This window comes from Homalodisca vitripennis, chromosome 3, assembly GCF_021130785.1.
Source record: "Homalodisca vitripennis isolate AUS2020 chromosome 3, UT_GWSS_2.1, whole genome shotgun sequence".
NCBI lineage: Eukaryota > Metazoa > Arthropoda > Insecta > Hemiptera > Cicadellidae > Homalodisca > Homalodisca vitripennis.
In genome coordinates, this window is record NC_060209.1 from 120435013 (window position 1) to 120579191 (window position 144179).

General features: G+C 31.9%; 5 protein-coding genes across 9 annotated transcripts; 2 read left to right on the forward strand and 3 right to left on the reverse strand.

Moving 5' to 3' along the window:
* Window positions 1-1535: 1535 nt before the first annotated feature.
* Window positions 1536-18390, reverse strand: LOC124357438 (translocon-associated protein subunit gamma). Its single transcript, XM_046809248.1, has 5 exons — window positions 18054-18390; window positions 11792-11919; window positions 7791-7882; window positions 6152-6283; window positions 1536-1687 (listed from the first exon to the last, which is right to left on the reverse strand). The coding sequence occupies exons 1-5, from the start codon at window positions 18184-18186 to the stop codon at window positions 1621-1623; spliced, it is 552 nt and encodes a 183-aa protein (XP_046665204.1). The 5' UTR covers window positions 18187-18390; the 3' UTR covers window positions 1536-1620.
* A 4535-nt stretch (window positions 18391-22925) lies between these two features.
* On the forward strand, window positions 22926-59050 carry LOC124357439 (WD repeat domain phosphoinositide-interacting protein 4-like). Its single transcript, XM_046809249.1, has 7 exons — window positions 22926-23169; window positions 34553-34627; window positions 44637-44829; window positions 48097-48277; window positions 50765-50973; window positions 54215-54316; window positions 58912-59050. Exons 1-7 carry the CDS (start codon window positions 23100-23102, stop codon window positions 59033-59035), a joined length of 954 nt encoding a protein of 317 aa, XP_046665205.1. The 5' UTR covers window positions 22926-23099; the 3' UTR covers window positions 59036-59050.
* Window positions 59051-66270: 7220 nt separating this feature from the next.
* LOC124357440 (small integral membrane protein 20) lies at window positions 66271-76712 on the reverse strand. The gene is made up of 3 exons (XM_046809250.1): window positions 76328-76712; window positions 66848-66904; window positions 66271-66649 (listed from the first exon to the last, which is right to left on the reverse strand). The coding sequence occupies exons 1-3, from the start codon at window positions 76449-76451 to the stop codon at window positions 66636-66638; spliced, it is 195 nt and encodes a 64-aa protein (XP_046665206.1). The 5' UTR covers window positions 76452-76712; the 3' UTR covers window positions 66271-66635.
* A 10016-nt stretch (window positions 76713-86728) lies between these two features.
* LOC124357441 (anaphase-promoting complex subunit 10) lies at window positions 86729-95693 on the forward strand. Of its 3 annotated transcripts, XM_046809253.1 has the most exons (5): window positions 86729-86939; window positions 88778-88796; window positions 88847-88981; window positions 91067-91229; window positions 95345-95693. In XM_046809253.1, exons 3-5 carry the CDS (start codon window positions 88873-88875, stop codon window positions 95628-95630), a joined length of 558 nt encoding a protein of 185 aa, XP_046665209.1. In that variant the 5' UTR covers window positions 86729-86939; window positions 88778-88796; window positions 88847-88872; the 3' UTR covers window positions 95631-95693. The 3 variants fall into 3 exon arrangements, with proteins under 3 accessions (XP_046665209.1, XP_046665208.1, XP_046665207.1); XM_046809252.1 differs by lacking the exon at window positions 88778-88796 and having other exon boundaries at window positions 86729-87082; window positions 88838-88981; XM_046809251.1 differs by lacking the exon at window positions 88778-88796 and having other exon boundaries at window positions 86730-86939; window positions 88838-88981.
* A 21985-nt stretch (window positions 95694-117678) lies between these two features.
* Window positions 117679-138203, reverse strand: LOC124357443 (post-GPI attachment to proteins factor 2-like). 3 transcript variants are annotated; one of them, XM_046809255.1, is made up of 6 exons: window positions 137908-138203; window positions 131990-132072; window positions 130233-130463; window positions 129227-129473; window positions 121426-121638; window positions 117679-119988 (listed from the first exon to the last, which is right to left on the reverse strand). In XM_046809255.1, the coding sequence occupies exons 3-6, from the start codon at window positions 130410-130412 to the stop codon at window positions 119831-119833; spliced, it is 798 nt and encodes a 265-aa protein (XP_046665211.1). In that variant the 5' UTR covers window positions 130413-130463; window positions 131990-132072; window positions 137908-138203; the 3' UTR covers window positions 117679-119830. The 3 variants fall into 3 exon arrangements, with proteins under 3 accessions (XP_046665211.1, XP_046665210.1, XP_046665212.1); XM_046809254.1 differs by lacking the exon at window positions 131990-132072 and having other exon boundaries at window positions 137908-138202; XM_046809256.1 differs by lacking the exons at window positions 131990-132072; window positions 137908-138203 and adding an exon at window positions 134571-134877.
* Window positions 138204-144179: the final 5976 nt, after the last annotated feature.

The window sequence follows — 144179 nt, forward strand, 5'->3', positions numbered from 1 at the left end:
AGTATTATTTAGTCTGGTACATCACACCTTAGCTCTAAAACTGTTGAGATTTTCTTTTATAAAGTCACAAATTAAAAAAAATATTTGTTTAGTTTAAATGTGGTTGTTGACTCTATCCGCACAATCATTTGATTGATACAGACAAGAAACGTTTTCATTCTTGATTGATCATTTAGAACAAGATGACCAACAGAACTGTCAGTCAGGCCCACACCACATGTGGAAGGGATCAGTGTCGTGAGTACTAGTACCCTTCTTATTATACCTTTCCTCTTCTATTTCCATCTTAACTATATAAGCAACAGCCCACTTATAGGAAATGTTTTGAGTGGTTGAGACACTATTGCTGAGCCATCCATTGCATTATCTATTTTTGACTTCCATCCATCTCTCAATCAGATTATGTACTCTCCTTACTTACAGTATATTAGATATCTCTGAAAAGACATCAGCACTTACAGAAGTGTTTAACCCTTAGAGCGCTGAATGTAAATTTCTTTATGTCCCTATAACGTACAAATAGTTTAAATAACTTAATGCTAATTTTCTAAAGTTCTATTTGAGTTAAGATTTCTAAAGTTGCTATAGGACATAAAAAATAAAAACCAAATCTATAAAAGACACAATTTTTACAAATATAATAGAAACAGGAAAACAATACATAAAGAAAAAGGGGAAAAAATCTTATCAACAAAAACTGAAATTCTAATTAAATTCATCCTACAGCTAGCAGTAAACTATGTTTGGATATAACATATAATACACAATTTTAAATAGGAACAGAACTTGCACCAAGGTCTCAAGAATTGCACTATCATTCTCCCTACACAAAAAAAGCCATCAAACACACCAGCATATAGTGCAAAATGACTTTGGTTGCTATGACAACCCAATTTGGATCAACAACGAATATTTCACATCTGCTGTCTGGTGTTCAGTTAACAAACTAACACATATATTATACCCAGTTTTAAGAATTACACTTCACAATAGAGGACTAAAGCTTTGATTGTGACATTTACCATCAAACGCATTAGAGCCACTTTTACAGTGTGGGATTTCCCATAATAAATGTAGGAAGGGTTAGTTCAATCTAATTACATGGACTTTTTTCAAGATTTATTACTAACAGTAGTTAGCTATCTAGAAGTTTATTAGCTAAAAGTTTGACTAAAAACCTACAGCTAACATAACTTTTACTCCTTATTTTATTTGTTTTTATGTACTTGTTTGATAAGATACAAACATAACAACAACACAGTCATTAAAAGCTGAAATAAATTAACAGAGTACACAACTTTAAAAGTCAAAAGGAAACATCAAAGAACATACCATCCCACAGGAGGAGCAAAGAATCCCAATCTCCCACTTCACTGAATGACTACTATTTCTTTTATTTTGCATAAGTTACACACACACATGGGTCTCTGTGTCTCACAATAATGTAGCCTTATTCTTAACAGCAAACCTTAGTTCACAAGTTAGCAGTAGTTTGACAGACTCCTTTCTCCTCACAGTGGGACTGTAAACACTCATCATTATCAGTCCAATTTATTAAACGTAATAAATACTTTGTATAAAAAATGAGTAAGAAACCTATAACCACACGAGTTCTTAAAGTTACTTGGTTCCTGTGGATAGCAGAGCCAGTAGACCTCCAGCGAGACCAACAGACAGGACGTAGTTACTGGTCACTTGAATCAAGGAGTTGTATAATTGAATCAGACTAGTGTAAAGGATACTGTAATACATACAAATAAAAATACCAGTTGGAATACTATTACTATACCATAGGTATGTTAGAACTTCAAAATAAAAAAATATAAGAAGTAATATAAAATAAAATGATTTATGCATTTTAAAACACACACTTGATTGACATGAGTAGCTTCCACAATTATTTATCAAAAATTTCATTTTTATATTGTATTCTAAGAGATCTGAATGTATTTTGAACATACATTGTTTATTACTTAATATTTTAATATTCTACTGCATAAAAAGCAGTACATAATATATTTTCATTGCATTTATTTATTACACTGACATACAACCAATTTCGCAAAATGAGTAAAACAATTGTTTTATCATGATATTATATTCACCCTTTTAGCCCCGGAGTCCGATATATCGGACAGAGGTGGTCTAGCTAAAATGCCCAACGTCCGATATACCGGACGTCTCGAGAATTTAATGTAGCTGGCTAATAATATGTCCAAATGCCATCAGTTTCGGTATAGTAGTCGGTGAAGAAACGGGCTACATGCAAAAACAATAAACCTTCCAATTGGCATCGTATTTCGTCGTCGTTGAGCGTAGTTTATTTGTCGATGTCAGCTGTCAGACGACTTCAGTTGCATTGTTGTTGTATGCTCACTTATAACCTCAATTAGTTTGCGTGATTGAAAGCGGTTGTTTTTCGTGTGGTTTATTCTATTATTAGTAAACATCGTAGAGAAAAGTTACCAGTGAGTGAAAACACTTTGATAAACACTATTATTGGTACTTTGGGATTATACCGACCACATCCAGACATGAATCGTTATTTGACATTTTGCTTCTACTGATTACTAGATTAGCGTAGAACAATATTTCGTCAATATAAAACAGGAATTGTCTTATCGCAAACCCCTCCCCATCCTCAGACAGAGGTCAAAGTCGAGCGTCTAGTAGATAACGTGATTGCAGAGTCTCGCCGCCCGTTCAGCTGGTGCGTCGCTTTGTTGTACTTCCGTGTTTTACCTCTACATTTCTCCAAACACAAAAATTCAATAAAAATAAACATGATCAAACTAAAACTAAACTCTTTATTGAAAAAACACTCAAAACTTGTTTTTATTCTTGATCACACTCCGCCACCCAAAATGCGAGTGCCATGCCTTCGCGCTGATGTCAACGAAAGAAAAACATCCCTCGAGATAGTACCTATCAGTAAAATATCAGATTCTAGAGGATCTGATCAGAAATATAAATTGAATTGTAATGGAAAGGCAATTATGTACCGTGCAAATCATGTGATGCCGCGTGGCCTGTCGTAATCAGGATTCTCGAGAACGATAAGATAACAGCAACAACAATACCAATAACAATGCCTGGAAATGCTTGTAAGTTTGTAATTTTGTAATTAAAGAGTTGTTTTTTTCGTTCTATCATGTTTGTTTCTATAAATTTATATTTTTGTGTTCTTCATACTGGTGTGGTCGGTATAATCCCAAAGTACCCTATTATTAGTGGTGAATGTGCTAATTTTGAAGACAATAAATTGAGTTGTTTATATAGAATGTATATATTGTAAATATTATTTCTTTTACTTTTTTGAAAAATTAAACAAGTTTTAGTCTTACAAACCATTACAATTATTTTGTGTTATTTTACAATTGTTATTATTTCAAAATTACAAAAACAAGTATACATATCTGTATACTTCTACTGACGTGTATTTGGAAATATATGAAGAAGTGCTTATGCAGCAATACAATTAATTGGATATATCTCCTGCATTTATCAAGGAAAGTTCTTCAAATTTTGTGTGTGTAGTAAGAAATATGTGTACAACAAAATTGCTTCATTTTTCAGGGGCTACAATTTTTTTTCTACCCTTTATGTATGTCCAAACTATAAAAAATAAAAAAATTAAATTTTTTTTATGTATAAATACGCTAAAAAAAACAAATCATTCTGTAAAAGTACTTTTTAACTATTACATCTAAGAGTACACTTATTTGTGAACAATTTAAAACAAAAACCTAAAAATTATCTTCAAAAATAAGAAAACTATATGTATTTTCCCTCAATTCTGCACTACGGTCCCTTATCGCCATGGGCTTTCTGGCAAGTCCATGGAAAAATGGCTGGGGTTAAAAGGGTTAAAATACATCATGATACACTACTATTAATGTTGCATACATCTCATTTTAATTGTTGAGAAAATAATTAATTTAACCCTCTGACTGGCAACGCCGTAAATTACGACTCATTTTTTACCGCTGTGAACTGGGAGAGTCGTAATATACGACTCATTAAACATCGTCTACTATTTACGTCATTCCGAGAATTACCGCTCGAATCGTATTAAAAGTTATATTACTTTAATCAAAAGATTTCTAATAATCTATTCACTTTTACGACTCCAGTCGTGTGTTGTGTTGTGATCATCATGGATAACGATTTGCCGTCCAGTGAAATCCGTGAAATACTTCATAATAGTGATGATTCAGATAATGATAGTGACATTTCTGTGAATGTGTTTCCTCCCGATGTATCTCTAGAGGATTACTATAATGGAAGTGATGATAATTATGTTGCATCTTGTATATAGTCTCATTTTTTTCAATTGTAATTTTATTTGTAAATAAATGTGTTTATAACTATATATTTTCTTTTTGAGCATAAGTAAGTGGACATTTAGTATATTTTGGACTTTTAAATAAAATTAATTTTGTGTTTCGCTTGAATGGGATAATATAAAAAAGTGTTTTTTGAAAAACAAAGTTTTGACTTCTGATCATCAAACATCCACCGTTATTTAGAAAAGTCAAATAATAATTATTTGTATTTTATACAGAATATCCTGCTGAGTAATTTGATGTATAACACTTTATGTTTTCCCCAATAAATAATTATACAGGATAAAAAAATTCAAAACTCTGCACAAAGCTTCAAATTAGTGTCCCAGTAAAGGTTTAAATGCGCGCCAGCCAGAGAAATGCCAGGGTTAAAGCCATATGGCATTTTAGGAACTTTAACGTTTCAAAATAGTGTGTTATATATGTGCTGTATTGTAGTATATACAAATAAATACAAAAAAGTTCAACAAAAGTAAATAAAATATATACAATGGTTTTTCTTAATTTATATTTTGTTTCTTTTTTACATAGTTTTTACCTACTTTTGTACAGTTTATTAATGTCAATGAAATTTTATTATTGACAATACTATTTTATAACTCTGCTTAATAAACTTGTTTTATATTAAAGTATGGGGATGCACAACCAACATGTTTATATCTTAATACACCAAATAGAATTTCCTTACTTGCTTGCCAAAATCCTGAAATGATGCTTTAACAACTTTATTTCAGTAAAGTAAATTTTAATTATAACCAACAATATTGAGCAAGAATTAGATGTTAATTAATCGGATTTCATACAAATCTGCAATAATTTGCCAACGTTTGTAAAAAGTGAACAATAATTGGTAAAGAAGCAAAATAACTATATAAAAAAATGGCTTTAACCTTTTTTATGTATTGAATTTGAAAATTTTTGTATGTAATACCAAGATAAACATATCATTAAATATTTCAACTTATACTTTTAGTAATAAACTAGAAAATGTAACTAAATGCTAGTATACTGTGGGGTTTGCACTTGTGCATTTGCATGAATTCAGTCTCTTTGTTTTTGATTATTTGGCAGGGGCATGTATAATTACAGGGGGGTGGCAACATAGCCTAGCCTTGCCGCCACTTGCATTTGTAAATAGTGTAAATAGTAAAATTTAGTTAGTTATTTATTTTATTGTGACGCTTTCAATCCAGCAACGCTGGTCAATGAAGAAGACATCAGGTATCAGGTATTATTTGATTTTATAGTAATTAAAGATTTATATGTGCATATCAATGAGATCTGTAGTTCCAGTGTGTAAAAAGTGCATGTTTGATTAGATCTGTTGTAAGAAATTTTTGTGTGAGTGCATGTGTCTGTGTATATGTTTTTTCCTTATCGTGTATGTGGTGTGAATGTAGGCGTGAGTAAATGAGATTGTGTATTGTACACACTCTCTCCCTCCCTCCCTAAATTTTTAAGTTGTATTTTTAACCTTTACCTCTATAGTTTAATTGGACTAATTCAAATTCACTTTCACTCACTATTTTGAGCAAAAGTGTAGTTTTAACTCAATTAAAAAATTTGGTAAAAATTTTTGTATGACAGCTTTGTAGTCTATTATGTTGGAAACATTGCTCTAAATTTATCTTTGACCCATGTAAACAATTCTTCTTAACTAAACTTAACTAACTAATTATTGGGCAATGTAAGCTTATGAGTCAAGTATAACAAACTGATAAAATCACCACTCCTAGGGGTTCAAACAATCAAAATTTTAAAAGTAAAAACTTACAGTAGAACTTAAAGTATGTTAAAAAGGATACATGGCAGGTGTGAAACCTTTCAGAAGATAAAAGCTGCTGAAGATAACGATTGCCAAGAAAAGAGCATTGTTGTAGAAAATTGAGAATGTTGTGGCTTCGTAGTCAGCTACTTCATTTTTCTTCCATAAGATCCTAAACATGTAAAAACCATTAACATATACTTGTTAAAGGTCCTCCTGAAATATCTGAAGAATAAATATAGAATTATTTCCAATTAAAATATATATATATATATATATATATATATATATATATATATATATATAGGAAAGTTATATCATTTTTCATGCAATATCCAAGACTACTTAATACTATGTATTCCAAATTTTATGCACACTGAAGGGATCTTGAAAACTATGAAAGATATAGCAAAGATTAAATGGACAAAGTAGTGTGTAATAACAAGACCAACAAATTAATGTGGTCAAGTTGATTATTGGTTGCGTTGTTCACTCACTACGCTCAAAAATTTCTAACTGTCACGGTCTTTTATTAGCAGCTATATTTAAACAATTTTTACATGAAATCTGCATGGAACTTCTTCTAGTTTTTAAATATTATAATGAAAAATTTTTCACAACGACCCATTTTTCACATTATAAAAAAATTGATTTTTCACATTATAAAAAAATTGATTTTTTACTGATAAAAAAATGTTTATACTTTCCTCATGTTATTTATCAAATAATTCAATAATTCTTGCTTCAGCGGGCAAATAGGAGAAAAAAAAGCAATGTACATAATATTGAAACTTAAACTTCTAGGAAGAATTTATACTATAATCTATAATCAAATTTATATCTTTATAATCTAATTTTTCAAAATCTATTTGATTTCAGTGCAATAAAATAGGGAAATAGTGTATCTATAAAACGTTGCTATCTGGAACCAATACATTTACAGCAGAAATTTGACTAACCGAACTAAATGTCACCGGAACCACCTTGGATACGGAACAACTCAAAAACTACAAATATTGCAAAAAAATATCCTAACTTACAGAATAACTCAATATTGATTAACAAATTGCTGTATTACTGTCCATTATAAAGAATACAAATCATTAAAAATATCACCAATTTCCAAAAAGGTATTTGATTAATGTTTGTATTATGCTCTTGCCTCTCTTATTTACCCAATTGTTATGCTAATGATGAAGAAATATTTCATCGTGAGCTGTGCTCTCTTTCTTCTGTTCAATGTAATCTTGGGTAGCGTCTAAGAGGTTCAATCCATCAGAATAAAAAATTTAACGAATTATTTTTTCTGTCATTTGATACTGTTGGTCTTCGTCAACCCTCTTTTCAACTCTTGGATAGTAAGTAAATAAAAATAACTCAGTTGCAACCAATAAGCATTATAGCTCGAACTAACAATGGCCAGCAGAGAGGCTTGTAAACTTCGTTGTGTTTTGCGGTCCACACTTTACAAACTATTTGGCATCATCAGTGTAATTTCATACATACTTCATAAAAATAATTTTTTAAATAACCCAATGGCTTACATAATTAATTATTATTGCACTTCTACTGTACTTGGAGAGGCTTCTTACAGTACTAAATTCATATAACCTCTTGAAATCTTAAAACATAACAAGAGTTGTTACAAGTTAATTGAAAATAAATGTGAAATAATTTACCTTTCGTCTTTTTCTTTCTTGCTCATCTTTTTATCTTCAGCAAGTTTTTTAGAAACTTCTCGAGTAACAGCTTCTTCTCGTTTGACTGCAACCTAAAAGTTTAGCAATTTTTTATATTCAATCTTACTTTTCTTTTAAATTGTCTGAAAATAATGGTACATATTACATTCTTTCCATACACATGTTTAATATAATTTATATCAATACATTTCACAAATTTATAAAAGAACCCCTTGAATACTAACAGCTACAGCTAAAATCAATGTAGCAAAGGACAAAATATGCACAACTAACCATTTGTTTATTGATTTAACTTTATAATATAATGAAGAATAGGCAAAACATTTTACAGTAACTAATATCTAAGATATACTCAAATATCAATTTTTTCTGTATAAGTACATCAGTGATATGTATCCAAACAATATTACAAAGCACGTTCAGAAAGTAAGTGTACTGGTACTCTCACAGCTGTAGGGAATAATTTTTTGACATGTTGGCAACACTGCCACGTTGCCCGACCCCTCCCCTTCAAAACGAGGTTAGAGTGTTGAAAACTCTTGATGCAGTAGCATCTCTCGTGAAAAATGTTGATCGTATCTCCCGCCAAGTGCGAAATTCGCACAGTCATTCGCTAACTCGTTGTGAAGGGAAAAGTTTCGGTTGAAATTTATAATGAGGTAAAACTGTTTACGGTAATAGAGCTATGAATCGTACGAGTGTGTACAAGTGGTGTCACGAGTTTAAAAATGGCTGTACTTCCGTGCATGACGATCAGAGGAGCAGAAACCTTCAATTGTGACTGACGAACTTGTGGAAAAATTGAGATTGCGACCCGTGACGATCACAGAAACTCTTGGATAATGGAAATTGTCTGCAAGGTGGGTTCCGAAACAACTGACAGAACAGCACAAGTTGAATCGAGTGCAGAGCTCCAAAGAGTTTTGGAACGCTACGAACTCGAAAGCGATTTTCTCTACTCTATTGTTACCGGAGACAAAACTTGTGTTGCTCACTACACGCCTGAAACTAAGAAGCAGTCTCGGCAATGGCGTCACACCTTGTCACCCTCCTCCGCCAAGAAATTAAAAACCAGAATTTCAGCCAAAAAAATCATGGCATCCGTGTTTAGGGACCAGCGAGAAGTTAAATATCTGCCTCACGGGGAGACCATCAACACGGCAAGATACTGTGAGACGCTAAAACAAATTGAAAAGAGGGATTCAGAATAAAAGGAGTACATGCTGACGATGGGAGTTTGGGCCAACGCCACGAAGCAACTCCTGGACTCTTTTGGATGGGACGTTTTTACCCACCCCCCGTATTCCCCTAACCTGGCCCCTTCAGATTTCCACCTCTTCACTTCCCTGAAGGTGCACAGTGGAAAACAAGGTGGGAGACTTCTTCGAGGTAGGCATAAAAAAAATGATCCCGCGGCTCACCACTTGCATTGAGAGGGATGGTGACTATGTTGAAAAATAACTTACATATGTACAAGTGTAACCAAGTATGTTTTTGTTTTAATACATTTTTTTTAACCCTACATAAATTGAGTACACTTACTTTCTGGACGTGCCTCGTAGGAGAGTTAGAACAACCACCAATTCTCCACATGCAGGTGATATCTTGAATTTTGCTTGCAAAAATGGAACACAAAATAATTTTCAGAAATCAGAAAAGTTGTGGATTCAATCCCTAGGGAAGCTTTAATCATTAAATAAGTGCAGTGTCTATGCTCTTGGATCATACTGCACACCCAATCAACGTTTTCTTTAGCAATGGTCAGAATGCAGTCTTCCCGAACATTTGTTGTCTGTCCTGAAGTGAGTGACAGCACCTTAGAAATTCTGGATACCATTTGCTGAAAATATGGTGACCGCTTTGAACTTTTACTATGGCACCAAGTCTAGGGTTAATAAGAAAATAAAAGAATTACTAAAAGGAAACGTTTTTTAAGTAAATCCTTACCGGGTTACAACAAATCCCATAGGTGATCTTGATTGGTCTTTAGTGAGATATCAGCTGACTTTTTATAAGATGAGCATATGGTATGATGGTATGGTATTATGATGTGGGTAGGTGTAAGAGAGGACTTAATAGTCCTCCTCGCCAATTGAGTATGTTTTTCATTGTATTCAATAAAGACATTTTTCATTTCATATAAATTTTCTTTCTCATTAAATCTCTACTGTAAGTAATAAGGCTGGATTAACATCATTTTTATAAAATAAATTAAAATGATGCAGCTAATTTTTGTTTTTCATTATAATATGGATTAAATTTCTCAATTGTTACTGTAAACTATCCAACCATATAGCATAAAATATTATGTAGAGATTTTTATATATTTTTATAACTTTTCTTGTTTATAAGCCCACTTTTGTAAAAGCCTTAATTTGTATAAAAATGATAAGGTAATTTAATTAAATAAATAAATAAAATACATTTATTTTCATGAATCTAATGGACATAGTTGCAATAGACATAGTCAAACTTACACTTAGCCTTAGTGTAGCCTTAATCTTAAGTATTAAATGTTGCATGTCAAATGAAATGGGTCAAATTATATTAATTCATAGTCAACACAACACAAATGAATAATAACAGTATTGACATTTAAAATGTACAACAATACATACGTAATAAGTTAAAAACATATAAATAAATTAAACACAAAAATAAATATTAACATTGAAGTAAGAAACACATTTTTACATAAGATCTGGGGTTTAAAATTTACAGAAGAGAAATAATTACCATTTTCAAAATCAGTTACACTATAAAGTGCTTGAAGAATCAACCAATTTTTAATTTTTGTTTTAAAGCTGTTAAATGGAAGGTTCCTAATGTTTAAAGGCAATTTATTAAAGTTTTATACAAACAAAGCTATGAGACCTCTGGTGTTGTAACAGTGGATTGAACCTCTTGAAATAAAGTTATTTAAGTTTTCCTTGACATGGGCGAGACCTTGAAAATTAATAAACTAGGTAATATGAGTTAATTTTAAGCTCAGGACATATAGTTTGACATGAATCTCTATCCGCCAGACCTGTTTTTATTGCCACACTAAAACTTTTCCTCTGGGCTCCACTGGAATTATCCCAAAGAGTAATACCATAAAATAAACATGAATGAAAAAATGTATAATAAGCTTGTATCACTAAATCTAAATGAGTACACCTTGTTAATTTACGGATCAGAAATAAATTAGAAAGGTAGGTACATAAACGCTTTGTATGAATGTTGCTTGTGTTTTGAATCCAAATTAATTCCAAGAAGTTTAACTGTCTTATACAAAGTAAATTTACTCAAATTAAAAATAATTTCTTCAGTTTTATCATGTTTTAAGACAAGCTTATTGGATAAAAACCAAAGATCGCGACGCTCCCTCATATAATTGATTACCAGTTCATTATGTTCTCGCTCATGACTAGATGTAAAAAAGTGTGGTGTCATTGGCATAAAGAAGACACTTTTTCAGGAGAAAATTAGGAAAATCATAAACAAAAAGGATAAAAAGAAGGGACTAAGGACAGAGCCCTGAGGAACCACGGATCTTTGGTCTCCAAGATTTAATTATATATGTATAACCAAACAAAATTAATTCCCTAATGTGATAAGATGCTTTAGTGTTTATAACATGTTAAATGTTCACACCACTCTTAGTAGGCATCACCGGCACAGCCGAGCGGAGCGCACCAACAAATATTGGCTTTAGACAAACTAAATTACATTACCATAAAATATTTTTATTCATAGGAGATCATATATATATTCTTATTTTTAGCATTGAACATGTTAAAAATTTAATATTTTAATTTATTTCCAAATGGAGATCACTTTCTGATCAGGTCTCCCTTAGCTCCTGAATACTGGTCTAGTCATACACATTAAAATCAAACATAGAATATCTGTTTCTCAATAACTTTTAACAATACTGTAACAATTATAAGAATTATCTCTTTTTTCTACAGATTAATTAATTTTAAAACTGTACTCACCTTGTGTTTCAGAACAAACTTTGTATTTTTGTAAGCAAGAGCCACTAGATAGGTGCTTCCAAAAGTAACAACAATGAAGGGGAGAAATGATGTATACAAATCAATCATGTGTATTCTCCAGAAAAGCCCTAAAACATGCACAAGCACAATATTAATGATCATTACAGCTATAAAAACCACACTACACAAGGAAAATTACTGATACAAAGGGTTTTGGCTAAGAACAATGTATTTTTTTGTTTATTTAGAACAAATTGTTTTGCTGTATATTAACTTGAGTAAATCTTTTCCACAGTAATAGCAGAGTAATAATTGTGGAAAGGACGATTTTTTCAGCACGTGACAAAAGAAATGTATTGACCTACACCTTAGTAGTGTTTATGATACATTACATCAGGATAGATCTATCAATGTCAAGGCCTAAGAAGAACTCCGCTGAATGTGAAAGATGCCCTATTGAACATACATACGCTTACAAGAGGCCATCATTGCCTGGATCAAACCATTAATTAAATTTGATACACACATTAGTAGTGTTGATGACACATTAACACTCAAATCAATCAATACCACTCATCACTCATTAATCTACCAATTTTAAGGCCTAAGAAGAACTCCGCTGAATGTGAAAGATGCCCTCATGAACACATATCCTTACTGATGGACTATCATATCAATGCTTGAATATAATGTGCCACTTGTGACCATTTATCCTCCTACTGAAACATAGATGACTAATAATCCATCATTGTCATATTCCCTCAAAAAGCTCTTACCACTGTTCATATTACCTTTTGTGATATCCACAAGTGAAAAAGCATGGCAGGCATTCACAACCTGGCAGGCATTCACAACCTCCCTAGGACAGTACAGACTCAGATGAAGGGGCCTTGTCAATATTGTTCAGGCAACAGAAGTACTTGTGCCCACTGAAGAGTTCAGTGTCATAATACCCAAACTAATTGTGCCTCTGATTCAGGTATGAATTAATCTTCAACATGAGAGGTGCAATCTATTGGCCTCCTCTCTTCTCGTCCAATGATCATTTCCACTCTTGGAGGATGCAACTCATCTTCTCCCAGGGAGTTAAAACCAAATAAAAAAATGCAAGAATAAAATGCAACATACGGACATGTGCGTACCATCGGAATCTATCTTATTCTAGCATAAAGACATATCCATATTTTCTTATTTTAGTTTGTGTACTGTACATTACAATTCACCAAAGTATTGTAAATGTGGAGGGATGCGTAAAAATATTTATTTGTAACTGTCACTAAGCAAGCTGGAATACGTGTTACACCAAATATAACCAATAAACCAGTATTATTTTCTATGCATAGTTTCATCTGATAATACATGGCACAGGATATGGATAGCCAATAGGCGACTGCTTGCATCTACACCTGTGACTGTTAGCTGGTGGCAACCAGTCAAAACTGAGCAAAAAAAAATTGTTTGTTTATTATTTTATGTAATGAGAAAAATCAAATAAAATAAACTCTGGAAACAATAAAAGTGTTTTAAATTCCTAAGAGCATGCAAACCATATCCTAATTTTCTTAAAAGTTTTAAAGCGTACAAAATGTACAAAATCCTATCCTAATGTCAAATTTTTTATTTATGTTATTATTTATTAAAACAAGAAAGAAAAGGCAGTTATAAATAATATAAAGAATTATTTCTTTTTTATATCAATTAAGATACAGATTACACTAATATTTAAAGGCTTTAAGACATCACTTGTGAGCAGTTGGTACATTTTCAAGTCATGTTTGTATCAGAATAATACAAAATTATAAATCTATTACAAATATGAACATTTTATTAAATTTTAATCTTGTATGTATACATCTCTAGTCTGGCAACACAAACTGAAAAATATTATATGAAGAAAACAAGTATATACACTTTTAAAATTAAAATATATTATAGAACTAGCAGTTGCCCGCGGCGTCACACGCAATTTCCTATTGAAAAACAGTACACTATATTCACGTATTCTTTTTCTATCACTTTCTAAATACTCCTGAGATAATTAATAGCCGTTCCTTTGTGAGCCTCTTGGGTAAATTATGAAGACATGTACCATATTTCCTGTCTCTATCTTTCGTGATGTTTGCTAGGTGTTGATAAGTTATTCCGTACAAATAATTTATATGGATGAATCTCGATAAACTAATTAGGTTACAAAGAATCAAATTCGGTCTGTTAAAATTAATTTTCTGTCTCAAGATATTTCCACTATTATTGTGGAGTTTGCCTTATGCTCCGGTCAAGAAAATGTATCAACGAAAACCAATTTCGATCTAACCAAATTCGATTACCTTATGTGCAAACATTCACGGCTTTGTACAATGAGGTGGTTTTTATAACACTGTTTAATAGTTTTTTTTCATTGCATTAGATAGTTTATTGATCATTGGCGGAATCTAAATTTAAAATTAGGTAATAACTTCTTCTATGCAATCTGCATTACACTACTGATCAAGCACTTTACAATAATAATTTTCTAAATTTTAAATGTAAACAAATATTGCCCCTTTGATAAACTTCAGCTGTTAAGTATCAGTTTACTTTGTATTACGTGTTGTAGCGCAGTCTGCTGGATCAAAGGTAAAACATACCAAAATCAACAACTACTTACAAATGAAAAATTAATTAATAAAACATTTTCTAGTGGACCAAATTGTGAATCTAAACCATTCTCGAATTCCATTGAAAACACACAACAAATTTCATCAAAATCGGTCGTCGTTTAGGAGGAGTTCAGTCACATACACACAAACACAAGAAATATATATATAAAGATTTTCGACCTAGAATGATATTTTACGCTAGTCTATACAGGTTTCTTATTAACACAGCATCTGATCAGGAGTAGCTCTCATATTTTTCGAAGGACCAAAGTTAAAGACCAAGAACATCCCTGTGTCAAGCTTTGGTAGAGGTGGACAATATGGTAACAGCAAATCTCTTGTTGGTTGAGGATAAGTGTGGGCTGTACAAACCACGCCATCAACTATCTTCTCTGCTGCTCTGGGGCTTAGTTCATGATAATCACCAAAGCATCTAATTAAATAGGTCCAATATCACAATCACTGCACTAAATAGCATGTTCATTTTCCTTTTTTGCAATGACACATTTGTTGAGAACAATTATGTAATCAGAATGGATAACTCATAATATACAAGGTAGCAACAAACGGTGCATAGTGCAAATTGTAGGGCAATCTCTTCTTTCTCCCTTCCCCAGACAAAGTGGAAGCTACAATCACAGCTGCCAGCCTGTAGTCAAATCGGTACTTTGGGATTATACCGACCACACCAGTATGAAGAACGCAAAAATATAAATTTATAGAAATAAAAATGATAGAACGAAAAAACAACTGTTTAATTACATAATTACAAAAATTTCCTGGTATTGTGATCGGTATTGTTGTCGCTGTTATCTTATCTTTCTCGATAATCCCGATTAGGGCAGGGCGCGGCATCACATGATTTGCACGGTACATAATTGCCTTTCCATTACAATTCAATTTATATTTCTGATCAGCCCCTCTAGAATTTGATATTTTACTGATAGGTACTATCTCGAGGGATGTTTTTCTTTCGTCGAGCACTCGCATTTTGGGTGGCGGAGTGTGATCAAGAATAAAAACAAGTTTTGAGTGTTTTTTCAATAAAGAGTTTAGTTTTAGTTTGGTAATGTTTGTTTTTGTTGAATTTTTGTGTTTGGAGAAATGTAGAGGTAAAACACGGAAGTACAACAAAGCGACGCACCAGCTGAACGGGCAGCGAGACTCTGCAATCACGTTATCTACTAGACCGCTCGACTTTGACCTCTGTCTGAGGGTGGGGAGGGATTTGCAATAAGACAATTCCTGTTTTATATTGACGAAATATTGTTCTACGGTAATCTAGTAATCAGTAGAAGCAAAATGTCAAATAACGATTCATGTCTGGGTGTGGTCGGTATAATCCCAAAGTACCGTCAAATCTGTATGAGTCATCTCAGACACAAACCAAGTCAATGAAAACTAAGACAGTTTCAATGAAAAAAAAAAAAAAAAAAAAAAAAAAACAAAGCAATCTAAAGAGGCTACGCTGTTAGTACTTCGTCTCGGTTGCTGATGTAAACGGATACCTAAAGCACTTAATGCATAAAATAATAGTCTAAATAGCCTATTGTAACAAAATTAATATGTTTGTTTCACAAATGTTAATAGGTCCACCACTTATGTATGAATCTACACAACCTTAGTTGTGATTCCCTCAGCTACAGAGCCAAACGCACTTAAATCAATACTATCAGATGACAGGTATGGTACAAGGTAAAATAAGCTTTAATGTTAGAGGTTATTTTTCCTCTAATGTGCTATTAGGGTAAATGTGAAAAACAATGCAAGGTTTCATGGGGTGAAATGACAAAATGAAATTATAGAACATAAAATTATTTTCTTGTGCAGAGCAATAGTTCTTTGTTGTACATTTGCAAGGGGCTTCACATGGTCTTGTTATGACAATGAGTCAACCTCGAATTATTTCATGATGATGTCAGCTGTTGTGCCATCTATGGATACGTAAAATAACAATACTGAAATCGGGAGGATTTTGACAGAAACAAATGGTTTTTATTAATTTAAACCTTCTGAGAATAATAGTTAATGTAGGTGGACAAGAATGCCTTTGGCCATCGAACAAAAAACCTCGAGGCAGTACCTATCACTAAAAGATCTGACCACTAATGCCTCCAGCCATTAATGTGAGTTACAAAATGTGACTTAACAGAGCAAACAAATATTGCAAATTCACTGAACCATAAATTCCTATTACCTTGGAAAACATGTTGTTCCACTTTTCATATTCTACAACTTAATTATTTGCCATTTTCATCCTCTTAAACCTTATAACGTTTTGTTCAGGAGGATTGCAAGAGATTAACGTGGATCTTGTGGATAACAAAATTTGATAACGTAGACCCAATGCAACCAAACTTTCTACAAACGAATAAATGGTTTAAAACAACACACTATTACACAGAGAACTCATACTTTCACTCTGAAAACATGATAACCAATTAAATTATTTATAATATTCTTGGAACCATTTAAAACACTGCTCAGCGTTTATAAATCATTTTGAGCCAATATATACATATTGATTACCATTTTTCTTGTTGTTCTCATTATTAGCCTTATCATGCATCAACGAAATAATAGCTGGTAATAACATCACTAGTCTAAATAAAGAAAGCTATGTTTAGTTATAAATATAAATGACATATTCTATAGTATCGATATTTAAAATCGATAATCATCAACTGATTGTGTTGGTGGCTGCTTATTACCCTATAGACTACTGTAGCTGAACACTCCGATAAGCTATCAGGAACACTTAAGGTTGGAAAAAAAACACAAAGCACAGCACACAAATATACCACTAAATGGCATTTCCATTTCTAATATTTAAAAGCGTGGATATTTGTGATTTCCCCCCTCTAACACCATATATATATTTTTGTTCAGGAGGATGAGCAGAACACTTATAACATTGAAATTACCATTGGTAACTTTTAATGGTATTTATTTACAATAGAGTGACCATGGAAAATGGACTTTTTTTCATGGGTTGGGCATTTATAGCCAAGTATTATTATCACAGGTGCATATAAACTGGGGGGAAAGTATATTATTGTATTATATTGATGCCTTTCGGGCATTATTGCGTTAAGGATGGAAAATAACCGACAACATTTTGTCGAACAACACTTGGAGGGATAAGGAGCAGGGGCATCACGTGATCTGGGATTCGACTTTTTCAGGTTCGAGTAAATTTTTTTTCTAAAAGAGCAAGCAGTGTGCAGCACTGCGCAGCGGGCAGGCATCGTTGACAGGATTAACGTACTAGTCAGCATCATTTCAGTAAAATTGCCAGAGGTACTGTCAAAAACAGAGTTTTCAGAGGATTTCAAAAAATCGTAACTCCTTTGATTTTCGTTGCCGACAAATTTTTTCTTCACTATTGTTTTCAGGAAAAATTGTAGTTTTCAGGAAAAAAAAATGAACATACCTTTCCATGGTCATGTTATTGTACATTGATACCCTTTTAACTTCAATGATACCTTTATTAATGATAGCCCATTTGTAAACTGACTAATTTAAATCATACTTCTGGGGAAAAAATACACTACTGTTTTATACCACTGCAATTATATTCTGAATGTCTCCTGAAGTAAAAATCAAATTATATATGTACTTACAAATTGGAATAGCAGAAACAATAAATGCATTGCCATAAAATAGCGCAGATGACTTTGTTGATACATTTCGGCTGAAATCTTGAAGTAACAGTTCTTCTTCTTTTGTAAAAGTTGATTTTGTTTTTGAAGACATTATGTGTGAATAAGTTGAAAAATCTTATGATCGTATGGTTAAAGCAATAAAAATAATTACTTTAATTAATAATATCACCTCACTATAACTGACCCAATTCAAATGGCTTCAACTAACACACCGTTAGACACAATTCCTTCTTGCTATTAGTGAGAGTTCTGTCCAACTAGGTTCACGATTTAGTTTACGTCATCCACACGAACTTACACGCAGACTTCTAATTCAGTGATTTGGCAGCTGCTTTACATAGAGTAAAGAAATAAGAAAACAAATTTTGGACGTTCCAAGAATAGTAAACACAAATAATTAAGTTTTCATACTAATATGAGTATTAAATTTATTCAAATAAAAAATACAACATATAAAAAACATTAACTATTAATAAGTAAAGTTAACGACATAATGGTTTAGCAACAAACTCTCCTAGAAAAATACATCAATAATATTATTTGAAATATTGTGTTTCTATATCATATTTGGTGGAAATAAGTTATGTTGGTGTGTAAAATAAGAGTATAGAACCACAATGGGATATATCTAATCATGCTTTCACTTATTCATTTACTCCAACTTATCTTGGAAGTTTTCCAAGTCCACACACGAATTAGCTTTCATTCCAAGCACAACGTTTAAAATTTATTGTATCGACTTCTTTACATTATTTTTAGATTATTTCAACTTTCGTGAACATGGCACGTAATATAAAAGACCGAGAAGCAGATAAGGGACTTAGTAAGTAAAGGTCGCTCTCACAAGGTGCAAGATTGTATGGGGTCAGTCATACAATCAACGAAAGGGTGATTAGGCGGTTCTTGTAGGCTGGTGGTAATTTAAGAAGGCGAAGTTTGGATTGTAGGACTATTACAATTTAAAGGGATGGTATTTTTATATTTTTTATACTCTCAGTAGGAGTTCAGCAACGAGTGCCGAGCTGCAACGTTTATTAGCAATGGTATGAAATATGCGGGTTTCAATTATAATTATTCGAAGGCGTCTGAGAGCCAAATCTAAGAAACAGACAACTAGAGATAGGACTACTGTTTACCAGAGATCATCAGGTGCTTGGTTAAGTTGCGTGGGACCACGTCTAATGAAAATTGATTAATTGGAGACTGTTCAGGCAGGTGTTAATTTTGAAGCCCGTTCAGAGTTTGTAGATATGCCAATGCCAGCTTTTAACACTTAGAGGTATGTGGACACCTATGTCCATCACTTAGATAAACGATAACAAGTAACAAATTCCGAGCAGTTTGGAAGTTGATTGCGTAGAAAGGGGTATACAAGCGACAACCAAGGAAACTGTTTGGTCTATGAAGATCAACAGTGGAAGGTTTTCGAACACCAATGACAGCAGAACGCATTTAATTGACATTTTATCAATACTACGAAAAAGGCTCTGAAAAGTGTTGACTTTCCTACAGACTCCACTGCCATAGACTTCAACTGGAACTTGAGATATCCTTTGGTAAAATTTTACCCAGCCTCAGATGAAGTCAGAGAAGCCATTTGCGCTGCAAAATTATCATCCTCTGCAAGTGTCGATGAATTCTCCTCCAGAATAATGCAATTTTGCGTGGACGAATTGGTTCCTCCCTTGACTGGTATAACCAACAAGTCCGTTGCCGAGGGATTATTCCCATTAAATAAAAAAAAAAAACAGCCGAAGTTTTCCGCTTCAAAAAAGGGGACAACATATGACGCACATACGAATATATTTTCCAACTCCAAAATAGACTAAGTACCTTAAGAAGTCAGAGATATCTTCTAGAACATGTATTTGTGCTATTCAAGCATTCATAGCTGAATTTTCCACAGCAGTAGAATCTACAGATTAATTTCTTTGGTTACTTTTTCTTTAAGATCCTTGAAAGAATTGTCCTTAGCAAGCTGAGAACCCACCTCCATCTGAACTGCGATGATCACAAATGCCATCATGGATTCATTCCGGGTCGATCATACATCACGGCCTTGAACGAGGTGATAGAACACAAGACCAATATTCTGAACGCTAGTTCCGCACTAATAGGCACGTTATTGAACCTGAGCAAGTCGTTTGACAGCTTTAACCACAGTCTGAATAAACTGAGATGCCTTGCTATAGGAGAGACAGCACTCACGTGGTTCTAGAGCTATTTCAATAATCGAATTCAACTGAAGTTGAAGAAACTATGGCAGGCTTTTCGGAGACAATCATGTCTAGGCTTCTGAAGATTAAGAGAGATGTACCTCAAGACTCGGTCTTGGAACCCGTTTTCTTCGCACTGTTCATATAAGACTTTCCACTCACTTCGATGGCTTCAGTAGAATAGTCATGTTTTTAGACAACTCTGTTCTCTTCGCCAGCAATAAATCAGCAGGTCACCTCGAAGTGGCCAACTACATCTCAATTAACCTAGCCCAGGAGTACTACTTCAACAATGAATTCATCTTGAATTAAGCGAAAACAACCCAGTCCATTCTAGGAAAACTAAAATATTACGAGTGACCTAATAGAAATATATAATGTTTAGTAATTGATGAATACCCTACTTCCGGTGCTGGAGCTTTTAGTCCATTATTAATACAGAAATGATGATTCTACAATTAATCTTGAATTTTAGATGCTAGGAGATATTTGACTAACACATGTGAAATGAGGTGCAAAACTATAAAAGGAAACGTGTGGACCTTTTCAAACTTTTGTATTTTCTTGTTGATAGGCTGAGGATGCGCTATTTCTTTGTAAATTGTAATCTTTGGATGACTAATTTGGCATATTAGGTATGACACCTTAGTAATATATCATTTGACAAACAATAATATATCTCCACTATATTCTTAAAATGAAATTAATCGAAACGAATGCACTATACTTTTAATAATAACATATATTAATGCGAATTTTGTCATCAGCTCCGTTTCACCTTCCACTTAGTACAGCGTCTGAAATCCGGCGCTGTCACAGTCTATAGAAATCTGAAATCTGGAGTTAATGGCAAGGCGACGACGAAAAAGCTCAAAACGAACTCCACGTCTCTCAAAGACGCCTGCATTTAAAGGAAATTAAACTGTTGAAAAATAGATTGTCTACCATGCTTAGAGATTATATCTAAAACATCGTAATGCACTAAAGTTTGCACCTGATGAGACAGAGAGAATACCTTTTCAACCCTTCTCACAATAGTTATGCCATGAAATAATTCTTAAAACATGTGGGATAGCAGTCATTCTCAGCGTACAAACCCAAAGCAATGAACAAATTAAAAAGTATAATTTTGAAAAAAAAAAAAAAAAAAAAATTAGACTTACCATTAGGAGCTAAGATTTCCCAACAAAATACTTGGAATCAGTTCCTTCAGAAACCCTCCACTCGATTAGATCTCTTTATATATATATACTAATATCAGTCCACCTGATATGATGTTCAAGCATCTCAGGAAACTCACTATGGTAGTTTACTTCTAGCATGTCTTTCTCGAACTGGTCCTGTTTTAATTAGAAATTACAACTGATGTAGCAAATTTTACCCTTTAGTGGAAGGAGTTGAACTTATTCAAGCGAATCTTTGCTATTATCACACGGATACCACCAGGGTACCTGCAGGACTACGTCACAAAATGAAACTAGGGAGAAATGTATAATATTTAGCATAGTACCGGTATGACTGTACTAATTTGTTTCTTGAAATAATTTACATTTAATTAGCTGTTTCTTGATTTGTTTTTTACATTTAATTACTCTTCAATTCTAAAGCTGAATGTTTACAGTTTACTTCTATGATTTTAAAACCTATCTTTTATTTTTAAATATAATTTATTCAAGTCTCATGCATAAGAAACGTCAACTCCTTGAAGCTGCAACTCATTTTATTACATACTGTAAGCCTATCAAATATTTATCGGTTACCAATTTTAATTGGGCCTGATTAAATCTTACCAAAATTATGTATTTTAAATTTCCGTTGAAGTTACATTGAATGGTAATAACTACGTATTTTTGTGTGTATTCAGTGGGGTCATCTTAATGATTTACATGCAAATATATTTTCCAACTCTAAAATCTAATGTACTACCTGAAAGTCAAAATTATCTTCTAGAATATGTATTAGTGCCATTTAAACATAGCATAGTTATAAACATTTATAGCTGAATTTTATAGCTGAATTTTTCACAACAGTAGTTGACTTTAGACTCTGTTTAGTATTACCAGCTCCTAGATTACGCTGTCTGTTTTGAACTGATATGGCAGTTTTAATAATTATAGGCAAATTATGTTTATGTTTTGCTAAACATAATAGGTTAAAATAGCTGATAAGGTTTCACACCTTTTTTGTAGAACAGATATAGCCTTAGACTGTCCAAAGCATAACATTACTTTACAAAATAGAAATATACTAAAATTACGAAACATTTGTTTTTCCGGTTCCGTAATTTCACAGTCCAATACAAAAGAAAGTTGAATTCTGATTTTAGGACGTATACTGCAGAGGTATATGTATCGATACGTTTATTAAATCTGAGATTCGATCACAGTATCAAATAGAAATCTCGAGAATTAATCCAAAATCAAATTTTTCGTGTTTGTTGACATTAATATTGTTTAATTGATGCTTTTGATATATTCCTCATTAATGTGATTACTTTTTATTGCATAATTATTCAACTGAAACGAGTGAGTATCGATATTACGAAAACCTGAGAATTCTGTTTCGAACCCTCTATATCGATATGCAAACTACTCATATCACTTTGTAACGTGTGGTGGGATGGTAGAGGTAGAAATCAGCTGAAGTGCAGCTGGCAAGGTTCTGTTGTTTACAAATATAAGATATTATTATGCGTAAAATCTAAAATGTATAATTTTGTGAAGTAAATAGTTTTTGTTTCTTATTTTTGTAAAGCTTTAATATAAATATAATATTTTTTTATTATTAAATGAGGTCGCCTGAAGTTATGGCTGCAAGATCAAGAGGTGTGCTCAATCTACGATTTAACCAGGACCAAGGTGAGGAACATCAGTGACAAAGAAATTGCATTACTCTTCATCATTCTGATTTAATATTGTATATTTTATTTTTAAAATTTATGAGAAATGTTAGAGTCGATATATATAAAAAATCTGATTTCAATAGAAGTTATCTAGTCTAGGATACATGTTGAATCTTTAGTAATACTTGAAGGTAATGAATGCAATACTATACCCTATAGTTGTAGTTACAACAATTAGTTTTAAAGTGGACTAATTTTAACGTACTAGCTTAATATTTTTTAATCTAATAATATGAGAAACTTGATTTTTGTGTTGTGTTATAATATGATTTTTATGTTATAGTTCATTTGTAGAATTATAATATCCTATCTTCATTTAAATCATCAACTAATTAGCCCCATTTAAAAACAAAATGATCATATCTCGATCATAATGATCATACCTCCTGTGTAATCATATCTCCTGTGTTGGTTTTGTATCTTCTTCTTGGGGAGACTTTATTTAATAAGCGGCCTAAACTTGTTATTCTGTTGTCTTGGAACGATTTGGAATATTACCAAACTTAAATATTATATAATAATTGTAGTACAACAAGAATTATTATACATTAACAACATGAATAAGACATTACAACAAAAAATAACTTAACAATAGCATTAAAAATAACAAACCAACCATAACCTCGACCACATGTTTTACAATACAGTAGAGTCCCGTTAATCCGACCTAATTGAGACCGAGCCCTATTCGGATTATGTGATTGTTCGGATTAGCCAGAATTACAGGAAAATACGGTTTTAAACTTGAGAATTGGTCTATTTTGTTATAGAGTTATCAACATTGTTTATTAAAACATGTTTTCTGACTGTTGCACTGTATTTCTTGACAAATAAACGTGTTTGCGAATACTAAGCACATTTACCGTATTTAGTGTGAGAGTTCTATTGTTAAGCAATGTGAGCTTACTGGATATTGTACGGGCCCACGTGTTCAATAGTTGTACGAAACTACGCGTCATCCAATAGACTCTCTTTAATGCGACATAAGACAATAACTGAATTTATGTCGTTTAACAATTAATATTGTACTCAATAATAATATCAGTACTGTACGTCCAATTTTTGTTTGATTTCACTTCTTAATACAGTAATTTAACTGATACTTAACCTGTAAGTTTCAATTTGGTACTGTATTTAACTTCATTATTTATGTACTGTACCATACACAATTTGTCTTAATAAAATACTGTATGTCTATTTAATTAAAGTTTTCTTTGTTTATGTACGAAATGATGCACCAATTTTCATTTTTTATATAATTATTTCCTATAACTGTTCATTATCGTTATAAATAATTCCTCCTGGACCTGTTCGGATTACACGTGTTCGGATTAGCGGGACTCCACTGTACTTACGGCTTGCCCCATATACATGTGAGCAACCGCTTTTGTGAAATGGAGGAAAGGAATCTTACCCGACATGCGCACCTCTTTGCGGTACAAACAATTACAAAGATAGTCTGCTAGACAGTCTGCCGGTATTCCACTCCTCAACTTCTATGACCACTTGCCAACAACTTTCAATCTCATACTCGTCGCCATTTTTGAAATCTCCAAAAGTAGATATTACTCGTTTATTGTTTACGTTGAACACTATTATAATTTATCAAGATGTTGAAGTCATAGGCCTATCTTAAGTTAAATCAATAATATCAAATTATTAATTTGATAAAATCAACCGAATAACGAGTGTAGGCTGCTTATTAAAGTCTAACCTTCTCCTTAACGAAATCCCAATGAGTTGTGCCCTCTCACTAGGCCTCTACATCAATAGTAGGAGAGTATGAAAAGGATATTTTACTGCATTCTTAATTCATTTTGTCATAATGAATTACTTTATTAAACTTTCACATACATATCCAGAACATTTGAGATTACGGAAATTTGGTATTATCCGGAGGCCACTATTTATGGAAGAGGTTTTTTTACTGGCCCATGGGTATTTTTGAAAAGTGCCTAGGATGACTAGATCGGTTTATTGAATATTGATTATTCTGTTACTAAATGTTATGGCATTGTACTGGTGCACTATTATAATAAGCGGTCAACACCACAATCAAATCACAGACATTCATAATATCGAAATTAAAGTGTTAAATAAATTACATGATTGATTTTTCAAATGACAGCATAAGTTTACTTATATGATAAAGTCTGTAAAAGTTTTAAATTAAAAATAAAAACAAAAATTCAAATTTTAATATTTTATAAATACATTTTAATATAGAAACATTGTAGTTTTGTTCATTTTAATACATTTGAATTCAATTTTTTTTATTGTTCTGTATATCAATAGGAATAAGGGGTAGAGTTTAATAAGCGGACCCGGTTTTTATATCGTATCTGTAATACTGAAATTTGAGTTTTCTGATATATTAGTGCAAAATTTTGAAAATCTGCATTTGCATAATTGCCTCTTGTATTTGACAAATAGCTTTTACTAGCTGTAACAAATCAAATTAAGATGATAATATATTTTTATTTGATTTATTATGTATAAAATGAGACTAAGTACAATAGGCTGTAGTGTATTAAGCTGCCACCACCATAATTGAACAGGGTACCAAATTATCGATTAAAAATACTTTTACTATTGAATAAAAAAACATTCTAATTATAGTTATTTACAATTAATTATTGATATGATTAATGTCAGTTCTTTGTAATGTGCTGAATGACAATATTGTTCCAAATTCATTCAAACAAAGTAACATTATGTGTATGGTATTTGTGTAATGTCTGCAAATACATTGGTGATGTACATTTGTTATTTGTGTTACAAGCTGTGAGACTTGTTTATCCATCAAAATAGTTTAAAGTAACTAAATTTTACACAGTTTTGTTTGTTACATTTTATAAATACACATAGTTTTGATAGTTTTTTTTATTTATCATTAAATTATTACTTTTTTATATATAAAAACAGATGAACTATATTGTAATTTAGGTAAATATTTACTTTAGCCACTTCACTATATTTAAAAAAATGTAAACTTAAAACAAGAAAATAAATGTGTAGGGGAGTAATACAATATATGTATAAAAGGAAGGAAAGCCTAAATAATAACTAAAACGCCCCTGGTTATCAGTGCAGACTTCGGTGGCACCTGTTACCACCCTGCACTTCTGCAAAAAAAAAATCCTTGAGGTAAAACCTAAATTTGAGCTCAGGACACTTGAGTGCTAGTTTCTCCCCTACCCAAAGTTCGTTCAATGTGATCTAATGTTAGAAAGTTTACCTAATGAGGAGCCAACCAGCCAATACTAGAATTAAAGAAATAAAATTTCAAACATGGTTAACCCTTTCTGGACGAAACACGGGTGCTGCCCGGTGTGCTGTGATTTGTTCCGCTAGCGAACGAATCACAGGCACTGCACGCCTGGCCTACTACATCTCATTTCACTGACATTGAATTGAATTGAATTGAATTGAATCATAGTTTTATTTCCAAAAAATATTTACATATGTGCAAATTTACTATTAAATTTATATTGTCTTGTTACTATACTAGTTGAATGTTTACATAACAACATTATACATAAAAATATTATACACATCAAATTTAAAGTGGCCTAGGAAATGAGCCTACATGGGCGGAAAAGCCTGTGCGTAGGCTCGAGTTGCTTCCCTGGAGATTTTGGACGAACTGAATCTGGTAATTAATTAATTATCATATTATAACATCAACACACGCATACACACACACACACACACACAATCCACATAATACGGTATTGAAATTTATCAGCGTAAATACTACAAATAGTTTAAAGGAAATATTAAAAGAGGAGAAAAGCAAAATTAAGGAGTGGTGTGTTTTAAGGATCAAAAAGTCTACCTGCAGAACAACCTAACACATTACTAGCAATTTCTTTACGAACTGTTATGAAATAAAACAAATAAATGTACAAAATAGGAAAAGTCCATCTAAAGGCATCAGTGCTGTTGAAGGGGCATCAAGAGGGGGGAGGCAGGGTCCAAAGTCAGGTCCTTCTGTAATCAGCCGTGATAATTGCCTCGGCCTCCTCCGCGCTGATAAGATATAGCCATTCATTCGAGCGTTTCTTACATGTAAGTATTGAAGGTGAGGTGAATATTTGGTTGTCTGGAAAGTATTTACAGATATTTCTATACACAAGATGGGATATATAAAGAGAATTTGTAGCAGAGAAGGATTTACTGATCTGCATTGATGCGACTCCAATATTTCGTGAATATCGTGTGTTATGAGAATGTGAGATCAGTTTGATGGGTTTTACAGCTCTGCATTTTGCTGCTACCTATTGGGAATAGTTTGAACTATTTAAAATAATATTGCAGCTGTTTTTCTCAGTACATTTACTGGTTTGTTGACGTGCAACAAAAGTTCCAGCTGAGTGAATTGTGTGCTGATGTAAACAAACTATTCAAGCCACAGTGAATCAGGTTCTTTGTACTTTTATTGTTGTTTACGTCATAATACAAGTTTTTCATTTATTTTTACAGTTTATTGGAGTAAAAATAATATTGCAAAACATATACACATATTCAATAAAACAAATATGATAGTAATCATGCTGAAATGTAAAGTATAATTTTCATTCTTGTTTTTCTGGTGAACCATAATATTACAAACACTATTGAAATATTTTACAGGGTGTTGATTTGAAAAGTTCAAACTCAAATTAAAAGACATAGCCCAAGTATCAAAATTCGTAAACGGGAGTGTATAGTACTAATTGGGGGAACAACAAAAATTATTTTCAAAATGTGGGTGTTCCCCCCATGTCACCCCGTACCCAAAGCCAACATTTTGAAATGGCAACTAATACCTTGTGACACCTCAAACTGAAGCTCATAAAAAATGCTGTATTTTGGTAAAAGAAAAATTGAAATCGGCGAAGCCGTTTGGTATCAGCAGCCAATAACGTAATTTCTTACACAATTATTAGTCTACAAACTACTGTACTACTGCTAATAACCAAATTACTCACTGAATACTGTTGTAAATCCTTTGTAAACTTTAAATCAACTGTTCAAGTTGGTAGCCACTGTTGTTTAAACAAAAAAAATAAGCTATATTCAAACTCTTGCCTAGCCTTTCTAAAAGTTTCTCTGGTTAAGCGGCTGCACTCAGCAGTGATCCTGTTTTTCAAGTCTTGGACACCAGTGGGATGTGTTTTTAAAATTTACCATTTCAAGTGACCCCACGAAAAAGTACAAGTATGTTAAGTCTATAATTCTTTTATTGTTTCAACCAAGGATGAGTTTTGATTTTTTAAGATGATATTATCATAGTGTAGCTCTCCGATTTCTGATTGATATCTTCTTTCATTCTGCTCAAATTCAGTAATTTGCTTAGTTAGATAGGAATTTTTCAGGCTCATCTCAAATAAATCTTGTTTGAGTATACTTGATTCAACCAAAAACACATTTCCCACATCCACAGCAAAAGTGAGAGATATTTAAAGGTCATCATCAGTTTGGAGGTTTTTAATCTTATTTTTTAATACTTCCACACTGTCATTTTTCGAGATTCAGTTTCTCATCTTTGGAAGAAGCAGTAGTGGTGTGCAGTTGTTGTCCACTGCTGAGGCCAGTTTTGTAGTCTTCTAAAGCACAGCAGGCTCCTTGTTCTGTAGTTTTGAATCCAAGTTCTGCTTCATTTAATGCCCTGTTAAAGGTCTTATTTCTAGAATTATCTGCAAGATAGCTCCCATCCTTACTAATTTATTCATAGTAAGGAAAGATATCGCCATCATGTGGTTTTGAAACAGTGTTATCTCTACAAAACTTAGTGACATATTTATTTGAGCCTTTTTTATTATTTTTTTCAACTTGTATATAGTTTGTTGGCCAGTGTCAGAGAACCCCTTCAATTTTCCAAACACTAAATCTCCTCCACAAAAGTTATTAGATTTGAGTAAGGCCATTTTGAGTAGTCATTTGTCTGTTCTCTGATTAAGTGAATAAATAAAATAAAGTTCAGTGTTGTATGGAGATTTGACTGACTTCTCTGGTTAAATCTTGAAATAAATAAAAATTCAGTGTTTTATGTAGATTTGGCTTTCCGATATATTTACTCTTTAGTTTTCTTCTTTATTTTCTATAGTTAAACATATATTTATAAAAAATAATTACGGGTTAAATTAAAATCACAATAAATGAGTTAAATTTTCTGGGATGTCATTAAATAAGGAAGCAAAAAATATATTGCCCTCACCAAGATTTGATCCATTTTCCTCTGGATCTGAAAACAAGTACGCTATCCTCTGAGCTATCTAGCTGTGATCTCACATATTACATAAGCTGCACCTTGCCTCAATTAGTTTCCATTGATAAAAAAAGGTTGGATAGACTAGTATTGTTCAATGGTTTTATCTTACTAGAAAATGTCTAAACTCATTGATAGTTGTTTACATAATTAATTTTATTGCAATGTCAGTTCTATTGCAAAACGAATTTGTTATAATTTTCACTAAATATAAATTATATGGAACTAGCGGGCCCGGCGCGCTTTGCTGCGCATTTCAATAATTTTTTGCAAAAGTTGCCCGCGGCTTCGCACGCAATTTCCCGTTGAAAACAGTACACTATATTCACTTATTCTTTTTCTATCACATTCTAAACATTGCTGAGATAATTGATAGTCGTTCCATCGTGAGCCTCTTGGGCGTATTATGAAGGTATGTACCATATTCCTGCCTCTATCTAGCTGTTACCCACGGCTTCGCACGCAAATCTTAAGAACCGAAGTCCTTATATTACTTAGTAAATTTTTTTTTTTACTATAATAAATTTTAGATTAAATTAGTTATATCTCCGATGCCACGATTGAGCTTGCTTTGTTGTCTCGATCGAGAGAATATGTACACACGGAGTTTTGAGAACCATACTTCTGTCAAAAAAAACAACTAAGGTTGATTTTATAACATTCTTTATATTTGTAGCCAACGTAAGATAGTAATTATGATATCTGCATTACTCTTCTGATCAAGCATGAGCATGGTTTATATTAAATAAATATTGCAGTTAAAGGTGAATTTTTACGTCAAATTTGAATTGTATTATCTGGATAGTAAAGTCTATGTTTAACAGTGATTGCAAAAACAGTTTAAACAAAATTTGTCGTTTCTCTTAAGCTTACTCTATGCTTTAAAACTATAAGTGTAATATATGTTTACAAAGAACAGCTGATTAAAAATTTGAAAAGACGTTAACATATGTTTGCTGCAATGCATTTCTTATGGGTATTTCTGTAACCAGTGGGGCGGAATCCTGAATCGGGAAAGGGATGGGCATAGCTTATAAACCTTCTCCGTGGAAAAATACATATACGTACAAATTTTCATCATGATCGGTCCAATAGTTCACGATTCCATAAAGGACAAACATACAAACATTCATTTTTATATATATAGATAGTTAATAGGTGACAGGTTAATTCTTGGTTAACAAAACTTCAAATCATTGAAATAAAATTAACCGATAATATAAAATAACAACTTATTATTTAAAACTTTACCACTGGTTCAAACTCTAATTTTAATGGAAAAAGAAAACCACAGCCCTTTAAAATGTTATGAAAGTTTAAACAAAATCAACTAGTTTACACTGAGATCACTACTATATATAATAGCTAAACAATGATAGTAACTGTAATTTAGTTAGACTATAACTTGGTGTTTTTTTTAAGTATTTAATTTTTGTACGTGTTTTATTACTTATGCACTTACTATTTGAACTTAAAACACGTTAGAACTTTGTCCACCATTTACTTTAATCTGTTTACAAACACTGGACAACTTTTTATGGAATGCTCACTGCAGATTAATTTATAGATCACATAAGCATGTATGATGCCTATTTTCATTATGTTGTTAAAAAAAACACAAAGACCACTTTTTGGTTTTTCGACCGTGTTTCATATTTTGGCACATCTGATCAAAAGAATCCACTTCTCTTTTGGTACTATTGTATACACAATCAATGTCTGGCTTTTTGGTTGTGTCGTCAATGGTTGCTGTATTATGCATGCTTGAGACCAGAACCACAAGTTTTTTGTTTTTTGATATTTCAAACAACTGTAAAATATTCTTATGAAATAAGACCATTTTTGTCGATGGTCTGCACTGGTACCTTGGGTTTATTTTTCTTAATTGTCCCTACAGTTGTCAACTTGTATTCGTTTAGAAGATACTGAACAAGTGTAATATATACTTGTATACTATAATATTATAATAATATAGTATAGTAATATATATATATATATATAATAATAATGATATTATTATAATATATATTATAATACTTGTAAACCAATTATGTATTATGTAGATTGAGTTTGCCCCTTACTCTACCTTACCAGAATTTAAGGGATGATCTCGTTTTACATGGTGAGCTGAAATCCAGATGAAATCTTTTGCTAGCCGTAACTTGCTAACAAAGTATTTCCGACCCATGTTTATGTACACTTTTTCATTATTTTTACATGAATGAGTTATCACAGTTTGTGCATATCTTCATGAATCATCCTGTAGATATATACCTTTTCAGTGTAGTATTGTGTGTTTCTTCAATGCATAACAGATCTACTGTCCCCTCTTTGGTTTTATGCCATACAAAATTGAACTTTTTATCTAGAGCATTGCTTTGTGATTCCATTTGCCATGGTCAAGGGCTCTCTACATTCATTAATTTATTCAAATTGTAGTCCCAGAGTGAATGGTTCAGTGACTCATGTTAGCGCTTGGTCACTCCGTTTTTGTTACACATACAAAATTGCACTTTTTATCTAGAGCATTGCTTTGTGATTCCATTTGCCATGGTCAAGGGCTCTCTACATTCATTAATTTATTCAAATTGTAGTCCCAGAGTGAATGGTTCAGTGACTCATGTTAGCGCTTGGTCACTCCGTTTTTGTTACATACAAAATTGCACTTTTTATCTAGAGCATTGCTTTGTGATTCCATTTGCCATGGTCAAGGGCTCTCTACATTCATTAATTTATTCAAATTGTAGTCCCAGTGTGAATGGTTCAGTGACTCATGTTAGCGCTTGGTCACTCCGTTTTTGTTACATACAAAATTGCACTTTTTATCTAGAGCATTGCTTTGTGATTCCATTTGCCATGGTCAAGGGCTCTCTACATTCATTAATTTATTCAAATTGTAGTCCCAGAGTGAATGGTTAAGTGACTCATGTTAGCGCTTGGTCACTCCGTTTTTGTTACATACAAAATCACCATAAAAAAAATCTGTGCTCCAACGTTAACTTACAAACTGATGCCGTCTGCATAGTTATTTTGTGAAGATTTTTACTAACCCCATCTAGCGGGAAAATTCCACATTACGTGTACAAATGGCAGCTCGTCCTCAGTTACGTTTTTATTTTATTCACCTTTTATACTTATGTAATATATGCTGTGTTATTGTATACTACTTCAAATTAATCTGGCCACTATCTTTAAACCTTAGCAGATGTCAGAAATATGTGAGTATGAGCAATTTAGTTGTTATAAGTGAACTTTGAATTCCAAAAACATTTGTTTAATCTACAACTCCTGGTAACTGAGATACAACCATTTCTTTTAAAACCTTTTTTGTCATATTAAACTTATTAGATCTAAAATATTTGAAAAGTAAAAGTCCTTTGAAATTGAATCCATCAGAAATTAGGTAAATTATTGTGTGTAATCGTATTTCCACTACGTTACTCTATACTTCTCAAAATATTTTACAACCAGCTACCTTAGCATTCTAAAACACTTGTTTCTGTTTTCTGCTATATAATACCTTGTAAATAAACTATAAGCATTTATTTCCCAAATTTTGAATGGCCACTCTCTTGAAATCTATGTGCCAAATTAAAAAATTGTCACACTCAGACTATTTAGTGAGTTTAGTTTATTTTTTTAGAGTATGCTAAGTTTATTTAAATCTATTATACATCACAGATTTACTGCATTCAAAAAATGGAGGGTATGTCTGAAAATGCTTATTTTCCATCTCTATGTGTATGGTTTTTATTGAAAATATTTTGTATTAAGATGTTTGTATTTTGTAGATAAAGAAGTTGTATGTAATTTTAAACAAATTGAAAACAGCAAATTTTAAAATTGGATATAAAAAAAATAAAATATAATACCTGATTTTTCTACGTAATTGCTGTGGTTGTTTGGAATTTGGATGGATGGGGAAAAAGAAAATATGGAAATTATTATGTTTGGGTTTTGTTTGAACATATGTTCAATTTGATTTTTGTTTATTTTTACACCCTGAATTAATTTATGAAATAATATTCACCTGTTATGGGACACCCTGTAAACACATGTAATATATAATAATATAGATTTTGAAATATGATGGTGATGGATTTTGTGGGCCACCATCAGTGAAAATGCAAAAACCTGAAAATTTTGTCATTAGTGTAGATTTCTAGTAAACCATAAATAATTATTATTCAAATTAATTTATCAAGTTTTTAACCCTTTGAGTGCCAAGTATTTATTGAGTGGGTATACTGAAAAGTGCCAGGTATTTTTCTAGTGGGTGTACCTAAAAGTTCTTTTGCAGGCATTTTGCAAGGTTTTAGTAAAAAATTCACAGTTCGATTATTTAATAAGCTATCAACATGATTCTTTTTTTATTTTTCTCTGAAAACTCTGTTTAATTCACATAAAATAACAAAGTTACCATAACACTAAATTTAGGAATACCAAAAATGGACTTACCTAAAAAAAGTTCAAAACTTTTTTAAATTTCATTTTTCAACCAAATTATTATGACCAAAAAATTCATATCCTTTTCTTAGTCCATATCACTAGAAAGTGTATGCAATTGTCTGTAAATCTTGAAAAATTTATATTATTATCTTCAATAATGAGTAAGTATACAACTTTTAAGAAACTATTGTCACATTGTTTCCGGTAGCTATGGCAACCAAAAATGTTTATATGTGAGTTTCATAATTTAAAGTTTGATCGAAAGTGTACTATAACAATTTATTTTGAAAAGAACGATTCTTCACAAACATTTCAATATGATATTATTTAAAAATATTAAAGGTTACAATTTTTAGTGACTTTTTCCCGAACATCCGGTAAAATCGGACGTCGTCACTTTTCGTTTAACTTTTGTCGTCCGGTAAAATCAGACGTTGGCACTCAAAGGGTTAATATATGTTCTGAATATTGTGTGTTTTAATTGTATTCCTGCTACCTAATGAAGTATTTATTTTCTTACTAGAATCAGAGATCAATTTAACAACCTGCCTTTTGAAATAAGGAAAGTGTATAGAGAAAATTATAAGTATTTGTTAGAGTTATGAAATTAAGTTACACCTATTGTTTTGTGTTACAGGTTGTTTTACTTGTTGCATGGAAACTGGATTAAGGATCTATAATGTAAATCCCATAGAAGAAAGAGCTCATTATGGTATGTTAACAGATTGTTACTTAAGTTAATATTAGTTATTTGAACAATTCTAGAGAACTGTTATAGTTGACTACTAACTAATGTGACTCACCTAAATTGTATCTCCCAACTGTCCCAATAAAGTCTGCTATGAAGTTATATGCATTCCTCTACGTGATGTTGTGCCATAACTCTGCTATATTCCATTTCAAATTCCAATTATTTTCTATGGGATTCTCAGGTTTGGTGACCATGTCGGCCAAGGCAGAAGTGCATAGTCCTTGTCGTTGAACCAGTGTGCATTGTGTAGGAACATTGGTTCTTCAAATATTTGAACCTATCTCTTACTATTAAATGTTATGTTTCATTTTACCAAAATATGAAAACAAACTGATGTGTGGTGTGAATACAGTTAACTGTTTTACAAATGACGGCTTGGGACAGTGCAACTTGACATATGAGAAATCAATGTAAGCATGCAATGTGAAGAAATATAACTTAATAGCAAACTGTTAGATCAATTTTATATTGCTTAAGTAAATATAAGTTTTTCTGTCTCGGTACTGTGTTGCATTACCGGAGTATTGGAGTAGAGAGATTATGCTCCGGAGCAATATCACATCAGTAGAGGCAGACATGCCTACAGTCAGGTTCATCTTATTAGTTAAGTTGACCACGACCAGACTTCCCCTCCCCCACCCCTCACTCCTCTAGACACTTACCATCAGCAATCCTCTCCCACACAAGCTACACAACACACTTGATCACTCATTAGGGCTCAGTACAACTGACAAGGTCACATGCCCTATATTTCATTGTTCCTGCTGCTCTTCAAACTCATTTCTACCATTAACCTATTTCACACTTTTCTTCATCTTAATTCAATTATCTGTTTTTATTAGTATATTTACCACCCGGCGGGGATTTTATTAACGTATATACATTTTCATCGGGACAAGGCAAACACTAGATACACTATGACACTGGAGATATCATAGATTGGAAGTAGACGCTTTTTGATTGAAGTAGGATTCTGAGACCTACATATGTATATACCGTACTTTCTTAATTTGGCAACAAGGCAGGCTCAATTGTAACTAGATAAGACTAAAATTGAATTTAAATGGTTGGAAGTAGATGCTTTTTGATCGAAGTACCACTGATCAAACACTATATATTTATTTAGAGGTTAATGTACACTGATGATGGTTAAAAACCGAAACACTTGTATGTAATAAAAAGTTTTATTTTAAAGGGTTTTAGTTACTTTCATTACATTAATATATATATATATATAGATAACACTATAAGTGGAGTTAATAACATAACAAATATGACTAACAACCAATCCATCGTCCACAAATACAAATACCTCTCACTTAAGTTGGCAAAGGTAAGAGAAGATATACAGTTTAATAAGATATTCCTGAGTGAAAATATTATTCCAAATTATGTTCAATTAAAAACTAAATCTACATCAAGAGCTGTGCTAAAAGCATTAAAAAGAGGAAAATAATATGGATAAAAGAAGAAATTAACAGTTTATATGCAAAAATGAATGTAATAGTAAGATCAATTGAAGATATTAGAACAGAAATCAAATTAACATTTCACCAAGAGAGCATTGAAGAAATTGATATTAATACACAGCAATGGATCAACCCTATCATTTTAAAGAAAAAACAGGTTCATCTTAATAAGTTTAATAAATTGATTAACTCACAGGAAGACAATAATTCAAAAAACTATACATTTGATGATAATGAAGATTTCTACCAAGAATAATAAACTTATCATCTATCCAATTTAATGCTGAGGAGTTGGCCCTATTGGACAAATCACTCAAATATAATATAAATCTTGACCATAAAATTCAAACAATCGAAGATGATCTAATCAATTTAGAAACAGCCATAAAGAAAAACACACAGAACTCCAAGAACCTTTCCGATACAATCTTGTCCATGAACTAAACAAAAGTAATTTTAAAGTACAAAATCATAATCAATAAAAACGTCAAACAATGATAATATGAAGTTAGTAACATCCATATCAAGAAAACTAAAAGAAAATAATTGTATAATATCAAAGGGAATACTGTAGTAGTTATCGGACAGTCAAACATATCAAGAAAAAGTTTGAAACATTCATTGACAGCAACAAAAAATCTTAAAATTTAAAAAGGACCCCAACTCAAGAATACACAAAAATTTATAAATGCCACAATAACTAAATGCAAAATTTTATCAAAAGCAGAACAATACCAACTCAAAAATGACAAATCCAAAGCTCCTACTCTAAAAGGTCAACCAAAGACACATAAACCAGATATTCCAATTAGACCAGTAGTAAACTTTCGTAACTCTCCTACTTACAAGGTATGTAAATTTTTAAATAAACAAAATAAAACCCAAATACATTTTGAAAATAATTACAGTATATCAAATTCAAGTAATTCTGGCAAATCAAATTCGAGATATTCAAAATTCCATTAAACTCTTTCTTCATTTCTTTTTGATGTTAACAACATGTACTCAAACATTCCAAAACAAGAAACAATTCAAATCCTAAAAGATAATCTAATAAAATACAGTAAACTAGATATGAATGAAATTGATGATATCTTATCATTGACAAAAGCAACTGTTAATCAAAAATTATTTTCAATACAATAAGGACTTTTACAAACAAGAAGATGGGTTGGCAATGGGATCTCCTCTTTCAGGCCTTCTTTCAAATATATATATGCAACATTTAGAAAAGAACAAAATAATGAGTGACACTAATCCATTTAAAGACAAAATCATTTATTGGTTAGATATGTGGATGATATATTATGTCTTTTCAATGGAGATGAAAACCAGGCAGAACACTTTTTTAACATTTCTCAATTCTATATCACCAACAATTAAGTTTTCTAAAGAAATCCAAAAAGTCAAAATTAACTTTCTTGATATAAGTATTTCTAATCTTAATGGAAATCACTCATTTGAAATTTATAGAAAAACAACCCAAACAGATCTTCTAATACATCATCCTCTAATCATCCTTGGAAATACAAATTAGCAGCATTTTTCACTCAATGGTAAACAGAATGTTTAAATATACCAATGAGTTGATGAGAATAAAAATTAAGAAATTAAAATAATAAAATACCTACCTGTCAAAAATGGATATCAACCCCAAATTGTAGACAAAATGATTAAGAAGAGAAAATAAGAAAAAATTAAATCAATAAAACCAACAAAATACTACCTAATCATAATACTACAGAAATTCAGAAATATATTTGTGTACCATTCAATACTAAATTAAACAAAGCTGTTAGAAAAACCTTTCAAAATTCAAAATTCTCCATCAGTCACCAAACAAGAAATAATACATTTAAACTTATTGAAAACAAAGTGAACCAAAATGATGACAAACAGGGAATTATACAAACAATCTGGAGTATACAAAATTAACTGTAGCGACTGTGAAAGCTATTATATTGGGCAAACTGGAAGAAATTTTAATTAAAGGTTTAAAGAACACATACAAGCTTTTAAAAAACAAATATATGTCTACAATAAAATCAAATTTTGCTGAACACTTATTGGAGACTGACCATAACTACACAAATATTTGAAAAGAACATGGAAATTTTAGATATCGAAAGAAAAGGAGAGAAATTAAACACAAAAGAAGAATTACATATTTACCTAAATTTATAATAAAGATCCTCATAACATTTTAAATAGTAATCTGAAAAATAAGACAAATCCAATTTTTGAAAAAATTAAAATATTAAATACAGATTACTAATAAGGAAATTACAACTGTGTCATTTAAAATTTAACATATGTTTAAAAAGATCCACATGTGTATATCTAATTGTTTATTATTTATTTAGAGGTTAATGTACACTGATGATGGTTTAAAAACCGAAACACGTGTAATGTAATAAAAAGTTTTATTTTAAAGGGTTTTAGTTACTTTCATTACATTAATATATATAATCTATATAGATAACACTATAAGTGGAGTTAATAACATAACAAATATGACTAACAACCAATCCATCGTCCACAAATACAAATACCTCTCACACTTAAGTTGGCAAAGGTAAGAGAAGATATACAGTTTAATAAGATATTCCTGAGTGAAAATATTATTCCAAATTATGTTCAATTAAAAACTAAATCTACATCAAGAGCTGTGCTAAAAAGCATTAAAAAGAGGGAAAATAATATGGATAAAAGAAGAAATTAACAGTTTATATTGCAAAAATGAATGTAATAGTAAGATCAATTGAAGATATTAGAACAGAAATCAAATTAACATTTCACCAAGAGAGCATTGAAGAAATTGATATTAATACAACAGCAATGGATCAACCCTATCATTTTAAAGAAAAAACAGGTTCATCTTAATAAGTTTAATAAATTGATTAACTCACAGGAAGACAATAATTCAAAAAACTATACATTTGATGATAATGAAGATTTCTACCCAAGAATAATAAACTTATCATCTATCCAATTTAATGCTGAGGAGTTGGCCCTATTGGACAAATCACTCAAATATAATATAAATCTTGACCATAAAATTCAAACAATCGAAGATGATCTAATCAATTTAGAAACAGCCATAAAGAAAACACACAGAACTCCAAGAACCTTTCCGATACAATCTTGTCCATGAACTAAACAAAAGTAATTTAAAAGTACAAAATCATAATCAATAAAAACGTCAAACAATGATAATATGAAGTTAGTAACATCCATATCAAGAAAACTAAAAGAAAATAATTGTATAATATCAAAGGCTGACAAAGGGAATACTGTAGTAGTTATCGACAGTCAAACATATCAAGAAAAAGTTGAAACATTCATTGACAGCAACAAAATTTAAAATTTAAAAAAGGACCCAACTCAAGAATACACAAAAATTATAAATGCCACAATAACTAAATGCAAAATTTTATCAAAAGCAGAACAATACCAACTCAAAATGACAAATCCAAAAGCTCCTACTCTAAAAGGTCAACCAAAGACACATAAACCAGATATTCCAATTAGACCAGTAGTAAACTTTCGTAACTCTCCTACTTACAAGGTATGTAAATTTTTAAATAACAAAATAAAAACCCAAATACATTTTGAAAATAATTACAGTATATCAAATTCAAGTAATCTGGCAAATCAAATTCGAGATATTCAAATTCCATTAAACTCTTTCTTCATTTCTTTTGATGTTAACAACATGTACTCAAACATTCCAAAACAAGAAACAATTCAAATCCTAAAAGATAATCTAATAAAATACAGTAAACTAGATATGAATGAAATTGATGATATCTTATCATTGACAAAAGCAACTGTTAATCAAAATTATTTTCAATACAATAAGGACTTTTACAAACAAGAAGATGGGTTGGCAATGGGATCTCCTCTTTCAGGCCTTCTTTCAAATATATATATGCAACATTTAGAAAAGAACAAAATAATGAGTGACACTAATCCATTTAAAGACAAAATCATTTATTGGTTAGATATGTGGATGATATATTATGTCTTTTCAATGGAGATGAAAACCAGGCAGAACACTTTTTAACATTTCTCAATTCTATATCACCAACAATTAAGTTTTCTAAAGAAATCCAAAAAGTCAAAATTAACTTTCTTGATATAAGTATTTCTAATCTTAATGGAAATCACTCATTTGAAATTTATAGAAAAACAACCCAAACAGATCTTCTAATACCATCATCCTCTAATCATCCTTGGAAATACAAATTAGCAGCATTTCACTCAATGGTAAACAGAATGTTAAATATACCAATGAGTGATGAGAATAAAAATTAAGAAATTAAAATAATAAAATACCTACCTGTCAAAAATGGATATCAACCCCAAATTGTAGACAAAATGATTAAGAAGAAAATAAGAAAAATTAATAAAACCAACAAAATACTACCTAATCATAATACTACAGAAATTCAGAAATATATATGTGTACCATTCAATACTAAATTAAACAAAGCTGTTAGAAAAACCTTTCAAAATTCAAAATTCTCCATCAGTCACCAAACAAGAAATAATACATTTAAACTTATTGAAAACAAAGTGAACCAAAATGATGACAAACAGGAATTATACAAACAATCTGGAGTATACAAAATTAACTGTAGCGACTGTGAAAGCTATTATATTGGGCAAACTGGAAGAAATTTTAATAAAAGGTTTAAAGAACACATACAAGCTTTAAAAACAAATAATATGTCTACAATAAAATCAAATTTTGCTGAACACTTATTGGAGACTGACCATAACTACACAAATATTGAAAAGAACATGGAAATTTTAGATATCGAAAGAAAAGGAGAGAAATTAAACACAAAAGAAGAATTACATATTTACCTAAATTATAATAAAGATCCTCATAACATTTTAAATAGTAATCTGAAAAATAAGACAAATCCAATTTTTGAAAAAATTAAAATATTAAATACAGATTACTAATAAGGAAATTACAACTGTGTCATTTAAATTTAACATATGTTTAAAAGATCCACATGTGTATATCTAATTGTTTATTATTTATTTAGAGGTTAATGTACACTGATGATGGTTAAAAACCGAAACACGTGTATGTAATAAAAAGTTTTATTTTAAAGGGTTTTAGTTACTTTCATTACATTAAATATATTTAATATTTTATACTGAAACCTCAAATTTTTATATGGGAATTCTTCCATTCCATTTCAGACTTAAAACATAATCAAATGTTTCCTCACTTCATGACAGCTTTAACCTTTTACTGCTCGTTGTTAGTATTTTTTTTAATTGTTTAAAAATTAAAAATTATTTTAAAAAGAGTAATTTTTAAAATTATAGCTCATATGCTCATGACTACTGTGCAAAAAACCTACTATTCAATGGGTTAAAGTAGAGCCAAAAGTTGAATCAGTTAAGTAGTTTTTGCATAATGGAAAGATGAACATTCATGTATCCAAACTATACTTCATAATATTAAAAGTTTGATATGTAACTAAGCAATTCTAAATTTATAATGTTCCAACAGTCATTTGTAATAATTTTTTATTACCCTCCTGATGTTAGTAAATATAAATTAAATTTTATAGCTTATATTATTTGCAGAACAAGCTTTATTATGCCATTAGCATGATAAGTGTTAACCGCTGGAAATAGTGTAACATAATCGTGCTGTAACGAGAAAATCTCTCCATGAAACTCGATTATATAAATTGTATATACATTAGTCTGTTAGGTATCAGCACTTAACAGGCTGTAAACTCTTTCTCATTTTCCCCATCATATATTCAATGTTTCTATTGGTATAACTGTCTGCTGTATTACATTTTGAATCGCAGCCAGCTGGTATACTTTGTTGTTGTTTTGACAATCACCATAATGTGATACAGCTGTAGTCAGTGTAGTGGAAAATGGCATGTTTTAATAGCATGAAAGCTTTTAAATATTGTTAATCTTGAACGTTATATTCTATAGAACTATACAGGGTGAGTGGCTCTTTGTGTGACAAAATTTTTTGGGTTATAATGCAATGTAAATGTGATACAATGGTGGTTATAAAAAAGTCTAACTCCAAACATTTGGTCTGAAATGAATTATTTTCAGTTTTTCTAAAAAACCCGTGTTTTTGTACGTAAATCTGATATTTCTCAGCAACTTATAGACGTATGTGAGCAAACTACACAATTTTTAGATTCTCCGATAAATTTTCGATTTGAAAAAGTTATCGGTTCAAACGGTAAGAAAAGAAAATTTAGCTTCAGGTCGATTTAAATGCCCAAACTGCTAAGTTTCAGAAAAACTGAAATATCATTGAACCCCATATTTTTACCACACCCTGTACACAAGAATGTGTCAAGTGATATTAAAAACTTTGCCATTTAATAGGCTTTTAAAATGGTATGCCATATGACCATAGTTAAGTATTCGGTTACCTACTGTTTATTGGTTTGAATATTAAAAAAACACGCAAGCTACAAAAATATTTAAACAATTTAATAACATCTGTACTTAATTTTTATGTTTTATAAAACTGCCTCATAAAACAAGGAATTGAATATTTAAAAAAAAGTAAAGCAGTTTAAACATTAAAACATTAAAAGTCACATCATTGCAGTTCATTCTCAAAATGGCGACCTTCTTTTCTCACACAAGCTCTTGCTCGCTTTCTCATTGCTCCTGCGGTCATTTCAAAAGACAGTTATTCTCGAAGCCTTTGAGCAGCCAGACCCATTCTCCCTCGTAATTTTTTTCTGAGTTTACTGGGGTGGAATAAACTTCCTGCTTAAAAACCCCCACACAAAAAAGTCAAGAGGTGTAAGATCGGGAGATCGGGCAGGCCATGCGACAGTTCCCCCCCCCAAATCCAATCCACTCGGGATAGTTTTCAGTCAGCCGTTGACGTACTGTTGCATTAAAAATGTGGAGGGGCTCCATCCTGCTGGAATATAAGCTCGTCTCTTTCAACATTGTTCAAATTGTTCTAGAAGGTTAGGTAGGTCATGTTGCCAAAAAATCTAAGTAGGTTGTTCCATTTACAGTTTCATCAAATATGTGAGGGCCAATCAGTTTGGTCGCCTAAGACTCCAAACCAAACATTAATACTAAAACGCGTTTGAAAGGATTATTCCTTTATCCGGTGTGGGTTTTGTTGATCCCAGTGGTGCATATTATGACATTTGACAATTCCTGCTCTTGTAAACAATGACTCATCAGTCCAAACGATTTTTCGATGAAAATGACGATGCTCTATGTCTCTGTTTAGCAACCAACGACAGATTTGTACTCTAGGAGCATAATCAGTTGCTATCAGACCTTGAACAGGCGTAAAATGGTATGGATGGAACTTATTTCTTATGCAACATTTCCAAAAACCTACGTCTCTAGCAAGTTATCTACTACTAACTTATGGATCATTCCGTACTGAATTTAGAACTACTTCATCTAATCCTACATCATGAAACTATGTGTCCTACTTCGTTAGGTCTTTTGTGAAACTGTACCTCCCTCCACAAGACGTTGGAGTCTTGAGAACACAGAATGACTGGGAAGTCGGCGATCAGGGTAGCGAGCTTGATACTCTCTTTGGGCAGCACGCGCATTTCCATCACAAAACCCGTAAATAAAGTGGATATCAGCGTATTCTCGAGTAGTGAACTCCATGGCAGCCTACACTTGATTAAATTGAGTAGAAAAAAATAGTTTATTGGAGGGTAGAAGTAATTTTATGTGGACACTGGTCTTACAAACCATTTTACGCCTGTTCAAGGTCTGAAAGCAATTGATTATGCTCCTAGACTACAAATCTGTCGTTGGTTGTAGCTTGCGTGTTTTTTAATATTCAAACCAATAACAGTAGGTAACCGAATACTTAACTATGGTCATATGGCATACCATTTTAAAGCCTATTAAATGGCAAAGTTTTTAATATTCATTTGACACATTCTTGTGTACAGGATTTGATAAAAATATGGGGTTCAATGATATTTCAGTTTTTCTGAAACTTAGCAGCTTGGGCATTTAAATCGACCTGAAGCTAAATTTTCTTTTCTTACGATTGAACCGATAACTTTTTCAATCGAAAATTTTAACGGAGAATCTAAAAATTGTGTAGTTTTGCTCACATATGTCTATACGTTGTTGAGAAATATCAGATTTACGTACAAAAACACGGATTTATTAGAAAAACTGAAAATAATTCATTTCAGACCTAATTTTTGGAGTTAGACTTTTTTATAACCACCATTGTATCACATTTACATTGCATTATAACACAAACAATTTTGTCACACCAAGAGCCACTCACCCTGTATATTGCAATGTGCTTATATAACCATGGAAAATAAGAATTTCTAGGTGATAAAACACCATAAAAATTTGCATGCCAATGGACTACATTTTTGTCTCATAAAATCATCATTGCTCATACTAATTATCCAACAAACTTATATCTGCGTATTAAACTGTTCTAAGTTTATGACCTGCTTTGTTGACAGACCTGGATCTGATGGGCAGCCTGTCACAGTGTGAGATGTTGTACAGAACAAATTACTTCGCAGTTGTCTCAGGAGGAAATCGTCCAAAATTTGCCAATAATACTGTACTTATATACAATGACCAAGAAAAGAAATTTGTTTATGAATTAACATTTACTTCCCCGGTAAAAGCTGTGAGATTAAGAAAAGACAAGTAAGTGCATATTTTATTCCCTTTATTTTACTTATTAATAACTTTAAAGCAATAACAGGATTGTTTCAAAACTATTTCATTATGTGTATACACAGTGTACATTCCTTTTTCACTATAGCAGTTCCATTACATTAGAATTCAAAATAGTTTATTCCATAATTCAAAATAGTTTATTTCATTAGTTTATTTTAACATAATACTGACTATGGTATCTTGAAATAAAATAAATAAATTGATGCAGAAAGGGAAGAGTGAGAAAATAGTATGAAGACTAAATTTTTAAAATAAATCCCTGGTGGGGACAAGGACATATTCTCTTATGCTGTGAAAGGGTTGTATTGTTAACATGGCAACAGGAAGAATCACATGGAGGTTGCTGAATATATTTTATTCTTAAAAAACAACAATGTTTAATACTGATTCTGCTTTTCTAGCAAATAAAATGTTTCTTTATACTTATGAAGACCACTAACAGTGTTAAATAGTTCAAATCACTGCTAAATAGAAACATATACCTCTGAAAATACTGTAATTTTTAACAATATATGCCATTGTGACGTGTATTTACTTTAACCAGCCAAAATGTCACTTAGATAGTCAGATACTGTATAGTATAACCTTATGGGGAGACCTACAGCAGTGTCACATACAATTCAGATCACTGCTAGTTTGTGACATACTCCGCTGAGTGTCCAGTAAGAATGAATAGGTTCACAATTTCATCATATGCAGCGACAAGAAAGATTATTATTAACACATTCACTCTTTCAACAGGTTACACAAAGTATCTGTACTGCTTTGTTCAAAAATATACTATAGAACACTATACTGTGTGACTTGGGAATAAAATTGTTAACAGCGCAATGCGGCCACTTGAAGAGAGGGGTGAGAGGCTGTCATACCCAAGGGGGCCTGGTTCATTATTTTTTTAAATTAGTTAAAGAAGTTTTAGAATTAAAATCAGGAAAAAGTTTATAAAATTAGATAGCTACTATAACCGGCAAAATTTTATTATTACGTTACAAGTATTGATCTACTACTGCAAAAATCATAAATTATATTTTCAGTACGGTTTTACATTCACAAACCACCAAGACACCATCATTATTAGTGGCTGTCAGCGAGTTATTGTAGTATTTGTACGTCGTCCTGGGCAAACACTGCTAGTCAGACTGGCCAGGGCCAACACAAACACTAGGCGTTCATGTCACACGGCATGCATGGGTGCTTGTGGTACGGAGTACTGGTGACATTGGATGAGCAAGTAGCAAATTGACAACATCAACCGTAGATCCAACTTGCAGTTACACACAGTGAAGATATTAAGCAATTCATACAGATTGTATTTTTCACCTTTTATGAAGTTCCAATTGTTGTGTTTGATATAAATGATGTTATGTTTATGTTTGATGTTCCATATTATCTTTAATTCACTGTGTAATAGTGTGTGACGTGAAGGTCGTAGATCATTCATTTTGTCAGTACTCAACACGTTTTTATCTTTAAAATGTGTTTTTCTAGAAAAACTTCATAATCCAAAAAATAAACAATTTTGTATTTAATATTCCAATTAAAGTTTAGACATGAAAAGTTATTTAGATATATTGTGTTCAAAAGCCCCACAAAATGGTTGGTTATCTCATCAACCTAGATGATAAAATGCATGTGTTTAACTAACTCACTGTCCTACTTTCACAAGTCTAATTGTCATTAACTGGCAAAATCATAGCACAAAAGTGAACATCTATGCAGTCAGGACTTGTTCTTTCTTTCACAATACAATTAATATAAACTATGCTTAAAATTCCTTTTGCCATTCACTGTCTACAATTGTTGTTTGCCATATATTTTTGCCATATAGTTTATATTGGACAAAGAGACTGAAATAAACAAAATAAATTGTGAATACTGTAGGATGATATGCTAAATTAAGACTAAAAGAAATTATAAAGCCTTAAAAATAATACAATGATGCTAAATGGCATATTTGAATCATCACTATTACCAATGGGTGTGGTTTTAAAAAATTTGATTGTCACAGCAAAACATTTTTGTAACTTTCACGTGTGGTACAAGCTGCAGGTGTTAAGCAAAAGTTTAATAATAATAATCTAATTAGTTTTAACTTATATATTGAAACTTATTGTCATGTGATTATTCAGAGTTCAGGACACCCATTCATTATTTTTCTGTTCAAAACTGTACAACAATCACCTGTTTATAAACTACCTAAGATATTTAGTAGAAAATGTCTTATACTTCATTGTTACAAAATAATTCTTTGATGACAAAAAAAACTAAAAACTTTTCTTACAAAAATTTTTTTACAATCCAACAAAAGAAATCCACTTGTAATTTTATGAAATAATTTATGAGAGAATAGTTTTGAACTAGTCATTGTGTACAACTGTTGAAAGGTGATCTCGAACTCTCTCAAATTTTGTAAATAATTTTTAATAAAAATGTTTGATTGCACACTACTTGAAGACACACTTTGATTTATTTTTAAAGTACTCAAATCGACTTGAAAAAATTGTTTGCAGTTGAATCTAATTTCAACTCCTTAACAATACAATATAATAATATTTTCTTAGAATTGTTAGGATGTATTATTCTTCAGCAATCCTTATAAATGGAATAATCCTCATCAGACATCATTAGGAAAACTGTTGTAAACATATTAAAGACAGGATATTATTAGGTCTAATGTAATAATACAAGATAGTAGAATATGTTATCGATTTAATGTGTAAAGAATTGTTGCGTGTTTTAATATTTAACTGTTGTTTTAAAGCTTATGTTATCCTTATATGATGATTATGTACGTGTGTGAGAAGCCAAAGCTTATTTATCTAGTTTAATCATACTGTGATGTTCTGTGGATTTTTTGACTATAAATAATGTGTTATTTCTACTTTCACTGTCAATTTTTTTTCTTCTTTGCAACATCAATTACTGTGTGTAAACTACCAATATTAATTCATAACCTAATAACATTGTGTCATAACGAAGTCTTACTCGGCTAAACTAAAAATGTATCTTCAGTTTGGCAATTCGAGATAACATTCACACAGGAATCTACCTTTCTTCTGACTGAACCAGAGGGGATATTTTATGTTTATGTTATATAATCTCTCAACAAAAATCATTGCTGTTTAAATATTCTTAAGACTGTTTAAAAAAATAAAATGTATCCTTCAACAATCACCTGGTAAATATATTTACTATTTTAGATTGATCAGATCTAATTTAAGTTAAATATTGCAGGGTTATAGTGGCAACATCCAATGAAATAAATGTCTTCTCATTTCCATCACCAATACAACGTCTTTTTACGTTGGAGACACGCAAGAACGAGCTAGGACTGGTTGAGGTCAGTCCGGTTATGACAGCCGAGCGACAAATATTAGCATTCCCTGGTCACAAGCAGGGAAGTGTACAGCTCTTGGTGAGTGTTGGCTGGTCAGGGATTACATGGTGATTGTGTGCAGAATTCTTGGTTGATCTTAGTAGTTTATTCTAAATACAACAACTATCTGCTAAATGTTTAAATTGTGAAAATGTGTATTATTTACATTTAATACTTACTATACTCCTTACTAATCATTATATTTATGTTAACACCCAAGTCAGTAGTTATTTTATTCCTATACTGAATTAATAGCATCAACTTAATGCTATCTCCACCATTGACAGGTAAGACACAAAAAGTTAACCCTTTGAACATCATAAGCGAGTTATTCTGCAAACTATATTTTAAAATATTAGAGGCTATAATAGTAGGGGAAAGTCACTTTTTCTGGCTACTGATGTCTACCAATGTGCAAACCAAACATTTGGGAGTATCAATCAATACAGCTATTCCTTTGTTTGTTCTGTGTTGGCTTGCTTTTTGAAACATCCATAGCGAGAATACTGTCATTAATTAAAGCTTGTTTTAAACTCAAGCTTTCTTGTGCCCACTCAATGGGTGTTTCCTTTTTTTAACTTTTTGAATAGTTTTATTAGTTTGTACTAAATTAAGTTTTTCTAAACTTTATAAATATTGACATACTTGGTGAAAATATTGGCAATAAATAGCATTGCTAATTCAGATGGTGTGGACTTTGACGACTCCGTTCTTGGGGTTATGAATGGTATCATTACTTGTACTGGTAAATGTACTTTGAGAGGCAGTCCATTGCCACAATTTTTAGTTTTTTTTACTGTATTAGGGTTTTTTACACCTGAAAAAGATGATATCCTTGAAATGTAGTATTATATTTTCTGCAATATATATCAATGGCAAATGTTGAATCATACTCTTCATTCAGATCATACATCTTTAATAACAAATTTTAAACAGAGTATATATCATTTTGGTATAAAATTCTGGAACTGCCAATATAATGTGTAATATATTTTTTATTGTTCCTACTCAGTTATATACAGAATACAAAAATCTTTATTCGTATACATGGAGTACAGAATTGTGTCAATATAATTTAGTTGTACAATCAGGTATTTAAAAATTCTTCTAGGGTGTAATATGGTTTCTGCAGCAGCCAGGCCTTAAGTGCTGTCTTGAAGTACTTCTCATCTCTGCGTCTCTTGAGATCCTCTGGAAGTTGATTGAAAAGTTTTCTCCCCATGTATGTAGGTTTCTTTTCAAATAGGGTCAGGTGGTGTGTGGGGAGGGCATAGTCATAGGCGTTTCTGGTGTCATAGCTGTGTGTGTCACCTAGCTGGTCAGGTTTCTGAGCTATTGTGAAGCAGATGGTCTCGCAGATGTAGAGTGAGACAGCTGTCAAGATCGCTAGTTCTCCAAATGCCTGACGGCATGAGTCTTGAGGAGTCAGTCCCACAAGAATTCGAATTGCTTTCTTCTGTAGAACCAGAACCCGCTCCCTGTTTCTTACTGAGGAGTTGCCCCACACGAGTAGTCCGTACCTCAGATGAGATTCAAAAAGAGAGAAGTATGCTGTCCTGGTAGTATCATTGTTTTTTATTTAATTTCTTATGTGATTAAAAAAACCGATTTTACAAGTAAATTACATTATATATAATTCTATTTATTAACTAAACAAATTTCTCTGATTGAAACTTCACACAAACAACTCAAAATCCATTTTTGTGAATCTTTAGCAAAGTCAAGACATTTTCTTCTTCTTCTATGGGGCGGCCTACTGCCATGCACTTAAGCCTCAAGGGCCTTTTGCGTACCCCGGAAGCACACCATGAGGCCTACCAATCTATGATTTCAGCAGTTCCACAATCGCCAAAAACAACCTATCAGGTCCTCCTGAGGAAATTCACCACCCTTGTCCAAGCTACCAAAGATGGCATACCGCTTCCTTGCTATTGTAGGAAAATCAGAGAGCAAGTGTTCGGCAGTTTCATCCTGATCATCATACATTCTACAGAGTTTACATGCTGTAATGATGGATGAAGAATTAATTGAAGCATTAAGTTTCTGGATATTGTCTAGAGCAAGGGATAACCTGTGATAAACAAATCAATAACATATGTTTGAGGGTTGCTTCAGAAATATAAGTCTTGTGTAATCGTACTGAACATTTTTCTGTGAATATATTATGAATTGCATATTACGGCCTTATGCGCCCTTTGAATCAAACTTCAGTACTGTTTTGTCAAAGTTAGATTAGGCGGGCTCTTTCTGCTTCAGAATAAATAATTTAACTAGGGTTAGTAAGATCATAATATTTTCCTTAGTAAAGAAATGATTTATTAATAATTTATTAATTGTTCATTGTGTAAAATATTATAAAACATAATTTTATACAAATCTTTAATGAAAAAAATTTGAACCTATTTTTAGTGCTGTAAGTTTTTAAATTATTAAACAAATTGATTAGTAAACAAGAAAAACCATTTACTTACACTTAAAAAAAGGTTCCTTCATGACACTTAAAAAAGGATTTTTTTACTATTTTAGGATCTAGCAGCTACGGAGGCAGGCATGTCCAGTGCTCCAGTGACCATAAATGCCCACCAGGGGGAACTGGCTTGTCTAGCTCTCAATCACCAAGGTACGATGGTGGCCACTGCCTCTGACAAGGGCACACTCATACGTGTGTGGGACACAACACGCAGGATACTACTTGTCGAACTGAGGCGTGGCTCCGACCCAGCTACACTATACTGGTATGTAACATCCTTAATTAAATTCTGTATTTCCAATATATATACTATATTAATTGTAAATTTCCTCTGGTTGTAAATATCCTTGTTCTCCTAGAAATAGTCGTGTTTTAATTAAACAAAGAAGGAGAGTGTCACACTAGGTGTCGTAACGGCTTCATCTGTAGGCTTAATTCATTCTCAGTGTGTTCAGCCAAATCCCATAAAAATACTTGCAACATTATCCAACTCTATCTTTTGTATACAGAAATACAGTTTCAATTGAAACAGATTATAGTTCAGTACACTCTCAAGTTATATTGGAGACGGTTAACCTTCAGTAACATGAATCAAATCCGATGGAATGACATGGACCGTCATTGAACTCAATTTTATTTATGCAAAAATGAAATGTAATGCATAGCTCTGTTTAATTTTTTAGATATCCTGTGAACTAAAAAATTTTGCTATCATACAGCTCACCTGAATTCCATGGAGAATTATGAACAATCATCAAACTTATCTTGTCCATGTAGAAATAGAGTTCTTTGCAAAATTACTAGAGTCTATAGTTAAATTTATATTTGAGATTTCCTCTGAAAGACAGAGACAAACAGAAAAATAATCAGAAGAGGAATTTTAACAGCTCTGTGAGTGATGGCAAAATATGAAAAATTACAATTCTACGAGCTCAATTTGTTCTTGTGATAGGCTCCGGATAGTTAGGCTTAGCTAAAGTAATAGTCTGTGTTGCTTACCCAAACTCTATTGAGGGACATGCAAAATCATCAGACACAATGTATATATAGAAATAAAGCATTTTGGAAAATGTCAAGTCTATAGCTCAATGTGTCGGGCTATTGTGTAAACAAATGGAGAGTTATTTTGCCAGCCTCCTGAGGGATATGCTTCACTAACGCTCAGCCTACTTTTATCACTATTTTGAATTATATTTTTATTGAGTAATCGGATAGGATAATATTTACAATAGAATTTTTTAGATTGAAATAATTTTAGATGATAAACTACTAACTACTACTTCATTTAATCATTACCTCATTTACAATGCTGTAACCCATTTAAACCATTGTAATAGTGTAATAATCAAGATAGAAACAGATACCCCCTACCCACCCCTATTTCTCACCTCAGAATATGTGGTTAAGGAAATTAAACATTGTTAACCCTTTTAACCCCGGCCATTAAATCAAGTGATGTGCCAGAAATCCCAAGCCATTTTCAGACAAAATGTAAGGGTTTTGTAAAAAATTCATAACTCAGTTATTTTTTAAGATATTTAGGTAATTCTTTTTTTGTTTTACTTCTTTATACATGTAGCTTACAGAAATATACAAATAAAATTATTATTTTGAAAGTAAATTTTTTTAAATGCATATACATATATAAAAAATAAATAAAAATGAAAAAAATTCAAGTTTGATCATGGAAACCATATAGATAAAAAAATATTTGACACAAAAATACCCATTTAATTTATGATATATTTAATCCTTAATAAAAGGAAACAAAAATTATAGGCCTACCTTATTTACAAATTGAGTAACATCAATTTTTGTAAAGCCGTGTAAATTTTTCTTTTTGCCATTTCTGGGCAAGGCAATGTAACAAGACCTTTGAAATTCACAGTACTTAAAATAAACATAAAACCAAAGTTATTTCTGACAAAATAACTAAAACTGTTCATAATCTAAATTTTAAAAAAGTTTTAAAACAATATTTACATCACTACAAAATGTAAATTTTTAAGATATCCATCACTCAAATCGTCGTCACTAATCACATCCACACCATTTGCAACTAGGTTACTAATTATTGTATTTTCACTTACGGGAGACTTTGAACGATGTCTTTTACTCATTTTGAAATAAAACAAATAATAAACTAAACTTTAACTGCCGTACTTTATACTGCTTTAACCTAAAACTGTGAAGAAAACGGAATATTCACAACCACGTGATATACAGCTGTCTGCAACAAGCGTGAGCAGTCAGTCGAGACGAACTGCAATTGCTCAGTCACAGACTGACAAAATACGAAGTCAAACCATTACAAACTAATATATTTCGATGCAAAATATCTTTGTGCACAAGTCTGTGAAATTTCAAAGCATTTGGTGAAATAGGTGGCCAGTAAAGTAATAAAAAGTGCACGTCCGCACTATACGGACGTCGGGAGTTGACGCCATTTTTACGACGTCCGTGTAGTACGGACGTCGGGGTTAAAAGGGTTAAGATATGAATATTCTCATCTTCATTCAAAATAGACTTCTTCAAAATTATCCCAGCAACTCATTTAGAGTTCCTCTAGAGGTTCACTTGTATCTAGCTGTTATCACCATCACTTCTATGATGAATTTAACCATCAAATTGAACTTTAAACCTCACAAATATGTTCCCAATGAACTAAACTATCCCAAATAGTTATTAACTAATTTTTAAATACAAGTTGTTTGAATTTTAACACTGTGGTGTTTTACACCTATCTTTCAACCTTTATTCAGGTAAGAATAAACATTTACAACATGTAATATACAACGCTTTGTTTTTATCAATATAAAGCACTGATTTCATGCTATGTGATAAAATTGTTGGTTTAGCAAAAACATTTTTTTTTTCATGTATCAAATAACATGATTGTTGTAAATTATTTTCAAAGTTATAACATATTATTGCAACTTAAAATTTTTGGTATTTTTTTATAATAATATTTATAGATTTTTCTAATAATGCAGTGTTGTGATTACTATTTAAATCCTATTTTCATATATAAAGCAATAATTTATATTGATTGATCAAATTTATGTATATTGCACTATTGGACAATTTGCTACTATTTTATAAATTGAAATAATATGTATATCATATAATTTTATACAGTTTTTCATATTTTCTTATTGGGTAATAAGTTATGTGTCTTTTGGCTTCATTTGAAGAACAAGAAACTATATATATATATATATATATATATATATATATATATATATATATATATATATATATATATATATATATATATTGTTCTACCATGGCCTTTTGTTCAGTGTTGTTACTGTTAGCAACTTATAAGATAATGTCAAGACCATTTCATGTTTCATAGTTTTTAATACATTAATTTTCATTTACAAGTATAAAATCCAGCCTTAAGAATGTGTTAAATATGTTTAGTGTTAATAATCCAAGAACCATAATAATTCATGTATTTAGTGTAAGGCACCGGATATTTAAAGTTTATTTGTATGTTTCAGTATAAACTTTAGTAGGAACTCTGAGTTCCTGTGTTGCTGTAGTGATAAAGGAACCATACACATATTTGCCCTTAAAGACACTCATCTAAACAGGAGATCCTCGTAAGTAAATAATTAGATGGCTTATATTGACATAATTTGAATTGTTTTAAAATCATTTCCACATGATTGTACATAGAGTAGAGTAGGCTTAGGGTGTGGTTGCAAGACAAAATCTAACTAAACAATTTGTATAAAATTTGAGATATTTGGACTTATTTAACAGCTAGAACAAAATTTTATTAGTTCAACAAACTGTACTATTTGTATTTGATATAAGTCCTTGTATTTGATGGAGTAGCCGTGCCTTTAAATGAATGCCAACTCTTGTTGACTTGGCACGCCATTACATAAACCATCTCCTCTTCAGTGGCCTGAAAATCATCAATGAAATGGGATGAAGTCGACATAATAAACCATGATGAACATTTTTTCCAATGTAAACTTTAAGGTTTTAACTTACATTAAAACATAAAACCAGTATTTAAGACTTTTATTGTTTTGTGAGGCCCTTCGATAGCGAGGCTATCTTCTTCAAACACATCACAAAAGTGATGTGTTTTGTGATGTGTCTGAAGAAGATAGCCTCGCTATCGAAAGGCCTCACAAAACAATAAAAGTCTTAAATATTGGTTTTATGTTTTAAATGTAAGTTAACAGTGACCAATATAAGCTCCATCTACAGCATTTTAAGGTTTTACACTGAAAATTATCAGATCAACCATTAAGTTAACCCTTTGTTAAAGTTAAGCTACTTTAGATACTACTAACACCTTCACTGCTGCTCTTTACTAAGTGATACTCAGTACTTTTAACTGTCCAGTACTCACTAGGATGTTTGCACAGTCACTAGGGTGTACTATAAAAGAATTAACTAGGAAACTTAAACAAATTATGAAATTCAAAGAAATCTCAGCCTATAAAATTCAAACACTCACTATCACCTTTTACTCCTCCCCCTACCTGACCAGTGCCAACCCTACCCCCTAATTACAAATGATGAGTCAGGCTGACACAAAAAGTGCTCATTTTGATTTTACTGCAAACTGATTGTCTGTAGTGGAGTGGGTACAGACAGATGTATTGTTCAGTGTACATGTTATGTGCAGGGGTGTAGTTGGTACATGTTTTAGCTATCCTGGACCCTCAGGTTTATGCTAGAAACTTTTTACGTACAACTTGTTTTGTTGTTATCCATAACTTGGATAATTTCATTGCCACATATTCATTACTTGTTTAATGTTTGTGTTTGCTTGACCTCATTCCTTATGGGATTTTTGATACCTAAGAAGAGGATAAATTCCAATCCTCAAAATGGAATTTTTTAATTTTTTAAATCATATTAAAAATTACAAATGTCTAAAATCATGTTCTCTAATTATTTTGTCGGCTTACTCAGTTGAAAAAATAGAACTCACAATAGAAAAAATCCACTTATTACTTTAAACCTGATATGAGTACTCAGACACTGTTCACTTACTGTCATATTATCATTTGTTTCATTATATTAGTTTTGTTTTTATTTCATTAATATTTATAAACGTTTTATATTAGGATTTCAAAGTTATTTAGACTGATTTAAGCTTTTTCTTTTTATCTACTTTAAGTTTAATGTGAATAATAAACCAAAGCTTATGTTTTATTAAGGGGAGAGCTCTTAGTTGTTGTGTAATTTTTATAATACAATGTAGAGTTTTAAATTTATCATGATATTAAAAACTTTAAAAATCTGAACATTTTTTACAAGATGTGAGTGTATAAGTTATAACCATTTTTATGTGTTCTTCTGAGGGTTAATTTATAAAGTTTTTAGCTTACTTAATTACTTTAGATTTGTAGTATTTAATTTTACATTCATTTATGTATTAATATAGTAACGCATTTTCATTACTACCTTGTGTGTAAGTCTAGTGTGGAACATTTTAGCAGTTTACAAACATTTCATTGAATAGATTAATATCTTTTTACCCCAGCATTTACCTTAGCAATGTATATTTTAAACCTCATTTGTGTTCTTCATTTTTGTAAGTAAGTGTATTAAAACCAGCAATACAGCCTTGTATTCCAAGTTTTCAGATTTGGCATGTAACAGAATAATGAGTTACAGTCTTATTAGGTTGGATCCGCAGGATATCACACCTCTGCACTTGTTTCCTTCTTTGTATTGAACAAGTTTATTTTATTCAGAAATAGTATCAAATGTCTCATCACTTCAAGTAAAATATTAGAAAATGGGTTTAAAGAGCAACCCTTTTTAACTAACTGTATGATCACAATACCTTATCTACAAAATGTAAAAGCGGTGCTGCATTAATAAAAGTTCAGTAATATATTTTAGAATACAAAATAATTCATTATTAGTTTAAATAAAAAATATGAGGTTTGGTTACCTGTTTTTACTTTGTGTTTTTCCTCAAAAATAAAATATATAATTACTTTTAAGAACCAAAAATAAATGTTCAAATATATATATATTTGAACATTTATTTTTTATATATATTTATTTATATATTATATATTTATTTATATATATTTATTATATATATATTTATTTATATATATATATATATGAGGCATGTTTTTAAAGTACCGTTTTGATATAAAAAAAATCAACAAGTAAATTTTTCAAACGAAACTTTATTTACCTGAAAGAGTATTCTTTCCTATACTTCTCTACATAATTTTCATTAATATTAAGGCACTTGTCATACCTTGGAACCAGCTTTTGTATGCCGTCGTCAAAGAAGCTTGCCGCCAGACTGGACAACCTCTGTTGCACAGACTTTTTACTTCTTCATTGTTGGAATGACACTTCCCCACCAAATGCATCTTCAGGTACAGAAACAAATGGTAGTCGCTAGGCGCTACATCGGGACTGTATGGAGGATGGTCCAATTGTTTCCAGCCAAATGAAGTGATGAGCTCTTGCGTTCGATTTGCTGAATGTGGGCGAGCATTATCGTGGAGCAAAACAATGTCTGCACTCAGCGTGCCACGCCTTTTGTTTTTTAATTGCGCAGTGCAGTTTTTTTAACCCTCTCCCGCTCGCAAGGCATGAATCGGCACGGCCACGACATAGCCACTGCAGCCTAAACGGCACACACTGCTTTATCTACTAGAGCCGATAAGTGCTGCTCTCGAGTAGCAATAGTTTGTACTACTACGGGTTGTTTGCTATCAGGAGACCATTTACTTTACTTTTACAGTAGATTTATTCCATTATTTTGCTATTTATATTAGTTGTGCGGAAACAATGGCGGGTTGTAGTCGTACACTTCGTGACAGTGAAATCGATCTCGTTATTAGTAGTGATTGCGACGATTCAAGTGAGTGTAGTGATGTACCAGAGCTTTGTGAAGTGGTTGGTGGCATTGAGGATGTAGTTCGGAGTGATCACAGTGGCAGGGGCAGTGACGGCGAGCCAGACAATGACCTTCACCAAGTAACTGCGCAACAAACAACCCGGCGCCCAGCTGTCCGTGTGCCCCCTCCCTGGTCTCGTACAATCAACTTCATTGAACCAATATATAGTAAAATAATTAATATATATAATTATAGTTAATTACTATGACAGAACGTATGTAAGTTGAGGCGCCGCGTATTTTGACCGAGCGCGACCGGCAGAGCGAATTAATTGAGGTTACAAACACCGTGAGCGCCTGGAAACAATGCGAGCGGGAGAGTGTTAAAGTTTCACAGTACGCGGCTGTATTAAACGTTTCACCGCGAGGCATAAAATTGACCTACAACACACCCTGTCTGTCCCAAAAGACAGTGCACATGATTTTCTGGGCAGAAATTGTTTGCTTGAATTTGACTTTCCGAGGGGATGTTGAATGCTGCCATTCCATTGACTGTTGTTTTGATTCTGGTGTAACGTAGGCTACCCACGTTTCATCGCCTGTAACGATATGACTTAAAAAATCATCGCCCTCGTTACTGTAACGCTCGAGAAAGCTCAATGCACTGCCCAATCGTTTGGTTTTGTGCTCATCATTCAACATTTTCGGTACCCACTGTGAACACAGTTTCCGATAATTTAAACATTCGGACACAATTTCGTAGAAAACACTTCTTGATACAGCAGGAAATTTTTCAGGTAAGGACGAAATTGTGAACCGTCTGTACTCTTTCACTTTACAGTCCACTTTTTGAATGAGATCATCTGTAATGACTGAAAGTCGCCCACTTCGTTCCTCATCATGAACGTTTGTGCGGCCATTTTGAAGGCCCTAACCCATTTCTGCACCATTCCTTTACTCATAATGTTTCCACCATATACTTCACTGATTTGACGATGAATGTCAATTGCTTTTAAGCCTTTAGCACAGAGAAAACGAATCATAGCATGCGTTTCACAGTTGGCGGGATTCTCTATAGTCGGCGGCATTTTAAAATCACGTAAACAAACGAAGACTCGATCAAACGGCGTCGTAATGGCATCTGTGGCTTCCCAACTAATGTAGCTACACTACACGCATGCGCTAAACGGCAACTGCAGCGCTGCGGCGGCGTAATTTAAAAACGTACTTACTTTAAAAACATGCCTCGTATATATATATATATATATTTTATCAGTTGCATAGTAATTTTTTATTAGACTTGTATAATATTTTTTTTCCTCCAGAAAGTGTACAGTAACCTTTGTTTGTGGCCAGGCTCTCCAAGACAGGACTCCTTGGCAGCTACGGAGCGTCCCAGTGGGCTCTCGCAACGTACACGGTACCTCCAGAGTGTGCGTGCATTTGTGCGTTTGGGTCGCACAATTCGGTTATTGGTTAGTTAATTACGAATTTCTTTAATAGTTAATTAACTTTAAGAGTAAAGGGCAATAAATCAATACAGCAAATAATGTAAGTCAAGAAGTACAGTAATTTTATAGTAAATTGGAATGTATAATTAAGAATTGGATTATTTTGATTCTGCAAACAATGTGTGATTACCCAGTTGTGATGGATGTTGTTGATATGTAATATATCTTTTATAATTTTACAAGTGGAAAACTGGTGATCATAGAATATTATAATTATACTAGGGATGGGTTGCAAAATAATGAATAAAATCAACAGAAGTGCTTAAAATACATGATTTCATAATACGAGATATGACTAGAAAAAACATTGAATCAGTATTCTTGTAGCCACAGAAAGAAAGCAATAATGCTGAATACTGTATGGCTGGTCACATGACTCGCCCTCTACCTGCTGCTTAAGTTTCGTGTGGCTTCCGCACTCATTTTATCTCTAGCCCCAATTGTAATCAGTTAAGGGAGAGTGTGTGGTCTTATTTAACACATTTATGTTAAAATTGATCATATTTTAGTACAATTTTTACTTAAAACCTACTATAACTAAGTAAACCAAACTTCATAATATATTATGACTATTTAACTAATTATACCTAATATAATATGATTGCGCAAGATGGCGCCGACTAGAAATGTCACTAAATGTGGTGTGTGCGATAAAAACGTCTGTAAAAATAGTAGAGCGATTCAATGTGAAGGAAACTGCCATTTGTGGTACCACAGTACATGTGTGGATATTCTAACCGAAGAATATCAGTACATCAGTGACTTAGGAAATAAAATTATCTGGAAATGTGATAAGTGCCGGTCTGAACAATCGACTGATACTACTGTGAGTAAGACTTTAAAAAGTGATGAAGATAGTAGCTTTAGGCAGTGTTTTGAACACATACAAATTTTAACTGACCAGGTTTTTCAGCTATCTGAAAATTATAAAGACCTAAGTGAACAAATCAATATGCTGAAATCGGAAAACTCCCAGTTAAAGGCTGCCTTGGATAACCAAGCAGAAGCCATTAGTGATATGGTGACAAAGGACAGTCGTTCTTATTCAGGTGTGGTGAAACTTGGGGGAGTTACGAGCTCAGTAGGAAATAATAATGGACATTTTTTACCAGCTCAGGAACATTCTGAATACCAAAATCCTCCTCAAAGGACAAATGGTACCCATCCTAGGTTACGTCATCCGAAAGCTAACCAGCACTTAATAAAGAAGAACTACTCCACTACGATTCAAAGTGAACTGGGACAAACAATGAATTGCGTCAGCTTTTCAAATAATAGATCTGGATCTCGATCAGCGGATCGGAGTTCTCGTTCCCGTTCTCGTTCTCGTTCTCGTTCTCGCTCAGCATCACCGTCAGCCTTGGAAATGGAACCTCCGTTTCAAGTAGTGAAAACTCGAAGAGAAATTGCAACTAATAGGAAAAGAAGACTCCAAAATAACCTTACAAATAATGGAAGCTCAAGCAAAAAAAGAACGAGGTCAATAACAGGCAATTCCACTGCCCAACATAACCTCAACACAATTGAGAAGACAATTTTCCTTTTTACTTCTCGTTTTAGTCCAGAAACAAAAAGTGAGGACATTGAACAGTACTTAACAAATAAGAAAGATGGAAAATATGTTGTTGATAAGCTCAACTCAAAGCGACCAGACTTGTACTCTTCGTTTAAAGTAGGTATCCCATCCCAATATTTCAACGAAATTTATTCTCCTGAGTTTTGGCCATACAACCTGTATGTATCAAAATTCATAAACAGAAAACCATCTGCCGACACAGTAACTTTGCCTACTTCCAACCATGGGCAAAATTTAAACTTAGTAAGTGCCACGCCCCTGAAAAAACCATGATGAACTCGGTAAGTACAGAGTGTCTCTCATTATTTAATTTCTATCATCAAAATGTGCAGTGTCTTACTAACAAACATTCGCTGATTGAAAAAGTGGCCATTAACTTGAACCTAGATATACTATGTTTATCGGAACATTGGCTTTCCTCTGAGGAACTCAATGAATATTCTAACATTGGTAACCTTTCATTAGCCTATGGTTACTGCCGCTCCTCAAGGATACACGGTGGAGTAGCCATATATTCTAGGTTCTCACCCACTCAATATAAGGTAATTGAAAAAATAAATAGCCTATCCACTGAACTGGATTGCGAACTAGCCTGCATTGAACTTGTAGATCTAAACTTAGTTTTAATTAATGTGTACAGAAGTCCAAATGGACACTATGACAATTTTATGGATATAATGGAAAAAGTGTTAAGCCATATTAATAAAAAAAGTGGAAATGCAATTGTGTGCGGAGACTTCAACCTTCACTTTTCGCCTCAAGGCCAGGACAAGAATGCCGGAAACTTTGTTAACCTTTGCTCCATGTATGGACTTAAAATCACAATAACTGACCCCACTCGACATAACACTTGTTTAGACAATGTTTTCACTTCCTTTGGGGATCAGTTAAATGTTAGCTTAAGAAACTTCCATGTTAGTGATCACTTAGGTCAACTTTTTGTGTTAAAAAATGTAGAGTTAGTTTCAAATTTTAATAGCAACCCTTGTCTAGTCTATAAAAATGTGCCAAATATTAATGATAAAACCATCAATCTGTTTAAGTATCTGTTAAGTAAGGAAAGCTGGTCTGATGTTTTTATTGACGAAAGTATTAATGAGAATTTTAACAACTTTGTAAATAGTTTTAAATATTATTATGACATAAGTTTTACTAAACATATTAGAATAAACCCTGGAAACACTAAGAAACCCAATAGGCCTACAGGAGGTACACATTGGTACACTCCTGAGCTTGGAGAAATAAAGAATAGGCTAGACTTTCTCTACTCACTAGCTAAAAATGGGAGTGAACAGCAAAATTGCAATCTCTTTAGAACTAGGTATAATAGGCTTAAAGCATGTTATAGGAACAAAATAAGAGAAGCCAAAAAGGAGGCAAATATGTTAAAAATAAAGTGTTCAGAAAACCAAACTAAATCATTGTGGAATATTGTAAATAAGTCTAAGAAGGGTTCAAGTGGAACTCATAGGTTTGATAATAATGTTTTTACTCCAGATGAATTTAATAATTATTTTGTAAATGTTTCAAAATAAATCAAACAGACCCTGACTAGTCAAAATACAACTCATTGTGCTTTAGATTTTTTAGTTCGTAGAGATGTTCCTGAGACTGTAACTTGTTTTAGTTTTAATGATGTCTCTGAAAATGATGTATTAAATGTAGTTAAACAGTTGTCCAATAAGTCAAGCAAAGATCATTTTGGTTTCTCAAACAGACTGGTAAAAGATACCATCTGCTGTTACATCACTCCTCTTACTGCTCTAATTAATAAGTGTCTGTCTCAAGGTGAATTTCCTAACATTTTAAAGGTTACTAAGGTGATTCCTGTTTTTAAAAAGGGTAAAAAAGATCAACTTAACAACTTTAGACCTATTGCAATTGTTCCTGTCTTATCTAAGGTAATAGAAATTATAATCAGCAAGCAGCTTATGCATTACATGGAGTTTAACAAGTTAATCTGTAGTTCACAATTTGGTTTTAGAAAAGGTCTTTCTACAGCCAATGCCTTAATAAAATTGGTGGAACAAATTCTAGGCTGCTTTGAAGAAAAGGAACTTGCTGCGGTCACCTTTTGTGACCTCAGCAAGGCCTTTGACTGTGTGTCTCACGAGCTTTTAGTAAATAAACTTCAGCACTATAAAATTGAAGGCTCTGCCTTAAAAATTTTCCAAAGTTACCTGAAAAATCGCAAACAATATGTAGTAAGCAACAACAAGGAATCAAGCAGCCTAGATGTAAATTGTGGTGTCCCGCAAGGGTCAGTGCTTGGCCCCATACTTTTCATTATTATGATCAATGATTTGAGTGAATGTGTACCTGCGGATGTCGTCCTCTATGCTGATGACACTACAATCATAAATAAACAACCTAGTAGCAGTCTAGCATTGGCACATGCTAAATCAAATCAAAATCTCATTCAAAATTGGTTGACTGCTAATGAATTGGTATTAAATACAAATAAAACAGTGACAACCTTTTTTGGCCTTAAAGAAAAACCAGAACAACACACAGAAAATCCAACTTTTTTGGGCTTAACCCTTGATCCAACATTATGTTGGCATCAACACATAATTGGTCTCAAAATTAAACTTAGCAGAAGCATTTATGCCTTAAAACGCTTATGTGGTGAATTGGACCAGAACGGGATCCGCACTGCCTATTTTGGTATTTTCCAATCACATATTACCTATGGTCTTGTTGTATGGGGTGGAGCCTCCCATGCCGAAGAGGTATTTATACTACAGAAAAAGGCTATCCGTATCATTGCTGGAGCTGGTAGGCTTGATCACTGTAGGGATATTTTTGTACAGCTCAGGATTCTCACTCTACCTTGTCTGTATATAATGCAATGCTTGTATGTAAGATGGATACCAAAAATCTTAACAGAAACCCATAAAAATCAGTGTTGTCTGCTTCATTAACATTTTTGGACACTATCAAAACAGATGGTGACCCGCTGCTCGATCAAATCATTACAGGAGATAAGAATTTTATAATGCTGAAATTCAAAATTACTTCACTACTATGATAAGTGCCTAAATATGTATGGTGACTATGTTGAAAAATAGTATTTTAGTGTCACTTTCAAATATATATAATACACTTCTTTTTTTACTTTGTTTTTTGTTCATATCAAAATGTAATTAATCTATTTTCTGGATAGCCCTCATAAGCCATTTGTGTCCTTGGTTATTTTTAACACAAACACAGGAACTACAACACAAAAGTCAACTTCCACAGAATGTAAAGTGGTACATCTGAATCTTAAAAATATCTAAATCAAGCGTGTTACCACTTTTCATACCGTCAAGTCACTTGATAACAAGTAGTAAGAGTATGTTATTCAATTACACATTATAATTATTGAGATAAAGAGTTAGAAAAAAAAACTTTTTTCAACACCATTTTGTGGTTACGTATAATTACTGTACGTGGTTCATATACTGCCAATTTATCTTCTATTAAACAGTTTTGCTATAAAGTTTCTATTGCCCATGTTTTACAAAAGTTACAACTTTGAGGCTACTAACTGCTAAGATGGAACAATAAGGGAATTTTTGTAAATATTTAATTCCTCTATTTAAATTTTTTGTGTCAAATTTTGAGCCAACATCTTAAAGTTTGGCCACTATTGATCTTGGAAGAAAAGACCGAATAGATAAAAAAAGATCTGCCATCATGATTTTTTTGGTATCTAAAAATGAAAATTTCCTGGTATTCAAACTTTCCCTTTGGTTACATGTTCTAAAATTTAAGTCAGTGCTTCGTAAAGTATGAACCACAACGCAAAATCCTGCCAGGGGCACTATGGTTGAGCGACAGAATAAACTTGTTAAACAGTACAATCAGTCGTAGGATAGACGAAATGGCATAAAACATTAGCGTTCAGTTACTTTTACTTATATCCTTGATTATAAAAATCTTCTGAAGGTTTCACAATCAAGGCTTTTATTCTAAAATGTAAGGAGTTTTGCATTTTAGTTGGGCAAAATTACAAACAGTATAAAAAACACCAATTTGATATGCTATGTCAGATTTATTAACATTTATATCTATGCTGAAGTATTTAATTATGTAAACAAATCAAAGGGTGTACTACAGGCCAAGATCTAATTAATATTTTTGGTAACTTTATGAGTCTAAATTGAATAGACAAAAGTGTTGAATATGTTCTGGTGGTGGCAGTTGAATTGGAGGTTATAAAAAGGAGTTTCAAGCTCTCGATCGGACAAAAGCGAAAAGTGCAATCTGAAATACTTGCATCATATACTTTAGATTGTGATAGGTGCAATCAACTACATTAAAAACTCTCCTAAAAAGGCAATATCTTTTGAACAAATAAAACCAGTAACAGTGGATATTACTCAAATTTATACAATTTATTAAAAACCTTTTTTAATTTAACGTCTTTACGATGGCTGTTTTAAAATAATATGCATACAGGTAAATATGTTACAAATGTGAATTAATTGTTATACAAATTACAAAGTAACAATACTTTATTGTTTTTCTTCATTATCCCAATTAAGGTGATCGGATGGGCGTGGGTCGGGGGTTAAGTAAAAGAGAGTTAAGAGGGGGTAGGGTGTAAAGTAGTACAAAACTAAAGGGAGTCTTGAGTCTGTAAAGTTTGAGAAACACTGTTTTAAGTGCTTCAAATTTCAATATCAGTCAAACTTTTATACCATTTCTAAGGGTGCGCTAAATAAGTTGTCAGTGAATTTTCATAACTATTGTTTATTATTTTAAAATATACCAATAAGTATAAATTGTATTTGCTAATTTAATATTGACTATCTCATTCATAATGATAAGAACAATGAGAAGTTTTAAATTAAACCAATGTATTGTTATGTATGAACTACAATGAATCATTAATCACCAGGTGAGAAAAAAACCCATTCTGATGTCACCTGTATACTTGATATTGGATATTGCATAAAGATTTCCAAACTATCAAATTATACCATTAATAGTTTGTAGTTATTCCAATCAATGATAACATTTGTAATTTTAACTGTGAGAAAAGTATGGTTGCAGATGTATTTTCCATGTCCTATATACGTATTTACTGTTTGTTTTCAGGTTTTCATAACCTGGTTTCTATAAATATATTTTAGCTAATAATTAAATTAGCATTGGTCAAAATGGTCAATACCAATTACTTAAAATTTGGCTTACAATCAGGATTCTAAATTAAAAGAGACAATATTACTGATTGAGGTTTGTGAAGTGATCAGAAACTATGAGATCAAATACAAGAAAATTTTACAAATGCATTCATGCACTAAGAGAAATAGTTATGTAATTTGCATAAGAGAAATAGTTAAATAATTTGAATAAAAGCATTTTTTAAATATGATCTTAGGGTTCTGTTCAACTGTATTTAAAGATACAAGAAAAGAGTTAAACATTTCAATCTAAAGTAAATAAGTAGAAGTTAACAAATTGGTAAACTTTATACAAATACTTGTATTTCATCTGAAGCTTTTAGAGAAATATCATAGATTTTTACTAATTTGATAATTAGTACTGTATACAGAGTTAATAAAAATAGTAAACTGTGAGGATTTAATAACAAGGTAGACAGAGTTATTAGAAATAAAAATTATGAGGTTTTAATAACATTTATTGAACATGTCACATTATGGTACACAGAGTTAATCAAAATTGTGAAGTCTTAATAAAATTGATTAAACATGTAATATTATGATGAGTCAATAGTATTGCGAATTGCTATCACACTGTATTATATGCCTATTCCCATTGTAGAGTACGGTAGTGCCAGTAACAAATATCAAATAAATATATGTGTAATTATTAATTTGATTAAATTCAAAAAGAAATCTTTAAATATATTCCTTTCTTACGTTACCTCAAAGAAACTGCTTGGTTCTCTGACTCCATTCCTTGAGGCTCAATAGAAATATCATACAGTTGAATCAGAAAGTATTTGCTTTAAGAGTTCATGGTTCTGCCTCACTGGTCTTTCAATAGTATCTTTCTGTACAAGAGGCTGTTTGTTATACAACAAATGAAAATAAAAACAAAAGGCAACATTGTTTTATAAATGAAAGGTGGTCGGTGGTCTTTAAAATTTCATCAAACATTATACAATATAAGCACCATAGCCATGAAGACCGATTATAAAGCTTAAATCTTTAAATAACTAAAACTAACAAATGATAAATAAACATCTTACTTCCAGGTTGTACATTTTCTTGTTTAATATCCTTTCTACCAATGGCTTGTACTTGTTCTGTAAAACAAACAAAACCTAAATTAAAATATTGTAATATAAGACACAAACAAAAAAGCTGTCTTAAAACCATGTTACAAGTGGCCCTCTTAATTTTAAGCCTATAACAAAAAGATTTAACAATTTTACGCTCTTATTTTTAATTTTAGGATTATGAAAAGTGTTGTTTTTTTTTAAATACTAGGACTAAATTTAAGCTATTATTTAAACAAAAATCACTAATAGGCGTCCTTTTGGTTTGAATTCTCGATTTTTTATTCAGAAAATACTTTGTTTAAATATGGAAAAAGTACAAATATTGCAAAATCAATAAAAAAAAAAAAACATTAGGATGTGTATTAACCACACTATTCTACTTCAACCTACATAAAACTACTAGCATGCTATATTAACTGTTAGTAGTTAAATGGATCACAGCACTCTAAAGGCAGATGTATTATAATAGTACATGACAACAGTTAACCTACACTATCCCTTATTGATACCTATATAGAACACCTATGTATGATTTATTAACGGTTTTGTAATCATAATGATCATAATACTCTACAGGCAGAAGTGAGTTAAACATATCTTTAAAATGAGACATTTCCCATAAGTCAACACAAAAAATAAGGAAGTAAAAATGTTTGTAGATAACATTGTTATTATGTAATACAACTCAAGGTTTCACTATAGCTGACTCTTAATCAATTCTAATTTCTGCCATAATCAAGTAACTTATTTCAAATAATGAATGAGTATTTCACACTAACCAGAGCAGAATTTCTAGGTAGAGGTTTCATATATATAAATTAAAACTCTGTACTTTCACTTATTAGCCTTTACAGCACGGAATATGTCTGTTCATATGCCATCAGATTAATATGAAACACAGCATACTGGAATAGCCGTACAATCTTATTTTAGTTTATTGTGTACGTTATAAGCCACAAAAATGCTGTGAATGTGTAGGAATGCGTAAATGTATTGATTGAATACCGCTGAGAAGCAAATTGGATTGCCTGTCACATGAAAAAACCAATAAAAAACTAATGTTATTTTTTATTGACATTTTGTCTCAAAGATTGAGCCTTCGTTTCAGGGTCGTAGCCATAAACCCATGACTCATCACCAGTAATAACTTTTTTAAATAGCCCTGGGTCACTTTTTATCAAATCCAGATTGTCCTGTGCGATTTCAAACCGACAGTTCTTTTGGTCTTCTGTCAGCAGCCGAGGAACAAATTTTGCCGAAACACGGTTCATTTTTAAATCTTCGTGTAAAATGTTACAAACTGACGATTTTGGTATTCCTAAATCTTCTTCCAGCTCTCGGACAGTCAATCGACGGTTTTCATTAATTGCTGCACGAACACGTTCAACATTTTCAGCGTTTCTGGCCGTTGAAGGCCTGCCAGATCGGTCATCACTCTCCACTGATATGCGGCCATTTTTAAACCGCCTAAACCACTCTTTTATTTGTGTTTCGCCCATAGACACGTCAACTAGATTATTTCATAACTGATTTACAATCAAACTCATACTGTACTGTAACTTTACCACAGTTGTTATCAGATCATAGTTTTTTATCCTTCAAAATGAACATAGGTACAAATAATATTATAAAGAGGAGAATCAAAAAAAGGAAAATAAATAAATCAAACTTGGCACTGTTTGAATATTTACTGACGACCCAGAATTGGCTGGTAAACCTAGACCATATTGATCTACAACAAAACGTAGATAAATTGTTTTATGAGTTTTATTCAACTTTCTTGTACATATTTGATATTTGTTTTCCTAAGATGATTTTTAGTATTAAGGACGAGTCACATGTTAACTGGGTCGATGAAGAAGTTATTATATCCCAGACAAATCTAAAGGATCTGTATTGGCACACTAGAGATAATTCTAGTCACATTGTTAAGTTACAATACGCAAGAGCTAAAAGCCAACATGCCAACTTACTATGTCAAGTTAAAAAACAATTTTACAGGTTGAAGATAAGCAATGCAAAAAATATTTGCAAAGAGTTTTGGGACATCGTTAAACACTTAACATGTGATGAAAATGTAAATAGTTTTAATATTTATTTAAAGGATAAGGACGAGCTCATTTCTCACCCAAGCAATGTAGCAACTGTTTTTAACAATTATTTTGTAAGTGAAATTTTAAAACTAACCGGACCAACGGTGCAAGCTGATGTGAATCAAAATTCAGACCACCAACATGAGTCATCTGATGAATTTATCTTGTGGCCTACAGATGAGGAAGAAGTTAAGGAAACTATACTTAAAGTTAGTTCGAAGCGTAGTGCTGGTGTGGATGAAATTCCATGTAGCATATTAAAAGTATGTACAGATATTATTGCAAAGCCACTCACTATTATCATTAATAAGTCTTTTGAAGATGGATACTTCCCAAATGAAATTAAAACCTCCAAGGTTGTGCCTATACACAAGTGCAATGAAAGAGATCAAGTTAAGCAATATAGGCCAGTAGCTGCTCAAAGTGTATTCTCTAAAATAATTGAGATCATCTTTCTGAAAAGATTAATCCCTTACTTGGAGAAAAATCAAATTTTGAACAACCACCAGTATGGTTTCAGGAAATGTACCACAACAGATGCAATATTGGATTTGTTAATTGATTTATATGAGAATCTTGATTTAGTGGGTGAACAGTTGTGTATATTTTATGATATGACAAAGGCTTTTGATCTACTATCACATTATGTACTTCTCAAGAAGCTGTTAGCTATCGGGATAAGAGGCAGGCTATTGAAGTGGATCCATAGCTACTAGAAGGACAGAAAAATGATATTCAGGAACAGATGGTCTAACTGGACACTACCATTCAGAGGTTTCTCCCCCTATTAACACAGGTGTTCCTCAAGGTTCAAATTTGGGCCCCGTACTGTTTCTGCTCTATGTGAATGATTTACCACAATCAATAACAGAAGGTAAGGTCTGCCTATTTGCTGATGATGTTTGTCACTGTTTTGAAGACCTGAACAAGGATTTACTAAGATGCAGAGCACAGGAAGGTCTTAATGAAATGAGCAAATGGTGTAAGGAAAATAAGCTACTGCTAAATAAAGGCAAAACTAAGGCTCTAATGTTTTACAACAGGAAAAAACCAGATAGTGCCCCTTTACTACGGCTTGAGGGAGCGAGCATAGCAGTAGATGAAAGCGTGAAATATCTTGGCTTAACCATAAGCAGTGACCTAAGGTGGCAACAACACATAGAATCCATATCAGCGAGGCTTACTGCAGTATGTTACATGGTGCGAAGGCTCCAGTCAATTATGGACGAGGATGTGCTTTTGAAGGTGTACTTTGGATGCTTTCACAGTATCATCAGCTATGGCATTATCTTCTGGGGAAATAGTTTAATGGCGCAACGAATTTTTTTTATCCAGAAACACATCATAAGGACTATCTACAAAGTACCCTATCTAGCTCACTGTAGGGCACTCTTTGTACAGTTAAAGGTGCTAACATTGCCAGCCATCTATATTCTTGAATCCGCAATAATGGTAAGGAGGAAGCCTGAAATATTTATAAAAAATGACCAAGTACATCAATATGCTACAAGACAAAAGAAGAACGTTTATGTCAGCCAAGTAACATCCAGCCTAGCAAGAAGTGGCCCAAGATTCATGTTTGGGAAAATATATAATAGAATCCCTGAATAGCTGAAATTAAAGTAATTGAAGATATTTCAAAATTCAAGACAGCCTTGAAGGAATGCTTAATCCAAAGACCCTATTAATACCCTAGAGGAATATTTTATTGAAGAATAGACACTATATGACATGACGACCATGGCGCAATTGCGCTACCAGTGGGAGATTAACAAGAACAAGATTAGAAACTTTCTAGTTTTGTAGCGGTTCATATTTTCATATTTATTTTCCAAACTTTATTTATAAGTATAAAAACAGTTTTTATATGTCTTTTTGTAAAGAATTAAATGGAGTATAAGATAGCATGACTGAAAGTAAAAAAAATAAAATATATCAATAACACTACGTTGTGTCAAAATAAAAAACAAAATATTTTTGCTCAAAAAGTTTTTGTTAATTTTTCTTATTGGTATAAAAACGTTAAATAACAAATCAATGTGTTATATTATAATATTTATTATGATATTTATCTACAAAAAAAACAAAAACCCAGGGCACTATACCAATAAATAATTTGTTTATGAATTTTTAACCAGACCCTTGCAAAATCAGGCATTTTCGCTCTGCATTTTATGCATAACATATAGCAAAACGCCGCGGCACTTAAAGGGTTAAGAAATGTCTTCATTCTTCATTTTAAGATTTCTTTTCATTCTCAGAAACAGTAAAAAGTTGCACATAGCTCAATCTATTATCTGATGAATAGAGAAGTTTGGAGAGAGACAGGACATCCCTATGAAGCAAAATAATAGGTCACTTGTAATGCTACATGTATAAGGGAGTGTTATCGTGATGACGGAAGCACTCATCTAATCACCAAAGTTCCGGGCATTTCCTTCATATATCCTCTTATCGACTTCCAAATATAAGTCCTGAGTCTGGCCAAAGAGGACAAATTTCTGATACACAATTCCAAGGAGAAGAAAAAAACAACGATCATCTTCTTCACATTCATCTTGGTCTGGGAGAGTTGCGAGTCTTTTACTGATTTGATACTTGCTCAGTTTCTAGATCATAACTCGTAACACCAATCCTTATCAATTGTACTGATTTTGTAAATGAATACAGAAAAATAAAGTAACAATAAGGCAGGACCAAAAAATGTCCAATGCTGATTGATTAAAAACAATATCACAATCATGCTACAGTGAAAGCATGAGTTTGTTTTAATAATTTATAATTCATATATAACTAGTTTGGAAAAATTGGTGTATTATATTAGGTTTGTCTGTTTACTATCTCGGACCGTTGGAATAACTTTAACTTAGGATTAACGCAGGGCTTCTGAACTGGTTCTCGTAGATGTAAAAAACAAGTTATGACTTCCTGCTCTTGCAGGACATACATAATGTAGTGATAGATTTGTCATTTTTCTATAGTCAGGTCTGGACTGTGTGAACTATAGGGAGGTTGAGACAATGTTAACACACCGAATTTTGCCAGTAGGTGGCGCACATCAATCACACTATTGCACAGCACTGTACCATAGTTCTAATTATTTATGCTGAATCGCAGTAGGAAGTAGGCTCTTGTTAACTAGACGCGGTGCGTGGACATTGTTTGTTCAGTTAGACCGGTCAATCAGCTGATCGAGCTACGGTGATACGTTCCGATCCGGCTCGCTGGAGAGAGAGAGGGAGTCAGTCGAGTCTTGGAGTTTCCACGAGAAGGTGTACCGGTCCAGTTAAGAAGCTGAAGTTCTTTCTCTAACCCTATAGTTGGGATTTAGAGTAATTATTTTATCGCGTGTAAATTCAATTTCAAGTATTTAATTTCTTTAGTGCGTTTTAGTTTCCGATCTGCCTCCGTAATCTTCAAAGTAGTAAGTCCCGTACCAGCGTATAGTTAATATCTTTTATTTTTATAATACTGTAATTAAAATTTCTAAAGTTTCCCATATTTCAGAGTCTGAAAATTTAATTCAATTTATTTGAAGTATTGTGAATTAAATTTTGGTGATAAAGTAAATATCAAGTTTTGTGTTATATTAATTTTGAGTATTTTGAGAAGAGAACTTTTTATTTTGTTTTGTTAATTTAAACCATTTTTGGAGAAGTATACATTTTTAGTTTAATTTAAATTTTAATTCCTTTTTATCAGACTCTTAATTAGATTTGTTCGATTGAGTGACATTTTGAAGAAAATCGAATCACAAGTTTGTAAACTTTGTTAACCTTTTGGTGAAATTAAATTTCGGAATAAATCAAGTATTTCCGAAAAGTTGTTCTAATTTATAAAGTATTAGCTCCATACAAATTCAATATATGTACTATAATAACGGTACAGCACATTGTCATGGTGAAGTTTATAATTCTTCGCAATGCCTGGTCACAACGCGTGTTACGAGATTTCACAGGCGTGTCAGTACTTGCACTTAAAGTGCAGTATTTACAGTCGTTCCACTAAGCACAAATTCCTTGTGAACAATGTCTCATTGATAAAAAAAATAACAATCAGCATGGTTATGATTTTGTATCTTGACATCGAGCTTTTTTCGGACTCGGAGACTCCTGCATAGGCTATTCTGAACTTTAATGTTTCATTTCCGGGTTGAACTAGAACACCAAAGATTAATCTCCAGTGATAATGTTGTCGAGAAAATCTTCATCTTCCTGGATTTCAGTATCTAGCGCTAAAGTGTGTCACAAGCGCGTTCAGTGGCCTAGGCCTCGGCACTTTGGCGTCTGTTGCCAGTTCTCACATCGTAAACTCAGCTTGAATACAGGTGTGTTTCATTTTTCAGACACAGCAAAATGGTGGAAACTATTTAAAACTTTTCCTTATCTCAGTAACAATGTTGATGATTTGTGCAGAAATGGACGGATGCAGTTACAAAATGGGAATTGATTTTAGGTCTTGGCCTACGTAACATGCAGCAAGGGGCGGTATTCGTCCAATGAAAGAGATTAAAATTTGCTGCTTTATCATAACAGAGCTCTTACTATTAATCGACTAGAAGTAGGAGCGAGAATTGCGCAAGCATAATCACGGCAACTTACTGCAATCAGTCCTGGAGCGATTTAGAGTGGTCTCACACAGGCCACAAAGTACCAACGGAATGCAGATAAAAGCTGTTAGCTGTGGTAGCGATATCGCAGGACCCTTTTAGACTGCCAAAACAGTTTCATTGTTCTACTGCAATTCAGGTTCCCCTTCCTCACCTCATTAGTAGTAGTGTCTTGATGAAACAGCAACAATGAAGAGTAGTGTATTCTAAAATCTGCCTAAGTAGTGTATTCAATCTCAATATGGGGCAGTTTACACGAGCGAGCCAGAGTTGGCCGATCACAACTTGGAGGCACGACAATCACAAACAAGCTCTCACCACTACAGGAAAGCAGCCAACAGAAGCTACATAAGTACAGCAGTACATAAGTGCGAGCATTGGAAGGAATCAGAGGAGCTACCAGTCGATCGCTAGTAGCAGGTGTAATATGAATGCCGGTGTGTTCCAAGTAAAACTGTTTATATAATAAATTAGTTCTATGAACAATCCAACCATCTTGGACATGACAATTATTCGTTTTTATATTACTTTTATAAAGCATAATGTTAGATATCATAACTGATAACACAACACTAAAATGTGAAAAATAACTATTAAATACAAAAATGTACATGTTTTTAAAACTGAAAATAGTAAATTAATTACTCCCACAGTCAAGTAGAGTAAGTATCAATTCTCTCATAATCCTATTAAATTTGTACTAAAAATGTATAAGGGTGAATGTTAAAACTCCAAATATTTATAAAAACCAAAAAGGTAGGGCTCATAGCTGATGACTGATTATTCCTGTAGGCTAAACATCATGTCCTTTCCTATCCCACATATTTTAATATCCATAAAATTTATTATCACATATATTTATAGCATATACTATCTAAATCGTATTAAATGTAGAAATTAATTTACTCTTTTAGTCTATCAAAAAAAGTTGTTGGATTTTTTTTTAATTAATTTACTTATGTATATGTTAAGTTAGAATAAAGCAAGAAGTTTATATTTCAGTAATATTTTTAAACAAACATTTTATGACGCGAAATTTAACTACTAGCATAGGTAAGAAAATCTACTTAAAAAGTACTATAATCGTACAATAAATAAGGATAACAAAATTTCAGGTAAAATTATTTATAAATATTTTTCTAAGATGATCTATCTGATTTTAAATGACAAAACAAACAAATAAAAATGATAAAATATTAACATCATAGTAGGCTAATGTTTATACGTTATTGAGCATGTATGGACTCCTCTAAAACCAAATCCACAGAGATTCATATTTGGAGAAAGATTGGCATGCCCACGAGGTTCGGCGATCGCTGTGACAACTAGTAGCCAGTGTAAACCGTTCAATGCTCCTCCAAACACTACTATGACTCCAGGGCTGCGACACACAGATATCGGCTGCAATCTAGTAGTAGTAGCGGTTGTTTACGATTGTCGCTCCTACACTCAGCTGTCAACCAACTCCTGCAATGGTCAAGTAAACCACTCCATTTAATTTGGTACACTAGTAAATTGTGCCAAGACTGATCACCACAAATTGCCATGATTAGGAATCCGCAATTCCCGCTCACATGTGAACTAGGCCTTACGACAGTCACAATGATGACTTGTGTTCAATTTATGTAATAGCAAGTTGTAGAAATTTTCACGGTTTGTGTATTATATTCAAGGCTTATTTAAGGTGTTTTCACGGTGAATGAAATTTCACGGTTTGGACGGGAAGTGGAAATTTATATTTTACTGATTGTACTATCTCAATGTTTTTAGTTAACCACAATCGGTGTGGGACAGGACCAAAGGTGCTGCTGCAGAACCATAATACCTTTCACAAGATTTTCAAAAATCGGCTATTCCAAAATTGAACTGTTGTTGTTTCTTTATTTAGTTTTTAAGCATTTCCCTTATGAAAAACCGGTATCAATTTACAAAATCGTGACCATGGAAAGGTATGTTAATTTTTTTTTCCTGAAAACTACAATTTTTCCTGAAAACAATAGTGAAGAAAAAATTCGTCGGCAACGAAAATCAAAGGAGTTACGATTTTTTGAAATCCTCTGAAAACTCTGTTTTTGACAGTACCTCTGGCAATTTTACTGAAATGATGACGTTAATCCTGTCAACGATGCCTGCCCGCTGCGCAGTGCTGCGCACTGCTTGCTCTTTTAGAAAAAAAATTAACTCGAGCTTGCAAAAGTCGAATCCCAGATCACGTGATGCCCCTGATCCTTAACCCTCCAAGTGTTGTTCGACAAAATTTTGTCGGTTATTTTCCATCCTTAATGCAATAATGGCCGAAAGGCATCAATATAATACAATGATATACTTTCCCCCCAGTTTATATGCACCTGTGATAATAATACTTGGCTATAAATGCCCAACCCATGAAAAAAGTCCATTTTTCATGGTCACGGTATTGTAAATAAATACCGAAAAACCAACAAATATTGTGAAGTGTAAAAGCAGACATTTATTGTAAATATTATCCCATTCTCCCTAAAGGCTTAGAAGAGATAGCCCAGTTTTTAGGTTATGTTATGAAGTACCTACTGTTTTGTTGCATATGTACCAACAATAATCTCCCTCCACAGAATTACTTTTATATTCCTGATCAGAATACAAAGCACCAAATTAAAATAAAATATACCCAAATCTTTGATAGACCTAGGGCACATCGGTAACACATTCCAAACAAACTTCTAAATAAGACATGGATAATGCAAAGCTGTTGAAGAATTAACTTACTATAATAATCTGGGTTGATCATAGGTGAAATTATAACCGGATAAACCGCTAAACCTAGAAATGCTACACAAGAACCAATAAAAACACCATATCTCCATCCAACAAGCTTTCTTTGGTGTCTCATCGAGAAGTACTATAGTAGGCTACCACGGACTAGGGTGTCAGGAAATTTTTTATTAAGAGTTGAGTTCTCTCAAAATAGTCACAAAAATAATAACTTAAAAATTATTAACTTTTTAACTAAAAATAATTTATTATCCTCCTCTTTTTAAACACACGTAATAAACTATCAATTAGTTGAAAGGAGAACGAACTGACTTCGACTAAGTCACAGACAAACAAACAGCATACACGCACATTTTTTCTTCTGGATTGATAAAAGCAGACTTTGTGTTTATACATAAATCCTTACAAAAAAAGTCTCTAATTGTTAGCTCTAGGCTAATAGGCTTCGGGAAATCCCATGCCGCCTCAATATACCATTTGATTCTTGACGTAGGGGACTTGTAAGAATCTAGGATAACTTCTTGCTAAGAGTCCATCAGGCTTCCTTGGATGAAGCACCGTTTTCACGTTACATTTATTTTAACAGTCTGCAGAGAGTTATTTTGTTTTACATAAATTTCTTAATTTATCTCAAAAAACTAGTAATTCTTAAAAAATGTATAGATCGTTTGACTGAAGAATTTGAGCTAAGTTTTAAAAATTCATCCCATACTTATTCTTCATTTATTTTAAACCTTGACTTCTAGCATGGTTATATGCAGGGCTCGTAAAAAAATTATGGTTGCCTGTAAAGTCGGTTTTACGGGCGAAGATTTTACGTGACAACGTCTTTTTCTCGGTAGAATATTTATTGATATGAATATTATTAAATTGCACAATAGGAACAAGGAATTGAATGAAAATAAGAATTGCACAAATTTTAACTATAGAAATATATTTTGTTTACTAAAACATTGTACATAATTTGAAATTAATTAAAATTTGTTATTGTAAATGGTAAAGTTGAATAAAACATTTACTAAAATTGGAATTTGAAATTCTTGCTAAACACAGTTAAATTCTAACTCCGCGCGTGGTGATTGGTCGGTTTAGTTCGTTTGTTTGGTCGCACTGTTATGACAGGTTAGAGGTTATAATTTGTTATTTTAAATGTTTGACTAGCAATACGCGCTGTTTCTTCTCAATCGACTGAATTACGATTGATTGCAGAGTGATTTAAACTAATAATTTACTTAACACTATCAACATTTGTCAATAGTATGACATAACCTATAAACTCAGTTTCTCAACTTTTGTGTCAATCTAACAATTAATCAATCAATCATAGTTTACGATAATGAAATATCAGTGTACAATTATTTACCTTTATTGTTGTAGTTGTTGTAAATGACGAATCTAAGCACTCCACATTTTCACGAATAAACATAGTTATCTGCTTTATCCCGTGCGGCGGACCCACAGTTATCTGCTTTATCCCGTGCGGATCCCGTGCGGCGGACCCACTGGACGGGCATCGTAACGTTACCGGGCGTTACACTTTTTCATGAGTGACTCCGAGCCGCAACCTAATTTAAGACGTTGTCACGTCAAAAGATATGTTCCATAGTCTCACTATGACCTAAAGTACATCTCAAACATAATAGAGCGAAATACTGACCAATGGTATATAGGTTTTTATTTATATTGGCGTGACCAATTCTTAATCTTAGAATTTTGATTATTTCCCATTTATTCATTTAAACATTTTTGAACCATGTATATTCTGACATAGTTTCAACAACTTCTTTATACCATAGGGTTTATTTACTCCTATAAACAGATCATTGCTTTTTAACACGCTTTTATATTTGAGAAGTATAATTATTTTTGGTACGCTTTGAAATCGTATAAACATCTTAAACAAATTTATATAAAAGCTAATAATTCACTATAGTTTTAAACCAGTATCAAACTACCAACTACATCTTTACAAATCCTATGTTGTGGTAAAACGTTGATATTAGTTTTTAATATATTATGAACACCCTCCTAAAATGATGCTTTATATATTTGTACTTGTGACTTATGCCACAGAAAAACAGGACTATGGCAATGTTTTAAAATGAAAGATATCTCAAAACATGTTTTTGAACACTCAAAGATTATTGTGTGTTATCTGTTTTGTGTGTCTGTTGTTAAAGGGTCTGTATATGTGTTTGATATATAATTGTTCAATTTTCGTGCCATCTTTGATTGCCTCGTTTGCTAATTTGTCATCTTTTTCATTGCCAGAAATACCTATATGACTTGGAATCCACTGCAGGGCAATATTTTTCTTCGATTCAAATATTTGGAATATAATTGAAAAGCTTAGATTTTTCGATAAACCTTCGAGCTGCTTTCTATATAGCGCTTACTGCTGCCTACGAGTCTGTTAATATAACAAAATCATTAAAGTCTAAATTATTTATATATTCAATACATTTTAAAATTTCTATTAGTTCGGCTGTATAACTAGACGAAAAAGGGTTTAAAGAGTATTGACCTGATATATTGAGCAGCGGAATATAAAAGGCAGACCCAGAACCATCTTTTGTTTTAGAGCCATCTGTAAAAACACAGATAGTCTTTGTATGTTGTGTTAAGTTTCTGTTTTATTGCCTGCAAAATAACTTTTTCATTTTGAAGATGCTTATTAATTATACACTCATTGTTATCTGTTATATTTATACTGGTGCTATGTTTTTCGTTACTGCCAACCATAAAAAGAGATTATTTAAAATCCCATTGATTTTTAGGTTCTTCATTAATAGAGAAATTAGGGTTCACCTGAGAAATGTTTTAAATGGTTATAAAAATAAAGGTATCTTCTTCTTTTCACAATACTGCATATCTAAATATGTCGAGTTTAATTACATCAAGCCAAAATAAGCAGGATATTGTTTATATTGAGTAATAATCTTATAGATTAATCTTTCAGTTAACATATTTCTTTTTAGACTTAAAGGCATTATTGCTGCTCCTGCATGCAAAGCTGTAATGATATAAATGCCCCAAATGCAATTCTTAATGCTTGATTTTTAATATTGTATAGTTTGTGCTCAATTCAACTTTGGCAATGTGTCTATACAGAAACCATCCATAATCTAACCTACTTCTGATAAGATTTGTAAAGCTGCTGTACAAATTCTGGATGCGCTCCACTTGTTCTGCAACTGATTTATTCCTATATATTAAAGTCCTTTTGATATTGTTGTAATATTTTATTAATATGAGTCTTGAAAGTAAGCTTATTATCTATAAAAATACCTAGAATTTTCATTGTATCAACTACAGTTCCTTTCATAAAGTATTGAAGGTCAGGATCAACAACTTATAAAATACCTTGAAAGGCTCGATGAAATCATATGATTATAGCATCTAGCTCTTTTAATTCCTTAGAGGCATATAGAATAATAATTATGAACACCCTCCTAAAATGGTGTTCATCCTACCTAGTAACCGAGCTTAATGTAAACTTTTCTGATAGGTATAGGTTTAGGAGACTAAATGCCACAGAAAAAAAGGACTATGGCAATGTTTTAAAATGAAAGATATCTCAAAACATGTTTTTGAACACTCAAAAGTATTGGAATTCAGGTTTTAAATAGGTTTATAAAACCTTTTAGGTATTTCGCTCCACATTACAGTACCTATGTCATGCGACACAGGAAATTAATACATTTCAGTCCTTTTACACGGTAACTTGGTTTTTTCTTTGAAACATTTACATTTTAATTGTACTCAGTACTGCTGCACTTAATGTGCAGACATACTGCCACTTTTCTGTCAAAATAATGTCTCATGTTGGGAATATTATTTCAGTCAAATGGGCGAAGTCATACCTCTATTCACATATTAATCAGTAGTATTGTGTTGAGCTATACAATGCAGAAACTGCTTGAAAATTGTAATTAATTCTACTTGCTTTAGTTATAATGATAAGAACGTTAGAAATAGAGGACGTTTTGATTACAAAGCAGAGTGCAATTACTTGTTTCTTTTTATATTATTAGTATATATCTCTTTCCCCCAAAGACAGTAAACTTTAAATATAAAACGTATTAAATTTATGATGACAATTTTATAATTTCTAAGTACTTAAGTAATTAATCTGCAAATACATAATATAAATTATATTTTTGATAAATAATTTAGAGTTAAACTATTTATAAATCACAAATATGTTTGAGCTAACTTTGTCAAAAATATACAACAGGTGCTGTAACCTTAATAATAAATAAGAGATTTATTCTATCCGTATGACAATCGGCAAGTTGGGTGTTGTGGGGGAGTGGAGCGTACATATTTAGAGATGTTCTGATTTACTCCAGCCCATGGAATGATTTGGTCACTCCAGTCTAGATCCCTTGTCGCTGTATCACGTTTTCAACAAGGATCTGTTCATTTTGTTCATCGATTTTGCAATTGACTATATTCAATTTATGCCATTTATACTCTATCATTAGTGCTAATTATACTTGTTTTATTATTTAAACGGGTTTCTGTATTGATGCGATTACGATTGGCAACTCAGATTAATGTCATTTGTAACTATACTTTAATTATTTAAGAAAAAGTATAGCGGTGTCAGGTCTGGGAAGCACAAAGGCCATGCAATGGGCGCTGCACGGCCAATCCGTTGACCTGAAAAGAGGTAATTGAGACATCCCGGACGTCAGTTAGATAGTATGGTGGTGCGCCATCTTGCATGAAGTAAACATTTCACTCTCGGTCATCCTCATCCTGTTTTACCAAACGTTGTTGCAAGATGTCCAGGTACACTATCTCGTTGATGGTTCTCTCTTGGAAAAAATGGACCGAACATTTTCTTCTTGTTCAACGCACAAAACACGTTCAGCTTAGAACTATCATGAGCATGTTGTATTGTTTCATAAGGATTTTCACTGTCCCAAATCCTACACTTATATGTGTTAACTTTGCCAATTAAGTGAAAAGTGACTTGTCAAAAATGATGATGTTGTCCAAGAATATATAGTTCATTATCATCGAATCGATTTAACGTATCCGCAAATAAGTCTTTAATTGCTTATAAAAGCGACAATCTGTACGGTTTAAAATGCAAACGTTTTCTCAGCATACGCCTAACCGTCGTATGTGGGTCTTGCAGCTTACAAGATGCACATTTTCATAGAGCTGTTGGCAAAACTTTGTCTTTGTCGTTGTCACAGATTTTGATTCTTCAAACCAAAACACAGGTAGCACGCTCCAGTCCAGTAAAGGCAGCCATCTTTAATGTAACTGCCGCTAGGGCTGATGCGACACGATTCAACACCTGATGTGTTTCCCACTACAAGGAGTAAAACCAACACTGTACCTTTTTTAAATAAATTTGTAAAACCTTATTGAATCACCCTGTAGTCTAATAGTGTGTTTTATACCTTTGCCTCTAATTAACTTAATAGCTACAAAATCAGTTTTGGGTTTTTACTCAATGCATTGCTAGGCCAGCAATTATAAATGTAAAGGTACAAACCACCATTCTTTCAACAATTTTAATCTTTTTACATTTACAAAACAAAGCTATAACTAATTAGTTATGAAAAAACACAATGTGTCTTCCAAGTACTTATTTACTACATTTAATAAAACAAAATTATGAAAAGTGAAATTTAAAAATTAACCATACAAAAGTAAGTACACCTTAATATTGAAAGACATATTAATCGGATAAGCCAGAAAAAATACACAAGGTTCCATTTCTTCCAACATATTGTTAAAAATTTCATTTGGGCCCGCAGATATTTTTGTTCTTAAGTTTTACTTAGTGGTATATCACTAGTGTATCACATTTTAGGCATCACAATTCTGATTTTAGATGTCAGGGTGATACTGATGAATCTAAATGGATAAATGTATGTATAGGGTAAAGAACAAAACTGGTTTTATACTGTTGGAAGTAATTAAATAGAAAAATATTTACTTTTAGCTTTGTGGTGTAAATTTAAGTCTAAGAATGACATACAAGATAGATCAACTTGCTCCCGCTCCGTCCAGTTGCTACTTGGATGGATTCAGGTTCCTGCTAGAGTTATGAACGCTTCGTTTTCAAGATATCTCGCATTTGCCTAACTATCCATTACATTATCTGTGGTATAAACTGCATTTATGTTTGGTATGTAAAAATAACTATTATTATTATTATTATTTAAAAAAGCCAAAAGGCAAATTATTACGAAAAAACTCCATACCGGCCAGGGCATAGCTGAACCTGACGATTCGTTTATTTTATTTCACTTTACTTTTTTAAAATAAATGTGACGCCTGTTAACTACAGAAATGATCAAATGAATCAATTTAAAGCCAAAGAAGTTATCTAACAGACCAGAAAACAAGGATGGATAAATTTAAGTACCGAGATCAGTGATGATAAATCTACAACTCATGAATGGAAAATAGCACAAAATTTAAAAATAGTACAAAAACTTAAAAATAGTACAAGCACTCATAATAATTAACTTTGATTTAGCAGAGAAATTTATGAGTTACATTGTACCCTATTACGTAGCACAAAATCATGACATAAATTATCCTTTAATCGAATGACAGGAATCACAATTTGGTTAGCTATTATGATATGAAAAACCCTTTGAGAGCCATTCAATCAAAAAAGAAGTATATCATTCATTCAACATCAGTCATCTCCCGAAGTTCTGAAAATACTACTTAACATATACAACAAGATATGGAATAAAAGGTGACATACATGTACAGTGTACGGAACTTAAAATAATCGTCATATTGAAACCCACTAAAAATAAAATTATGAAAAATAATATAGGCCCATATTATTAATATCATACCTTATGAAAATTATGAACACAATTATGAAGAATAGACTTGTGTGGCTTGTAAATAAATTAAAAATTATTCCTGACACTCAATTTGGATTTATGAAAAACTGTAGCTGTCAAGATTTCTTACTTATCTTTATACGGATATCCATCTTGCATTAATCCATAGAGAAAACGTTATCGTTACTCCATTTGGCTACAGGAGCTTATGATAATGTGTGTACCTACATTACTGAGAAATAATATATCGCTAATATTCCAACCAAATATATTATCCTCTTCAGTACATGGCTTACTGATAGATGTCTGCATCTGATACTTCCTAATGATACTGGTATAAGGCACACATGTAAGGATTTACGCAAGGAAGCGTTATTAGTCCTATCTGTTCTCCATTTACATATCGGATATAAAATTCTACCTACCAAAAAATTCAGTCCAGTTTGCTGATGATATAACGCTACATACTGGTCACAAAAAATATTATAGTGCACATAATCACATGCAGTACGCCCTAAATGATATCGTTAAAAGGTTTTGTAACGACCCGAACTTAATATGAATTATAATTCAAATAATATTGACAACTTAATTTAGGTATAACAATTTTTAACAACAACAAGATTAAACTAGGTATAACAATTTAAACAGAAATTATGCTTTATTTGTTTATATAACAATTTCACCCTATTAGTAAAATGTCTTAATATTTAATTAAAGACATAATAGTTATAAAGTGTAAAGCAGTGTTGAAAGTAAGTGAATAGGACAGCAATAAGACTGCTGACAATGCAGACTCAGCACCTGCGTGTGCTGGAAGGCAGTCTAGATCAGGCCTCAGACTCGTTAACATGTGATTCTCTGTAGCTCTATTATAATAATTTTCTAAATTCTTTAAACAATGTAATTAAATATATTTTATTCGAAGTGCTCTCCCCTTCTATACCAATCGGAATTGTATATTTTTATAAATTAATCAATAATAAATAGTGTTTTGAAGTACAAACGTTGTTGTGGAAAATTCATTTCTTTTCTGGAATCATCCGGTGGTGGCAGCGGATACCATAAAGATCCCCAATCGGACGCGTTACAGGTTCATAAATTACATCTAGAATTGAATGCCAACAAAAGTCATATTACTATTTTTTTAAAGAAAAAGGACATGTAACAAAAATAATTTGTGTTTTTATATTTATGGTCATGAAATAAAAGTGTCAAACAGTATTAAACTCTTAGGTAACACTTGATAGTAAACTAACCTTTACAGAAAATATTTGGAACTTCTGTACCCAGTGTCAAAATGACTTAAGCTTACTTACAATTTACATTTGGCAGACAAGTAACTAATCCTGACTTGATAATTAAAATAGATAAATTCTTGATATTGGCAAACCTTGACTATTATAGTTTTAGGTTTGGCCATGTTTCTCAGTCTATGCAAAATAAATTAGATGTTAATCAAAACCAAGCTATGAAATTGCCTCTGAATGCATTTAATTCAACTTCTATCATATACCTACTTACAGAAAACTTCACTTTGTTATTAAATATAAGAACAAAACTATTGCAGAAAGAGTAACGTATAAGTTAACAAATTACCAAGAACACCCCGTATTCCATAAAACAACATATATTAATCTACAAACTAATATATCAGACTATTGGGCGAAAAATAAAATCCCATTGTACATACAAGTTTGAAGTCAAATTTCTGATTTCAATCCTTACATGACCCAAATACAAAAAGACCAAACCATTACGATTTCAATTAACCAATTTTAATGAACAGTCGTAATATAGCTTTCAATAGTACACTTAATGAAGAGAAGATAAGTAAAAAAATATTGTAATTTTATTGCAATTCAGCAACTCACAAATAGGTGCTTGGAACAAACTACAAAGACAATCTGATGGTATACAATGATGGCTCAAAATATGAAGAAAGTACTGGAGTAGTCTTCTACATTTCATCATTAAATAAACAAAAACAGATTTATGTTAAACAAAAATATGTCAAAATAATTGGCAGAAGTGATGCATTTACTTTGAGTATGTGGTTACATTAAACATAATCAATTAACCGATATGCTCTCATTCTTAGGCAACTGTTACAGCTTTAGAAAACTGCAACAAGGGATTTAAAGATGGCATTGTCTTGATTGTTTATCAACTTTTGGTAGAAACTAGAAATCTTACACATTTACCAGCCCCAATTGAGGACTACAAACATTATCAACAAAAAATGTATGGAACACAATTTACAAATCTTATATAGCAATCATCTAAGGCTTGATGGATTAAACAGATACAAAACCACTTTACTAAACACCCATGTTTTAAAACATACAATTTCAGAAAAAGGGAAATTATCAATACTTGCAGACTGAGACTAGGACAGGCAAATGTAAATTCTTGTTTTTCTAAAATAAAAGGATATTTTACTCCATTCTGTTTGAAATGCACAATGGCTAAGGTTGAAACAGCAGAACATGTTCTATAGAATGCTCTAAGTACAATTATGCAAGACACCACTATTTCAAAATAATAAAATCACCAAGTCCAATAAATATGCAATCCTCAAGAAATATACTAATAAACCTGTTGAAACAAACAGAGATGGAAATCTTCAGGAAAATTCACACATTTTTATTCATTATTCAATGAACAATATAAAACTAAGCACACAGAACGACACAGCACTTAGTACACATAAATGTTATCTTGTCCTAGGTTCTTCCACCCGTTGTCCACCTTTTCGGGATAGGCTATGGCTATGCCTGAAGGACACCAGGCAGAGAAGATCGCATTATTTTATCCGTTTCTCTATATCCTTCTATATTAGGGATCCCTAGCATATCTTATACTATTGACTAAACTACATACAAGAGTTATAACACACAACTTGTTTGTTTATTTTGTTTATGTATATTATGAATAACCGTTTACATAAGTTATATTTGACAAAAAAACAAATAAATGAAGTTGAAGATTGAAAAAGAACGTATGCGATTCTACCACAGAGGAATTTGTAATACCTTGATGTTAGGGATAATGGAATGGTGATGAGACAAACTAAATACAAATCATGAGTTACTCTATGTATAAAATTATTAAACCCCATTGGCCATTCATTAATATAGTAATCATTGTTTTACAGGCAATCACAAGGGCCGAGTGATTTTTGGTCTAAACCAATACTTGGAAATCTAAATTTGTCCTCCTCCGTAGACTAATGGTATTAGTCTCGGCTCTCTAACTGAGAGATCACGGGTTCGAATCCCGGGGAGGTCCAATCAGGCAAAGACACGAATGATAGAGTACTTTGCAAATAAAAAAATATCAGTGTAATAATAAATTAGAGTACTTTGCAAAAAAAATGAAATACCATTGTAATAAATCAGTGTACATCGAAGCCAGCATAGCTTGACAGCTGAGGCTTAAAAAAGAGATAAAAAAAAAATCTAAATTTAAAAAAATTAATGTATATCGAGGCTTCATAGAACTCCCGAAGCGGGCCTCCTTGCAAAAAGAGGGGAAAAAAGACACTTGGTTTAATCGGGTTATTTTTAGGTTGACTGACACTGAAATGTTTACGCATTTGCTAGGTTAAGTTGGAATACTATTTTTTTATATGAATGTGTAAAATGTAATTACAAGCTTTATGTCGTATAGGCTGTATTTGTAAGTTTTAAGATAGATAATTTCTGTGCAAGCATAATTCGCCTGGGAATGGGCCTGTCGTGATGGAATGAATATTTTGATCAATTGAAGTAGTAAGTAATCCAATGCAGTTTGGGAGAAACTAGGCTAAATATAATCTTGACTACAATCAAAACCTAAATAATCTTTACCTTACCACAGCCTGATATTTATATTCAGTAACTGACAAACGCTAAGAGTTAACATTTTTAATACTGTAAGTATAATTTTGTTTTTGTACTCATGTTTTAATAGTTCAGGACTGCAGGATATAATAAGCGGGCAACTACAGCAATTGGATTGGCGAACCAAATTATGGATTAGAAATAACTAAACTATGAAATACAAAACCATTCTTATTGTAGTTATTTAAATTAAATTTAGTGCTAGATGTTTACTACAATATAATGTATATTATAATTGTTCCACCTTGAGAAGAAAAGCATTTAAAGATGTAGGCCTACATCATTACAATATTGTTAAGGTTAATTACCATTGCAAGACTTTAATAAGCGGCCTACACTCGTTAAATTCAGTTGTTTTTATCGAATGGTTCGATATATTATCCAACTTCGATATGTAAAAATCGTCCACAATAAGAGTTTTAATAAATTACTGAAACAAGAAGAATCTCGTACATTACAATTTTTAAAACATAAATTTAACAGTAACATTACAAAACAACTATGGCCTAGTCTTAGATATCAAATAAACCTTCAATGTTTATAACTTACCCAGCTTGATATCAATGAGTAACCACTTTTGTGAAGTGGAGGAAAGAATTTCTCCCCATGGGTTACCAGGAGCCAAACCCACATGTTGAAGCCAGTTAAACAAATCTTGTCTTTTGTAAGAAATACCTATATATTCCTCAAATTTATCACCATTTTTAAAAAACTCAAAATATTAGTTACTTATTGCAGTTTACTGTTTTTAAAACTACTATAACTAATAAGTTGAAATGATGCTGAGTTAAATAAGTTGTAATATCGAATTATTCCTTCGGATAAAAACATTGAACCATTCAATAAAAACAACCGAATAACGAGTGTAGGCCGCATATTAAAGTCTATCCGTGACTTAACTGCAAAAACATAACTTTTCACGAGAGTAGGTCAAAGAAATACACCAACTCTTAAGCTTGTCACTGCCCACATAAACAACCTAACATATTGAATGTTTTTTCTATATATCCTTTTATTTATTAAAAATTTTCTGATAAATTGTTATTACATATTACAATATAATGTAGGTAATGTATGTAAAACAATTTTAAACACATAATTACATGCTGGAAAGCAAAGTAAACCAATATAATCCGTACAAAATCTCCGTAAAAATCTGGTAAAGGAAATCTGTGTCATTCCTTTGGCCTGAATCAATTCAGTATAGACGAAGATCACGCACGATGCTTGCCCGCTGCGCAGCGCTTTGCGCTGCTTGCTCTTTTAGAAAAAAAATTAACTCGAGTTGTTCCAAATTTGAAGCCCAGATCACGTCAGTGCCCCTGATCACTAATAGGTAATTCTCGCGGTTGCATGCTCCCTATAACTGCTTTCCAGCAAGAAATTCTAGTCATTTCCTTTTTTAATTGACTATTGGAACATTATATTGTAATATGAGTTGCCTGCTCCCTATAACTGCTCCCTATAACTGCTTTCCGAGTTGCTATTAAAAATTAATTTTTTCTTTTTTTTAATTTAGAAGGCTTTGAAACTAGATATGACAGCATGTCTCATATTGACAATGGGCTAGTTTATTTATGACTGCGTTTTGTTATTTCCAGCATGTTGTATGAAACAAAATAACATTGTTTTCAAACAAAAACATTGTCTTAAATATAATAAAAAAGAATAACGTTTTTCGATGTTACTTGTTGCTTTTTGGCGATATTAACTATTAAGCCTTACAGGTTTGTTTTGTATCTACATATTATCTGCAAAATCTTTTGTAAAATGATGTGGTATTTCAGATAATTAAAAATAACGCTATCAAGTTTTCCAATAAATGGCTGCTAAAACTAACGGTAAAATGGATCCAATAAAAGATGAAAGAACCGGTAAAGTGAGAGAAGTAGGAACTCAGGCAATATGGAGCCTTTCATCTTGCAAACCTGGTAAATAAAAAATATCTCTTTATATTATAACCATAGTTTTAGATAATATTCTCTTTTATATAATATTGTATTTAATATAACAGCAAAAGCATCTATCTCTGATCTTGGTTACCAATGGCAAGTATACTATGGATTACTGTAAAACGTTAAAAAACTTCACACAAATAAAACATATAAAGACGTTCAACAGAAATTAAAAAATTGTATAATTTTAAGTACAGCATGTAAACTAGTGGTTCGAATTCATTTTATTTCCATAAGGGACCTCAAGAGACAGGCAAATTCCAAAATAATTTGTTTCAACTTTCTCTTAAGTCTAGACAATCGTCAAACAAACAAATATTTTCTTTTAACGGTTATTTGTTAAAAAATAATTATTTAAAAACTTATAGGAACACCAGATATGGAAAATGAAAACCCATGTATATGGTATGCCAAGGTGTTTTTATGCAGGAAACTCCTTTTTCGTTATTAATATCAGCAAATGATGTGTTAACCTTATAAAAGACAACCAACAAAGCTTGTCGGTTGATGCAGTACATCGTTCCTTTCAAAATTTAACATTCACTAAAGTTTTAAACCAAAATACACAGTATACAATTGGAATGATGATATTCTAAGCTTTTACTTTAATACATACAAATTACTGTCTGACATTGATTTGGCCATGAAATACAAAATTAAATTATCAACCTTTTGTAATCATCCATTTTTTCCACCACTTGCACAGCAACAACAGCGTAGTTGTTAAAGTAAAAAGTTTTGACAAATTATGAGATGTTTTAAACATCATAATAATATACAGATTATTATTATTATATATATTTTGGCTGAAACATATAATACATTGCAAGACACCTGAAAACGGCCTGCAATTTGAGACAATTTTTAACTGCCGGCTCCAAGGTTAATGGAATTGTACACTTCCTCCAACATGGGCTTATGAATATCATGGAAGAGATGTGCCTCTAAATATCAGACATTGCATGTGGTCTATACACAATGATGCTGCTCCTCAATTCAGCAGTAATTTAAAAGCATACTTAGATAATACAGAAACAAGTAGGTTAATCATGGTGACCTGACTGTGTGGCCAGTGAGATGCATAATTTAAACATAATAAATTTTTTAAATTTACACTCAATTTAAATCTTGGTAAATTCAATGTCAAAGGATCATAGAGATAGGCATTCATGAGACAACAATTAGAGCACTATGTTTTTGGCAATGGAGTTGATATGAAACTAATAATGGTTATCATATGATAAAACTGTGATTTGTTCACAATTAATGGAAGTCACATAGACCACCTGTTATTGATGTTCTTCTCAACATGTTCCAGAATGGGGTAGCTACAGTGTGCAATTTGACAAAAATAGAAAGTAACAGATTCTGTAACAGGTCCCAGTTTTATTTTTTTAAGGAGAGGCTGATTTCCTTTTAAGCCTCATTTTGCCCGTCCTCATGGGCCACTAGTCTGGATTTTATCAAGCAGAACAAGGGAGAGAGTTGATATAGTACATGGTCGATGGTATGGATAAAAAGTGTAATGGTCACAGACAGGATTTGAACCTGTGCTCGTTCAATGCTTAGAGTGCTCGGCCAATCTATATCTTGTGTCTATATCTGACACAGGATTGCAACACTTGACTGCTAAAGGTGTTTTTTTTTTTTTATGGTAAATTGATTGTTAACATTTTAAAATTGCACAAAACTGCGAAGAAAATTTTAGGATTCCAATATGGAATATTTATATTTGAAAATTTTGAATTGAAACGGAATTGCTACTGAAGTCACAAAGTTCACATTCTTTGTTACCATTTATACTGTAGAAAATCAGATTGAATACATTCTGTATTTAAACATCTTCGGTTTCTGGATAAACTGTACTTTTTAATGTAATCATATTCTGATTTTTTATAATCTGTTGGACACATATAATAGTTAATTGAGAGAATAAATTTAAAACTGAAATGAAATAATCACCTTATAATTAAGGGCCTAATAGTTACTAAGTTATAAATGTCATAACCTTTCCAACAAGGACCTTGTACAAATTTAAATTCTTAAATTATTTTCAATCAGGTTTTGGAGTAGACCAACTGAGGGATGATTGTATGGATACTTACTGGCAGTCAGACGGGCAGCTGCCTCATTTAGTTAACATTCAGTTTAGACAGAAGACAACTGTGTCAGACATCTGCATTTACACAGACTACAAGCTAGATGAAAGCTATACACCCAGCAGGTAATGTTCTGTTACAACACTAATATACACCTTATAAAATGAATGAGTTGTTTCAGATAATAAATCTAAGCAACCTGAGTAAGCATTCCATGTAGCGTTTCATGACGGCATCCATCTGGGCTGTCTGTACAGCACACGCAGGTCTGCTGGTCCCGATCGAGGTTGGCTGTATCAAATGTGTAAATGAGTGTATGGGATGAAATTTACTCTCCAGATATTTACTGGGGTGTATGTTGCTTGCTTTTGATTTTTTTAAATATCCAATGTAAGAGTGATTTTTGGAGAATCGTAGCTCTGTAATAAAAAAAAATCCTTGAAAATCTACTAAACCAGTTGTAGTTGAGATAGGCCTGTTGGCTTAGGCAGTTACATCTTGCAACATTTTCTGTGTAGAATACCTATACAGTAACTAATAAACTAGATATACTCAATTATATGGTTTGTCAGCTCAACTTTAATGTTTTGTGTATGATGGTTTTCTCACAATTGGTTTTCTCACAAAGATGTTAAGTTCAACATCCCAGGTTATCTATTGGTTTCAAGTTTTAATAGAACCTCTAAAGCTTTCGGTGAATCTGATATTTATTTAAAAAATATTGATGTGAATATGTACGGATAGAATAACTAGCCTAAGTGTTGATCATCAAATTACCAGAATTAGGTCTCTTGAAGTAACAAGCAGTGCCCTTAGGACTGTACCCCTCTCCTACTAAGAGACAATGCTCACATGACTCAAGTCCAGAGTAGTCATTTAAGCCTAAAGTCCCACATGCTTCAGGCTCTAGTTGCAAGAACATAGCAGCTGGTTTTAAGAATGATGTGATGGTCAATGATTTTCCAGCCATTATCATGACAGAAGAAGACAGATGAGGCACACTCAGTATGCTTTTATCAGTGGAATCCTTAAATTACTGAAGGAAGGGGTTAAACCTTATCTACACTCCTTGCATATCAAAGTGACAGGGATTTGTCATATTGTCTTGTGACGATGAGGTTACGGCTCAGTGGATTTTTTCTTTGGACTCGAGCCTCGAGCTATGGTGTGTGACTGATCTGAAAGCAGTGGGGAAGGACATCCCTTAAACTGCAGGTCATTAATACCTATTTTCCAAATAGCAACACAGAAGACATTTTCTACTCACTATACAGAACAGGTTTATCCATTACAGAATGGAAGGTCTTAGATTTGTGGAGTGTAAAGAAATCAAGTGACTTCATCTCTGCGGAAACATCTAAGAGAGAAGAGCCAAGAGTCAACTAACTCTTTGAGAATATCTCCTTTAGATTGAAAGACTGAGGGCTGACATGGCAGTTACTGACCTTTCAATTCTCAAGACCTAAGGCCCAAGGCAGAGATCCGGTGACACATTTCCTCCCCCAACATCCAATTCCACAGTCCTCTTATGTACCAAAAGGCAAAGGAAATATCCATCATTCTGCCACTAATCTATTCAGGCAAACCTACCAACACATCAAAGGTGCCTCTATTGTTATGGTGGAGATTTGCCTAGTGCATGCATTCTGTTGTGTAATATCAATTACTTGCATATATTTCAGCTCCTATGTCTAGAGATTGTCGGCAGTCCTTGAACAGCTGCAAACTCTATAGGGAAAATTTTTGGAGGTAATAGTCCTTGCCTACTTCCCAGTTGATGATGAAGCATCTCCTGTCGAGATCAGCAACCTTACTCAACCCATACTGAAAGGCAACTGGGAAGCCTTAAGATGTGATGCCAATGCCCACCACTTGGTGTGGTGCATCACAAACATCAACTGTAAGGAATAGTGTCTTTAGGAATACATTACTAGTAATAACATCATGCTAACGGTCTAATAGGTGCAACATACACTTTTTTAAATGTTATTCGGGAGGGGGATTTAGACTGGACTCTTAACTAACCCCTTTAAAAACAAATTGGTACACAATATGGCATGTTGCCTTGTATAACAGTGTACAACATTCAAAATTTACTGGTATTTTACCGTGAAGCCCTACAGGGAAGTTTAGAACATCAGGATTTGGTTGTTCAAGACACAATCTTGAACAACAACCTTGATAGTGCTATCCTCAAAGCATATGGCAGAAACTTCTCTCCAAAGAAACAAATAACCAAGTGTAATGAGCCTTGGTGGAACAGCAAGCTTGAAGCTTTGAGAACAAAAGCTAGAAGGCTCTTTAATAAAGCCAGGAGGCTGAGTCAGTGAGTTGAATATAGAGTTACTCTGACGGAATATAATAAATAACCCTGCGAGTCTAAACAGTCTTTTGAGTGGATGCTGCCCTCACAGAGGAGTTCAAAGACATCATCAGCCTCCTCCTAATGATCCAATTTCCTGGCTCCAGCTTGTCTGCGGCTGATACTACATACTCCATGTAAGAGAAACTTCATAGACAGGAAGGTGTCACTCCCGGCAAGGTGCTCTGGGCAGTGAACTTCTTCAAATCTCGTGGAGGAGATGCGATCTTCCTAGTCCTTCTCCAATAATGGCTGGGTGTAGTTTCACCAGTTTTGTTCTCAGATTCAAATTCAGTCATTCTTTATTCATACAAATGTACAATTGTTCAAAGAATAGCATCCTACAACTATAACTAAATAAACATATTAACAATAACAGGAGTTGAAATATTGGTACTTTTTAATAGTCACAGAATTAAATTAAAATTTATTAAGACATATATAAATAATAATATGTTTTATTTCAATTTCCTCAAAACTTCTTGCAGGAATAAGGTGTAAGCTCGATTAAACAACCCTATAGTTTCATTTTAAATGTAAAGTGATATGACTCACTGTTATCTTTATAAAGCACAAGAAGTATAGGTGTGAGCATTGTAGGATCAGGTATTTATTTATTTCCACAATAGGAGATATTTATTTAAACAAAAAAGGAGATAAATGTAATTCAAAATAATATAACAACAACCAATACAATAAAACATAACCATGAACAACAAACATAATAATAGATTATCACAGATTAACAAAACAGTAATGAACATTCCTGATCATTACCGTTTTGTTATTCTGTGATAATTTATTACAAACATCTAACAAGGACACTAGTTTTTACAACCAAGATTAAGATAATTAGAAAACAAATATAGCAGCCACTTAATTTAAATGGTACAGTTCAGAAGCTTACTTAAGAACAACTGCATGTCACATACCAAGAGTCTCCAGTCCATAAAACTTTAAAGTTTATCAAATGGTACCCCAGAATAACGAAAGCTCATATGCACTGTGAAAAGATGCATCAATCTTCTCTGGATTCTATCCAAAACGTTAGTGCATATTTTTATGTGAGGACACTTTATGGTGCATACATATTCTGATAAGGGACATACAAGTGTCTTGTAGAATGGAATCAGAGTGGAAGGTGAAGAAAAATCACATGATGATCTATTAAGAACTGTTTGCAGGCTTTGTAAGATAAGTAATGTATGTACTCAAATGGACTTATAGTAGATGATAGCAACACTAAGGCCCCTTCTGTTTCCCTACTTATACTTAAACCATTCAAATATAGTTATGCATTATCAAATTCGAGCTCCAGGAAAATGTCACAGCATATTTAAAAAAAAACATTAAATCCAAAACAGTAGTTAATGCTTCACAACTCACAAGTGTTAAAAGTATTTTGCAGCTACATAATCATTCAAAGTTCCCACCAATACTTGTTACGCTACAATGAAAGTGGAAATTATTTTTCAAATAACCCTTATAGTAAAGTTAATCACAAATTTAAACCTCAGCAGAGCACAATACTGAACAATCTCTTCATTGAGTAAGATTCTTTAATGTTTAAAAAAATTAACTGACACTAACTTATTACAGTCTGTTTTATTGAGATTATAAATACATTATTGAGTAACATTTAATATTAAGAAGCATTCAATTTACCATCAATAAGTATAGTCTACAATATTTGTATAAGTGAAAGAAAAGACTATAGGGAAGTGATACAAAGAGGGCAATGAATAATTTGCATTAATGGGCATTTTACTTATTAATTAAATGGTTTAAAATTCATAATTGTATATGAGAATGTCAATCTTATAAATCTGTGTGTGATATAGTTACGTCTAACTAGTGCTAGTTTTTCTTTGTTTTCAGAGTTTCTATACGAGCTGGAACAAATTTTAATGATCTTCAAGAAGTGGAAGTGATAGATTTGAATGAGCCAACTGGCTGGGTGGTCATCCCCACTATCGACATTCGTGAGAGACCAATCCGAACATTCATGATCCAGATAGCCGTAATAAGTAATCACCAAAATGGCAGAGATACACACATGCGACAGATAAAAATTCACTCACCTGTAGATACTCGTTCTCTGCTAGCCAATGATATTGGCAACTTTGTAACAGTGGAATGTCAACAATTTGCTACTCTTCGTTAATTATCTCTAAGCAAATCTAATACTTTGTACAAAATAAATTATAAACTTCTTTAGTATAACTGACTTTTTTGGTTTATTGGTTCCTTGAAATGTGTAATCTTTGTTTGTAATACTTAGTAATAATACTGTAATACTTAACCAGTTACAGTATAATTTTCACAGATTGTCTAGAAAGTGCCAGAACATACAGTATATTTACAAAACATGTCTGAAGAACTTTACATGTCAAATTTCAATATCACTTTTTTAAAGATTCATTGTATGGTAACTAAATAAACTCAGCTGGAAAACCTTATAAGGCAGTTTCTAAATTGGATGTGATGTGCAAAAAGGTCACCTGTCTTTTAAATAAGTACCAGTGCCTTGGTTTGACATTTTCAGTTGTAGTGCATAAATTAAGTTAAAAGAATTTTATCATTGTTTTTTGTCAAAACAAGTGATATCCAGGGCATGCCTTTCTGGCAGTTTTAAATTCTTCAAATGAACATTAGTATTTATACATTCGGGCTTTCCTAAGTTAGTTATATTCCCACAGGAAATTCTGTTGGAAAATCTTTTAACTAACACAATTTAAATTGTGAACACAACTATGTTAGTTGATATCAGGGAATGGCAAGTTAAAAATCAGGCTCACTCTTCTCTTTCAAGCACAAAATAAAATTACGGGATGGTGAGGAATTAAATAGAGAATTGCATACCTACTCAGAATCAAAGGATGCAATGTTTTGCTTTAGCTGCAGGCTTTTTCTTATGAAACCATGTCTTTGTCAGTAACTGTAGGTTTAATGATTGACAAGGTTATTGTGTCAGCATGAAAATTCACTCACATTAAAGTGTTTTGTAACTGGTATAAAGTTTTGAAACTTCTTCCAATTAATGTTAAATATTTGAGCATTCAAGGACTGGCATATAGTTTCTTGGTAGCAATGACACAGTAAGAATAATGTAAACTTAAAACTAGTAAGACATTTTAGTAAGAAGTACTTAGTTTGCAAAGAACTTCAGAAGGAAAATGTTAACTTACAGGGTGCTACTGGCCTGATTGAAATTATTGTTTTTTGTAAAATGTGAGATTAAACAACTGGCTTAAGAAATAAAAATGACCCCAGAATTCACAACTGAACCTAAGATCAGACCAGGAAAAGTGAATATACAGTTTTGTTATGAAGGAGAAGATAAATCTACTAAACTAGGAAAGAACTCTTTTATGTAATTCTAGATGTAGCAATCAACTCATTGACAGAAAAATTTGAATAAATGCAAAATCACAGCATACGATCTAAGTTCCTGTATAATGTATCTGTTCTACAACACATAGAAAAGAAAGAACTTAGAATTTATTATAAAAATCTCCAATTAAGTTCTCAGTCATCAGAAAGACTGGGAAATAAATGGATACAAATTAGTGGAAGAGCTATTCTATCAACTACTGCCAAAAAGAACACAATCGAATAGATGTTTTCTCTAATTGTGAATTCATATGTAGACATGTTTCCAAACACACTTGTTATCTTAAGAATTCGCCTTATTATTCCAGTTTTAGTTACCAGTGGAGAAAGGAGTTTTTTTTTTTTTTTATCAAGTCGATTGAGAATTATTTAAGGTTGACCATTTCTCAGTAATGAGTGGTTTGAAAATAACATTACTGTAGGAATAAAAAATTAAACTTTAAATTCTATAGATACAAACATGATTTTAAGAGATTTCACCAAACAAAGAGAAGATAATTTTTGAATAAACTGTAAGCAATTATATAACATAAAATAGTCATCCATAAGAAACTGAACTTGAATTGCATTTTAAACTTGTACAAAACTTGGAAAAAGTTTTAAATTTAGTTTGAAAAAACAATAGATCAGTGCAATTTTATAAGGACCATTTGCTAACTTTCTATTCTAATTCTGTTAATATGTAATACAGACCGAAAATACAACTTTCGCTTAAAAAATAAATTTCACATGAACACAAAATAATTTTATACAAGTGTAATTTGCTTGCAATTTATAGAGTTAAAACTCAAATTAATGGTTTGGCATCTATTTCAATGATTGTTATATAATTGCACAATTTGGGAGGGGGGATGCCAAATCAGCACTTTGCATGGTCCAACATTTCTCTCAGACCGGCTGTGTATATTTATTGTAAGTGACAATCAGTTTCAGGTAGCCTAATTTTCCTACCATTAAAAATCTAGTAATTAAATTAATCTAAAATGTTGCAGTTAAATATCTATTTAGTAAATGAGTGTTTTTACTTGAATAATCCTAACAATTATCAAACCTTTAGGCAGATGCCCATAGACAAATTAAGCAACAATTCACAGCTTAGAAATTTATTAGTGGATTTTCAATATTTGCCCTCAACATGGCCTTGAGTGGTGATAGGCAGGAGGGCTTGGCTGGTAACGTTAAGCGCTGCGTGCCGAATACATTTCTTATGTTTACGACAGCCTCCTTTCTCGAAATCGTATTGACGAAAATAACTCGTCTCACTTGCTAAGAATCAATCTGTTTTGTGACGGTGCTGAGTGTAGTGGTTGTGCAGAGCGAAAGAGCCGATTGTCCCCGCACTTAGTCCTAAAAGGACCTTTGTGCCTCCCTTACTTTTATTTGTGTCCTCAGAATCTGAGACTTGTACACAGTGTACTGGTTCCTTGTGCTTTATTTTTACTGATAATGTCTGATAAGTTAAAGTCCAAGGTTGAATAATCAGGCTTATGAAATAATGAGTAATGTTTATAAATTTATGAAGGAAGAGACAGACCGTCTAACTGTTATTATTATGTTGTCAAAGAACTGCTGCAGCATCTGGTGTATCAGAGCGAGCTGTGACTCAAATAAACGGTGAGCCTTATTATTGACTACATATTATTGAAGTCACTGTAAATTAAATAATTAGAGAAACCCAAATAATAGCAATAAAGGACAAATACTTGTTTTTTTCAATTGTTATAGTGTTGTTTAACATGTTTTTCGAAATAACTTATTTGTAGATATTAATTGGCAAATCGAAATTGTGAGTTGAAACTGATCTTAAAGAGATTGTTGCGTCTTCATATCAGCGGCTAGCACATAAACACAACCCGCAAAACAGATAGCATTTATTTGTTGAAAGGCTACCCTTGGGATCTGTGATTGCAGCTAAAATCCTCCATCTGTAAATATGAGTTGATGTTAATGCAGTATAAAGTTTAATTTATGTCAGTATTGATACATACATTAAGGTATGGTGTATGTAATACAAACATAGACAATACTAAAATAAATAGTCATTTGTAAAAGATTGCAAATCAACTTTATTCAGAACAGGAAATAAAATATGTAATCTTGTATAAGATCTTTATTTGTTTAATTTACAAAATTTAAAATTTGCATTTACAACTAGTTCCAAAATCACAGCTGACCTGAATACATGCATAAATACACAGCTCCTAACTACTTGTATGTTTATACCAGGAAGATCAACATCAGCCATTTCAGTGATTTCAAAAATGATCAGTTTGTACATTAAGGATCAACCTCTTATGTTCATAACTGTTTTAACAACTTTGTACAATGTACACTTAAACAACAAAAATATTTCCACTGCTTCTAAATTAAAATATATGTATTAGGTATGTTTCTCTCCATGTTGGTATTCCAAATACAATCAAGTCAGCCTTAGTGAATGGTATTTATAGGTCTGAGACTGGGTGGTGAATGACATTCTCTTAAAAGAACTAACCAAAAACTGATTAAAACAGGATTTTAAATGTTATTTGATGCAGTAATTTTAAGGGAATATTTTTATAAGAAGGAGAATGGATACAATTTGTTAGGTAGAATTTTTTTGTAAGTGTTATCTGCTTTCAGAAAATGTATAGTTTAATGTTAATGGACTCATCTAATGAAATTTTATATTAATAAAACTTTAAAATACGACACTTTTGTTAAAATTTGAATTGCCCTGGTAACTTGTAACTTAAGAATAACTATATTAAATTTACTGTATTTCATTATTGAAATAGTATTACTATAAAAAAATTAATAAATACAAATCTTACTTAGCAATAAAAAGTATTGAAAATATTTTAGCAAAGTTCACCATATTTATTGGTTCAGAAAGTTTTAATGTTTTTGTAAAATACTAATTGCATTCACAAAGTTAAAAGCAATGTTTATAATTTCTATTTGGAAAATTCATAAATTTTATTTTTCTTCATCATCATCATCATCATCATCGTCATATCATCATCATATTTTTCTTCATATAGACTGCAAATAATATAATGTATTCAGATATATGCCAAGAAAGAAACTATCAGTGCAAAAATACTGAAAAAATTAGTGTGATTTTTTTTTCTACAACCTGTGTTAAAGAAAAATAAATATTGAAAATTGTATTAATCAATCAGTTGTTTTATCCACTGTGCAATGACACGGTTACATCCAATGGAAATTGTTATTGTTACCATACAAAGTGGTCTATATTTCAATGTGATGTTTGTCCTTCATGAATTCCCTGGTCAACAGTTGTTGAGAGTGATAGACCCATGACATTTTTAATTACTAGTTTTTGGGTAAGTCAGTGACAACACAGTTAAAAAGAGTTAAATGGGAACAAAGTCACCAGAAGTGATTCAACTCTCCCAAAAGTAATGTAAAAGATTTTAATAAGGTTGTTTTTTATTCAGCTCAAAATGTGTTATCCAGGGAACTGTAAAATAATTTTGTAATCACCATTTGAAAAGTCCAGACACTGGTCTATTAAAAATACAGATATAATAAATCAATCATTGAATCAGAATAAATTTGTAGTCTGGTTGTTGTTTTGTATACACAACCATGTTTTAATACAATTCATCATTTATGGAATACACAAGTTACCAAGACAGTGACTTGAAAAAAATGTTAATTTATTTTTTATGAAAGGTATGTAAATAAAGTAAATATTACTATTTGTTTGCTCACAAATTTTAGGCAAGCAATTAAAATGTGGTAACATAATAATAATCAGAATGTTCATTAGTGTACTGATCATTCACCAATAATTATTGTTTTGTATAATCCATATAAAATCATAAAATTCATCATTTTTATTGCATATATTGCTTTTAGTAGTCAGAGATCGTAAATCATAATATATAAATTGATAATAGTTTTTCTCAGTCCATTCAATTTAAACTTTAAACCCTCAAAAATTAAAAGCATTGTATTTTGTTCTATTGACAAAAATATTCCTAAATTCAAATTAAACTATAAAATCTAAATAGCTCTTGTATTTGTGTTGAAAAACAATTTGTTATTCACTTTAAGACTGAATGTGACATTCATGATAATGCTTTCTAGGCTGACATGATTAATAAACAATAGGTTAAGCATCTTATTCAGTATTATGTTTATCCTACTACAGTATTAACTGCAGCATCAAAATCTATAACTCCATTGTCCAATGCATAAACTATAGTGTAGAAGCTGCTGTATCTGTCATGATACATTTAGGAATACACACACAATTTTAAATAAAACAAAAATACTTCACATTATAATACAACTCTCTTGTATCAGACTGCTTGTAAACAAGCTGATGCCAAAGAAGATGTCTTGGACTTGCATAGCTTATTATCTCACAGCTATATTAAAATCTTCTTCCCTTTCTTTGATTTGATTTCCTAAATTTAGTTGAACACATTGTTGTTATAAATTATATCTGGGTTCTTGTTGCTGTGTACATTTAAAATTGTTCTCAAGACTTTAAAGGGAAAGTATTTTACATGTATGGAAAATGTCAAGGTGTAAAGCTTTAATAATAATAAAATAAAATATTTTGAAAACACCGACAGAAATCAAACTTTACTTACAGCCAGTACAGACAATTAATGACCATCAAAATATTGAACATTTTGAGTGTGTTATTTTATAATGCAATTTAATTTTACTTGTTTTATTTAATATGAAAGGAGTGTGGTATGGTATTTTAATATTAATGAAGCATTTTATGAATTTCACAATTGGTTGCCAAAACTGTATTAATCCTATCTTAGGATTGCTTTAAGACTGGAGATTGAATAAGGTACTAAACCTATTATTCAATAATATTACAGAATAAGTAAATGGAAGCAATTGTATTAAAAGTTGTATGGCAGAACACAGCAATAAGTTAAAAATCTATTTTACTTATGGCAAGCCTTTTATTTATCATATTCTTTAAGAAATGGTTTCTATGAATAATAAATCATTAAATATTAATTAAAAAAATGACAAAGTCTAGTTCTAAAAGCAGTTTTATAATTAAGCCAGTACAATTAATTCAATAGTTTATTTTATGTGTTATTTACGGTATCTAAAATGATTTAAAGATTACATTTTAAATCTAGAAAAAATTGCTTACTTTCTTTAGCACTAAAAACTTATCAACAAAAACTGTGTGGTTTTGATTATAAAAATTTTCTACAAAAATTAAGTAATAACGTATAATAAAAACATTCTAAAATCTATAAATACAAAGTGAAATATTGTTAATTTACTGTCATCTTGGTCATTATGTGTGGAAGCTTTATCTGTAATGTAATGTTACAAGGCAGGAGATGGGCTGATAAGATTTTTAGGCCCAAAACTAATGATGCAATAAGAGGATTTTCTTCATGACATACTATAAAAATTAGTTGATGTATCAAAGTATAGTTCATTGAATACTTATTAGTTTCAATGCAACTTAAAACATTGGTTTTTATTTCTTACTGGGAATGAAACAGGAATCATGATGAGTTCAACATTTATTTGTCAAGCAAATGCAGATCAGAGTTCTGGGCTCAGTTTTTGGAAATTTTAGAAGAAACCTTGCTTGATTTGTTATACAGTACTAATGTCCAGATATACTGAATATGTATATTTCTACTGGACAAAGAACTAAAAAAGTTAACCACTACTCTATGGAATCAGTGATGCACTACACTGATATTACATTCATGGTGGTTATGAAAAAGTTTACACAGAATATTGATTTATAAAAGTTGCATTCACTTAATTTTAGTAGAACATACTAATAGGAATGTTAGAATTTCATTTTACAGTTGCATCTTACCAGAAACAATGAAATATTACATTGTTGTAAATAGATAATATCATTTAAATACCTACAGTACCAACCCAATTGAAATAAGGAGCAAGTTAAAATACCAAACGATTTGAAGTAAACAAAAACTGATTAAATTTATAATAATTATGTATGTCAAAACCTCAACAAAGAAATTTAATTCCCAATAGAGAATGTTGTACAAAAAGTACTTGCTATGCTCAGGCTTGAACATTTTTGTCTTTCAGTTCTCCAGATAGCGTGCATTATACTGCTATGTCCCATTTTTGGGTCCATGATATTTTCTCTTTTATTCATTAATGACGAACAAGTTATCAAGTTACTTCAGGCTAACCTCAGATGGTATTTATTAGAGTTTGAAATTCTATATCCAAAACTGGAGTTCGTATTTAGTCTCCTGTGATGAGCAGATTCTGCTCACTCAGCTACTGTAGCGAGAACGTTATATGATGCACCTAATCACATTGGTTTTAAGTTATAATGTGGTTATAATTTCTATCTTTAGCCAATTGTTTATTATGAATATTATTAGTACAGTACATTATTTTTAATAGCCGCTAAAAGAGTCACTTTTAAATCTTGTCACATGTTTTTAATATCGCTAACCTATACTCACTACTTTATAGATTGTATACTTAAGAGACTTGATTCTATAGCACAATATTAAATCAAATAACAAGAAATAAGGACCATGTAAAGACCCACTAAAACAGTTTTGTTACAAATGAAGAACCTTCCCAATTGTACATAAAATTCTAATATATATTAAATAACAAAGTTTACTACAGTCTTGTGTCACTTCTATCTACTAGTTAGTACTTGTATTACATGTGCACATCTATCTTTGTGAGAAACTGTTCAAAGAGTATAGATTTTAATGTGTGTAGATTATAGCTTACTTAATTTAAAACATAACTTCTGTGAAGCAAAAACAATTCGACCACTTGAAAATGAAATCGATTATCTCGAACCTTCAAGCAAAAACAGATTCAACATGGACAATGAAGTTAATATATTACAAATGACAAGATAGATGGTTGCATTAAAATGTGTTAAGATATGGTAACAAAAATCTATATAATTAAATAAAGTGTATCCATTTTTTTTGCTTCACTTCTGTTTTCAGCTAGATAACAATATGTTATTTTAAGCATTTTTTAAAATAATAAAGCACACATTTATCAAGAAGTGTACAAGTTTTCTCACACTTCTTGAAAACATTTTAATGTTTGAAACAACCGATTTAATGACTTTCTTTCTATAAAAAGGCTTGATTATATTACATGTGATGTCTTTGCAAGGTCATATGTCCATTCCCTGGACATACAATAATAAAGAGAACGAGAGCTCAAAACTTTTTATCAGATTTTTGTAGTTATCTCAACCCACTATGCCACCTCTTAAGCATCTTCTATACTCTGATTTCTATAACTCATGACTATAGTTTCTAAAATCGCTTGTACAAGTATAAGTTTCTAGAAAATAAATATTTCAAAATTACATTGCAAATGGAAAATACATAGTACAAACTAATTAGACCTCTATAAAATTATACATTAGATATTTATGAAACATTTTTGTAACTTTATTGGATTAAAATTTTTTTTAATCCACTACAGTTTAATAAACTGCCCTTTGCATTATCTTAAATCAAACGCTTCTTTAACCAAATAAATACCTTAAGTGGTTGATGATTTATAAGCACTCAAAAAATTAGCTTAAGAGCACATGTGGGCATCTTGATTTGAACTTCATAAGAACAATGTTAAACTTCAATAATTACTCTTATACCCAAATCATATAATTATGAGATACTTTCAAGAAATTTTAATATACACCTAAATGCTTTATAGTTTTTCTGGTATCTCTACTTGTTACTAAAAAATGTGTTGCTTAATAACAAGATTAAAAAATGAGACACCCTTCATAATTGTATTGACAAAAAAAGAAGTATTTGAAGTTTACGATTGTTCTTATGTAGCACAATTCAAGGTCATTTGACTACAGCCTTAGCATTTTAACCATAAAAAATTAATCACATACATAGTTAATTGTTATTTTTACCACAAGTAGCCGATAGCATTTCTAACTATCAATCCCAGTTGAACCTACACTGGATACTACAAAATCCGATGTGTCACTTATATTTAGGCAACCCTATGAATGCTAACCGCAAATGTCCAGATATTGGGGTGGATCAATAGGGTTATTGTTGGAATGGGTGGAGCTTCTTTATTGTTAAAGGCTGTTGCTAGTCTGGTCATGAGGGAGTGCTGCCCCCTGCCTGCTTTGACTGAAACAAAGCTGACCACCAATCCTGTATATCCTGTCACTCTCGAAGTAAGCACAAAGGTCTTTTTAAGAGTAAGCTTAATTAGAGTTTTCTCAGCTTCTTGTCCTAAGTGAATAAAAAACCTCCTTGAAATGATACATGAAAATGGGTACATTAAGTATAATGTTGAATTTGCCTCATATTCTAAGGTCCACCATTGTATACAATGGTTAATCACATAAACCATTCAAAACATTGTTTCAAAAAGATGACACAGTAAAAAAAGGCAGATTTCCCTGATTGGAAAATTTCATTCAATGCTAGAATAAAGAAAGTTTGGTTGAGAAACAATGCAAGGTCTTAGCAGAAAAGTCTGCTCCATTGTTACCATTAATTTACATGTCAATGTGAATTGTTTTCAAAGTGAACGTATCACACAAATACAAGTACAGTTTGATTAACATTAAACCTACAAGAATAGCCACTTCTTACACTTCTCATATGAGAACCAATCTAAGGCAAAGTCTATTATCCAATATTTTTAAATAATGTGCAATTCATACTAAAATAATATTTCAGATTCCAATTACCTTTCTTGTTTGACTGTCAGCCTATGGCAGAACATGACAGGGCAATAATGAATCCACGTTTAGTTGTTTTCTTTTGTATAGTATACATGAATTTACTCAATAATAACCATTACAAAATATATAATTTCAAAAATATTCAAGTTTTTAAATGTTATTTTTATTCATAACATATAATTATTTTTTACAAAATTCTGAAGGTATGTAAACTTAAATTAAGGACTTAAATAAAAGTTAGTTAAAGAGTCATAACAAAATGTCAAGAAGTATGGTTTACCAGGCTATAGTAGTTTTTAAATAAAATGATACCAAAACGTGACAAATTTAACACTAGGTTAAATGAGACAACAGACTCCCCTTAAGTTGAGTACAGTTTTAAATAACTGGTAATATTCCAAAATATTCCTACTTTTAACATATATAATGTTCTTTTTACATGACATTGGTTCTTAAATCCTCTGATAGAGATATTTCCTCTTTGATAACTTTTTTAAGTTTTCCTCTATTTTTACACAGCTGGACTTGACTGACTGCATTTGATATGATCAATAAAGATACCATTAGATTACTGATTATGTGAAATGCAAACGAAACATCTTAGATAGGGATGGGTGGACTAATAGTTACAATAATGTAGGTATATTACTTGTGGTGTATTCTTCATACATATTATATTAACTTTAATCCAATTAGTTTAACTTTAGTTAAAATATTACAATACTTCTTTAATAAATTTTTTTGAAAATTTCAAACATATATATTCTATGTGTAACATAGTGAGAATGACATGAGATAATTTTAGCATGGCCCACACAATAATGACATGCAAAATTGGAAATCATTTCATATTTTCATCAAAAATAACAAGTTATTAGATTATCCTACTTTTAAATGTATTAATTAAATAAAGTATTTGATATTTGGTTGAATGCATCAGTAATCCCTGATAAAGTTTTGTTACCACTTGTGAATGACATCAGTATTAATCCACAAATGTTAAACAATGCATTAAGAGCAGACTTTAGTGGCAACTATCTTGATTTAGCTCCATAAGAACGATGTTAAACCTTATACTGGTTGTTCAGAAAAACCAAACATTTTTGTACTTCTTCATTTATCATCGTTTAGTGACACTAGTCGGTAACACTACGTTTTGAGATCTGTAATCTGATCTCTTCTTCAGGTAAATAACTCACCTAACACAAAATTACAAACTAGATTAAAATAAACAAATCATACCAGAAGGTTGTGATATGCATAAGTCAGGAATCACAACCACCATGTTGTGTGTCAACTTCACTAATTCTAAAACATGCGCTTAATAACAAACAAAACACAACACTAACTATAAAAACTGAACTACAGAATACAAATCACAATAGGTCTGCATTCACTAACCAACTACCTATGAATGACCAGAAGCCAATAGTAAATGGCAATCGTCATGGCGGGATACATAGGCGAGACATAGTAAAAATTGTCTCGCCTATGTATCTTACATGTATGACTGATATCCTAAGCTATGTAAAAAGACCATTAAACGAACGTAAGGACAAAAGAACACAAAGAAAACACAAGAAAAGGTCCAACAGAAAAGTAAAAAATTGCACATAATCTTTGGTCCGAAGACCAATATATGAATTGGAATGAAGTTAATAATATAATACATTGGGACCCTTATTTCTTTAAAAGGAAATTAATCAAGGCTTCATACATTAAATTGGCAGACTAACCAATCAGTCAACTACCAGTCGAGATTAAGCCGCTTTGGTTGCCAATTCTGAGACATGAACCAAAATTAAATCCAAATGAACATAAAAAGAAAACCAAAATTATCAAACAGTTTAGATATTTGTAATAAACCAATGCAGAGTCACAGTATGGTTTTAAGAGGTTCATCTAGCATGACCCAATTATAAAAAGCCCACTCTTGTTCCCTTATTTTTTGCCACCATCTTGTTTCTGCCATGATGATTGCCATTTCCTATTGGCCTCTGGTCAGTCGTAGGTGGTTGGTCAGCGAATGCAGACCTATTGTGATCTGTATTCTACAGTTAAGTTTTTATAGTTAGTGTTGTGTTTTGTTTGTTATTAAGCGCATGTTTTAGAATTAGTGAAGTTGACACACAACATGGTGGTTGTGATTCACAACACTCTGGTGTGATTTGTTTATTTTAACCTAGTTTGTAATTATATGTTAAGTTAGTTATTTACCTGAAGAAGAGATCAGATTGCAGATCTCGAAACATAGTTTTAGTGACTTTTTGTGTCACTGAACAATGGCAAATGTCTGAAAAAATCTTGTTCCCTTCACAATCCTTACATTGTCTAAAACAAACTTCAAACAAAGAATTCGTAATTTAAATATTTAAAAAAATATAAAGTTTACAAGAAAAACAACAAAGCATTTGGATGTGTAACGATAACAAAAAGAAACATTTCCTATAATGCTATCAAAAATAAAAGCGTAAAAGGGCATGAGGTTTTTCATTGTTCTTATGGAGATAAACTCAAGGTTAAGGTTTGTGTATAGTAAGATTTTACTATAGCCGGCTCCTAAGGACCCGACAGAGATTTCTTAAATCATGTTGTGTCTGCCCATCCGTGCAATAAGTTAATGCTTGATAGAAGTCCTATAGATTTGAAACTGAGTACATAGGTTCCTCTTGGTAAAAGGAAGAAAGGGCCAAAAGGTCTAAGCTTAAAAATAAAATTCGATCATTTTTACCTTGGTCTTACATATAACAAGGACAGGGAGAAGAAAATAAATGCATATGTAAACAAACTGAGTATGATCATATGACATAGTAACAAATGTGATGGTTATTTTCTTGGTAAGACCGGATTTACACTATCATAGTTCTACAACATAAATCTAGTACCATATGTCTTTGATTGAAAATTATACTGTGTAATGTACCAAATATTATATTTGAAAAATGAACCTTTTTCCAGAGAGAACATATAAAATATAGGGTAATAGGTTATGTCACAGAACTATGATCATCACATTTTGTTGGGTACTTCGATATCGATTTATTTATAGGAATTTTTATGATCAGTGAAAGCATACATTCGAGTATGATGTGACGTACTTCATATACAAAAACTTTTAGAATTTGCCTTACGTTAAAAATAACAGATTAAAAAAGGATTATGGGCCAGAAGAAAGATTATGTGGAACCAGAGAGAGCACCGAGTTACAAATCTTTATTTACACTACATAATTGTATTTCACTTTACTATAATAGCTTTCTCAGAGCAGACTAGAGATTTCAATGTTACCAATTCAAGGCAGATTAAACTGCTGCCCTATTGTTTGTAGTCACACGGTTAATTTTATTAATGCCAACTGTTGCACACAAAATACTTATAATGGGAGAATGGTATATGAAAATGTTTACTGTTAGATTCTGCAAGCTAGGAAGGTGGAGGTTGTCTATCTAATATTGATGTAAGGAGGGTTACAAGATTTATTGATTCACTAATGGACAAGTCCCATTCTTCTGAATTGACATCCCTTAATTTGGTGAGGAGAGGAGGATAAAAATTATTTTGGTACAATAGTTGACAAAGCTTTGACTGAAAAAACAGGTCCATCAGAATTATAGCTATGGATGAACAGAATCATACACATGTCTACAAAGTCCACTCATGGTTCTTACAACAATGTGTGTACATATATTTATATATAACTAGATAAATGAGACAATTTTGACCAAAATTGGCTTGCAGATATAGTTAGTAGTTAAATTTTATTATTTATATTTTTTGAATTAAAAAAAAACCTAGATGTCCTTAAAAATTACTTTTTCAATTAATTGTTAAATATTTAAATAATAGATGCTTAAGAAAATTTCACAAACTAAATTTCTTTTTTAAATTTGCAATTAAAACATTTAAGTTTTTATTGAATGAGATTAAATTTGCATAACGTCTTGTAGCTCATTTATGGTTCACCTATTTAAGATGGTAAAGAACATTTTTTTATGATTGCCTACACTTTATTTTTTAGTTATAATAAAATACAAAAAATGGCAATTTTTAGAGTTTTAGAAAAAATTAAAACTTACTGAGTATGTATAGTTAAAATTTGTATGTTTAAATTTAAAGAAATCTAAATGCTAACAATTGTTAACTTTATTCAAATACAATTTTGTAATATTACAGTTGTTGGTCCCTGCCTATTTCAAATATATGTAAATCATTTAAAACAGTAACAAACATTAACATATTTGGAAACTGATCCTATGTGCAGTATTGTGGCTCGAGGGCTTCAGTCTTCGAGTGATTGGTTTGGAGTAAATGGCTCTCTATGAATGTGTATAAAACTCAAATAATAAGAGTTTGTTACAACGCCATCAAGAAAAATAATTAAGTTTAGTTTTCTCAAATAACTTATCTTTAAAACCTAATAATTAATTCAGTAAAATTCTTAGGTTTAGAAACCAATAATACATTAAATTGGCAAATACATATAAAGAATTTACAGAAAAAACTAATTTCGGTAATATTCTTACCTAACAGTTCTTAAAAAAATGTTTTTAATGGTTGGTAATGACAAACCTTAAAACATATATAATAATATCATGTATGCTTTACGTCTGTGATGACTTAAGGTATAGCAATTCGAGGTAATGCAACCCAAGCAGATACAGTTTTTAAGCAACATAAAAGTGCAATAGCAGTAATACCACATACACATGGTAAAGTTTTATTCAACAATTGTATTGACATTATTTAGCCATAACATCTTAGAAATGTCATGTATGGTTAAACAAAATTTTAACACATTGGTAACAAATCGTGGGAACCCTCGCATTGCCACAATAACTATTTGATTACACAGGTTTGAATTAATAGGGCTGGAAGGGATTGTTACTAATAAATAGGTAAAATATGTGTATTTTTATGTGTTCTTTCAAAGATAGTTTTCAAGGTATTTAACTAAAAATTTTAATACAAAGACCAGTTAAGGCCTGTTACATATAGGTTAAATTGTTTGAAAACTCCTGTATATGGGTCCCAAAATTTATAACGAATTTCCAGGATATATTACGCACATTAATGATTACAATTTATTTAAAAGAAAATGGAAAGTAATAAATGGAAATGTTCTGGCAGTGGGCTGTATTTTTTGTTTAACTAGATGTAGTTTTATAACACTTATCAATTGTATCACACCATCCACAAAGGGTAAGAAATACTCTATGACTTACATTTGGATACGGTTCAGTCTCTACGCATTAAACTGTCTGGACAGTGATCCTGCACAAAGCGTATAAAAGTGACACTGCTCAGTGCTACGGCGTATCTAGTCCACACAATTAACACATACACAAATACGTATATTCAATAGAGGAATAACAGAGAGAATAAAGAGTTAGAAAAATTACTTTGATTGTTCTCTGCTACGTTGCAGCAATAGACATATTTTTTATCGTCTGCTTTACTAGCACTGCCCAGAGCGCTGTCTCACATTTTGTGGCCAAACTAAAAACATTGAAAAGTAAGTGTACGCTACTTAGAACACGCTTACACAGGTACACCGCAAGTCGGTAGCACAATACAGGCCAAAAAACACAGCACTTTAATGTTGGTAGTGCAACTATGTTAACAGTGCACTATTGTTTAGGCGAGGAATACACCACTATCCATACAGTAGGTTTCCGAGAACATGTTTAAGTTGGCACCTGGAAGTTTTGAGATATCCAAAATAAATATTTTGGACATCATATTAATATATATATATATATATATATATATATATATATATATATATATATATATATATATATATATATATATATATTATCATACAAACAACTCACCGATTATAACAAAAAGTGTAGAGGATCACAAATAGTTACTTTACAACTGTCACAAAAAACAGTGGTGACCATGAAATAAAATATCTCACGCGTTCACAGGAGGCCTCTTATAGCTGTGTTCTCCTTAACCCATTGGCATGCTAAGTTTTAATGTTTTTTAGTGCCTAGGAATTTTAATTTTTTCATGAGTTGGCTGGTCTTATACACAAATTGCAACACCTCAAGTTCTATTGGAGATATTGTTGTGAAATCTCACCAATCTACTATTTGTGTTTAAAATTCAGTATAAAGACAAAAAATATGCATACTACTACATACATATGTACATATATACATACATACTATATAGGTCCATATTTCACCTCAAAAGAGTATCATTTTCATTATTTACAATTACCTAAATAAACAATATTTAGCTTTTGCTGCTATGCAAACATGCCATTTTCTACCGCACAGACTACAGCTGGGAGTATTATCTCATAGAAGAAAAACAACATTTTATGCAGTTATGCTATCACGAGTTCAAATCCCGAGGAGGTCCCATTACACAGGAATAGCCAAGAGCTGAGGCTTAAAAGAGATTTTAAAAAAACTACCAGAAACAGTACATATGATGGATAACATAGAAAAGTTCACAGCCTACTCAGTGCTGCTATCTAGCAGACAACGGTAAAACTACATGGAGAGACTATCTCTTCACAGCATGATTGTGATAGGATTACTGACTGCTCTAGACTTGTTATAGCATGCTATGGGTTAAACTGTTAATAATGTAAAAAATAATATTTCCATGAAAAATATCCTGTGAAAACGATTTTAATTGAAACCATGGGAAGCTAAATGGTGTTCAAATATAAGTCCTCAGACTTATACCTGCACCTATAACATAGTGGACAGGACTGTCTTTATTTATTAGCAAAAATGCCATAACAATGGAATTATTCACAAGATCATTTATGAAGCATTACATTAAGATTTTGACAAAACCACTTCAGAAGCAGCTGCTGTTAAGAGAAAAGTAGATTTGTATTTATTAGTCATAGTTTAGATAATATAATAAGCATTTATTTAATTGGTGACTTATTTTACAAACACATTTAAAGAAGCTGATTGAAGTTTATTATTTTTTTTTTTACAAGGTGATTTTGAATTTTTCATAAATTTAATTCCAACTTATATTCTTAAGACTTCACTTCACAAAATATCTTCAGTTTTTATTTTATCAGAAATTGGAGCAGTTTACTTATTAAATTAGCCTTGATCAACCACAATTATTCATTCAAGTAATCAAACTATTCTTAAACAAAAAATTATTCTGAAAAGTTAAATATAAATGATTGGAATCCATTGTTAGTTGAGAAATTAGTTTAACTTAAATTAGTAATTTCTTGAAAACTTGAATTAATGAAAATGCTTCAATAGAGTTTATTAAAATTTGAGTTACAAAGGTACAGAGGCACTGAGATGACTCATGGGCCAGTTAGGATGTGTTTCTAAAAGTTCTCTCAAGTAAATGAAGGTCATTGACACAAATTTGTTTGAAAGGTACAAACTTTTACTAACTTTGTTTGACTTAGCTCACGTTCTTGGAGTTTAAACTATAATAATATTATATTTGTTCAACTTATAAGATAAAGATTTTGAGTTAAATTATTTTGGATTGTTCTCCTGTATTGACTCAAGGTTTCTGACAGGAATGGAAAATTATTCATGTTAACAAGGCTTTAAAGATCAAAGTAATATGTAATTTTATTTGTACATTTTACATTTCGCAATGTAATAATAAAGGTTGTTCTTAATCGGAATATTAAGAAAATATAGTCCTTTTCACAACAAGCCAAAAAAGTACAAGTGTTCATTATAACTAATATGAGTATTGATAAAATAATATCTATAAGTATTATAATCCATTATTTTCTAAAAAAAAAAACATTATTCATTTTACTTTAACCTAAAAATCATAGAGTATTAATTACTAATAACAACTATTAGAAATATGAAATTGTCTATAATCAGTTTTTATAGAAGAAATAATTATCTCACCAAAAAATCTCAAAATACGAATGGAATCCCTAAATCCTATACTACAAAATGCAACAATATTGCTTTTTAATACTACAAAATAATTAATGCTTTATACATAAATTAACTTAATAAATTACAATATTAATTATCTTCAAATATCTGAAATACAACGAACTTAAACAGTGAGCTATCAATTAATAGGTTAACATAATCTCATAACACTTATCTACAACCAGCTGCTGTTTACATCATAATATTGTGATTAAATCAAATTTAAATAATATAACACAAAATTAGGAGAACATTTTTGATTGTATTAAAAATAAACAAGGTAGAAGTACTCTATGTCAAATGTCATGTAACAGCCTTCACCAAGGACAAAATGAGGGACATGCACCATCATTTAAATAAATCTTACCTATTTAAACATGAAGTTTTATATGAAATTTTTATACAAAACAAGATATCCTGCAGACGGACAAAATGAAATTTACCAGCCTGCTGAGAGCTAGACTTTGCTAACACTCAGCTGATTATGACATTTTTAACATTCTCAGTTTTTCTATGTTAAATGTTTGGATGCTTAAATTTTACAATAATTAATTTTTATTAACTTTTTAGGACCGCAGGTTTTTAAAATTGTTCATGCCAAAGAGACAGTTATGTTAAATGTTTACCACAATTATGACAGTGTATGAGAAAAATTGTGTATTCTAAACTAATAGAGATATTAAAATAAATTTTCAAACATTTTTATGTGAAAAAACTGGGGAACAGTAAAAAAAGGATCAAATCAAGAAAACAGTTAAAGAAATGTACATTCAGATAGCCTACATGCATTTATTTACAAGTTAGTATTTAAAAGATTTGAAAGTAATTTGGACTACTAAAGTATAAAGGAGAAATAAAAATGGTAAAAATCTGAAATTTAGAAAAAGAATAATGTTCAATATTGATATTTGTTGACTATTTTGCCCATGCACAAATGTTTTTAATAATGTTTAAACTTTATCAATTCAGTAAAAACAGAAACCAAATTATACATTGACCACTTTTATTCTGTGGCAGAATGAGCCATGGAAAATACTAAGCTCTGTTAAAACAAGAAGTTAATAAATTATAGAGGCTATAATATTAGAGGTCATATGATACCCTCTCACACAGATAGCGGCTGCATCTTAGTGGGCCGAGTCAGCTTGGAGTCGTATCTATAATATCACGACCACTATTGTTTCTTTGTTTGAAGTTTGTTTTTGACGATGGAAGCATTGTGGAGGAAACAGGACTTTTCACGACATTTCCATCTTTCAGTGACTGTATTGTATCACTGAACGATGTCCTGTTTCCTTCACTATTGTTTGTCTGTACATGTTCCTGCTGTGCCTAGTGGCACTTCTCTTACCTCCTGCCGCCCCTGGCTAGTCGGACAGATGTCCATGTAAGTGATTTCTACAAGTATCCTGTGGTAATAGTGGATTAACTCTAATTCAACCAAGTTTTACGTTGAAGTTAAAAATTTAAATGATTTAATATATGACAGTTATATCCTACGCTTCCAAATAACATTTCTCATATTTAGCTTGGCTCTAGGTCTTTTTATTTTATGGTTAACACAATATTAAAATTGTAGGATCCATGTATCTGTCTGGATATTAAGAATGTAGAACAGTATCAAAGAAAGTATAAAATAGTAACTGGTTTTATCAGAAGTTTTGAAATTAAATAAATAAACCATGTTATAAAAAGAAGATATAAATTAAAATAATATATAAATTTCCTTTTCTGTAATTTAAGAAGTTTGAGTTTGATTTTTATTTTGAATTACTCGTATATTCTGGACAAAGAAAGTTTTGTTAGTTTCTATTTTAGTATGGGGTTTTAGCTCCTCGAAGAAGAATTATAACTTTTATTACAAGTGTTTCTTGGTTGAAACATAGAATACAAAAAGTATTAAATAACAGTTGAAATTACTTTATTCTAAAATACTCCTTACTTGTTCCTTGCAAATACATGTATTGTATATTGGTTTGAGACCCTTTGATAGTTTATATAATTTTAACTTTAAAAATAAAATTAGTTTCTGTTAGCAAGAATAATTTACTACAAACATACTAAATAATATAAAAACTCGATCTAACATCAAGCAATTTGCTATTGAGGACTTGGGGAAGTGTCAGTCATGACGAACAAGTGGTGTTAACCATGTAATTTCTTCTTTTCTCACAATGTCACTCTTCGTCGTTTAGTAACAAGATATTTCACTGCAAATACACTAAATAACAATGTAACAATCTCAGTATAAAGTCAAGAGGCCCAGCAGCTAGTGAGCGTTGCTAGTTGTCGGCCGTGAAAGAGTGCTGCTAGCTGCAAGAAGAAAATTATTTCTTCTTTCTCACATTGTTGCGGATTGTATCATTACTCAATTTAAAGTAATTTAACAATGCAAAAAAACTTTTTATAAATGTTGGTATGTAACTTAGTTGAATAGAAATTAGTAATAAACAGTTTATAAACTAAAATCTAACTTCCGATATATTGTTAGTTGATCTTTTCAGCTGGAAAAACAAACAAACGATATATCATTAGTTGGTCCTCAAAGAGGTACTACGCTCAATAATACATTATACAATATACAACAAAGAGAGTAATATTTTACAATCAAATAATGCATAACGATTTGATGATACGATGATAGGACTAGTATTTGTATAGTACATTATTCAATATGTTTAGTAAAATTATATTTTATATCATCTATGTCAAACAATTTGTTCATAGATCAAACACATACTGAACTGAATTATGAAACAATAAGATTTAAAACATGGGGATAGCAAGCTTTTGAGTTTCTTCATATTTTAATACTGACTCATTTATAAATTTCTTTATAGTCTGATAACAAATTACCAAATTGATTAAATACTTAATAAACAGATGATGTGCATGTATTTATCTAAATATTGATGTGTGAACTACAGTACCCTGCAAAATTAGTTATCCACAGGAATGATTCAGGAATTTCTAATGTGGTAACAGTCAAAATTATATGTAAAAGTTATTGTGTATATTACTATTGGATAGTGAAACTAGTATTATAAATATCCATCTCCTGTCATTCAAAACTCTAATACGAACTAAAATATTATACAGTGTCTTGTCCCAGTAATAATAAGCTGAAAACACAGAAAACTCTAAAAACAACAACTGGTTAGATTCGACTTATTCATGTACAGACAATAAAATACAATTAAAGTAACAGGCACTTCATAATAATCATATGATTAATTTGAACTGTGTTAGCCACACACTCCACAGTATATACCATGTTTGTACAATAATGATATTTACACAGGTAAATCAGCACACACAGTACTCAGTAGAGTTCTGGCAAGGGATGGGCTGTGACGTAGTGCGTAGGAAGATGGTACGTACTGTAGTTTTAAGGAACTTGATTACAGCATCTGTCCAACTTTCAATTGACTCACTGCTTTTTCCCTAAGTTGTGATAGATTCCTAGACACTAAACCACTACAAGCGATAAGTATAAATAAATAAATGACTAGGGAAAAACAATATGTTTTTATGACGAGGCACTGAGCATTATTATTATCTAAATGATTATGCATTGATCTCATAACTTATTGTATTAAATATTTTCATTGAATCTTAAATCAATAAATCTACTGATATTCTTAATATATAATACCATGTAAAGAATACTTTGATCCAATGTGTCAAAAAAACACAAACTGACTTAATGAGAACATTTCTAAAAGAAGGGCTATCAAAAAGAAAACAATTACAAGAACTTATTCTATAATAGTGCCTACTATAACATGATCAGTAAATACCTTTTGGCGCAGGTCTAATTAAAAGGTCTGAAAGCAGGATTCCTTATAACAAAAATTTCACAGATTTTGAACTAAAGTTTTAAATAGAACAATCTTGAACGGTATTTACCATTCAACATGCTAATTTCACAGATTTAAGAATTTGTTTAAGAAATTTTCCTCTTACCTATTTAAATCTATGAACAAAATGTGGTTTCTTTAGCTTTACTAGTTTTAGAGATAATAATTTGTTATAAAAAATACAAAATGGCAGCTAGCAGCTAAACGAAGTATAAATTGGAAAAAAGTGATTCTTCATTTTTAGCTTAGAATCATACACAGACCTTTTTGTTACACCCTGTATATATATATATATATATATATATATATATATATATATATATATATATATATATATATATATATATATATACATACATATACATATATATATATGCAATGTAATACCAATATTTTTATGGTAATAATAGTGAATCAAGAGTGAATATGTTAACATAGGCATTTACTGACATTTTATCTATATTCATATATTATAATCTTAAACATCATATTTCAATGTAAACATACTGAAAAATATTACAATCATACTAAATAATATAGTAAACAAACTTAGCATAATGTTATATTGGATTTTGAATATCATTTGTGAAAATAAGTGAGGAATGTCAGATCTGGATCAGTTACAGCAAATATGTGCTACCAAATATGTAATGTTTTTATTCTTACATTGTCGGTCTCAGTCATTATACGATCAATTCACTCCAAGCAGAATAAACTAAAAACAATGTCAGGCAGCTGACTATCACATGTCAATTATGACAGGAAGTGAATGTTACTAGATGCTTTAAAAGTGAGTAATACCAATTAATTGAGTTTTTTTAACTGTTTCAGATTAAACCATTGCTGAATCTAGACATTTAACAAAATAATATTTATTACTATCATTGGAGTCCAAATTTGCCTGAATAAAAGTTAATTCACATTTTTTAACCTAAAACACAAATTGTCAATATATAGTTAGTTGGTCCTAAAGGGTTAGACGTTAACAAGATCTTCCCTAGTAAAACCAACTTGACCTATGGGTATTTGGTCTTGTCTCTTGTTTTAGGTCAACAAGAAATTCAAATCTGATGTCAACTGTAAATTTTTATACAGTATTGCAGACATTTTGTTTGGACTCATGTTAACTTTCAACAACATATTCCCTACCAAATGGAATTTAAAACTGTATAATTCTTTCTGATAACCCTTCATTTTGTATTGTACAAGTAATATTTAATGTATATACCCTATGGTAAAATTATTTAATTACAAACATCAATAGTAAATATATTTCCAAAGATAACAAAATATAACAGGGGACTAGAGTTTAAACAATATATCGTATAGTTAAGGAACTCTGTTCAGGTAAAATAATAACAATAACAAAATAAAAGAAGTAAAACGACACTTCATAATTAAAGTTTAAGTAATACTTAATTTGTTAATTAATAAAAAATTATTGTACTTATTTAAAAGATCCAATCCTCTTTTAATTTAATAACTTGGAACAACTATTTGAGCGGTATTGTTAAAATTACTTTTTAGTATCTATAGTGCAATATTTTCTGCAGCTATTCGAATGTTTCAATGTATATCATCAAGCAAATTTAACAGTATTTTCAGCTCAGTTATAAAAAAACTTTAATTAAGTAACAGTATTATTAGCCTTTGACTAGACAAAGAAGACTACTAAAACTGACTGCGTAGTATTTGGCGATCTTAAAACGTGAAATGTTTTGACTGAATCTTATAATCAGCCAACTCACCCTGCATAGATCGATTGATAGATCTTCATATACATTGAAAATAGTGATAAGCAAATTACATGTTAACACATTAACTTCCACGATAGTTCAACTGGAATGACGTCAGGATTGACATTCTGGTCTGATTGGACCGCTCGCTAGTAGTATTGTATTATTCACCACTAATACAGTCTGGCTGATGAGTACAGGATAATTATTATAATTAACAATAGCCATACCAAATGTAAATTGTCTGAGGTAATCACTTTATATTGCTACACTGATTCAACTCGTATGAATTTTACATGTTCTGTAACATTTTAAATCAATATGTTGTATTACCAGCTAATTTACTAAGTTTGTTTATTCAACAGCGTATTAATTGTTATGATTTCAACAAACATTTTAACAATAATAACCATGTTAGATTTGTATATTACAAATACAAATTACCCTACTCAATACTACAAATGACTCCTTTTCAATATTCAAATCTTTCACCATCACAACATAACAGAATGCCATGATTTTGTATATAGGAATCATTATGTATATAAAATTAAAACCCAATATGGGTTTAATACTGAATTTCTAAAATGATCCAGTAAATAGAATTGTGAACTATCTATATTTATGTTTTTCAGAGTGAGTTAGATGAAAATAACAGACCCAATCGCAATACACTCAGAAGGTACAACTAGGGGTTGTAGTTTACTATGAATTAACAATAAATATTCGATGGGGAAATTAATTCCAAGAACGTTTTGGTGATTTTAATCGAGTTTGATGTTGTTGGTCTGACGATGCATGGTAAGCGTAAGCCCCTTGGCGATGACCAGCTCCTCAGTGGGAAAGTCGAGGACCACTGTGACGTGGAAGGCCATGTTGGCAGAGGCGATGACATACTCGCATAGAGCGAACCAACTGAACGCTGCACACAATAAATTTGAGTTAGCATGCACTAAGTAGAACAAATTTAGTCCAAAGTTATTTATTTTTACTATTTCTATAACTAACAAATCATTTAAAAACATAAAATTATCAATTCTTTCTCTAATATTGAAACTGTTATGACTGCATGTCACACTACATATGATTGCAATACATATCTGAAATTTTCTCCAAAGTTCTGACTTTAAACCTTATGAACATGTTGCTAGACTGCCACGACATTCTAATCACACAATCCTCAGTCAGCTGGCTATATGAGCTGCCAGTTAAGTAAAGTCATAAATCAGGATATTGTTGGTAGTTGTGGTGACCAGCATGTCATGGAGAAGGGCAGGAGAAACAAGGTGCATAGCTGGAGTATCTGTCTCGATATGCGCACACTTACCTATGTTGTGACCTGCATGTCTTGGAGAAGGGCAGGAGAAACAAGGTGCATAGCTGGAGTATCTGTCTCGATATGCGCACACTTACCTATGTTGTGACACAGCAAATGGTGCTTAGCGAAGGAGATGAGCCCAGCAGTGGACAGAATGTATACAACAAACATCACTTTCTCGATGAGATACAAGATGCGCACACTTACCCATGTCTTGACACAGCAATGGTGCTTAGCGACGAAGATGAGGAGCTCGACAGTGGACATGACAACACTCCCTTGATGAGATATGCACACTTTTTTTTTGTTCTTTTAGGACAAGAAACTTATAAATTGCACTTAGTTCTGTAAGAACCTTAGCACTGCTTCCGGAGTGACAGGATATTTAGTATGGGTAAGGTTAGGGCGTAGGGGCCACCTCCTATCGAGATCCATGAGGAAGAATTAGGGCACTAATCTCAAAGTCATGTCTCCCCGGAAGAAGGGGAGGCCAGCTCTGAACCAGCCTCTCCAGTCAAAGCAGGCAGGGGGTGGCACACCCTTGTTGAGGCTAGCAAGAACCTCTGAGATTAGGGAACAAACCCCACCAACTCCAACAGTCATCTCCCACAGTAGACTAGACCTATCGAATTGCCCTTGAATCTCAGAATCTCGTCATTTGCGGTTAGTGATGTGCCGCTCCTGGACATCCATAAGGTTGCCCAGATTTAAGTGACACATCGGTTTTTGCTGTGCCCAGAGGTAGGTTCAACTGGAAGAGGTATAAACCAGCCAGAAGTGATCCCTGCTAGGTTATGTGCACACTTACCCATGTCGTGACAGAGCAGACAGTGCTTAGCGACAAAGATAAAGAGCCCGACAGTGGACAGAATGGACATGACAAAAACTCTCTCTTGATGAGATATGAGATGCGTACATTTACCTATGTCGTGACACAGCAGACGGTGCTTAGAGAAGCAGATGAGGAGGCCGACTGACAATGGACAGAATGGATACAACAAACAACACTTTCTTGATCAGATTCGAGATGCACACACTTACCCATGTCGTGACACAGCAGACGGTGCTTAGCAAAGAAGATGAGGAGCCCAACAGTGGACAGAATGGACGTGACAAACAACACTTTCTTGATGAGGTACGATATGCGCACATTCTCTGACATGGTGGGATGTACCAGTCGACTCACCTTCAGAGTCACCAGCATGTGTGATAACGAACACAACATGAACACTATAAAGATCTTTTCATGTACCGCTGTAACAAATGATCACATTCTGAGTATCAGTATATCCCAATATCTTTTTTATTAATTGTTGCAAACACACATACTACATAAATTATGTATAGATTGTAATGGAATGTAGTGTATGTGTGTGTACGTACATGTTTATGTGGTTATGAACAAACAATCAGATTGATTTTAGTATACCAATATATACCAGATCACCTAATACTTAACCAAGGGTGTAGTGGAGAAAACACACCTTTGAAAAGTTAGGTCTCAAATCTCTGGTGATGTAAAATTACAACATCTGAGTACATTTATGACGTATTTCAAAATTAACGTACTCTCTGTCACCCAAAACAGGCGATGGGGCTCAATGGGGATGGCACATTAGGTAATACGTCAAATTTAATGAGATAAAACCAACATCACCAAGAAAATCAATTGCCCACTTTATCCAAAATGAGAAGCATTTGAACAAAGATAAAGGTATAACTATAATTTGGCACTATATTAGATGGAACAAACTTAGAAACCTCTAATTTTCAAAAAATGTCTTCTTTAATTAAGAATGTTAAAATAAGGTATTAGACGATTAGGTTACTCTCTACAAACATCTATTATTGGGTAGAGGTGGAAAATATTGTTTATACAGGAAATTATGACTTTAGTTCTTTGTTAACTAGTTGTTACCACTTAAGTGGTTGGAAATGTCATAAACTACAATTGTGTACATAGACACATACAGACACACAATCGATTCTAAATAATTAAAAATCCTACTTAACTGGAATAACTTGTACTCTCTTCAGAAAATCTTGCAATAAAAAATTCTGAAGCTGTGTGTGACACAATATTTGGTTTATACAATTAATTGTTTCCTTTTGCATTTTTATTTGTTTACTCTTGTTCATAAGTACTCCAAGTGAAAAATTAATAAATATTATACAGCATGATGTGTATTAAATGTTACAATGTCCAATTTTGAAAAATTAGGTGGAAATCTTGAAATGGGCAAATGAAGGTAATGTACAATGTACGAAGAAGGAAACTAAATTTTCTTAGATGAAGAATGATGGTTCCGTAATTACGCAATACAGGGGGAAAAGATCAATTTAGGAAGCATAATGTTAAGAGAAAACGCTAAAAAGTTTTGCCAAAGCCTTGGGCCGTGAGAATTTTAATTGTATTAGAACTCTTTGAAAAGTGTTAATTTCATCGCTGGGTTCCATTTAAATACATAAAGTACACTGATGTAGTTTTTAATCATGGACTATTAAGATGGACACATTTTTTGTAGCTCTAATTTAAATACATAATTAAACATGATATAAAACAATATCACTTCATATTTTTACTTTATAAATTACTATTGAAAATGTTAACTTTTTAGTTATTTTCAAACCAAAACATTAATTATTAATGTAAATATTTTTTGACAACAAAATTAATTTTATTTATTGTATATAAATTTTGTTAAGTTATTTATTTGAATTTTTTGATTCCACATAATTTGAACAAAATTTAAATTTATGTGTCGATGATTGGTAATGCAACATCACAGGATTAGAACGCATACATCATAAAACTTATTCTTGTCCATGTAGAAATGAAGTTTCATAAAACATTTAAAGTGTACAGATGAAATCTTGCTCGAAATATCTTGTCACATAATATATTCAAATCCTGTTCATTAAATTTGGTTTCATATCAGAGTTTAATTAAATAGTAAAAGTCTATACACCAATTCACCATAAAATGATGTTTTATGTTGGGATAGTTCTTGGGAAAATTTCATATGACCAAGGTTTAAGCTGCGATTGCATTTGTCACATTTTTTTAAACAAGCCGAGAAAATGCGACGCTGTTGAGAAAAGCTCTTGCAAAATTGTGATTAATGTTAAAGTGAGAAAGAACTAAACGCGGAAAAAAGTATATCACATTTCGAAAATCAGTTTACAGCATTAACAACATTGTTTTTCATTGATTCATACTGTTCATTCAACATTCAACATTCATTATACTATAAGATCATACATTTTATCATCACATTTAATTTCATGTATATCAAATATTACAACACTGTGTGGCGCCACCGGTTGACAAACTGTCTGGTTGGAAGACGCTTGCCTACTCTCGGATCAAAAAGTATAGATACCCAAGTTTGAACATTAACCACAAACTAACTAATACAGCCACAATACAGGGGTTACATTGAACTTAAGCTGGTTAATTTCGGCGTCTATACGTATAAAGTAAATTATTTATAACCAAGTTTTGGGTCTGTAAGAATGTAAAAAGTTACTGATTTTGGTGCTTTACTACTAAACTGCAATTTTGAAAGTAAAATTATTCATTGTTAGACATACAATGGAGGCCCAGTGCACATATGAAAAAAGCAGATGGGAAATGGTCTAATATATTAAAACCATATTCATTTATTAAGGCTTCTTCTTGCACTTAAGGACGCAAGTGAACCGTGCATGATCGTCGGTGTGATGGTTCATGTGTTCCAACAAACATGAATCAGATGCAGAAAATCAACAAAATCTGTTGAACTTATGTTAAAGTTGTGTTGAAAACTATAGTTTTAAATTGTGGTTACAAAATTAAATTGCCTTTAAAATAAAAATAATAACTAAGCTCAATAACGTGACCAAAGCTGAGTTTTTTAGCTGAACCTGCTTGAGAATAAAAGTTAAAATGGTTTACAAACTGGTTCGACAACAACTTTTATCCATATAATTAAAACATTCTGAGATTAGATACTCTAAGTTAGTATTCTTGTATAAAACTTTGGTCTTAATCAGATTACAAGTTTTACTGGTTACGAATGTTCAAAATTGTAATTTGGTTAAAAAGCATTAAAAGAGGTACCATTTCTCATTCCTACTAACATAAAAAAATTTTAATTTAACTCCTGTATTTATCGCTCAATTAGTTAGTTTGTGGCCAACGTTCAAACTAGGTTATCTATACTTTTTGATGCAAGAGTAGTATCCAACGAATGGCCATGCTTGGTTCTATGACAGCAGTATTGATGCGCTGTAGGTGACACACATACCAACAAAAATGAAAGTTGTATACTTCTAAACGTCTTGTCTTAGTGTCTGTTACTAATACTAGAGATTTGAGGTTATGTTACACTCGTAGTCAAATTTTATTTTGAAATGTGAGACATTCGTAAAAGGTTCAGGATAGCCAATCTAAGCAATTTGTTAGTAATCTCTATTGAAGGTACTAATAAAAAAGAATCCATTTCAATAAGGGTTAAACATTGTTGTTTACAAAACAAAGAAGGCTTAATTAGGTTTTTTAAGTTACATTGATGTTAAAAGTAACTTTTTTTAATACAAAATAACTATACTATCTAATTTTAAATTAAGAGCAAACCTTTCTTCATTTGTGCCGACATGGGACCCTAGAGTCCAACGCACTCTTTCTTAAAACCCGACGTGTATATTTTCGTTTGATTTGTATAGTCGGTTTAGATTAACCACATTTGCAAGAGACTTATCAAATGTATCTTACGGCAATTTGGAATGGCCAAGAATGTTATTTACTACACTTTTTTGTTATATATATTTACTTTGATATGAGACGAAAATTAACAAAAAAATATGTACTTTTTTGTTTGATTCTAGATTATTTTTATTATTACCTTCAATCAATCATATGTTTTTTTGAGTAAAATAAAAAGCACGTACAGAAGATACTTTTTATTTACAGAAAAAAATATTACAAATTTAGTGTTTTTTCTTGAAACACTCCAGACACATGTGGGGTTCATTTGGGCAGTCAGCACAGAAGGTGTTAACTTTTTTGGCTTTGTTCCTTGCCTCCTTGGTTTCCACTTCAAGTACTTTTTCTTGGTAGCACAGAACACACCTCTTTCTAATTTTCAGTGCAGGTCCTTCCCTTTTCAAGAGTATGTGTTTTGGTGCTGGTCTTTTTCAACCTGAAATAAATTAAAAATTATAACTTTTTAAAATAAGGATAATCAATTACATAAGTAACGACTGTAAATTCAGTAATTTTTTATGTTTACTAGATTATAATAAAACCTAAGATATTTTAGTATTTTTAGTTGTGATAGTGATATTTTCAAATAATAATAAAATTATGAATTATTACAAATTTGAATAAAAAACCTAGCAAGGTCATAATTAGTACGCCTACCTGTTTGTTGAAGCGGTAATGGAGGAATAGGAGCAGGGGTGTCTTCACCTTTTATCAGATCTCGCAGCAGCACTTCCCTGAACTTGGTAATTTCCCACTTCTTTTGTCTATTTTCATTGAAAATGACAAGAGCATTAACTACGCTTGTTTCCAGCAACAGTTCCACTGCAACTTTCTTCTACCACTTTGTGGTCTTTCGAAGTGGTGTATAGTAAGATGAAAGTTGATCAGATAAATCAATCCTTTTCTTGGCTTAGTTATAAGCTATAACTGCTGTAGGTTTCAAAATAGGCTCTCCAGTTTTTTTTTTTTCTTTTTCCTGTAGGCACTAGATTTGCTGCATCTTCAACGCAAGTGGATATCATATTGATGATATTGACCCTCCATTTGTCCTGCCACTTGATTATCTTAACAGCATTAACATTTTCTTTTGCTTGCATCTCTCTCTTTCTTATATTTTCCTTGATGAAATTCTTAGGAGTTCCTTGCCTATCTCCTCGTAGCGTTCCACATACGTATGTTTTTTTGTTAAGCTAACTTTCTGCCAGAGGTATACTGTTATAAAAATTATCACAATAGAGAATTCTTCCTTCTCCATCCAACCCAGAAACTAGGTATTCAACAACCTTTTGAGCATGGCCTGTGGATCCTGTAAAATAATCTTTTCCAGCATAGATTTTCATCTTCCATGTGAATCCATTGGACGAGCAAAGTTTGTAGACTTTTACCCCATATTTGCTTGCCTTTTGTGGGTTATACTGCCTTAAAACGAGTCGTCCTCGCTAAGGTATCATACTCTCATCAACCATGATGGATTCGTCTGGACAAAACACTGCTTTGTACCGTTCATTTATTTTGTTAACAAGAGGTTTAATTTTTATTAACCTCGGTTCCATTCCAGCCTCGTCTTCATTATTATGAAAATGCTAACATTTTAGTATCATGACAAAGTGGTCTCTTGTCATAGTTTTTTTTCAATGATAGGCTTCTTATAAATATTATTTGCAGACCAATACAGTCTCAGTTCAGGTGCAGGGCTCAGTCCCATGATAATTATTATGTCCAGAAACTTCCTCATTTCTGATTGTGTGCAGTCCAGCCAATTTCTCATTATTGAACGTCTTTTTACAGGACCTAAATGTAATGTTTGGTGAGCAAATCGGTTTATTTCTTCTCCATTAAATATATTATATCATCTGTGACAAACTGCTGAAATACTTCAAATGGATTACACACGTCAAATTCGTACTGTAGGCCTGGTTTTCCTGTAAAAGGGTATTGGCGGGTTGTAAATGTACAGTCATTCCATGTATCTGAAGCTTCATTTTCGAGTTGACCTACAGGCTTTACATTGTTATCTATATTGAACTCGTTATCAGGTACAGATTGGTCAAATTGATCATCTGAGAGGTTGCCTATTAGGCCTACATCATCATATGCATTATTTTCTAAATAGTCACCATGTTCTGAAGAGCCTTCACTGTACGAATCCAGTTTGATGAAGGTACATATTCACTGCCAGAGTATTCAAAGTCTGTCAGTTCGGAAATATCTCTGTTCAAACCATCCTCAATATCTCTTTCGTACACAATCACAAACACCACACAATAATGTTCAACTAAAAATAAACTAAAAACATGTAACACTAAACTGGAACACAGCTACATAAAACTTTAGGTTCGGTGTGTCAGCTAGACCACAACCACATGTAGAATGAAGCTGACTTTGAGGTTATGTTCATGAGGCAGGCCGGAGGCAGTTGCAGCACACAGCTGTTTGGTATTTATTTATGTCTGAAGACAAAACGAGAGCGAAGCCACATGTCCCTCTAAAGCCCCACGATGGTCTCAATCAATATATTATTACTTCATCCCGGCATGGGTCTCTAGAGCCCCACGGCAAAAATACTTTAAAAAATACTCAATATATTTTACTAAAACGAGTATACTTTATGTTATGTACAATCAAAATTAAAGCATTTTACACAAAAAAAAAATTACGGTTTTTTGACATTATATACATAAGGCATGTTAAAAAATCGATAAAATCACGATCGTCGCAAACGTGTTAAGAAAAAACTTCTTTTTTAGTATACTTTTACAATAAATTTGATAATATATTTTCTAACTATACTGCTTTTAATAAAAACTCTGCACAAAGATCATTTAATTATTGAGGTTCTAATTATTGAACACTATATGTATTGATGTAAGAATTGGTTCTGGAGGCTAAGTATTATAGATCTTCAGACTGTTTTTTGATACGTATTATTGTAATCTCCCAGAATATCAATGCTATTAATATGTGCTACAAGACAAATATTTTTGCTAAAATGTCTGAAGAGCTTGTAACATTTGTGCTAAGAAAATTTTCATCTCAGCTTAAACCCTGCTTATGACTGTACTGAGTTTGTTTACATTTTATTTATTCTGCTATTTTCTCATTGCCTCAAGTTTACCCATAAAACCAATGTAAAAATAATCGCTAATCCTCAGCCAAATCTTACTGTGTTACATGTACCATTATCAGAACTCAATGTTCCTCTTACAGAAATTATACTTCATGCACAATTTCAAGTCCATAAGTCAGTTCATATGATGGGCCTTGTTACCACTCAGTCAAAAAGATTTTGTGTTTTTTATCTATCTTAATTTACTACACTATCAAATAAAATTGTATTCAAATATTTACAATAGATTGTAAGTAAAACAAAATTATAACAAGAAAGATGAGAACGAAAGTACAAATAAACATGATTGAAAGTGACATGTTTACAGTTTACATCAGCAGACAACTCACTCACTAGCTGGAACTTTCATTTTTATGATTTTTGCAATATCTTCTCAATAAAACTGAACTAATCCAATATGGAGGTTATGATATTATGTACAGTTCCGCCCACTTGATCGCATGTTGCCTGAGAGCCAATGAGTCTCATGTATTCATCTGAATCTCGAGCTAAGCTGTGTCAGTTATGTTTATTTTTGTTTTATGTTTAAATTGAATGTCAAATTTTTTGTGAAGCTCAGGGAAAGTTTTCATGAAATTGCTGATGATATGTTCAGAGCTGTGTACGGTGATAGTGCTCTAAATAAAACATCAGTTTTTAAGTAGATAGTGTTTTAAAGATGACCGAGAAGTTGCCAAGTACAATTCAAGTAAATTTGAACATCTTATATTGATGAAAAATTCTTTGTCCTTATTTGTACTACAGATCACAAAAACACTGTGTGAACAATTGCTATTTTAAAACGATCTGAATGATTTTAAATGGATCATATTGTAAGTACAACACCCATAATTTTGTTTCCCTCTTCTCTCCCCCATTTCCATTCCTTTTCCAGTTTGTTTCCATGTATGCCCATGATAATCGAAAATGGCAGTGTGATTACGACTGAAATTAGACAAAATCTGTAAAATGCGTGATGTGGAACTCACGATAATTCTCCTTGTTGGAGATGTATGTGACGCCACAGAGAGAGGCAATCTCGGTGATGTTGAGCCAATAACACAGACTGAGCAGGCGTTGACTGTGGCTGCTGGAGGTCAGCCCCTTATAATAGGCATGGTAGATGCTAGCAATCAGCAGTCGGGGGCCGATATGCAGAGCAACACAGATCCGCCACAGGTAGCGCTGTGGGCTCACCCCTGTGATGGCACTGATTGACGGTATTATGTTGTAAACCTATGAATCAATAATCCAATTACATCAGACAACTGATTTTTTTTATATTCAGCTATTAAGTAATGTAATGGACATAAATTTAACAAAATTGATTACCTATATTTTTAAAGTTTAATAAATGACTAGGAGAAAACTTTACTTTCAAACAGCAGCTATAGTTAATCCGTATTTTTTCAACAATACATATTAACATACTTACGTGCCACTGAAATTCATAATTTTTACAACAAAAGAAATAATGTCAGGATATGTGAATTTGGACATCTATATTTTTATAGAGTACTTAGAAAGTAAAGATAAGATCGTTTTTCGTAACAATAGTTACAAAAAAACTTTAGTAATTTGAATCTATACTGTAATGTTTGTTGGTCAATTTTGTTGAAAAAGAATACATATCTATGGCAAATAACTACAAATAGGTGTACAGTGTTGCTGTACTGGACATCTGTGAGATTTTTTTTTATAACAAAATAATGAATCTACGGTAGTCTGAAGATTGCTTAGTTTTATTAGTATTTTTTTTGCTTCACAAACATGTCTCCTCCAAATAAAGCACTACTAACAATGGGTATACTACAACCTATCTAAACCTTCCTAGATGCTCTAACATAATAGATTTAACATAATAAGTTTCATTTGTTGGAAATAACATATTGGCCAAAATTGTATAAAAAGGATTTGTTTGTAAAAAATGACCTTGAAATTTTGCATCATTGTATCAAAATCTCAGAGTTTATTTAAGAGAGATAAAAGACCAACCCGACAGTGAGTCTCATGTATCTCGTCCGGCTGGAATATATAAGCTGTGATGAAGCAGAAGACTAGGGCACACAGAGGGAGAGATACGGTGACCAGACACAGCTGACGGAAGCTCAGTAGCAGGTGAACAGCTGGCCGCTCCCTCAGTCCTTCCTGCGCCTGTGACATGATACCATCCATCTCGGGTCAGGTGAGGGCTGCTACTCCCATACTGTCCATCAGTGACACCAACTATAAGTACATACAGAATCATGAGAAAAGGATAGTACGAGTAGTGTTGAAAATGTTCAGATGAATTGGTAACAAAGACGAGATACGTATTAATTATGCAATCAGATTTAATATTATACTAAACGACTCAAGTGTTATAAAAGGTAAATCGCTTTGCAAATTATTTTGACAATATAACACAATTTAATAATTGTCTTCTCTACTTGTTCCACATATTAAAATTAGTCCTACATCACAACTTATTTAGATAATCATTGCTTATACAGTAATCATATTTTATGCACATTCCTATATCTTGGTTCAGTTTAATTAACAAATTTAATTATAAAGGCTCTTGTGGGTTATGTAACAGCCTTAATTAGCTTAACCTACAATAGTGTTTTTGCCAGTAATTCCTCTTTAATTAATTAATTAATTATATAGTTAATTTACAATACTAGGTATTATTAATAATACTTTGGCTTTGCTAAAAATATTTCATATAAATTTTCTAATGTATAATAGAATAAATGTATGTAGAATAGCTGATGATTGTAGTAGTACTTTGTAAAGTTTAATTAATGCTGATAGTTCCAATCAGAACTTTTACTTTTTTCACATTTCAAAACCAAGATGGAACAGCATAGGCTGCATGTTTAATGGAGAGCGTGTTTAAGAATATGTGAACTTTGGATACTGGGTGACCAGTTTAAACTAGTCTTCTTCAAATGAAGCAGAGCACTGCTTGGATTGGTTTTAGATCTATGTTGCTTGTCGGAACACAAATGAGTGTAAATAACATAAATAAATAATGAAATCAAACGAGTCTTGTATGCCTTACAATTTGGAGGTTTGTTCACAAATCAAAGAAAAAGCTACAAAGAGTGATTTTGGCTCTGTAATGCTCATAACTTGAAATAGGTAAAGGTGACACAAAGGCTTCCTAATAAAAGTCCAAGCAATTCTGATGACTGAGTAACAGCCAACATAAATACACACCTTATACAGACAAACCTCCACCGTGTACAGGATACAAATGTGATTTTGAGAAGGAAGTATGCGAGTACCACCCTCGTCCAGTAACCCTTTGGTTAACAAAGGGATCATAAGAGGCGATATACTCCCGGTTTGTAATGGTATACTTAAGAAAACCAAAGGACCAGTATCATGCTCTCTAAACACTTTAATGGTTTTCCTTTAACAGAATTAATAACAAGGGATTTTGTGGCAGTAGCAGGAGTTACCACCCATCAATGGGATATGAGGTACTTTACTCAACATACCTCCCATATCCATCTACAAAATGTCCACAACTAGATGTGGAAAGACTATTTTTCACTATTGCATATGGAAAATGGAGACACTGGTCTTATGATGTGACATCAATGCCTATTAATAATTCTGGATTAGTTCACCAACACTAACAATAGAGGTGAATAGCTTCTTGAGATTACTCTTATATTTGATATAAATATTATAGCCAATATATGAGTCAAGCCTACTTTTAATATAAAAATTATAAATGTGGTTTTAGATATTGACATTACCTTAATCTATAGTCTCAGTGATATAAAACTGGTTTGAAGGCTTTCCTGCAGGACCATAGTTTGGAGGTTTGACTTAGAGGCTACTGAAACAGTGACCTATAGGTTATTCCAAATTAACTAACTGGAGGGGATATAGAAAGTCTCTAGCAGAAGGGTTACCAGAGGTGAGTTCCTTTGAGAAACATGAATACTAAATTGAAAGGTTGGCTTAACCGGTAGAAAATGTTGAAATAAAGCCTTATAACCAAATTTAATTTCCTCTTAAAAATAATAGGTTAGAGAAAAATGTTTTTAGGCAAATGAACTCAGAATATCTTTAAGAAAAGCAAAGTATTAATAAGGATGTTTGCTGAAGGGGCTTTCGAAACGGTAGTCATATGCTTCAATAGAAACAGCAATGATGTAACTGTTAATTGGTCGGTAGTAGTACTTTTAACAGTTAGCCATTGGTTTGAAGGCTTTCCTGCAGGACCATAGTTTGGAGGTTTGATTTAGAGGCTACTGAAACAGTGACTAAGGTCAGAGAGAAAACTACATTTTCTGGATTCCCGAACACCAAGTGCCAAAACATTTTTCAGTAGAGTAAAAACTATATATGCTTCATTGAAAACTCATAAGCAACAGTTGTAGTTATGGATATGTTTACATGTGTACTTATATTCATATGAAGTCATTACATCATATGATTAACACTTTTCACATAGTTTTGGGCTAAGTCTTAGAAAATATTAATTTTAAATTAATACAATTATTTTAAAGGTTTGTATGGAAATGTAACCACAAACTTAAACATGTGTAGATACTGATTGGTCTAAGGCTGCAACCATTACAAAATTAGCACTTTAAGAGTACCTTAAATAAGGATTTGCAATTGAGATATCTTATATTATTGTCTCTAATGAATGGAACAGAATTTACTGAACATACACTACTTAATGCTTGTAATGAATGACAACTATGTAGAAGAGATTCCAAGAATCTAGCCTCTGGAGGAGTACATTTATCTTGGCTAGGAATCATCATTTTGGCTAGTTGTACTAAAGTTAAAGATAACCTTTATGAGCGAATCTGGCAAGTGATCTGAGGTTGAGAAAGTACCGATCGGAAATGCCCCTGACCATCAGTATGGGCTTGGGTGGTGCCTTTGGCGCTACTCCGCACTTCTGGGGAAATAGATAAATATCCCTCTAGATGGTACTTAAATTTTCAAGCTCAAGTCACATGAGTTCTACATTATAATACATACATATTTATTTACCTACTTGTATAACCTAATGACAAATAGTGAATAGAGATAGAGTAGACTACTTCTTGCCAACATTGTTTCCTTTTAGGAGGCAGAAAACAAGAACCAATCGTCATAGTCACATGTAATCAAAGTAAGTCAAATAGCCTTGTTCTTTCTAATAATGTAGTTATTTTAGGTCCCCAGTAAGAAAAATTCTTCCAAAAAATGATGGCCTCAGGATAATACCAAAGTACCCATGGATGTTTCTGCTGTGACTTGTGGCACTCGTATCTTCCTTCCTCCCACCCCTGGTTGAATATACTTGGTTTTTGACTTTTCCATTCTAACTGAGTTTAGGTGAATCGTTATCTCTGTACAACCCTCTTGTGCTGATATAAAATTAATCATTTGATACAATCTATCCCAAGTTAAATATTTTAATTATTTAATATGGAATGTAACAATTATTCCCCATGACTTCACATAATGTTTCTCCTTTTAAATAATTGGTCTTAATATATTTGGATTTGATTCTTCATAAAATATTAAAATTGTAGGATCCATGTGTCTGTATGGACACTGACCCTTTAAGTACCAACATTTCACCTTCTCGACAATATCTAGATGTTCCTCACAGTCATTCAAAATCGTCCATAATTCAATTTATAAATATGAGCAGTAATGACCATCATGAGATAATTTTAATTATTTATTAAATGTTACTTGAATTATTGTGTTTGTAAAATTAACTTGATTTTTTTGTCATACCTTACATATTAGAACTGTCACAACAGATGATTTTATTTTTGTTACAATTACTCAAACCTGTATCCACAAATCACAATCCTAATAATACTATAAATGTGAAAGTTCCTTTGTTTGTTTTGCTTTCACGCATAAACTGTTCAACTGATTGCACTGAAATTTGACATGGACTTTCTTCTTAGGGTTCCTGGGATAAATATAGGTCTATTCTTATTTAGAAAATCCCTCCGGGATACTCCCCATCGGTCTTTAAAGTAGTAACAAAATCCCACCTTAGTCTCTAAAAGTTGTGAAATATTTATTAAAAGAGCATTTCTTAAATTTATCCTAGGCACCAATGCAATACAATATATCTTTTCTATGAACAAAGACATTACTGAAAATAAATTAACTCATTAAAAATTGTTGTACGATGATAGCATAAAGTAAAGAGCAATTTTATAAAGCAAATTAAGGTGATTGACAGTAAGAAGATTACAATAGACATTGCTGACAAATGTTCACTATGTTATTTAGCTTGTATTTGAAGGCGATGGTAATCAAGCTCTACCATGGAATCTTATTTAAATTTATTAAAATGGCACTCACATAGTTTAAAATAACCAATGAATCTACCAAAAATTTGTCAATTAATAGGAACTAGCATTATTGGCCACTGACAATAGAAAGTATTATAAATATCTAACATGAAAAATTGCATTATTATGAAAACAAAGATTTTACGTATTTATGAACATGTGGTATGCAATATACAAACAAAACATACAAGACCTACCACTCAATCAGTATGACTACACATATGTACACATCATGTTTACTGTAAAATTTGTTGTGTATTCCATTAGAATAATTACTTTATGATTAGATATTAATTTGTTTGTTTAGTGATAAAATGGCTTTGCTGTTCACACAAAAAATAAGATAAATAGCACTAAATAATTTTACATGGAACTTTTTAAACCCTATATCTAATAATTAATTAAATCTTTTTGAATATTCTTACATACAATTATATAAAATTATGAATTGAAAGTGTAAGAATTTAGTACATTAAATCTTAACTATTCCCAATAAATCACAGGTTCAATTCCATGGAAGTCAATGCAATTTTGAAAATGGGTTTGGACTGTTCTCTCTTAAACACGTTTAACATAATTTCATTTATAATGCTATTAGCATAGAAAGAACTCCCTTAAATATAAAATAAAACATCATTAGTATTTTCTTTCATCACTAGAGATGATCATGAATATCAACCTAATCACACACCAAGGGTTTGGATTTTTCTTCTACATATGTTACAAACCAAGTTTTTTAACACCAGCCCATCTTCTGCTGAACAATTAAATGTAGTAGTTTGTTTTAATCAGTAAATTACATACCTTTTTTAAGTTGCCACCAATAATGTTTTATGACTCGTTATTAAATTAACCCTGTAGAAATTAGGCAGAATATGATATGTGGACCTGGTGTTTATATTGCTTGGTAAAATCATTTAATACATCAAGTAACAGGACTATTGATATGTATTGTTAATATTGTTATATTTAAATGTTAAACATTCAAAATTTAGACATTTTCATAAATTCCCGACTTTTTGGAATCTTCCCGGGCCAGAAAAATATTCCCGGCGCACATCACTAACTAGATTGCAATGCGCAACCGTTTTTGAAAAGTGGTTTAAATGGTTCTCTGGAGATATCCTTACTTCTTTCTATATAGGGGTTTTCATCTCCAGTCCAAAGTACTGAAGTCAGGTAAAACACTGTTTGTCATCTTTTACAGCTACTCTGTGTTAATTTTGTAAATTAAACCGTCATTATTTTAGTTGTAAATAATTGTTCAAACAGATATTATGTCTGCAGGTTGAATTTGTGTTTACAGTTGATACATATCATAAGTTATGGTTTAAATTAATTAATCAACATCATTTAATAATAACCATCAATAGATGGTTCTAACTTTATTATAGCCTATCATTTATTAATATTGAAATATAAAAACTCATCGTTTATTAATATATACATATAAAAACTATGTCTGCATATTATATTCCAAAAAACTAAAAGTGATAAATTCTTATATTTTTAAAATTAAAAATGTGGATTTATCACTATGTCCATTAAGGTAGTAATTACTGTATTGTTATCAATAATTATATTAATTTTTTAATGAGCTATTGATATATTATATTATTAATTAATAACAGCCTTCCAAATCTGCAAATCTCACTATCAGAAGGTTAATTAAATAAGCATTTAACTTATATGACAATTTTGAGAGAGTATTTTTCAAAACTAGCTGAATTTATCAAAGCAAGGAGAGAGAGACTAGGTCTACACCTATGTTTACATTAAGTTTAATCATAGGGGTAGGGTCCAATAAGCGGACCCGGTTTTTTATATCGAAATTGGCAAACGATATTACTTAATCATAACCATCGATATAATCAATCGATACTGATTAATTATTTTTAACAATTAACTTAAATAATCTATATGAACAGCTGTAAACACTTTTAAATAATACAATTAAGGTAATATTTTAAATTTCACATAAGTAACGTTGTGTATTAAAAATGGCTGTCAATCTTAGGAAGCTTCACGAAATTGCTTTAAAAGACGATAAAACATGTTTTTTATGGCTTCAGAATGTTGGGTTACTACCTAAGAATCCATTATGTGATATTTGTGGAAAGGTAACAAATGTAACTGTCAGAGGAGCTAACATGGTCGTCTTCAGATGCAAAAAAAGAAGGTAATGGTAAAGGTTATTTGTTACATCATTAAATTCACATTTTAATTTAAAACATATGATTGTTATTACTTTTATATCGATTGATAGTCTATGATTCGATATGCGAATATTAGGTATCGATGATTATATTCTTCGATATAAAAAAACCGGGTCCGCTTATTGGACCCTACCCAAGCATAGATTTAATATTTAGCTTATACTAGCTAAAGAAACTAAAACAAAATAATATATCCAATTATTAAACTTACTAGGCCTTGGCTACACAAAACGACTTTGGTTTAGGGAACCCAGATTGTTGCATTAAAAATTGATCAGAAATAAGGAAGTTATGACAGTTGGCTCAAATAGCCAGATTAGCTCTCGGGTAAGCCATTCGGCCCTTAGGTAGGGTGGTCAGTCCTTAGGTAGGGCAGAACTGCCCCAACTTTGGTCCTAGGATAGGTCTGACAGTGAGGTAATTAGGCAGATAGGCTTACTTCAAATAAGAACAATTAAAATATAAACAATACTATTGCTTATGGCAGTTGGTCCTCATATAAAGTTCGACAATCCAGGTTAGGTGAGTTTTAATCAATTTACAATTATTCGCTATCTTCTCCCCAGAATCTGATTCCTCTAGTTTGTTGATGTTAAGTTAGTAAAGTTATACATATTAGGCTTTTAATATAAATGTTTTGATACTTTTTAACACTTTCATAACTAAAATTAGTGGCAATAATGACAATTTACATACTTAAGAATATTTTTAAGGTGGTTTTAGATATTTTTCATGGGTATCTCTATCCTCAATATTTGCCCCCGTATGCCTTGATATCACTGATAGCCCATTGCAATGAGACACAATTGCATAAAATGTACCTAGGATCATGCATAACAGGCCTGTATATTAATTTAGATACACAAGTTTTTGAGTGGACTTATCAACCTACTTTCAGACTCATATCCTCAGACAATTTGCAAAGAGAGGATATGTTTAGTATAACCAACTGTAATTAATAAATAATTAACTTAAGTATATAGGGCAGTTATAATGGGCAACTTTATTTTCCAGTACCTCAATTCTCACTGAAGCCCTATGAATAACCTTATAATTGAGTATAATGTATTATATAAACATCATGAATTATGACGGTTTTTAATAAGTTGTATAAACCCATGTTAGGCCTACCTTGTCATTAGATAAAAGAATAAAATTATAGACAAGCCAAGCGCAGTTTGACTAGCGATATTAGATTATAAATCCTGAGAGAATTAAATATAAAGAAGACATATATGAATAAAACATGTTAAATGAGAAAATGTCCTCCACACATATGAATATCACCAAAAGCTATTATTTTTGGATCTAGTTAAGTTTATTAGGGCTATTTATAAACCAAACACAACATTTTTCCATCCGTAAACGCACCAAAACCAACGAAAACCTAAACATCAAGCGAAGCAGACGAGAATAATCAGTGGACAATTGACAGATTTGCAGCTTATGGGGAAGTTGAGATTTCAGCCAATAACGTTTTATATTATTTAACAACAATTTGTTTATTAACAGGTCATACTATATGAATTGTACACATTGTGATCTACATTTTTCACAGACAGAACAAAGTTATCATCGAACCAAATATAATTACTACCTACGTTTATGAGTTGTCATGTTCTACCAATAATAAAAACTATATTGAAAAAACAATATTGTAGAAAAAATTAAATTAACTTTGAATTATACATTTTTTAGAAATTTTTGTCTGTAAGGAGAGAGCCATGCAAATCTTTTAGATTATGATTTGTTTCAAAAACATTATATCTGTGGTTTTTATATAATAGTATATTCCTGTTTTCACTGATTAAATGTTTTTGTGAGTATTTATTTCTTGGCTAATAGTTTGTATTTACATAAAACTACATATGTATGTATAATTATTCTAGGGTTAACATATACACATATCGCTCGCTTCGGAGAGGACGTCAGGGCATTGATGCTGGGGACTTGGGATAAAGCGATTGGCAGAATAGAGAGTTTTACTTGTGGCATTGAAAAGCAGAGTGTGTCTGATAATAATAGTGGGAGTGTGTTTACAGTAGTTAAAATAATTATTGAGGATTGTTTGTTAAAACTAAGATATATTATATACATACTTCTAAATAATTCTAATGGTACAGAAATAAAAGTACGTTTAGTTAGTAATATAAATATCTTAGTTTACTTTTTATGAGGTGAAGTGGCAGAGAAGACTTATTAGTCGTAACTTCACCTTTAATAAAGTAATTTTTCATTTCATATTTACAGCATTGGGTTCAACCTATCAGTCTTGTAATGGAACATACATACTGCAATGAACAATAATTGTACCGTAAAAATAACTAGACAGTTATACTAAACATCTTTATTGTCACAATATTTACATTACATTACATGCTAGACTTAATTTTTAAAAACATTCTGAGAATTCATCAGCACAGCACTTACTTTGTACGGAAACGAACATAATTAAAGATAAAGTAAAATATATAGATACATTTAGAAAATTATAACAAAATAAATGTTTAATTACTCTATTCGCTCGTTGGGCAATTAATACTTTTGTATCAATCAACATAGTTAGTTAGTGCTAATACTTTTATAAAATCGTAGCAAGAGGTTTTATTTTAGGTTTGTGAAACTATATGAACAGATTGTTATAATATACACTGACATACACAGAAATTAACTGCGAGTTTCAAAAGTAACCTGTTATGTCGCGGTCTGTTTTTATTGATTTTGGTTAACTATCATTCGTTATATTTACATTATTACTAAGATATGTAAATCCAGTATTACTAATAACCATATTAACAACCTTTAAAGTACAGAGTAGGCCTGTAAATCGATCTATAATAAATTTAGATAAACCTTGAGGTGCAACTTTAAGAAATAAACAAGAAGTAATAGATATTCTAGGCGCCCTTAAAGGGAAACTCATAAATATGGGTATTATGTTAAAAACCAGTACTAGTGGTTACATTAATAAAACAAGCTCTGGAGCTGTTCATATGCCTCAGATCATGAATAATATAAAAATCTACAAATTTTGTATAACTCATCATCATAGTATAATATAACGTAATGTTATACTTTGGAATTATGACAAATATCGCAATTGTGTCACAATTACATTAACGTTGGTAAAGTAATTTCTCATTATCAGCTCATTCCGCAACCTTCCATTCCAATACAGCAGCTGGTAATCCTTACTGGTGCAAATTGCTTGTTAACTTACAAATCTAATACCAATGTTGAAAGTAATTATGATTTTGGATATTTGCCATCATTAAATGTTAAAAGTATAACACTACGCAATCCATTGGCACATTTGTTTAGTTAAAAAAAGTCTTAAGTACACTTGAAGAAGATGGTAGAGTTTAATCGTCGAAAAATATGTAGTGTTACACTGTTTTTGTAACGTATAACGATGGCAAACATCAAAAGTCCAATTATTATTTCAAACCTTCCATCAACAATAACAAACTCTAAATGTTGAGTTTAATTAGGTATATAATAAAGTTACAGCGTAAAAGTGCGACTAGGCCTACAGATATCAATTAAATTCAGAAGACGAAATATGTTTAGCAGAATTCAGAACTGAACATTCTTTATCATACACAGTGTTCAACTGTTCAATATCGTCAATAGAATCAATTTTCACACACACACACACACACACACACACACACACACACACACACACACACACACACACACACACACACACACACACACACACACACACACACACACACACACACACACACACACACACACACACACACACACACACACACACAACAAAGTAATAACTAATGACTAATAAGTAATTATCCCCATATCAAAACATAAATATATGGACTTAATGCATAAACAAATCATAGCACACGCAGTCAGCATTACATTAAAACCAACAATGTCCTATAAAATGTATAAAGCAAATCAAGTTGAGTTTCTCTTGTGTTATAATTGTTATATATGATTATAATTAATATTTTCAACCAATAAAGTCCTGACAATTCGTCATTTTTGTGCTGCCATCAAGTTATTATTAAAATGTATTACACATAGAGTATGTTAAATTAATTTTTGGCTACTTTAAATTTATTTAATTTTGTGTTACACTGACATATCGGTATTAGATTTGCCATTAACAAAATGAAATTAACATATTTCCACTATCCATGGATACAACTGGGAGAACTTTTATACTATTTTGTTGGTTCCAAATTGTATGTATAATGCAGTGCTCCGTTTGAGACGGAACGCACAGAAATAACTTTACGGTCCATCTCTATGAAAAATAAGCTCTTTGGTTTGACCGGTATCCCATGAACCTCCGACAGTTATGTCTGAATATATTAGAATGTTCTGTTTGGTAATATCTGAATGTTCCCTTTCCGGTTCAGACGTATGGTTGTAGCCTATTTTGTAAATGGCCGTAATAGCATTCTTTCAAACGATCTCTTTCAAAATTTTTACGTCTTTTTCTGGCTTGAGAGAGTCAAGCAGTGCATTGAAATGCTTAGAGCTGGTAGTAAGGAGATGCCAATCAACGAAACTTATGAGATGCTTAGAAATTTGTATGTTGTTGGTCTGCTTAATGTTGTCACAAATTGGTGTATTTGTTACGTGAAACAAATCAAAGTGTTTTTGCAGAACTCAAAATGTAAACGGAGGGAAAAATAAATAATGGAATCCTAGAAGATTGTCCTACAAGAAGACCGGTGGGGTTTCGCGAATGCTGCTCTCAAAGCCCTCGTTTTAATATTGGCCCAGTTAATTTACATTCGAACCCCCAAATGGCCACAGTATAAGACAGATATGAGTATATCAACCCATAGCATGCGGCCATAGTAACATGAGTGTCCGCAAATATATATATATATATATATATATAAACTTGGATAAGGTGCGAATTACAAATATCTCTGAACGCAATTTCTGGCAGACAAAACCAATGTAATCCTGGTTAGATTTTTTGTTGGTTATCAATATACACCCCAAGAAACTGTGACATCACACAGTGATACCTACAACTCTCCCAAAAGCAACTTTGGATTCTCCAATTGTTTGGATGTATTAGCGGTAAAGAACTTGAGTTATTGCTTCATTAAGAAATAGTCTGTTTCTTTGAATCCAATGCATTAAATTAATGGTTTCTCTAGAAGCAAATGATCAGAACGTTTACTGAACCCTATGTTGATCGAGGTTACCTGACTCACGCTAATGGTCGACGGATGAGCGTTGCGCTCACCTAATGATTTTTGCCCTACTAAGTGTAATATACCGTGGAATTATAAATAAAATAAAGTAGGTTTATATTTTATTATTATTAAATTAGCTAAGCAAGAGTAGTAAAAATACATGTAGTACCATTCTCTTGAACATGCACCAATCACATTATGAAAGATAAATTGAACAACTTCATTAAAAATTTCGTCTTATCAAAGAAGTAATGTTTTACCGTTATCAATGTTTATGGCACCAAAATATTATTTTACATATGTTTTAAATTTATAAACTAAATAAAATGTGGAATAACTTACAAACCAGAAGTACATTCTACACAGAGTCAGATCCACCTTTTACAGTTTATGTTCCTATTGCACTGAATCACTTTGTGTTCACCAAATATTGGTGCTACACAGTTGCACATCTTATTGTTTTCAGTCTGAGTTTCTTTTTATGACAGAACCCATATTTGGCTCTCTTTGGGTTCCTTATTGGCTGAGCTCTTGGTATTCGAGATGGCGACCCAAGATGATTCCTTATTTTCAATCGCAGATCGTTGTTTAGTCCATTACACGATGCTCCCCATACCAAATATGGATTTATAAGATTGAAAGCCAGCTTTAAAGAAGTGATATTCTTGTGACCTTATCTCCAGGATTACAAATTCATGATGATTTGTGCATTGATGTCTTCAGTATGAAGAAAATAACATATAAATAATATAAATATATAGGAGCTGTGAAATGAAATTCTTACAACGGAATATTCTCATTAATAGCGTCTACCACATCCACACTTCCTTTGAATTAAATGTTCAACAAATACAAAGAGACTACTGGAAACCGGTATTTGTTTTGTATTTGTTTTTTCTTGTGTTAACTCCCTTTTGTTTTATCAGTATAGCTACTACAATCAAGTTATGTTGTGTATCTAGATAATTTACAACCAGAATTGACGAAAACTAATTTTCCATCGTAACGTTACGCCCAGTACCATGATTGCTGTAGTTGGCCGTTAACCGTTGACGTCTGTTATCTCACGATAAATGTCCGTCTAGCTGAGTTGCACAGTATAATTCTAAATTGTATGTAGGATACATTCTTGAGTCGATTAAAGTAAACAATTCCAAATCATACCTCGCAGGCTTCTTGAGCCAAATATTATTGAAAAGAACACCACCCCTTAAACTACTAAAGCATTTCGTCCAACGTTACATATTCGCTGACACAGTAGCATGTCTTTGAAAACATTCCACAAACCCATCAAAGACATTTCTATTGGGAGCTAGATTGTCCAAAGCTTGTCTTTTTTGTCTGATGGCTGCATCATCAGATAAAAGCGCATTTAGCTCATCGCCATCCGAAACAATTTTGGAGCGGTCCCTTAATTTACTCATAAGTCAAATAGGTTTTCATGTGAGGATTTAGCCCCTCCTACCATACACAGCAGTCCGATCAGAGCTTTTATATCTTGTGAATTTGAATTCATTACGTCAGATTCAATTGTAATTCTGTATAAATGTTTTCCAAGGGAACATTTGTGTATTCAGTTATTTCAATTATTCCCTGTTCAGAGAAAAAAAAAGTTTCGAGATTCTAAAATTGTTGTAGTATTTTCGCCTATCCTTTTACACTAGGTAGATGCGTTACAGTGTGTCTTCGTGCGCTGCGTTATTGTTCAGAGGATGCATGGTTGCTCCAAATCGTAAGTTGGTCACGACCTTTGTAATGCGGAGCAGTAGTAACACCTGTTGCTTCTTCGTCACCTGATCATAATCACTGTTTTGCACAGTATCCTCTTCGAAATCATCAATAGAAATACTTCCACCAACAAAAAAGAGGTCTTGAGAATCAGATTCTACTTATAATCATTGCACTAATTGATTATCTCTATCCATAATAAAATAATTAATAGGACCTGAACTGAATACAACCAAAATAACGACTTGTAAACCATCTGAGAAAAAAAACATATATTAGTAAACGCCAATTGTCAACAGGAGGGCGCGGTGATCTTTGACGCATAGTATTGTCTGTTTCGACGTCCAACTAAAGGTTACGTAGAAACTCACATTGCCGTGCTCCCCACTCACCAAGTTTGGGGTTGCAGCTGTTAAAGGTTAAGGGCCAACATTGCCAAACTATCAGAATTTGGAGCAACATCATCTTTAAACTGAGCGCTGA

What these genes read in the sequence shown, in the direction of transcription:
- LOC124357443 (XM_046809255.1), bottom strand. Translation starts at nt 130,412, where the DNA reads ATGGATGGTATCATGTCACAGGCGCAGGAAGGACTGAGGGAGCGGCCA. An exon ending in CTCCAACAAGGAGAATTATC is followed by an intron (nt 121,639 to 129,226) that starts GTGAGTTCCACA and finishes CATTTGTTACAG; the next exon opens with CGGTACATGAAAAGATCTTT. An exon ending in TCTGCTGTGTCACGACATGG is followed by an intron (nt 119,989 to 121,425) that starts GTAAGTGTGTGC and finishes TATTGTGTGCAG; the next exon opens with CGTTCAGTTGGTTCGCTCTA.
- LOC124357438 (XM_046809248.1), bottom strand. Translation starts at nt 18,186, where the DNA reads ATGTCTTCAAAAACAAAATCAACTTTTACAAAAGAAGAAGAACTGTTA. An exon ending in TGTTTCTGCTATTCCAATTT is followed by an intron (nt 11,920 to 18,053) that starts GTAAGTACATAT and finishes TGCATGTTTTAG; the next exon opens with GGCTTTTCTGGAGAATACAC. An exon ending in AGTTTGTTCTGAAACACAAG is followed by an intron (nt 7,883 to 11,791) that starts GTGAGTACAGTT and finishes CTAAACTTTTAG; the next exon opens with GTTGCAGTCAAACGAGAAGA.
- LOC124357440 (XM_046809250.1), bottom strand. Translation starts at nt 76,451, where the DNA reads ATGAGACACCAAAGAAAGCTTGTTGGATGGAGATATGGTGTTTTTATT. An exon ending in GATCAACCCAGATTATTATA is followed by an intron (nt 66,905 to 76,327) that starts GTAAGTTAATTC and finishes TTTGTTTTACAG; the next exon opens with AACAAGTACAAGCCATTGGT.
- LOC124357441 (XM_046809252.1), top strand. Translation starts at nt 88,873, where the DNA reads ATGGCTGCTAAAACTAACGGTAAAATGGATCCAATAAAAGATGAAAGA. An exon ending in CCTTTCATCTTGCAAACCTG is followed by an intron (nt 88,982 to 91,066) that starts GTAAATAAAAAA and finishes ATTTTCAATCAG; the next exon opens with GTTTTGGAGTAGACCAACTG. An exon ending in GAAAGCTATACACCCAGCAG is followed by an intron (nt 91,230 to 95,344) that starts GTAATGTTCTGT and finishes CTTTGTTTTCAG; the next exon opens with AGTTTCTATACGAGCTGGAA.
- LOC124357439 (XM_046809249.1), top strand. Translation starts at nt 23,100, where the DNA reads ATGAGGTCGCCTGAAGTTATGGCTGCAAGATCAAGAGGTGTGCTCAAT. An exon ending in GTGAGATTAAGAAAAGACAA is followed by an intron (nt 44,830 to 48,096) that starts GTAAGTGCATAT and finishes TAAATATTGCAG; the next exon opens with GGTTATAGTGGCAACATCCA. An exon ending in CATCTAAACAGGAGATCCTC is followed by an intron (nt 54,317 to 58,911) that starts GTAAGTAAATAA and finishes GTTTGTGGCCAG; the next exon opens with GCTCTCCAAGACAGGACTCC.